This window comes from Cuculus canorus, chromosome 1 (assembly GCF_017976375.1).
Source record: "Cuculus canorus isolate bCucCan1 chromosome 1, bCucCan1.pri, whole genome shotgun sequence".
Lineage (NCBI taxonomy): Eukaryota > Metazoa > Chordata > Aves > Cuculiformes > Cuculidae > Cuculus > Cuculus canorus.
In genome coordinates this window covers 122841512-122982759 of record NC_071401.1, presented here as the reverse complement: position 1 = coordinate 122982759, position 141248 = coordinate 122841512, and the positions used below count along the sequence as shown (strand labels likewise).

The following is a 141248-nucleotide window of genomic DNA, read 5'->3' as shown; positions in this document are numbered from 1 at the left end:
AGCTTGTCTATGATACCGTTTGATTTGATGGAGAGAGGAACCCTGGGACATTAAATATTTCAAATCAAAACCAACCGATCTTCCTTTACCGTCCACCTATCAATATGAACTTAAGAACCTGTGTAAACTGCTGGCTTTGGATCCTGCACTCATGGTTGTTTGGGTTTGGTTTTTCTTTCTTTCCAATCATTGAAATCCCATTAGTAATGTTATTTGGTGGTGATCTGTAAAGTTTGTCGAGACCACGTCCAGTGGACCGTTCCTCCAGCAAATCAGCACGTAGCTATCTCTGAGTTGGGTTTCCGGTACTGGATAATGTATGTATTAAACATGACATGTCTATTAGCAGAAAAAAAAGAAAAAAAGAAAAAAAAAATAATGAATAAAATCCTTTTTTGGGCTGGCTGACCTGGCCGAATCCATTCTGTCGCTATCCTAAAGGCTAGATGCGAGGTCATGTGACTGCTGCTTCAATAAAAACAAATTTATATTGCAAAGAGGCTCCTCTTGGTCTGTTCGTTTGCTGCGAGTTGCGGTTGTCCTTGAGAAACCTCCTCCACTGGGCGGTGGGCTGGAGCCTCTGCTCTGGAGCCGCTCCAGGAGAGGTAGGAGCAGGGAGGGTGGGAAGGGTTGTCCCAGCCATGCCTGGGACGGGGGTGCGGGGACAGCTGGTGGGAGGTGGTCGAGACCCCTTGGTGTAGTAGAACTGTGCCTGAACTTGGCTGGGGCTGGAGAAGAGGTTGCTGGTGCCAAACCGGTGGGTGCGTTAAAGGACCGAGTTGGTGAAGCCTGGCACGTCCCACTGAGCGAGGAGTCCTGTGCTTCCTGGACTGCACGGTCAGCGTGGTTAATGCCCTTGATGGGTCCATACCATAAGTGCTGCATTAGGCTCCCTCTGGCTGCTGGCTGCTACATGCTGGCTCCCCCCAGCTAAGCCAGTTTTGGGGGGGTTCTTGCCCTTCCTGGGTGCTCAAGCCCCTCAAAGCAGGTGCCAGTCAGTCCCAGCTAGCCAAGGGAGCACAGAATCACAGAATCACCAGGTTGGAAAGGACCCATTGGATCATCGAGTCCAACCATTCCTAACACTCCCTAAACCATGTCCCTAAGCACTTCATCCACCCGTTCCTTAAACACCTCCAGGGAAGGTGACTCGACCACCTCCCTGGGCAGCCTGTTCCAGTGCCCAATGACTCTTACTGTGAAGAATTTTTTTCTGATATCCAACCTGAACCTCCCCTGACGGAGCTTCAGGCCATTCCCTCTAGTCCTGTCCCCTGTCACTTGGGAGAAGAGGCCAGCTCCCTCCTCTCCACAACCTCCATTCAGGTAGTTGTAGAGAGTAATAAGGTCTCCCCTCAGCCTCCTCTTCTCCGGGCTAAACAACCCCAGCTCTCTCAGCCGCTCCTCATAAGACTTGTTCTCCAGCCCCCTCACCAGCTTTGTTGCTCTTCACAGGTCTTGTTTTACTCAGTTTCTGCCACTCTGGCGGGTGCTGCAACACCAGGGTGACAAGGCCGGGCAGCTGCCTACAGCCCAGCTGCCCCAGAAGGAACAGCAGTGACTGCTGTCCCCTCACTGACATTGGTCCCACAGCACCACCAGGATTCGGGCTGCATCTGACCTGTGTGCCAAGACCAGGGCTGCTCTGCTCAACCTGCCCAGCCCCTGGCATCGAGAGTGGCCGGTTACACCAGCAAAGGCATCTCTGCCTGAACCACAGCACCTCACTGGGTGAGTTTACTGATTCCAAGTTTGACACTGGTGAGGAGTTTGTCACAATCCTCTGTGATTTGGGGTGGTGGTTAATTATTCTTGGGTGCTTGTCTTTTCTAGACACACACATGCACTGGGGCCTTCTGCCTCTTAACTTCTCTCACTGTGCATGTGAGCTGTGGGCTCGCTTTCTGTGCTCTTTGCACAGGAACCCTCTGCTCCAGCCTTGGCCCTCTTCCGAACATCACAGCCTCTTCACTGGGACCCAGTCACCTCATAACTTCTTGCTAATTTGACTGGAAGGGAATCTTCAGCTCCTTTATGTCTTTCTATTCTTTCTAATTTATCTTCTCTATAATTGTTTTTAAATCTCCTCGAGCAGTGGGTACAAAAACCAGCCAGAGATTTCCTACAGCAGTCTCCCCAATGTCAAATACGGAAGCTAGAGAGCATCTTGCAGCTGGTGCCTCTCTGTCTCCTTCCCAGAGGACTGCATTTGTCCTTCTGTGCAGAGGCTGCAGTTGTCCAGCCTATCCGTCACTCCCTCCCACTGTAATCTCTGCAAACATTATCAATGAGACTTTCACCTTTTCATCCCAGCCACTGTTTTAAAAGAAATAATGAAACGCTTTAGCATCAAAGAGGCAGTCACTGCACAGCCTCACCGGGAACAGTTGTTCTGTCACCATTCCCAATGGGAAAATACCTTTTGAGACCTGCCTATAAACCAGGTTGCTGATGCCTTTGAATGATTAAAATGCTAATCCAAATGCAAAGCAGTACCGAGCTAAATGTGGTACAGAAGTCTGTTCCACTGACGTGCTCTGTCTTTATCGACCAAACTTCCAGCCATCTGGGTTGGAATTAAAAGTCAGCATTAAAGCTATTGGTTTGTTACCTGGGAGGTGGCAGCTTTTGGGCTGCTGGTGGCAAGGTCCAAGTGGCTTTCTCTTTCTGTGGGAGAAGAACAAGAGCCACAAAGGAAGAGGGAAGAGCAGGAGCACCGTGGTCTGTGTCTGAAGCGCTGAGTCCAGTTGCTTGGAGACGGTGAGCCCAGCAGATGGTACACAACCTCATTAGCCAGTCTTGAACCTCACTGCCCTCCTTTGGCTCTGGGAAGGGCTTGGCTGGGTCCTTGTCCTGTTTTTGCTAAACAAGTCATGCCCAAAGGCTGCAGGGTCAGACCCGACCAGCTGCCAAAGCCAAGCTCTGGCGGGAAAGGAAAGTGTGTATGTAGCAACACCACACAGGGCACAGCATGAAATCCAGGTTCACATCTTGGAATGAATGTCATACAAGTGCTGAGGCTTAGGAGCTGGTCCCCAAAACAACCCCCTGCCGGTGTTCATTGCAGGAGACCATGCAGGTGACAGTGGTCAGGGCTGTAAGGGAGACTTGGGCTTTCACAGCAAACACATGCCTTTGGTCCATGCAGGAATGCCTAATTCCTGATGTCCTGGCAGAGATGTTTTCTTCTTGGTACACCCTCCTGTCCCCTGAGAGCCTGCATTCAGCTGGGTTGGTCTCTCATGTAGTCAGTGAAGTTAGTCGTTCAGGGATTCCTGTCTTTGCTTCCAGGGTAAGGCTGGGTCCTCCAGGACAAGATAGGCGGAGAACAACCAACCTCTTCCCTTGTGGAAGCTTGTGAGTGGCTGCACCGGAGGCCTCTATTAGGAAAGCCACCTGCCCGAGTCCAGGGCATCCCGCAGAGCCCCCTCACTTGCTGCAGAGCGAGAAAATATGGCTGCAGGCAAAACCACTTCATGTCCAGGCAGAGCTGTGGGGCTGAGCACAGACCCTTCCATGCAGAGGAGCCACAGGCCCTGTGTACAGTGGCAGGGTCCTGGGGTCTCCGTGCATGAAGATTTCAGAAACAGAGAGATGGAAGGATTGGGGTTGAGGTTTTTCCCCTGAGTGAAATTTCTAAAACCTGGTTGAATCGAAGAGTTAGAGCAGGACTCTTCATCTTGGCTTGCTGTTTGGATGCTCTGTGCTTTACGCCATCTCCATGTGGTGAGCATCCACAGGGTCCAGATGCGGGCTGCTGACACCAGAAAAGCGTGGCAGGTCTTGTCAGAAGAAGGCCAAGACACACAGTGGGAACAGCAAGGAGGGAGGATCAGATGCACAGTGGGAACGGCACATGAACTTGGGAGGAAGCAAGAGATATTTGTCCTTCTCTCACCAGCCCATTGCCACCTGGTGTTTCCTGCAGCCAGAGGGCAGGCATGTCTTCCTCCCTTCTGCATCTCATTCCTGTAACCAAATCCTTTGCCAGGTGAGAGGCAGATGGTGGCAAAACACGGGTTGTTTGAGGGCATTTTTGCTCACAGAGATCGATGACGTTGTTTGAGATGCTGCCATTTATCTGCAGTCTCAGGAAATAAAGGAGGCTTCCCAGCTGGGGAGTCTTTGGACTGTCTCAGTTACACCTCACTCCTCTTTCAAGACTTTTGTTTCATGGCATCAGGCCTGGGAACGAGTTTGTCAAGGGAAGCTTGTTCCACTGGTGACAATGAATTTGGGGCCTGCACAGCAATGAAAAATGGTTTGCATTTGTCTGTACGTGGAAACGTTCCATGGGCAGAGGAAGAAAGGCTTCAGGAGGTAAGGAACCAACATCGTATTTGCAAGAGGCTTTAAAGGGAAGGCCTGGCTCTTGCTGGCTAGCAAATAGGAGGGACATTTGTTCCTAGGATCAGTCTTGCAGCAACTGAAGGAGGGGAGTGAATGCAGCTTTTCAGTCTCCATAACACTGATAGGAGCTGCTGCTTTCCGAACACTGGTGATATGAAATGGTGAGTGGGGAGAAGATGCTGGCTGAGAGGGCTATTTAGGAGAAGGTTAAATGCTCTTTCAGCGTAGGGGCTATGTAAGAGCATGGGTTAAATATTTCTGGCTTCTTGCTGCATCTGTATTCAGAGCACTGGTGTATGTTCACGTTCAGTGCTGACGTTGTCACCAAGAGCAACAGCATCGGGTCCTTGCTGCGCAGCTGCAATCAGCTCACTGCAATTTGCATTGCAGGTAGCACCTCACGCTCCCATCATCATGAGGATGAACATCACCACGCCCACCACTGCTGGAGGAGCTCCAGGATGGGCAAGGAGTGCAGGTTACTATGAAAGCTCCCTGTTCACGGAAAGAGATGTAATAATTCTCAGGTAGCTGGGCATGAGCTGGGTTGTGCAACAGGTCCAACGGGGTGTGGATTAATGGGCAGCTGCGATGGGTTTGCAGGGGCAGTCACGAGTGGATACAGGTGAGCAGCCCAGGAAAGAAATGAGAATGGAACATGCCTGCTAAGTGCTACATGAAAGACTGGGCTTTGGCAGATGGGAATAGGTCAAGACAACTGGTCTCGACGCCAGCCACAGGAGGTGGAAGAGGAGGTGCATGGGGTTGACACAGTGTGTGGGAGAAAAGGAAGATCAAGAGGGACAGATAGGATCAAAGCAGAGCCAGAACTGCCTCTCCTCCTTTGGTTTCTGCGTGCATCCTTCCTATCGGCCTGCCCGGATTTTCTCTCTCCAGCAAATGCTGCCTGTTGACATCTTCCCTTGCCAGTTCTGCTCCTGGCAGTGGCTGTGAGCAAAGTGTGCGGGGGGAGAGGGGGGTGGCTTAGTCCAGAGTGGTCCCAGGAAAACTGAATTTACTAGTCCAGGTGTATGCGTTAACATCTCAGGGATTTGGCAGTTTTATCAGATGTTCAAAACAGTCCCTGCCTCTCTGGTGGGGTGGAGGGCACACGTATGAAAGAAGAGCTCCTCTTTCCAGCCCAGGACAGACTGTAGAGGGCACTGAGGAAAGGAGTCTGATAGACACCGAGAAGATACTGACTCACCAGTCAGAATATTGCAGGGAGAGCTGCATGCGCAGGTTTTGGTGGAAGCAGGAGGACAGGACTGGGAGGAGGTGAAGTTTGTATCATTGCAATTGGACTTCTTTGCTGGAAGCCTTTGGCATGTGAGGACCCATCTCTGTAAGGTTATACTCCCCTACCCAGGTGTGTGAGGGCTGAATTGAGCCCAACAAAGCAGCAGGTACATCCTGTGCGCCTGTGAGAGCAGGAGCAGGGAAAACAGCATCACTCAGAAAGTGGCACGAGCTCTTTTAACAGAGTTAAAGCCAGGCCCATAGGAGCAACTTTTGTGATGGTCATTCTGCTTTTAAGGGAGGCAGGAGAGATGGGAGAGCATCATTTTGTGGTGTTTTTATGCTGCCAAAAATGTAGATAGAGTCTGATGATAATGGTGTGTTGGCTTCCAGTTGTCCTACCAAAAGCCCATTTTGCTGCTCTGAATTGCAGTTCTTGTGACAAGCTTTCCACTTTGCACACTATAAAAGCCATCTTGGCAGGGAAGACCTGAGACAACTCACATTCATTCGTTCATTTATTGCAAAGAAACTGATTTTTCGCCATTCTTACAGCTCAGTGACCCCAGAGGCTTGTTTGGTTCAGCCAGTCTCCTCCACCTGTCAGGATGCAGAAGCTGGGAGAGCGGGTCAGGCTGACTCCCTCCTAGCTGGCAGCTGCTGAAAGGAAAGAGGGACAAGCAGAAGTTCCCCAGCATTTCCACTGTATTGGTGCGGCATTGGAGGCATCTGCAGTGTTTGTTTCGGGTACAGGCTCCTCCCTAGGGTTGTTCTGGCTCCTGCTAGGAGAGGGAATGGTGCATTCTTGTGCTGTTGATTTATGATCCCAATTCCCTCTCACTGTGCTCATTTTCTTTCTCAAAGCACATTCTGCAAAGCCTGAAAAAAACCCAACCCTGCACGTGACAACTGAAAGCAGTTTCTAGAGCAGTTTCCTGCAGGAATCCTGCTGTGGCCTTCAGTTTACATGCTAGGAAATATTATATGGAAAAGACGGCTTTACCCGGACAGTGTCCCTTAAATCATATCAGAAGCCAAGATATTTATCGCTCAGCGTGTGCATAGCATCTGGAGTCCCCTGCTCCCTCACTGTCGTGCAGAGGGCTGTATCCCTGCAGAAAACCAGGGACAACCAACCTCTGTTCCCACACTTGTTAGAATTCTTCTTATCTTCTTAAAACCATGCCAAATTGTACAATGAACCACATGGAGAATGTTTATTTTGACACACCATCTCAGAAATATAGTAAATGCCTGAATGCCTGATCTTCCTGTTCTGTCTTTCCGCTGCATCGTTTTCCATGTATCCCTTATTAACCTGGATCCTGTGATTCATGTTATCTCCCCTCTTTCAGCCAGGCTAAATTTGTCTAGGGTGCCCTAAGGAAGAAGAGCTGATCCCTACCCATCTTCTCCTCCCACACTGTGGAGAGTGTTTCTGTTTTTGCATTTGCTACCTTCCCTTTTACCAACTGGCTATGTACGCTATGAGAATGTTCCCAAATCCCCAACTCCTAAGGGACCACCCTCACACTCTTAACCAAAACTCACCACTCATCTCTGACTCCTGCTGGATTCTGCAGCACTTGCAGAGCTACCTGACCCCACCAGCCACCTGGTGCCCGTTTCAGTCACCTAGAGACCAGCAGTACTTTCTTAGTGCAGCTCTGTTTCCTCTCTCTGGTTCTTATCCAGCTCAGTGGAATACAGGGGTATTCAGATTTTTTTTCCTCCTCTATCTCTCAATCCTCCCTGACAACACCCCTTCCCATCTGAATCAAAAAAACAGAAACCTGATGCAAAATTTTTCCGGGAATGCACTAATGAGCCCACATTTTTGACAGCTGCTGGTTTGTGGTTATGGAAGGAGCAGTGCTACGTTCAGGATTAATTCACTGGAGTGTACCTGGGGCTCTACAGACCCAGCACAAAGAATTGGGCCATCAGTTATGGAGAAACGATGGAAGTACAGAGAGATCAGCTCATAATCACGTTAGCACTGAGGGCTAACACTGCTGTTTGTTGCACAAGCTGTAGCCATCCCTCAGTAAAGTGTTTTGAGTGTGGTGTTTAGGCTGTGCCTGCTCCTCCATAAACTGGTGTGTTTGATGTTGGTATTGGTGTAAATGTACCTTTCAGATGCTAAACCCCCAGGCCTCAGGAATTTTGACACGTGAGTGCTGGAGAGCAGAGCAAGTCTCTGACAGATCTCTGATCAGAGGCGCTGCGCCTGTCTGCAGCCCGCTGCTTTCTGACACTGTTAGCTGGAGCACCCCTATGCTTGTAAACAAGGCAAAGACAGCATCCTTTCTGCATAGTCCTCTGGAGCTGGAAAGCCAGAGTGACTAATGCTGTTCTAAGAAAAATAAGACTCTTTCCAGAATTGTTCTCCTTTGGGATGATAAGAAAGCAAGAGGTCAGTCCAGAGGGTAACAGTTCTAGAAAATCCGTAAGCACTGGCTAATGGCTTCCTTTACGAGCGACATCAGCCCCCACCGTGCCACTCTGCTGTCACCTGCCCCTAGTAATTAGCAGAAGACACAGCCTGGTTGGCAGGATCCACTCTATTGAGGTGGATCCTTTCCTTATGCGAGGACTAATTATCTGAAAAGGTGATGCAAGATCAATTTCAATGCTTTATTAACAGCGGTGCTAATAATGCAGAAAGCCACTCTTTGCTCTACTCCACTAAGGAAATCGGTGGGACATGCTTGCGAAAAGACTCTGTGTACAGTCTGAACTCAAAACTTCCCACTGCTGGAACGGTTTTTCATTTAATGTTATTGATACAAGGAAATACCATTAAAAATCCAGGTGTGGCTCTTAATCGGTTTGTGCCAGGGAAACAAACAAGGAATGCTAACACTGCTTTCTTACTCTCAAACTTATCATAATGATTAGAAGAGGAAAATTAGCTAATGAGGTCCAAAGCTAGATGGGAAGAAGGTGGAAGAGGCTAGACTGGGGCTGCCACATCAAAATGTATACAGGGTGGTTCTAGGATAAAATTGCTGCCAGGCAACAGGAGTGATAACCCAAGGGAGAGAGAGGATTTTCTATTTTGCGTGCCCTGAAAAAAGTAAATATAATATACTTCCTTCTCCTTCACCATGCTCTGAGCTCAACCCCAGAGGTGAAGGGAAACTCACCTGTCTCATCTGTCTCTAAGAGGCTGTAGGATCCTTGTCTGATCCTTCTGAAGGTTCCACTGCTGTCTCTCCTGGGCTTTCTTTGCATTGAAGTTTAGCTAGTTCATGTACAGCTAGGGCAGAGGAAGTGCTGTCAGATGCACTTGGTCCAGCAGCTGTCCCACTCAAAGCAGCACTTGCTGTCCCAGCAGGAGGATCTTCCTTTATCTTGCCAACAGATGTCTGCTGATGTAGTGCCAGATCAGCAAGTACCCCCTCTGTGCCGCTGTGGATGATCCGATGAGCAGCATAGGTGTGTTTTCTTTGGGACTGCCTCACTGTGAATCAAAAAAAAGGTAAAGCTTTTACTTGGAAATGTATGGCAAAGTGTCCTCTGCAGGGGAGAAAAGAGGGATCGCTTTTAGTCTTCCTGCAGCTGTGGAAAAGCCTATCTCCAGGGGAAAAAAAAAAAATCACACCCTTCTAACTTTGGCTGAAAGTGTTCTACTGCCACCTAATAGCAGCAACCAACTTTGCATTTCACTTTGAAGACCAGCCCCCACAGTGGAAGCACAGCCAAAATGTTTTCCTTTCCAGCTTAGACATAACTGCCCAGGATACATCATCAGGCTTTAAAATAACTTCTCCCTCAGTGTCTGTTAATTGCAGCAGGTCTGGAAAACTGGAGCTGAAATCCGCCCTCTCCTGTGTTAGGATTTTGCCTGCACCAAGAAACTCTTACTGGGTTCAAACCTGGAGACAATATAGATACAATAAGTCACCCACCTTATCATCTCCCATTTGCTACTGCAGGATTGTTCTTGACTGTGTTTTACATTTTTCATCCAATCTCATTTGCTTATATTTCTAGCCCAGCTCTCAGGGAAAGATCACTCAAGCCAAATAATTCACCCTACAATTCTCTTTTTTGCTTTTCGCTGTTCCCTGCTCCCTCTTTCTCTCTCTAGACTTAGAATGCTGGTAAACCATCACAGGGATTGAAATACTGTGTGCTTGCAAGGAGGGGGTGGGGAATGTTAGAAGAATGAGCTGGGGCTCTCTTTGTACTACTTCCCTGCAAAAGCCCAAGACTTGCTTGTGGCTTTGGTCTGTTTATGTTGTAAGGCTGAGCTGCTCTTTGACTGTGAATCTGAACCATGGGTGTCTTGCATGCTGTCATACAGTCGTGCACATTATCACTGACTCAGTTGTTCAACGTCACTAACCCGCCCTGTTAATCCATCTCCCAGGCCCATTTTGTTGACAACAAACGCAACGTGACCTTGCTTGTATTTGAAAAGCTGATCTCCACCAGACAGCTCTCAGTTCCCAGGAAAGCTTGCTCTACCCAAGGCATTTTGCCTTCAATCCTATCTGCATGAACTGCATCAACTATACCAGGAATACTCTCCTAGTATTCCTGCAGTCCAGCTTTCCTTCCTCTATTCACATTGAACACCATCTAAGAGACAGTGGGCTCAAAGTGGTGAGTGATTGTCCTTTTAAAAGCAAGCTTTTTTTTTCATATCAGCATATTGACTTCTACTACAAGTGAGGGAGAAGTGAGGTGCAAAGGGGTTTCAGGGTAAGCCAGTATTGGATAATTCCTTCTTTTACACATAGGAATGCAACGAAAAGAGGAAGAAAGAAAAAATAAAGAGAAGATTAGGTGATGGCAAAATAGAGAAGTTTAAGGGGAAGCCTAAGCGTAGGCAAAGACTGAACCGGCAGGCCCTCAACTCTTTGTTCAACAAATGGATTTGCTCCTCTGGCAGGCCAGACAAGTGTGCTCTCAGATCACTTTCTGCTAGTTTCAAGGAATGTGCATGCTCAAGCATGTGACAGGTTGCTAAAACACAATTTCATGATGAATAATCTGGCTCATTTTAGGGAAAGCTTTAACAACTGCCACAGAAACGCAATACACTGATGTGCTCGTGAGACCTAATGCCATTTTTTGATACTATTTCCTTTGGATTTACGTGGAATATTTACTAATCTTGCTTCCTTGAATGGCAGGGTGTGTTCTTTAGAGTGTACATTTGGTAGCATTCAGCTGTCTCTTAAGTGTATGGAGTTCACTCCACCCTGTACTGCAACAGCAGAAGAGAGGGTGAGCCAGGTCTCTTCCTGACATTTGATACCTGCTGTCACAAGAATACTGGGGTTAATTTCACCCTACTGCATTTGAAGGAGCTCTTGTCCTTTTATCACCTATTGCTCTAGCTCTTCCTCCAGCATCCACTTGCATTTTTGCCTAGATCTAGCTCTGCCTTCCAGGCAAACCCACCGTAGTTATCACATCACAAATCACAAGATTTTTAAGATTTGTTTTTCCTCCTTTTCATATGACTTCTGAGGTGCTTTGTTCATCAGGTGCCATTGCATTTAAGCCCAGTACTTGTTTTCTTCCTTGCTGGCACTTCTTTACGTCCAGAAATCTAGGCCATCTCCAGGTCTTCTCCTTCTGTTCTCCTTTCTGAGACAGGCTAACTGTGTGTGTTACTGCCTGAGCTGCAGGCTTCATTGATTAAAATGACATCACCTGCTTTGGCATGCTTGCAGAAGCAGGACTAAGGAGGGAAGGGAGCTGATTTCAGCTTATGCAGAATTGCCAGCTACTGAATAGATGCTGTTGCTGTGACAAATACACAAACTAGGAAGAAAAAGTATGCACAATTCAGAAACCGCAAATGTGTTTGCAGGGTTTGTGTTTTCATTCACATAGCAACAAAACCAGCAATGAATTAAGTGCTTTTGGTCTTAAGTCAGAGAAGTACACTGCAGCAAGGACCACTTCAGACTCTATTGTGATACAATTACTTTCCTGATGTTATACCCACTTTCTGTGGGTGACTGGTTTAGTCATGGTCTTCTGAGTGTTCTGGTCAGAAAAAACATCCTAGTTGAGAGCAGCCATTTATTCATGACATTAATGTTATGTACGGGCTTCCAGTGTATTCTTCTCTGTATTTTGATGGATACTATTCCGTTCAGCTAAACAGAAGCATCCTTTACAACTGCAAGATTATCTACTCAAAACACGATGCCACTACAGCCAACTCTAAACCTTATCTTTACTTCTAGCTCTCAACCAGATAGGGCGGTAGAGGGAAAGCATAGGAAAGCATATAATCTTCCTTCCACATATGGCATATATTTAAGTAATCTACCTGTTAAAGACTTCTACAAATTTTAAAAATTGCCATATAATAGACTATTCCCATCTATGATACTTAAAGACGTTTCCCAGGACTTTTTTGAAGGTGCAGTGGGCTGCTGCTTTTCATGTAGTTTTATTGTTGCAGATGCACCAAATTTACATCAGGTCTGAATTCAGGCCACTGTTTTAAAAGACTAAAGCTCGTGAGAAACTGGTGAAAAGGGGTCAGAGGACTTAACTTTCTATCTGAAGAATGCAAAAGACAAAATTCAGAGAACTGAGACAACTCTTGGCACTGCATCTTTCCTTTCAGTGAGTTGAGAAAGGAGGGTGAACCAGTTCACAAAGATCATTAAGTTACTCCTTACCTTTTTCTCTGACAGACATTTTCTCAGCTTCTGGAATCAGGAAATTATAAACCAGCTCTGCTACAATCTCTTCTGACTGCAGGCGAGTTCGACTATAGAACAAGTGCAGAGTGATATTAGTATTTTATTTTTCTTCTCATACAAGCCCTGCAAACACAATATTCTCACTATTTTCAAGGGAGTGTATTGTCATGGCAGTAACTGTCAGCTGAGTCTCTCTCTATGCTACAGACAGGTTACTGTGACTATTCCCCTTTGCACTGCACTGCCAATGTGTGTTGCATACTGCACTGGGAAGCAGTATTTCCAGGGAGAAGATCATCCTAGGCTCCTTATCCTCAAAGGTATTTAGAAGTCCAGTGCTCACTGACGACAAACTGAGTTAGACACGCAGATACCTCTGAAGATTTGCGTCTTTGTCAATTTAGTCTTTGACCCATTGCTGAGTTTGCTAAATTCTTCCCTTTTATGACTCTGCATTTGGCTGATCCTCATGCTCTTTTCCATGCCAGTATTTGGTGGGTTCCAAACTGGCCCAAGGGCTGCATGCATTATCTACGCTTCATTCTCCCCAAGGATTTCAACATTCTGCTTGTATTCATCTAGTTACAAAATGCACAGCTGCTGTACCATAGGAGAGTCACTGTGTCACTGGGGTTTTTATGGATCAATTCCAAAAAAAAAGAGCATAGAAACTGAACTGGAGGTTTGGCAGATCCTAAAAAGTATTCATTGCTGATGCCCCAGCCAAACACAAGACTGTGGTGTTCTCAACAACTTACTCTACTCAAAGTGCCTTGTCAGGCAGCCATCAGGATGACTGACCCCCATGGAAACTGGCAGTTTCTTAAAGAACAGCTACCCCAGAATGAAAGGCTGCTGTATAGCTGTATCTTTTAGCATCTCTTTCAAACTGGTTTTCTGTAGTAGGGTAAATAAATGAAAAGACCAGTATGAATGGGAATTGCTTTAGGCAGTTCCCAGATTCACTTAAAGCTCAGTCACAGCACCACATTGGCATGGAGAAGTCTGTGAATCACCCTTTTAGATCCCACAAGTGATTTGCAAAGGGAATCTGGCACATGCTATATAGAAATAAGGCTCTGATGGATTTATATGTGTACAACAGGTAGTAGCGGAGTGGTTCCCATACAGCAGAAACACTAATGAAGCGATCATGAAAAGCACTGCTCTGCCCTTCCCCTGTCTTAGATTATATATGTAACCACAGATAAAAATGGTCAGGCAGGTTCTAAAATGCTGTAAACAGCCTCTAATGTGCCATTTAATAACGTACCGACTTTCCATTTCATAAGCAATGTCATTGATTTCTACAGCCATTCTCTGAATCTCTTTCCTGGCTTGTTCTTCAGCTGTGTTTTCCATGCTACTGAGGATAATGTCTTCCAAGTAGGAGTCAATAGAACTCTGGTGCACTTTCACCATCTAGAACAAAACACCAAGATGTTGTTCCTTTGCCTATTGTTGTGCCAGGAGCATGGTGGAAGCAGATTTCCAAAAAAGCAAGAACAGATTTTTCACCAGGCTTCAGGCAGGCCAGACTGAATTTTAGTTTCTGAGGTGCTTTTTGAGAGGAATAGCTTGTGAAACATTTTTTCTTCTTAATAATTGTTTCTGAGAACCAACTGAACAGAAACAAGTGCAGGGAAGAACAAGTGGTGGAAGAAAAAATTATCTGCAGATCCAATTATGCTGCAGCAGCTTAGTTCTGTGAACGCAATGGCAACTGCTCCTTCAGTTCTAATGGTTCCCTGACCAGCAACTGCCAAATAATCATCAGTATTGACTTCAGTAACTTAACTGGCTTTCATCCAAGCAAATCCTGAAGGAAAAGGTTCCATCAAGCCAGTCAAAGCAATACGAACAAAACAAAGATAAAATTATTGTTTTCCTTACAATGGTTGTAGAGCAGAGATTCTAGAAATGGGCGTTTGCCTTCTGCTAGTCAGAATGGGATAAGCTTATGGCACTTCGACCCTCCTTGCGTCCCACTCTGAGATGCAGAAAGATAAGAGGAGAAGCTAAAATTAAAAGAAAAATAAACACAGTGCCAGACTCTCTTGGAATTAAGCTCCTCCCACAATGTTTGAAAATTATTGGCTCCTACTTATTCCTTTCAACTGAGAGAAACATGCTTCATGCAGTCAGGAGCTACGGAACAGGAATAGGACTATAGTATCATTGTGGAATATGGTAAATCAGGATCTTTGTTTCTGGATTTCAAGGTTATGTTATCCATTACCATTACTTCAAGATAATGTTTGTACCTCTTATTAAACTGCAGTCCACTTTTGGGAGGTAAACTATTTCCAAAGCAATTCTTACAGGCATCATTCCTGGCACAGCACCTAGTAGTTCTGCTGGATAGACCAAGTGCTGATAAAATGTTATTCCTAAAGATGATCTAGGTGTATCTATTCTCCTTAGGTGTTTGTTGTGGAAATTTAGAAACCTATATCCATTCATGATATGCCTAACAGGACTGTCTGGAAGAGTATTCAGATCACCCTTAATTTAATGGGCATGACTCTTTTAGGAAAGAATCACTCTCTCTTCACTGAGCCTCAATTTTAAAACTAAAACATCACCGAAGTCAGAGCTGAAGCATCTCCCTTCCATCTGGACCTTCCCACAAGGAGGCAGTTCCTACAATGTGCCCACAGTCCCTCCAGTCTCCCTCCCTTGCCTGTCTGAAAATCTCATCGTCTTCCTGACGCTGCCTCTCTTCCTCCTGTCGACGTCCGCTCTCCTCTGCTTCCCGCATCCGCCTCTGCCTCTCAGCCAGCATGACAAAAGCATGGATCTTCCGTTCTTCTTGCAGCCTCACCAGCTCTTTGGACAGGAAATCAAATATGTTTGCCAGTACTCTTCCTTCTTCCCTGGCCAAGTGTTTTTCCACTGATGACAGCTTTAAAAAAAAAAAAAAATGCAAGGAATTGCATTACAAACCCCAGGAATGCTGTTCAAAGTCCCAGGACTACCGCAGGCATGTGAAATAGCTCTGCAGCATCTACTCAGACCAGCCATGGGACAACCCTAGGAGTTTTGCATTCTTTTTGTTTTACATGTGCTGGCCTGGATTCTGCATAATGTAATCTTCCTGTATATAGGCTCTTACAGCACAAAGAGACTAAAAGACGGCAAAACTAGTTATCACGGCTGCAATAGTCCTGATACTGTCACACTAGGACAAGCAGTGCTTGGTTGAGTGGGAGGAGATAAAACACTAGATGTGCTATATTCCAAGTATAATCAACCGCTTTTGTGGCTGTGAGTACAACCAGAATAGCTGCTGAGGCCATCTGCATGTTACTGGGGAATACTACACTGCCCAGACCAAGAAAGGGGAGCTATAAGAAACACAGTGCTGCATTCCTCCATCTTTCTATGCTAAGCTTAGCAAGACCAGAACAGAAAAATAGGATCAAAAGTTGCAAATAGAGCTTTTTTCTAGCATTTGGAAAGTAAACCCCTCCATCTTTATGAGTTGGAAGCTTGCATAAAAGTTTAGTAAACTTTGCAATTGTGAATAACACAATTTTGTTTTATTTATTGGAAAATGCCTCTTTTTTACGTTGGCAAGGTAAAAAAAAAAACTGAAAAAACCTGTGACCATCGATACCTGTGAGTCATCAGTGACTTTCTAAAATAGCCATACATATAGAAAACTCCCGCACATGCATTCCAGAGTTTTAAAGAGTTCAAAATGTTCGAAGATCTGAGCCTTGGACTGTATGCCTTCAGATACATCGCAAAAAATGCAGGAAAGAAAAAATGAAGAAGAGGTAGATACCAGCAGAGGGGGATAGTGGCTCTCTCAAAAGCAAATTCTGAGCTCAGAGGTCAACATCTTTACCATTTCTTCTCTCTCCTTCTCTATGAATGTCATTCTTGTGTCTGAACTGATACCTCCTCCATTTTCACCTGGGCTTCCAGAAGGTAAGGAGCATTTCAAGCTCCTAATGCTTAAGGCTTTTATTTTTCTCTTAATTCCTCAACAGAAAAATTCTGTATTCCTTCCTTCTGCACCTGGGCTCCCTGTGTATGAGGGAGCATCTGGAAATAATAAACAGTAAAACACAGTCACCCAGTTCAGATTTTACTGAGATCTGAGGGGAAATTTTGTTGCTGCCCACCCAGCACGAAGCAGTGGTCTGGCTTCTCCTCTGCCAGGCCAGCTGGCCAGTGCATGCTGTTATCATAATCTGGAACCTCCAGAATTGACTCACAGCTAGTGACTGAAAAAACAGGAAAGTAGTAAAAAATGTAGTAAAATCCACAGGAATGTTGGAGATACTGTATATCTGAGATGCAGTGAAGTCTGTACAAAAATTCTTTATGATCTATTTCAGACCAGCATCTGCCATTTGGCTCATTTTGCTCTGGAAGGCTGTGGCCCTGCAAGGAAATAGGAAGGGAATTTGCATTTGCAGCTCTCGCTAGGAAGGGAATTTGCATTTGCAGCTCTCGCTAAGTTCCTGGCAGAGGATGGAGCCTAAAATTTCAGTGCTCTTCACAACAGTGGCAAGTACAGCAATGTGACACCATTGCTAAAGTCCTAGAGGTCTTGAGCCCAGCAAGACTTAGAGCATAAGTATGCTTTTGCTTTTTTTGTGACGTTTTATGACTGAGGAGGAGCCTGAGAGGGTGTCAAGCTAGAAAAGGAACAGGGAAATGACAGAGCAGTAACAAACATTCAGTAAAACATCTGACAGATGTAAGTGACGAGCATGTATTGTGATGCCAGCTCACAACACCAGTCAAATGGACTGAAATATGGGAAAACTGAGGTTTGTCTGACAATGCAGTTTGTTCAAAGCCCTGTAAATATAAATAATTGCTCTGTCTGCAAACAAAGCAAGTGCAGCCTGGGAGGCAGCTGGTCAGGGCATCTCAGTCTGTTTCTGAGATTCCCCAGAGCCCCCACAACAGTGAGAGAGCAATTTTAGCCCCTCAGGCATTCAACGCTTGACCTACAGGAGGAGAGCATTTTTGTTATTTAAGGTGCTTTCTGTGCTGTGGATAATAACAAACATAAATTAAATGGAAGAGTGTTGGTACTACCGCAAGCACAGAGTGCCCGGTCACAACAGCATTGTTAATCAGCCTTCTCATCTACACAAGCGAACCTTGTGCATTTGCAAGTCACGCTGCTGCTGTAGAGCCAGTGTCATTTGCTTCTCTGCCTTCAAGAGCAGCTGTTTATCCTCCTGGAGTGCATGAGTGGTGCGCAGCTCTCGGATCAGATCCAGCCGCTTCTCCTTCTCTTCAAACATCTTTAAAATAAAGTTAAACAACCAAGCAGATTAAATGGGGAACACAGATCAACGTACTTTGCCCACACAGCACATCGGGTTGCAAGGTAAGTTGTTTCCAAGATCCAGTTCTCTGTAACAAATTTGTGGCCACATTTAGGCAAACACTACAGCTGTCAGGTAAATCTTGCCTAAACCCTCTTACATAGAAGATAAAGGTTGAGATCTTCTGATGTGGAGTATAGATGATCTCTGGCTGCTTTATTATGAAATAATTATTTTTTTTTAATTCTCTTTGGCTTCATGCAGAACTCAAACTACTGGAATGTGGAACAGCAACACCAATGTCAAGTGACAAGGGCAACAGACTTCTGGATATTCTATCAGTCTCAATGTCAAAGCTTCCCAGTGCAAGCATAGCCCCTTTTCCCCAGTCCAGGGTCAGATGTCTCCTGTCTCATAATTTACTGTTCTCTGACCTTCGTTTTGAGGTAGTCCTGTTTAAGCAACAGCTTTGAGGTAGCTGTTTAAGCAACAGCTTAAAGCAATCAATTGGTGGGAAGGGTTGTTGAAACTATCGTTGTCCTTGTTATGGCGTTATGTGGCCCAGCCCTTCCCTGACATTATCTTATTTTCTTTCTCCCTCTTTTCCAAAAGGACTTCTATCAGCAACAACAGATCACTCAACACTGCTCATATCATTCTCCGAGTCATGTATTTCTGATGTAGTAGTAGCTGGAAAGAGATTGTTAAAATGATGGAACATTTCACAATGGGAAAGTCAACAGCCCTGCAATGGCATCAAACATTCTTCTCACAGATCACCACGGAACTCGAAAAGACTTGGGAAGTCTATATTCCACCTCAAGCCACTTCCACAGTATTGCATTGTTGGTTAAAGCTCAGATCTGCGTCTCACATGGAAATACTTCGCAAACATTAAATAGTTAGTGCAAGAGAGAATATCAATTATATTCTCAGCAGGCATGAAAACAGACCTTCTGGCCTGGTCTGATCAAATATGATAGACGTGCTTAATACAAAGCTCACAAGGCATGGCTACTCAATTAATTTTTATCTAGACCCACTTCTGCTCCACTGAAAGCAGAATGATGGGCCCTACCCTTGCTGGAAATCATGGTGACATTCTTTAGTTACTCCTCATCTAATACTCAGCCCACCATCATAGGAAACTGGAAAGCTGGTATGAAATACAAACGGCCCTGCTGGGATGTGGGAGGTTTCTTGTGCCTGGGATCTTGGCATAATCAAGGCAAAATGTACTCATGGTCCAGATCTAGACTAGAATTTGCCATTTGACTAATCTGCTATGAAGCATCTAATTAAGCAGCTGAGTGTAGGGCACAGCAGGAACAGGGAGACACTCACAGACATGTGTAGGAACCCAGTTCCTGTAAGAAATTATGTCTGTAGAGCAAAACCTTCAGCCTTGAAGGACTCCAGATAACATACAGGAAGATACGCTGCAGAAGCCTCTTAACCCTTGATTAATGCTGTGGAAGAAAGATTGCAAACACACTTTCAATCATTCCCACCATCATTCTGAAGACAGACATAAACAGGGAGACGCAGAATACCATGTTCTGAATAGCCCTGCCTCGGAGCAACTTCTGCAGACAGATCACTGCCAGTTCTTTTTCCTCTTCCTCCTGCCAAAATACAACAGAAAACCACACAATAATCAATTATTTCCTTGGAAACTGAGATTACTATAGATTATCCATCTAACTATCAAAAAGTCTATCGTATCCAGCTTTTTCTGAACGCTATTCTTCTAATTTCCAGGGAAAGGAAGGCGAGTCAGAATATTATGTACTTCCATATTTTACAAGAGACAGGGGAGAAAAGCTATATAATCAGATTCTATTTGAGATTTTAGAGGGTCTTTAGAGACGAGTACCTAACGATAAGGAGATGTTGATGGAGAAAATTACTGTATGCATTACAAGCACTATTTGTAGCTTGACTGAATCCAAGTTTGCAAAATGAGTGTCAGCTACATAAATTTAACAGGTCAAGACACTGAGGGGTTAGAATTATTATTGAAGGAGATGCAAGAGAGCTGCTAACCATAAATAAAGGGATTAAATTAAAAGGGAACATACACAATTTTTCTTTTGATATTTATTCCAGTAGTGACCTTTATCAGAGTAGCTCAGTAAATTTAAGACTCAGAAAGTATAGTTTGGAGGTAATATTACTTACATTACATTGTGATTTCTCTCTTTGAGAACTTCGCTGGCCTAGCATTGTGTGACTGATACCAAATAGGAGGAACAATGGAGCACAGTGTGAAAGGGAACATGACCATAGGAGGCAAAAAATTTTTAAGTAGAGGAAGCACAAATGGCAGCATTTTTTCTCTTGCTGAAAAGTCTTTTATTCTGGCGTTGACAGTAGCAGAAGGGAAAAGCCCATTGGATGCCTGGGAAAGACAGTCTAAAAATTGCATGGACGTTTTTTTAATAAAGAGCCTATGAGGTCTGCATTGAAATGTGGTATTTTAGCAGTGCTGGAAAAACAGGGAAGGGTGTGGGATGAGAGAAGTGTTGTGGGCTTGAATGTTAGTATCTGTTTTTTCTTAGGTGTGGAAGATTAAGTTTTTCAAAAGCAAAAGAAAGCATTCCTGCCTTTCCACATCAGTACCCAGGAGAAGCAAGGCAGAACTATCCAAAGGACTGCCTTATGATTTGGTATGTTGTTTTTTTCTGGAAAGAAGGGGTGAATTTCCAGTTACAGTTAGCAAGCTAACTGAATTATAGTTAGCAAGCTAAACTTGCTAACTATATATTTCACCTGGCTGCAGTGTGAAATCCCTTCAGGAGAGAGTTTTGGAAATGGACATGGCAAATGTATTGGACAGGTAAACAAAACTGCTTGGTCTGATGTAAACTAAGATTTGGCTTAAATTTTCGTGGGATGCATTCTTCTGCACTTCTGTTGTTCAGTGCTGGAAATAATGCCTTACTATGTGTAACTTCTCCATCTCTCTGCTACAGAGCCACAGGAAAGAACAAGGGGAAATGGAAAGTCCCTCCCTTCAAGGAAAAAAAAATTGAATTAAAGATATAAAAGGATCTGGGAGCAGGCTGAAAACTAGAGGGAGAACATGATAAACCAGTGAAGGAGTTCGGAGGCGTTCTATGTGGCCAGTAAGTGCATAAGGAATGACTTGGGGAAAGAAGTCGAGGAGGTCTGCAGTAGTGCCTCCATTCTTTCCAGTTTCTTTCATATCCCTTGTGTCCATGTCACCTGCCTGCCACTCTGGCATGTTTTCCTTTTTTGATCCTCAACTCAAGAGGGAAGAGGCTGGTGCACTTAGCATTTGGTACTTGTATCTGCCTACAGCAGGAAGAGAAGCATTAACAACGGAGAAGAGATTTGCTTTCAGTGCTCCTCGCAGCCAGCTGGTAGGAGAAACTGTACGTGGATTCTGCATGGCAGATGTTAGTGCTGCTCTTCAGTGGCTGAAGTGGCCTGATTTTACAGATGGAGCTTCACTGGAAAGCTGCACTCTTATGTGTTCACACATAAAGATACTTGAAAATAAATCAAATGTTGACAGAATTAATTTAGGTGGAATTCTATTGTATTTGAAACCTTTAAATGTAAACGTGCTCAAGAATGACTCCAACTAGTGGATAAATCTGATTTCTTTCCATGTTAGCTGGAAATGCTTAAGTATCTGCTAAACTGGTAAACCTAAATAACGTAGATCTACCACTGCAATACAATATCTAATATGTAGGAGTTAGCAAGTAGTGGAAAGCTCTTCCTGAGGACATATTCTTGAATTTAGTCGTCTTAAAATAGACTGTATGAAACACAGGACATCATACTGTACAAAGGAAGATGGCATGGATGATCTAAAAAGACTTTCTTTCTCTCTCTGTTGCGTGACTCTTAAATTTAAAAGTTTAAATGGTAATTGTGTCTGATTCTTACTACATCATGAAAATGGGGCTAATAAGACAAAGCAATCCACTTGGGCAACAACCTCTTAAGTATATTCGCTTAAGGAAAGAAAAGAACTTGCAGCTCTCTAAAAAGTTGTTTTCTTTCCTACAGCATATCACATCCCTCATGACACATCATTACTGCTATTTCAGTCTCTGCAGAAGAACCATTATCTGTGAACTGGAGCATGCTCATCAAAGACTGCATCCTGCATGACGACAAGAGCTTAACACCAGCAAATTAATGAAGTGCGTGCTCAGTGCTAAGCACCCAAAGTCTCACTGACTTCAAGGGGACTAAACTTAATTGCTCTGCTGGATTATGATAGTGTTGTCAGTTCAGGAGGTTGGAAGACATTGAATAATAATAATAATATGATTCTGCCTTTTCGTTCCCCAAGAACAAGGGAATAACAAGTCTACTAATTTACATCTCTAAATAATAAGTTTAGTTAAAGATTAGAACAGATTTCATAAAAGACTTTCAATTCTTTGGCTGCTAGTATTTTTATTGAATGGAGACTAAGAGAGTCATAAGAAAGGGTGATGGCTATTTCTAACTTGAATACACAAAAAACAGATAAAGATCACTTCTTTCCTTCTCTGGGCATTCTCTTAACAATCGTGTAGGAAACAATCAGGGATCAAAAGAAAAAAAAATTGCTAAAAAACAGCCCACTTACAATTGATTTTTTTTCCAAGATTGGAGTCGGTGGATGAGGAACAGGCTTTTCTACTTTTTCAAGTACATGGAGGGGCTTCTTTGGCTCCTTGACTTTCTTCTTCTTTAGCAGTGCCTGGAATAGACATACAGTTTAATTAGAACTGGGCTAGACAGAACAACACAATAAGGCCAGTATCTAGATACTGATGCAGTTTCTCCAGATGATGACTGTTGCCAATTGTACTGACTACAGGGAGTTGAAAGTATTTTGCACTTTGCAGGCTCGTGGCTCCTGTTTCTTACTGCAAATCAACTGAAAAACTGAATATGGTCAGTATATGAGGCTATTGGTTGGTCAGAAGATACTGATGGGAACTTCGACATCATAAGTAAAAAGGAAACAAGAGTTATTTTACTACATTTAAAAGTAAGTCACCAGCAATTGCATAGGGTTAGCCACCTAAAATTAATATAAAATCGGTATGAACCAAATTTGTAATACAACACATTTTTAAGTAAAAGCATATTTCAGATCTATTTTTCTCCCTTTAAAATAGGAATTTCAGTGAACACTGACCCGTATGCAAGCAGAGGCAGCTGTGAGTGTGCTACTTACCTTATGCAATGACAAGAACATTAATTACTTTCCTATAAAATACAGGTAACATTCTTTCAAAACATGAAAAATGGGTAGGAGTATCACAATTTAATTACAATTTATATATCACCACAGAATGCTCATTAACACTTTGCCTTTAACTATAATGCTTGTTGTTGTGGGTTAGAAATGTTATGCAGTCAGGAGATTTTATGACACGGGGGGGTCACTTGAAGACTGTACTGTCACTGTTCCATGGCCCTTCCTCAGTGAAATGTCTTTGCATGATCATGGAATCATAGAATCACTAGGTTGGAAAGAACCCACTGGATCATTGAGTCCAATGATTCCTAACAGTCCCTAAACCATGCCCCTCAGCACCTCATCCACCTGTCCCTTAAGCACCTCCAGGGAAGGTGACTCAACCACCTCCCTGGGCAGCCTCTGCCAGTGCCCAATGCCCATTTCTGTGAAAAATTTTTTCCTGATATCCAGCCTAAACCTCCCCTGGTGGAGCTTCAGGCCATTGCCTCTTGTCCTGTCCCCTGTCATTTGGGAGAAGAGGCCAGCACCCTCCTCTTCTCCAGGCTAAACAACTCCAGCTCTCTCAGCCGCTGCTCATAAGACTTGTTCTCCAGCCCCCTCACCAGCTTCGTTGCTCTTCTCTGGACACGCTCCAGAGCCTCAACATCCTTCTTGTGGTGAGGGGCCCAGAACTGAACACAGTACTCAAGGTGCAGTCTCACCAGTGCCGAGTATAGAGGGAGAATAACCTCCCTGGACCTGCTGGTCACGCCGTTTCTGATACAAGCCAAGATGCCCTTGGCCTTCTTGGCCACCTGATACATTGATACTGTGCCAAGTTGAACCAAATGACCCAGAACTCCTTCTTTGCAAAATGTTTTGAAACTCTTCTCTGCTCATCTGCAACTGCCCAGTAGCCCAGTGGCACCCACAGCAACTTCACAGTGGACTAAGACCAAAAGGGAAACTAATGTGCTTGAGAACTTCCTTCTACCAAGAAAATCCACAAGCCCACTAAGAGTGGGGTTTACCTTACTTGCAGCTGTTTGATAGCAGATGCGAAAACTTGTCAATCAAAGGAGGCTAGGAGTGGAAATGCACCACAGTCTCAACTCTTTCAAGACAATTTCAAACTGTTTAGAGAGCTGAAGTCCTGACAACTGCCCATTGCAAGCTACCTAGAACAAGATATTCAGATAATAACTTCCAACTGCATGGCAACACTTTGCTGCAGGACATCACACTTCCACTCACAAATAAAAGGAAAGAGAGTACATACATTTAAAACTCCTTCAAAATCACAATCCTACTACTCTATGGTTTGGATCTGTAGGCTTTATTATTGAAAGAACAGATATATTCCAGCAAGGAAAAGTGTGCCTTTTTCTTTTCTCGTTTTTTTTCTTTCAAACATTCAAATACAGTATTTCATTAGGGAGGGAAGCCAAAGAAAAACTTAAGAAAAGAAAGTCCCATGCTGAATTTCTGTCTCCAGTAACAGGAAATTCATGGCACTTGCACAGAATTTAAAGGTGAAATTAATCAAATTTTGAAACTCTAGTGGTCATCATACAAAAATCTTCTTGCATATTGGATCTGCCCTTTCAGGCCAGAAAAATTAATTGCTCAAAAAAAAAGGAGATTTCTCGGTGGAAGGAATAAAATGCTTTATTATTGAAAACTTTTGAAGTGAACCATGCTAATAATGCAAGAATACAAGCCTATTAACCGCTTATAAGCCACATGAAATGGTTATAGCTCAAAAATGTTCAGAGATTTTCTGAACTGTTTTCTTGTACTTGATGACCTTGGAGCTCCCTGATGTGAAGATTATAACAGTGCTTTCTATGATTTATAAGGTGTGTTGCATGATGGGGGAGTGGGGGTGGAATTCAAAGAAAAAGAAGCTGCTGTAATAGTGATTGCTTAGAAAACAATGGCTCCAAAGTTTATTAGCACACTGTTGCATTCATAAGAATTCCTCTCATAAAATCTTAGCCTCCAAAAATATTTATTTCTAACCAGAATAACAAAATACAATCAGAATATCAGCTTTTAAAGACAGAAGAATCTATGAGTACTTCTGACACGAGGGAATTCTTATTAATGTAGATTTGAGAAATACTGCACTTCCCACAAGTGCTTTTATGTTTTCATGTCAGTACGGTCTAGTGCCTGCTTTGCTATCTTTACTAAGTCAGAAATGCTTACCATTTGCATTCTCTAATCTGAGATTTTAAGTTATTTTAAGACTTTAATGTATGAAAAGAAAAAGAAAAAGAAAATATGTTTTTTTGCATTAACTCACTCTGCCCAACTTAACAAGATACCATTTCTCAAAATAAGGAGACCAGGGCCCAACAATCACAGTAAAATACTTTCTTCAAAAACAAAAAAGGGCTAAATTTCTGAACAACATACTTAAACATTACTGCCTACATGTCACAATCTAATTTTTCTGAGCTAGACTACATTACTTTTTTCAGGTAGCAGGTTCAGAGTCATGGTATACCAAATCTGGTTGGATCAGACAGTGAAGGACTCCACCCAGCTCACCTCCTTTTCGTTTTCCTGGCAAAGGTAGTGAACAGCAAATGACACCCATGCTTTTGAACATATACTTGAGCTTCTTTGCTAGCTTCTGAAAGAAGTAGAAGTCTTTGACAGTATAGTGGCTTGGGAAACACCTCTTGAGAAACAACTTTTTGCTCACAGACATAATTCTTTAGGTTCCTTCCTTATCTCCTCTGTGATCCTCTCCTTTTCACAAGACACTAGGTGTATTTTATTTTCATGTGCAGCACAGAGTATACACTCATGTTTCTCTTTCTTCCTTTCTGCCCACAAAAGAAGAAGGTGAGACCACCAAGGATGGACTGACTACCTACTTTGCAATGTGGCATGGCCACTGCATCTTGGCTGATCAAGGCTGAGCCAACAGCTCTTACAGCTTGGCTGACCATAAGCCAAGTAACACTGTGTTGGAGATCCATTCTTGATGAAATAACTGCTTGAACAGGCTTTCCTATGCTTCGTACTTGGCAGAGATTTTCTCCAGAGACTTTCTTGGCCGCCCTGCTTCCCACCTCTTCCCAGCAACCGGATAAAGGAAAACAGGCATGATGAGAGTTGCACTTACTGATGAGGTGAGAGATTCTTTGTTCTGACATCATCTTGATCCAGCACTTTGAAACTATCTGACACTTCACCCCTTGAGTCACCAGAGCACACAGGGTCAGCCTACACTCACACATTGCTTTGCACTGGGATTTCTTCTAGCAGCTTCTCCATCCCTTGCTGTATTCAGTGACTTGGTTGCATTTCTTTCCTATAGCAATTATCTGCATCAGTAGGCTATCTCCTTAATGCTTGGGATTTTCACACAAGCCTGTCTATAATGGCTTACCTACATTCCTTAAAGTACTACCATCTGCTCTGACTGGGAACTAGTTTTCCTTGTCCTTTTACAGATCCGACTTAAGACATAGATCATTGTTCTTACTGTAAATGCTGGGTTACTCCTGTTTCTGCCATGTTCTCTTATTTTAGAGAATTGTTCAAAGAATACTGAGCATATATAATATGCCTGCAAAAGGTTTCAGGATGCTCCTCTAGAAGCCTGCTTCTAAAATTACTTCTTTTTGGCTTACTTTCAAGTCTGGAAGAAGCTGTTCTTATTCTCAAAAGGAAACAAGATCCTTTTTGTAGTTCCTTGGTTAATTGCTTGTCCCTTCTTAGAAGCTTTAAGTTTAGGAAAACCCTCAATATGGCAAACCAGAAGGAACATAATGAGGAGGACTAGTCCTCCTTGCCACTTGTTTGGACAGAGAAGCAAGCCTTGGAAACTTCCTTTATTAAAATTAATTACTTCTGAGGGCAAAATCAGGCATTTCTCCTCAGTTTCCCACCTCCTTTCACACATTATCCAGGGACAATGAAACAAACTCATTCTAGAGCTACATCACTCTATAATCTCTGGATTTTCTGGAGTTCTGCTAGATTCTAAGATTACAGGAGAAAATTTATAGACTAAGCGTGCTAGGACAGCACTAAAAAGAGGCTTTCGAAGAGAAAACTGGTGTGGCTGCTCAGCTAACGAAGTAACTCAAAGCAACTCAGTGCTCTTCTGAGATGATTCCTAATTGCCTGCTTTCAACCTCTTCCGTACTTCGTGTGATGGAGATTGTTTGCATGATTGGGACTGCTTATGCCAAGTGGTCAGACAGCTCCCCTCTCAAGTGCTAAATTCTGTTAACTCAAGTAGCCTGCACCCTTTACTGCCTTCTTCTGAACAGCTCCAGAGCTTTATGTGGTGGACCTGTCAGAGTGGCTCTGCTAAGTCAGAACATGCTACAGCCACCAAGCAAAAAGCAAAAGCCTCTGATGGGAGAAGTGACCAGTAAGAGCACCACAGTGCTCAAGTGTGAATTAGGGCAGTAATTTGTTGTCACTCTGAACTGAAAGTTTAAATCTGATGGTGGCTGAAGCAGTCTGGCTGTTTGGCAGTGTCAGTATTTTCTGCTTTCTGGACCAACCAGTCTGGTGTCTGCTTCTGTATATCTAAAAGAAGCAGGTAAATTTTGCATAGTGGATTTCCCATCTTTGCCTGCAAAGGAAATAATTTGTAATTTTAAAAGAATATATATTTTGCCTTTCTGTGGTAGGGAGATGAGTATCAGTTATGTTAGCCCCTCACTTGGTATAAATCAACATAGACCAAGTGATCTACATTGCTTTAAGAAAGAAAATATGCAGAATTATCTGCTTTTGTTCTGCATTCTGTCTCCTCTTGGCCACCATTTTTTCTCTGAAGAGATATTATTGTGTGAGCAGCCAGAATTAGGGCGTACTTCTTTGTAACTATAGTTGAGACACTACACTGTAGTCTTTCAAACCACTAGAAGTATTTTGAACAAAAAGAATATCATCGCTATAATTGGAATTTAGCTCTGAAAGCTTGGGCTAACATTCTGCTGCCTAAGAGAACTGTGTTATGATCCAGCTTATACATGGTGAATTTTATGCAGAAAGCACCCAAACACAAACCCCTGCAATATTGCTATGTTTTCTTCTCTAAAACTGTAGTGAATTAATGTCCTTAGTTTTTGAACACCTCCTGCAGCACTCAAGATTTTCTTTGAAAATTTTCCTGATTAATAGTCAGATACAATGTTTCATCTTTCACAAGATCCAGTGGAATTCAAGTTTGAGATAATATGTTTGATTTTTCAGAACAAGATTTCAATGTAAAATTCATTAGTAGAAAGTTACTTGAGAGTATTATTAAATTACACTGAAACAAGAAACCTATCCACGTAATTTCCAGTTATGAAATATTTCTTCACTAAATAAAGTGTAAGTGAAAATTGACAAGCTTTACAAATTAAATTAGGTATTTTTCGGAGATAGACCAGCCAGCAAAGAATACATCTGATTTTAAATAAAGGTAAGCCTCAACAGCATCACAAGAAGAGGACTTAAGCGTACGTGTAATCTACAAATATTGTGACAGTAGATGCAAAAGAGGCAATTCAGTGGTTAATTGCATACATGGACACTTCATCTGCATGAACAGTAGTGACAAATTAAGATATGCAAAACACTGTTAGGATGTTTACAAATCAGATACCGTTGTTAGAGAACAACAGTGATGTGCATCCACCGTTCTGATCTGATTTTATGAGTCAGGTCATTTTAATCACGCTTTGCTGCAGCTGCTTTTACAATATGTACTTAAAATGTACATTTAAGAAAAATTATTTAATTTTTAGAATATGAATCCAGATTTTATTTATTTAGCTATTCGCAGTTTGACAGTGTAACCAGTAGGCTTGCCACATGTGCATTATAAAAGTAAGGGAGAAATGAGTATTAGCAAATGGCAGAAGAGAATTTCTAACTCACGTAATATGTTCTGATCCAAATACCTGATTTCTAGGAAGACATAAGCAGCTATGCTCATTTTCTACAACGTTGGAGCTGAAGCACAAATTGTTAGAGTACTAACAGACTGAGTTTCAGAGCAGTACTGGTTGTGCCTAACAACAGTCTGAATGTCTGATCCATTCTGTTCTTAAAGTTGTCTTGCAGAATATAGGAATTTAGCACAGGAAATTGGGAGAAAGCTTACGCATGTGTCTTCCCAATTGCATTTCTGAGCTGTTCAAACCTAAGAGGAGCTGACATGCTGCTGGATGCTGCATCATACCTCATGAACCTGGGCCAGCTCCACCTCTAGCCTTGCTGATCTTCTAATATATCCTGTGGTAATGTACTTAGGTTTTGGTGCTTTAATCTTGACCTGGGTGACAGAATCTGGAAGAGATGCTTCCAGTTCACATAGCCCTAAGAAAAACAAACAGCAATTAAGTAATGGAGTGGTGGGGAAAGAAGTTTGAGTTTTTGTTAATATTTTAAGTAAATATCTCATACAAACTACATCTTCCCAAATGCCTTACCTGCAAAGGTGTTAATATAGAAATTTTTTACCACATAGCGTTCAGAATGGTTGTCTGGGAAAAACCCAATTCTTGACAAAGGTGCATATGTTTGTGATGAAAAGTCAGTGTACTCTTTGATGATATCTCTCCTCTCCAGCTTCCCGATCACATTCTTCCTCTTAGCTACCAGTTTCCTGAGCACTGAAAAGGAAATAGAAACATGAGAAGGTTCTTCACCCAAATAGTTCTAAAAATGCCATTATCTTTGGAAGCTCACAAGAGCTTTTGCTGGTTAATATGAAAACACGAACTGTTTGACCAGAACAAATGCTGGCCATGCATATCTGTATTGTGGATGCAGCCTATTTCACCTTGAATAAAGACTGCAATCTTGTGAAAATAGAAATGGCTTGTCTGAAAACAAAGTCTAGTACTGCTCTCCCTCCGTGTCTTTCAAACGTACTCAGTGCACAGTCATGCTGAATCTTTTTAAATTTCTCTTCTTTAGCCTTCTGATGCTTTTGCCAGTGGTCATCCAAGCGCTTGCTATACAGCTCATTCTGATTCTTCTGCTGCTTCTCCAGCAGCTTCTTTAAGACTTTCATTTGAACCTCCTGCAATCTGCAAGGAAATAAAAGGCTAGGTATGACCTACTGTACTCTGCAGTGCTCTGTGCAATGCTGTCATCATCAAATCCTACATACAGACTGACTACTTTACACAGAGTTCATATTGCATATCTTGTGTTTAGTCTTTAATTTTAAAAAAATGAGCTTAGCAGTGGTGAAAAGTATTGTGGCAGCAATCTTTTATATTAAATTTAATAAAAACATCCCTTCCCCAAATCAGGGGATTTTCACTGAACTAAAAGGCTTGTACCCTTCAGCCATTCCCCTATACATTCTTGTTCCTTCTCTATCCAGACAATAATTAAAAGAAATAAAGAGTACAATTGCCCTCATACTTTTCTATTTCCTGTTCTCTAAAGGCCCACTCCTTTCTCTCCATAGCAGCCATCATTTTCCTCCTCTTCGTGATTTGTGAGGCATCATTCATGGGTGGAAGAGCTGCTTCCCATGCACGTTTTTCCCGGGCACGTTCAATCATCTCGACCTCGGCTAGTCCTGCTGGTAGTCCCCGACCTTACAGGGACAAGAAGCAGTAGCTTTTTAGAAGAAGGGTGAATCCAGCAAATAAACACCACCAAAAAAAACTATTAGAGGGCTGGATGGGCACAAGTCCATGAGCAAAACACAAGCAGAACTTTCAACAGGCAGAAGTAAACACCTCTAAGGTCAGTAAAATTCTATAGTAAAAGGAATGGTAGGACCTAAGGTTGCTATAGCTTAGTTGATATTAACATTAGCACTTCATTCCTCTACTGGAGGATGCAAATGAGGAAAAACTTTCCCAAGAAGACACTTTCTGAGAACAAGCACTTTCTTTGGCATGTCCACCGCTATTGCAGGTGTGACACTGGGAAATTAAGATCATAGTTGTATTCTGGGGCAATGGTGTTCACAATATTTTTTTTATACTGATATTCCTTCACAACAGCAGGTAAATGGAAAAACTGTTATTGGTTCATATTTGTAAAACATATGACCTTTTAATACTGAATGGTATCAAAACTCTTTATGAAATGCCCCAGAATAGTGCTATTAAGTAGGTAAATATCATACCCATTTTAGAAATAGATAAAACTATGTGCTCCAATGGAAAGCAACAAAGGGCTATGAATAGACTTGAAACCTAACACTAAAAAAATTCCTGCCTATTAAAGGGAATAATTATAATTTATCTTGATTTCACACCTTACCCCAGGTGAGAGTAGCAAGTGTCAGAAGTTCGTGGAACGAGCCACCAAGAACTACATATTCAGGAGAATAGGGGTCTGTCTGCGCTTCACCATCTCTGTAATCTGTCTGTGTGCCCACAGTTCGCAACTCGGGACCAAAGACCTTGCTGTCGCTTGCATCTGAATAGACATAGTGCTCTAGTCTAAACAGAGATGTAAGATGGAAGAACATGTAAGACATTCATTAAAACACTCATTAAAAAAAACAAAACCCAACCACATTGCTAAGTCAAAGTTACAATATCCAAATGTTTTATCTTAACATTGCTCCTCCAGTTGATGCTAACGCCATTATCTTCATCCATCCTTCGTAGATGCTCTGCACCACTGAGCAATATTGCAACTATCACAGAGACTGTAATAAAATATCAGGTTTTCTAACAAGTATTAGAGAATCTTCTTTGCATTAATATCTCCTCTAGGATTCACAGACACTCAGCTTTGTTTCAGGCCCTATAATCGTAACACTCTTGAGGCACATGGCCTTCACACGCAATACACTACTTGTATACTGCAAGCAAATACTGAAACAGTCAGTCACTTGTTTCCTCGGGAATTCTCAATGGTGAACAAACCCTTACCTCTTAACAAGTTTTTTCCTGCCAGTTCATTATGAAAAATAAATAGTTAACCAATTTTCTTCTGGTGAGATATGACCCATTACAACAATAATGTTCCAGCACTCACTACTTACGCTGCCATTGCATAAGCAACATCTAGTGGAAGTAGCTTATTAGAAGAGACGAGAGGTCTGAAAAGAGAGAATGCAGATGTAAGACATCTACCATAAACATAATAAAAGATATCATTATCATTTAGAAAAAATGTAGTCCACTATAGTGGAGTAACATCGCTTTTCCACATCTCAGGTTCTGCAGCTGCATGTTTAAGAATTATGCCTGAATATTAAATTATTCTTTTGTAGCTAAGGAGCAACAGTCAAAGTTTCAGTATGTCCTGGCTTTGGCTGAGACAGACTTAGTTTTCTTCCCAGTAGCTGCTGTGTTTTGCATGTAGTATGAGAATAATGTTGATAACACATATTGTTCTAGTTGTTGCAAGGTAATGCCTATTTTCAGCTGGGTAGAGTTAATTTTCTTCCCAGCAGCTGCTAGTATGAGAAGAACGTTGACAATACACGGATGTTCTTAATTGTTGCTAAAAAAACAAAGACTTTTTCAGTTTCCCATGTTTTACAAGTGTACAGGTGCCCAAGAGGACAGGAGAGGCATAGCCAGACAGTTGACCAAAGCTGGCTAAAGACATATTCAGTGCCATATAACATTAGGCTGAGTACATATATGTGAGATTAGCCGGGAACCAGAGCTCACTGATCCACGACCGCTACTTACGACAGGCTGTGTGATTGGTCATCAGGTTGTTAAGTGGTGAGAGACCGCATTGAGTTGTGCACCATGTGTTTTGTATATTCATTATTATTGTTGTTGTTATTATTATTATTATTCTCTCTTCCTTTGTTGTCCTATTAAAGTGTCTTTATCTCAATCCATGATGTACTTTACTTTGCAATTCTCCTCCCCATCCCACCAAGGATTCAGGGAGCAAGTGAGCAGCTGTGTGATACTCAGCTGCTTGTTGCAGCTGAACCACCACACACCGTCTGGAATGAGTCTTACGTCAAAGCACAAAGTGGAACTGCAAAACAAGACAGTAACTAAAAGAAGTTAGTTTTAAGTGTGCTCACAAAATTTTGTGCATGTTTCACTAATTAGTTTACTTCTTTCAGTTCAAGATTTTGAGTGTTCTTTTTTTAATAACTTGAAATCCTGAAGTTAATTCCTACAATCAGGTGGTAGGCTAAGCTGTTTTGGACTTACCTAAATTGATTGTTTCCTTTTCTGTGGTATTTTATAAAGTACCTTGAAAGTGATATGGGCTCAATAACATATTAATAATTCCTTCTTAGGCATTCTTATAGACTGCATATTGCAGTTCACTATCAATTTCCATTAGCCTTTGACAGACTTTAAATCTTAATTTCAAACTCCAGAAAATGACATCACTTTCATCCTTTTTTTGTTGTTGCTAAAGGAACCACAAAGAACTTCAATTTGATAAACTTGGCAATTTTTTTTAGATTTAAGTGGGAATACTGGCGAATAGCTGCTGACTAAAACAGTGAATGTAATCCCATGAATATGTGACTAAATTAAGAATGTTTGTACGCTAGCTATTGGTTCAGATCTTGAGTCCATTGGTGACCAGCAGTGTCTTTGTGGAAGGAGCAGAGTAGTCCTGCAGTAAAGGACATTGATGAAAAGTTAACCAAGGATTCCCTTAGCTCCCTCTCTGCTCTTGGCAGAAACTGAGATTCAAAAGTTTCCTTCTTGAGAAGGCACTTTTCCAGGAGTCTGGAGATCCACAACGGCTTTGTGAGCATTTTCTTCCTTTGTGTACCAATCTACAGCCCAAAGCTTTCTAGAAATAATTATTAGGTACAGGATGCCTGGTACATTTGCTTATATGATAACTCATTTCCTGAAAATTCTGCATAGGTTGAATTTTAAAAGACCTTGTGATTTAAGATTTGGTTAATATTTAGATTTTCTATATCAGTGATCAAAGAAACAACAGAAAATACATACACAAAAAAAATAAGGCTCTGGCCTTATTCCACAAAGGAAGCTTCTGAACTGTGTTTCAAATCAGTTCTTTCCTTACCGTGCAAAATATTTGTAGCGATTCCTTCCATTCACTTCAGGATCTCCATACACAACTTGAGGTACTTGAAGAGAAGGTTGAGGTCTAAAAGCCAAAATACAAGATTCTTCTACTATCATTTAAGTAGAATCATAGAATGTCCTGAGTTGGAAGGGACCCACAAGCATCATCAAGTCCCTGCACAGGACAACTCCAAAATTTACACCATGGAACAATGTACATCATAAAGTACATTCAGAGCAGTTCTGATCTTTTTTCTTATGCCTTTTTTTTTCATCTCTCTTTGCTTCTCTGGTTGCACAATCAACCATACACATTACTAAATCCACAAAATCCCCTTACTTCTACTAGCAACCGTATTCTGCTTTTTTAATGCTTACCTACATAGCAACACAGTTTGATGTTATGTATATTCCCCACTATCTGTGGGCAAGAAGTGATAATTTGCTGCCTTTATTAAACTTTCTTATGTGCCTGCCATGTAAAAAACTGGCCACTTGTAGATGCTTGACCTTGTAAAGTGAACAACTTTTACTGGGAGTCGGGGGAGCAAGCTCATTTCACTAAGAGTGAAAAAATGCCCCAAACAGAAGAAACGTGTAAAGGAATATAAGGAACAAAGGGGAATACTACCACTTTCTACCTTTCAAAAATAGCTAAAGAGATTTTGAGCAAATGTGGAAAATTTTAGAATCAGCCATTTCAATTTTAATTCTCCAACAGAGGAGAAAAATTTGGCTGATCATGTGAACGCGTCAAAATCTATATCTGAGCAAGCATATTTTTTCAAGAACTTTTTTCCTCATTTTTCCTCCATTTTGAATTTAAAGTAGGCAAACTGTTGGAATGCTTCACTCTAACATTTTGGAGGGTTTTTCTTTTATTTAGATCTTTGGAAGACCATGAGGCAGACCTCATTAAGGCAGTCAGTGAGAGAATAGGTATAACTAAGTCCTTTGAAAGCTATGCAACAGGATCGTTATTTGATTTCACAACCACTTCATGCTCCAGTCTTACTCTGGACAAGACAGGGAACAGAAGTTCTGTAAGAAAAAAAAACCCAAAACAATAGCCCCTGTCGTGCCAGTGAGGAAAATAATTTCCTTAAGCTATATATATGGGCAGTCCTGAAAGTCATGTTTTTCATAAGAATAGTTTTGGTAACTTGTAAGAATCCTGACTTCGGATGTATGGGATTGAGGTTCCTGGAGTTGGTGGCTGCTACCTGTTTTTAAATACAGAGGTATGGTTAACAATACATGCATTGCCTGACAACTAGGATCAAAACAAAGGCTTGCATGCTGAGATCAGTCGTCTTCAAAGACCCCATTAAGCCCTGTGGGGTGTGCTATGGAACTCAGGGAGTCACAGTATGGCTACCCAATACAGCAAAGCCTATAAAGAGACACTTCATTAACCTCTTGTGACATACAAATTACTGCAAAGGTATCTCTTCCCAGTGCTCTGTCACATCATATAAGAAAAGAGAGGGGAAGGTTTCGAGATGCAGCACAGTAACCTGAGATACTTGCTCAGCACTAATCAACCTATTATTGAGAAGTTGTCTTTGTAATTCAAATGAGTTCATTGAGCTGATGGCTAGTTCCCCTAACTGATTCTTCACATATCAGACTGTTGCTCCATCCAGATGGATTTGTGTTTCATTCAGCACAGGTGGGCACTTATGATCTAACCTTATTAGCATAAGCTGTTCATCCTATTATGGTGTAGTTATAGGCACAATGGGAACCCAGTGAAATAGCCCCTTTTATTCCACAGATCCTGCCTCTTGCATGTCCTTGACTTATATTTGCTGACTTTGCCGAAATAAATGAGCATTTATTCCTGGTAACCTTGCAGAGGCAATACAACTACTGAAGAGACAGCTGGGAAACAGACTGTCTTCTGTATCAGCAACATTGTCAATCAGTGCAGGTTGAGACAGAGAGGATGTATTTCTCATCTTTTTTTAATTGCAAGACTTTCTGGAAATACATGTTGTTGAAATGTAAATCAATTTTAAAGCAGCACAGGCATCAAATAAGTTCTTGTTACAGAATTTCAGGCAAAATGTAAGACACCACAGAGGTTTTCATGTGCTGAGGACAGTTTGAACTGAAAATAAGAAAATTAAAAAAAGGCTCAAAAATTCTTATTTTAATGTGGAAATGAGAAGAATATGCTTTCAAAACTGAACAAAACCAGTTGTGAAATGTGCTGCATCACTCTTAAACACCTTTGACTGTCTGGCATGTGGTAGAATTCAGTTACCAGCAATCCCAGAGCATGCATCACATGAAAAGCCCATGCTCTAAAGTAACCTCTGAAAACAACCTCAGCTGATGCCTGCTGAATATAGCTAAAAGAGGACTCAAAAAACTTCATGGTGTGGCAAAACACATAACTGTTTTTTAAATATATGCCGAATCAGAAACCCAAACTGTGATGCCAGGAGAATGTTCAGCTACGAAACCCCTGTACTAAGAACGTGGTGGCTTTGTTCAGGTTCCATACAGCCTTGAACGGGCAGCAAAGGCAATCTAACCAGCTGCAACTGCACGGGAGTAAAATGGAACAGTTCCCACTGAAATAACACACATGAATCACTGAAATCTTCATAACTTATTTGATCTATGAGATTGCAATAACTCTCTTTCCCAGCAACCGCTGCAAAGCAGATAGCACAAGGATGAAGGAATGTGCAACATCCACCCTGTAAGAAACAGATGGGCAACCACACTCCACAACAGCTGCAATCTCTGTTTCAAAGTAGGAGCAAATTGCAGGCATCTCCACTTCAGTGTGCATGGGTTTTTGTTGGTTTTGTTTGTATGTTTGTTTTAAATTATCCAACCATAGTACACTTACACAGCAAGCTGCTGAAGAGCTTCCAGGCATTGCTGAGTGCTCCCTCCCCATCTTCGGTCAATAAATGGAGGCACTGGATCTTTGCCCTCTAAGCACAGACTGTAGCCCTGGACACTGGTCAAGCTAATAAGCGTACTTCTGAACACTGATGTCTTTACCTAATGTTTGCGTGGACACAAAGAAGAGAGGCAGTGATTTAGTGATTTCAAACAGCATTAAAGAGACCAGAATTTCAGCTTGCTGTGATTTACATACAGGCCTGCACATTTGGGATGGGGAAAGAAGGCGTCATACATATGCTAATGATGTCAGCTGGCTAGATGGTACTTCTCAAGATGTGGAGCATACCAGACTAGCAGCAGATGCACAGATATGTCTTCTGGCTGTTTTCCAGTGTCTAAACTTATACTTAAAATCAAAGGGTCTAACGGTTTGTTACATAAAGAAGTTAGTGTGCAGTAACTGTGAATGTGCAGCAATGTGAACTTCTAGCACATCATCCCATGTAACACCTTCCTATTTCATGTGCTCTAGAAATGAAGTAACATACTCCACTTACAGACTAAAGTTACATTATTTTATGCCACAACAGTTCTAGTATGTGCTAAAAATATCTGGACTGGAGTTAGCACACAAAAGTGATAACATTTGAGGTCCACATCCTTCCTTGTAAGCACTGATTTCCCAGGGTAGATATGCCCTAAATCTTTACATTTATGGTTGCCAATACATTTTTGCAATCATGACACAAGTATAAATGATGTAGCTATATTGGCTTGAGCTTCTGTAACACCTGAAATCAGATTTGAATTGTAAATCATCCCTGTCATTTCAGTGGGCGCTAACTCAGGTGCACATAGTGCAGTGGTGACATTTCAAGTACACTACCTCACCAGAGTTTCAGATGATGAAAATCGAGACAACCTCTGCTTGCTGTGCTTTACACTGCATTTTTGTTTCACTTATTTTTCAAAAGGAATCCAACTTTTGAGGAGTTTTGCAAAACCCTATAAACCAATATTATCACAGCCCCTGTCTCCCTCATTTTGTGATGCTACAGACTAAGAATTCCAAGTCATATTGTTCTGCATTGCAAATTACGCACTTGCTGATTCACATGCTTAAAGCTTTTGTGCAAGTCAGAGTCTGTCAGCATACCCATCTGCAACATTACACCTATGATGTGACACCATTAGTGACGATACACCTGCTTACTTTGTCTGGCCTGAACTGTTAACTATATCATTGCAAGGATCTCTATGGTGACAGACAATGTTTCCAGCACCAGGTGTATTCCTCTCTACAGAGAGGCAGACAAATGCACATGTTTTTTTCACGTAGATATAAGAGTCTGATATAATGGGGTAAGAGGTATCCAGAAACATTTTAAAAAAAACAGGTTTTGTGATTCCACTGTTGAAAGCTGCTCAGAGATTTGCTCCTCACTAGTACACCAATAGAGCTTCAGAGTTCAGAATATCCACCTTGCAGGCTCAGTCAAGTGCACAGCTTCAGGAGTACCCCGTTTCAAATCCAATTAATTGTGCAGTTGTACCAAGTCTGTTCTTTGGCATTCTACCTGTATGTAGCCTGTCCAGCCATCAATCACTGCTGTCCAAAGGAGGACTGCGACTCCCATAGACATGTCCTAGCAGCCTTTAAACTAGCTAGAGTGAATACTGATAACAGGGGAGCAAATGCAATAGGGAGCTAAGCACAGGCTAACTACCCAAGAGCTTAGATAAGAAGTTAAAATTGCGCTAACCTAGGATGAAGAATCAGGACGGCTTTATAATCTTTACAGGCTGCTTAGTTGTTGCTACCTAGTTCATTTTAAAATAAGTATGCTATTTTGAGCTGTAGTCTTAAGTATATTCCCCGGTATGTGAGAAGGCACTGTGTGGAATAACACATTTAACAGCTCTACTTGAAAAACAGCCCAACTCTCCAGTTCTTTTATTAGATCTTAGTAACATACACAAGCTATTGTTGACAGCACTTTGAGATTATTCTATCAAAAATACTGACACCCAATTCAGGAAATTACTCTGAACATGAAACTGGGCATTTCTAGGTCACTACTGCACGGTGTCCTAGGCCAGCAGTCATGGTTACTCCATGTGTTAAGTCTCATTTTAGATATAATGCTTCCTTTCCTTTGTATTTGCAGTTTCAAGCAAGCGGCTTCAAACTGAGATAGAATTTCTACCCACATGTATGCACACACACAGAAATATAAGGTGCACACTTGAGCTACCTTTGGCCAACACCTACCGCTTTATCACTGACAAATTGAACATGGACACTTGACTTTGAATGTTTCTTCTCAGTTGATAGTGTGTACAGAGGGTCTGAAAAATAAGCAAACAAATGAAACTAGTTACATATTTGAGGAATCAGCATAAATCATCAGTCAGGCTCCACCTCCCTCTGTAAAAGTCTGACCATAAGAGAGTCTAAAACAAACCAGGAAAGAAAAAATCCCGAAAGACATATCTCCACATTGAAGAAGCTCCACCATCACGACGTGGGGAGGGTGTGTGGAGGGTAGGGTTCGAACTGGATGATCTTTAAGGTCCCTTCCAACCTAAACCATTCTATGATTCTATGACCATCACACAAATGGGCTTCAGCTCTGAAACACTACCATGCTACAGAACGCACACGTGACTGAAGAAAAACCTACCTCCTTTGGAAACACTGCTGACTTACATAGAAATCAAAGAGAAAAAAGAAAGCATGGGACAGCCATGTACAACCAGGTACAATGGTAACCAGTGGAAGTCCCTTACCGTACATGATGCTTCCCCCTGGGATATTGAGCTACTGCTGGCTTTCCTCCAGTCTGCAAACATTTCATAGAATCATAGAATGGTTTGGGTTGAAAGGGACCTTAAAGATCATCCAGTTCCAAACCCCTAGCCATGGGCAAGGGCACACCCCACTAGATCAGGCTGCTCACTCCTAGTCCTAAGCTTCTCCTCGCTACTGCTGCTAACCTTAAGTGCTTCAAAAGTCTGTGGCTCTACCCTGACCCTAGGGTGGCACCACCCATCTTCTGGGCTCCAGACCTGCTTTCCCTGCCCAGGGAGCTGCTGGTCGCTTAGTGTCAGCCCCTTGGCCAGCTGTGGCTGTGCATGACCTCTTGCACATCCTCTTGAACTCTCTTCATAAATGGTTTGGGTTGGAAGAGACCTTAAAGATCATCCAGTTCCAACCCCTCTGCCCTAGGCAGGGACATATCCCACTGCACCAGGCTGCTCAAGACCCCATCCAACCTGGCCTTGAACACTTCCAGGGAGGGGGCACCCAGAACTTCCCTGGACAACCTGTTCCAGTGCCTCACCACCCTCATAGTAAAGAACTTCTTCCTAATGTTTAATTTAAATCTTTCCCCCTCCAATTTAAAGCCATTCTTCCTCATCCTGCCACTACACACCCTCGTAAAGAGCCCCTCCCCAGCTTTCCTGTAGCCCCCTTTCAGTACTGGAAGGTTGATCTAAGGTTTGCTGTGAGCCTTCTCTTTTTCAACAACCCCAACTCTCTCAGCCTCTTCTCATAGCAGAGGTGCTCCAGCCCTCTGGTCATCTTTGTAACCCTCCCCTTGAGCTGTTCCAACAGTACCATATTCTTCTTTTGTTGGGGATTCCAGAATGGGACACCATTCTCCAGGTGGAGTGTCACAAGAGCGGAGCAGAGGGACAGAATCCGTGCCCCAGACCTGCTGGCCACGCTTCTTTTGAAGGTCTCCCCATCGCCTTCTCTTCTCCAGGCTGAACAACTACAGCTCTTTCAGCCTGTCCTCATATGGGAGGTTCTCCAGCTCTCTGATCATCTTTGTAGCCCTCCTCTGGACCTGCTCCAACAGTTCTATATCCTTCTTATGCTGAGGATTCCAGAACTGGACACTATACTGCAGGTGAGGTCTCACAAAAGCGGAGCAGAGGGGTCCCCGGTGCCTCCTCTTCTCCAGGCTGAACAACCCCAACTCTCTCAGCCCGTCCTCATAGCAGAGGTGCTCCAGCCCTCTGATCATCTTCATAGCCCTCCTCTGGATCCGCTCCAAATCCTTATGTTGGGGATTCCTGGACACTCTACTCCAGGTGGGCGTACCTACTTCCAGGGAGGGAGCCCACTTCTCCCAGCTCCTCCAGGTCTCCCTGGATGCCACCCCATCCCTGGGGGGTGCCAGCCTCCCCACTCCACTCGGTGTCACCCCCATAAACACGAGCTAGGTCCCGTGTCACAGCTGAAGCCACTACATCCCCCCAGTGGCAGTCAAGACCCCTGGGGACACCCTGGGGACACCTCTCCCCAAACTCCCCCCCCCGCCCCGCAGAGGTCGGTCCTGGCGCTGGCGGTCCCGGTACCGTAAAGGCAGTCGAAGGTCCTGCCGGGAGCGCCGCGTGCGCGGCGGGCGGCCCCGGGGAGCGGGGACAGAGCCCTCCCGGTCACGGACAGGTTCATGGCGACAGAGGTTGCTGCTTCCATAACGACCGGGGCGGCGCGGGCGGGGACGGGGACACCGCGCTCCGCCCCTACCGGGCGCTGAGAGGCAGGAGGGGTGCGGTGTCCCGGGGCATCTCCCGGGAGCAGGAGGGGTTTATCTCGCTGGTTCCTGCAAACCCCGGTGGGAAAGGGTTGCCTCTGTCCGCCCCCCGCCGTGGGCTCAGCTTATAGAAGCACAGAGTGGGATGGAAGGGATCTTAAAGGTCATGTGGTGTCACCCCCCCCTGAAGTGAGCAGCGGCATCTTCAACTCCAGAGACACATCCAACCTGGCCTTGGATGTTTGCAGGGATGGGGCGTGTCAAAAACGGACAATGCACAATCCTTTATCAAATCAAGCAAAAGTCTATTATGAAAAATTTATTATGAGGTATTCAGTTTGCAGAGCAAGGAAGCAGCGCGGGGCTGCCGAAACCGTTACATTTTGGCGCGAAAGCAGTTAACGATAAGGCCCATCCGCCCCCCATCAGCCGGTGGGCAGAGGAAGGAGGCCGAAAGGGAGGCGAGCAGGGCACACGGGTGAGCGCTGCCCCTCCGCTGAGCCCCGCACCACAGAGAAGCTGGCATCACCAAAGGAAGACATTTGGATCTCCACCCTGCCTGAAGCAAAAAAATGCCAATAGCCTGTTTCACAGGGCAGTAGGGCATCCGTCTACCTAGTCTGGGGGAAGGTAGCAGGACTGAGTGGGATGGCCCCACTAGCAGAATCACAGAATCACTAGGTTGGAAAAGACCTCCAGGATCGAGTCCAACCATTCCTATCAACCCCTAAACCATGCCCCTGAGCATCTCATCCACCTGTCTTGTAAATACCTCCAGGGATGGTGACTCAACCACCTCCCTGGGCAGCCTCTGCCAGTGCCCAATGACCCTTTCCGTGAAAAATTTTTTTCTGATGTCCAGCCTGAACCTTCCCAGGTGGAGCTTGAGGCCATTCCCCCTTGTCCTGTCCCCTGTCACTTGGGAGAAGAGGCCAGCTCCCTCCTCTTCTCCAGGCTAAACAACCCCAGCTCTCTCAGACGCTCCTCATAAGACTTGTCCTCCAGCCCCCTCACCAGCTTCATTGCTCTTCTCTGGACACGCTCCAGAGCCTCAACATCCTTCTTGTGGTGAGGGGCCCAGAACTGAACACAGTGCTCAAGGTGCAGTCTCACCAGTGCCGAGTACAGAGGGAGAATCACCTCCCTGGACCTGCTGGTCACACCGTTTCTGATACAAGCCAAGATGCCCTTGGCCTTCTTGGCCACCTGGGCACATTGCTGGCTCATGTTCAGCCACTGTCAACCAACACCCCCAGGTCCTTCTCCTCCATGCAGCTTTCTAGCCACTTTTCCCCTAGTCTGTAGCACTGCATACGATTTTTGTGCCCCAAGTGCAGGACCCAGCATTTGGCCTTGGTAAGCCTCATGCCATTGGTCTCAGCCCAGCAGTCCAGCCTGTTCAGATCCCTTTGAAAAGCCTCCCTACCCTCAAGCGGATCGACACTTCCACCCAGCTTAGTGTCATGGGCAAACTTACTTGGGTGCATTCAATCCCCTCATCCAGGTCATTGATAAATATATTGAACCTGTTCAATTGAACCAGTGCTGGACCCAGCACTGAGCCCTGGGGCACACCAGTTGTAACTGGCCTCCAGCTGGAGTTAACTCCATGTACTACCACTCTTTGGGCCTGGCCATCCAACCCGTTTTCCACCCAGGAGAGTGTGCGCATGTCCAGGCCAGAGGCCGACAGTTTCCTAAGAAGAATGCTATGAGAAATTGTGTCAAAGGCTTTACTGAAGTCCAAAAAGACTACATCCACAGCCTTTCTCTCATTCAGCAGGTGGGTCACTTTGTCATAGAAGACGATCAGGTTAGTTTGGCAAGACCTGCCTTTCATGAACTGTGTTGACTGCGACTGATCACCTGGTTCTCTTACATGTGCTTTATGATAGCACTCCAGATCACCTGTTCCATGACTTTCCCTGGCACTGAGGTCAGACTGACAGGGCTGTAATAGCACAACCCAAAGCTGCCCTCTCCGGAGGACATCCTGCTGGGGGCACGGCACAGTCCCGCTGCACTGCCCTGGAGCACAGGACAGGACATTGATCCATTGCAATTACATCTTTTTTTCCCCCCTTTTAGTCCATCATGAGGGTCTTAAGGGGTTGCATTACATGCCCTTATTTGGCATTGTTTACCGGTGCAAAGCCAACCATTCTTCCCTGTTTTTCACAATACCCCCTTTTTCTTTTGTTACTACATTTGGCTTGAGCCTTAAACATGACCCAGCTTTTCCATTTGTTCAAGGATGTGTGTGGCCTCCTCCAAAGGATCTGATTTTTAATCTCAGCCTTCTGGGGTTCTGGAGTGACCACTTCAAATTTTAATTGTTAACAAATAAGGGGAGGAGACAAGGTATTATTATCATCATCAGAAGGGCTCCCCCTAGTATTATACCTTTTCACCCTCCAAAGTTCCACCAATTGTCTTTCCACCACTTCTGGACAGGAACATGTGCCACCTTTCGCATAAGACAACAATTGGTTAAGTTAAATCTCCCACAGACATCTCCCTCTTGAGCCAAAAGATAATCAAAAGCCAGGCAGTTCTGGTATACTGCCATCCTAGTATTAACAAAACCGTTTTATCAGCAGTATTCCAAATGGCCCATTTTACTCAATCCCAAGCAGCATTGTAACATTGGCCAAAAAGGGTCACACATATATTTCTACCCACTCCAAGGTTCCACAGCCCTCTCTAGGCCATACACTGGTTGGCTTAGATAAGTCCTGAATCTCAGTTTTTCCTAGTATGTTTCCCTCAGACATCACTCCTTTGGTTGCGCTCAAGGCTTGTTACACACAATCCCTTGGGTGGTATTACATCTCCCATATATGGTATTATTCCTGTTGCAGGGAGCTAATCTACGCTCCTCTCAACTGTAATGGGTGTGGTATCAAGAGGAGGATCATGAACAGAGGTCCGGTATGACATATGCTTCCACCCCCTTAACCTATGGGGGTTTCAGCCCACATTCAGGGTAGGAGACCTCTTCTTGGTGGCAAGCATAGGGGTCAATCTGGTCTTGCCCTCTGCTCTACGGCCTCTTTGATCAGGTTTTTGGACCTCTAAGTTTCCCAATCCTTTTCCCAGATGTCCCAAATTTCAGGGTTAAGTCCGAGTTTACCACACTCCAATTTAATGATATTCGCCTCCTGGTGAGCTCTATAAATCAAAAGTGAAGTCAGGACCACCAGGCATGTTCTCATTGGGGAGAGGAGGAAAGCCAAGGTCCCATAGGCTCAATGGAGGAAATAGCAGGAATAGACCTGCCAGGGCAGAAGGAGAGCCATTGGCAGGTGAACAAGCATAGCCACAGGGCATCGGATGTGATGGAGATGAGAAGAGAAGCTGTGACCCTGGCACCGCAGCAATAGGTGCCATTAACAGCAAGTTGAAAAACACCATCTGCAAAATCCCAAACACAAATGTCAGACCGCCCTGTAAGAAGGAACCACCAATGTACACCCCAAAAGAAAAACAGGCCCCCACCTGGCCATCTATCAGTTCACCTACAAACCATGGTCCCAAGAATGGTGTATAAATTCAGAACCAGAATTGAGTAATAGAAGGTGTTTGTTTTAGTGAAGACATGAAGGGAGTATGAGGTCAGAGTAAGTAATCCTGATTTTTCTTTGAGTGCTGGCTTTCGGAGGTATCTGAAAATAACAAGGAAGGCGATCTGAACCAGCACAATCAGTCCAAAGAGCACACAAACTAGAACATAGTAGTCAGTGAGAAGAATGACTGCAAAAAGCCAAATCTAAGAGAGATGTTTTCTTCCATAGCAAATACATGACCCCACACACTAGTTCTTCCTGAAGCATTCTGGACAGCTACCTTCATGTGATGGAAACTTTCACTGTAGTGTTGTGGGCTCCACTTCAGTACATAGAGAGGGCTAGACACCCAATGAGCATTCCCCAAGTGAACTCCATCTATATAGACTTCGATGGACGTAATGACAGAAGGAGAGAAGGCCGGAATTGTGATATGAAGCTAAAGAAGTTGTGATCCAATGCAAAGATCCAATACCTCCTATCATCCTTCCAACCTCCCAGATCAAGTTCTAGAGTCCAACCATGGTATTGACTGTGCAAGATTGGCATCAGCCCACCCCGTGTATGGAGATGTAAACACTTAATACACCCAACCTTTCTTCGTCTGGCAATACAATGCCATCTAGATTTACACTTTATACACTCAAACAATACCCAGATGGAACGCCACCCTTGGTCTCCTGGTTGTTGCAATATCCCACACTGTAGACATGGAACAACACCGACCCATTAGGATTTGAAAATTTCTCAGAGACACGTTGCTCCCAATCAAACACGACCACCCTCTGAACTGGGGCTACATACACCCCTCCCAGGTATACGTTTTCCTTACCTTCCCTCCTTTCCCAATTTCCCCCTTCGCTTAGATATTCCCATGGTTCCAATCCAAACCACCGGAGTAGTGCTCTTTCACTCGGTTTTGCCAGTCTATCTTATTAACCGCAAGGGATGGGGGGGGTCCTCCTCCATTCTCCACTCTAGTGCAGGCTCCTTTAAGGGAACTTTGACTCGGGAAGCGTAGGTCCACCCCTCTTCTCATGTTCAAACGACAGACTTTGTGGTCAAGAGTACCTGGAAAGGACCTTCCCAATCAGGGGTTCATGCTTGCCAAGTCTTGATTAGTTCGGGAGGGTCTGGCCTGGGCAGTCCGGCGGGCAGAGGAAGAGGGCGAGGGCCGGACAGCCCCCGTTGTTGCACCACCTTTCCCTCCACCGCGGTAGCCAGCTAAAACCCGCATGGACTGGGTATAACCCTCGATCCACAATCAGAAATATCCGACTATCCCTAACAACCTCCTGATCTCCGTTTTGGTTCATGGAACTGGTGAAGAAATAATTCCAGAAATCTGCTCCGGACTAATTTTTTGTTGCCCTTTGCTGATAATGTGTCCCAAATATCTCACCTGTGTTTCCGCAAACTCTAGCTTTCCGTTTGATATTCTTAGCCCCTGTTCCCCAAGAAAATTCAAAAGTCTTATAGTCTCAATTTGTACCACCCTAATCCCTAGTTGTAGCTGGAAGACTCGGCCCAATAAATTACAATAAAACAGCTGTGTGTTACTGCTTAGGACTTCTGCCGCCATAAAGGGGTGGAAATACCCTTGGTTCCTACCTCCCAGACAGGCTCCAGGTATTTTTGCATTTGTAAAGCATCTTAGGAGACCTGCACAAAGCATTACAAATAAACATTATACTTTTATTAAGATGCATTGCTCGTTCTGCAAGGAGGAGGCTGAAGCTGGAAGTTTCTTTATGCTGTTAAACAAGAAGGGCCTGTGCTTTTGTTAGCCTAAGAGAATTTGGAAGCAATATTGTTGAGACCTTAATAGGAATAGGACATAAAAACCAGTGAAATTGCAAATGAGCCCTCTCCTCTGCCTACAATCTTTAAGCAGGTGCCTTGTGTTAGTTATTTTGTGTATAAAACCATGTATATTTAATTATTCTCAGCTCACCATGAATGACATAAAGTTTTGGCCCCTTAGTGCTTGATCGCTGGAGAGCAACATTAAGACTGTGGATCCAAATTCCTTGGCTGTGCCAATTTACACATAGATTTTTAGTCCAACTTTGAATGCTGGTTTACTTTCTTAAAGGCCCATCACTTTTTTGAAGCAACAGCTTTGTTCTTGAGGTGGTTGATCAAAACGGGTCAGTGAAGACTTGGATATAGGTCTGAACTAAGAAATGCCATTACAACTTTATTGCTGATTTACATCTGCATGATACTACTTTCCACAATGGATTAGTCCATGCTCTAGAGATACCCAGCAGTCTGTAAAGACCCTCATTTTACTAAATAGCTTTACGAAGTGATACCTTATTGTTATTATTGACAAGGGCATTGAAAGTCACTTGTTAACAGAGTTGCCCAACATTTCTCATGATCATGTTCAGTTTTCATTTTTTGTATTTCATTTCAATAGAACTTCATAATTTCCATGGTGAAATTTTCTATGCTAGACATCTGCCTTGAGGTAATGAGATGTGTAAACTGTATGTTGGTCAAAAATATATTTTTTGTCAGCTCTACCTTCTCACATGTTTTCACTTTAAGGTTTTCAGAGATGACTGGATACAGGTGGCCTGGACTTATGTTTTTCTGATGAGGAAGGGAGCCAGATGGGAACCAGGTGGAGAAGGAGCAATGGAACAGTTACATGAGTTTTTGACAGAGTACAACAAAATGCCAGGGCATAGCCTAACATATGAAGCACTCTCTGGAGTTGTGGAAGATCAAAAAGGTACAGTCTAACTATTAACTTTAACCATGTTAAATTGGTTACTATTAACTTTAACCATGTTAAATTGGCCTGAGTGTAAAGTGTTACCACCTTCTTTGTTCACCATGAGCTGTCTGGCCCACTGCCTGTGATCTGATGGTGTTGGCATCTGAAAGACTGTGTGGGGAACCATCTCAGGTGACTGATGTGGCTGAAACCCAACCTGCCAGAAAATAAAAGTTTTCAGAGCACTGCATAGGTGCCTGAAGACTAGTACTTGCTCGTGGGAGGTGACAGGTATATGTGGCTGAGCTAAAAACCTGAAGGTTCAGGTTCATAGAGCTTGCTTAGGTTAGCTTCGTGTGTGTGTGTGAAATATTGGCTTATTTTTAAGTAGAATTTCTGAGAAATCCCTGTAAATTACAGATGTGGACAGTGAACAGCCTTACAAGTGTTGAAGGATGTATTGGTTAGTACTATCTTGAATGTTCTTTGCCTGAAGTCTTCATATTCCCATGGACCTGCAGCTAGGGTGAAACCTGGCCAGGACTCCTGGCATGCGATGTGTGCTGTAGAATCCACTGAAATGGTAAAGCAGTGAGGTTGGGTCTGAGTTGGTCTTTTTTTTTTTTTAATGCAGATCAGCCATTCCCAAAGAAAGAGATTCCAAAACACAGAAGGCTCTGAGAAGATGTTTGATCTCAGGCAGTAAACTCTGGCAACCTTGTCTCACCACCACTTTGGAAAGTGGACTCAAAGCTTACCTGGCAAGTCTGTACATGTTGTGAAGGACATGCCCAGTCACTCTGCTGAAAGTGAGATGAAGGCAACTAATTTGCAATCAATCAAAAAAGACTCCTGTGTCTTAGGGACGGTTTTCAAAGAACTTGACTGATGGGCTTTCTTTTCAGAGCTGTGGGCCCTAGCATGATTTTTTGTGTTGTTTGGCATTTCCCCTTCCCCCCCCCCCATTAATAGCTTTTCCAGAACAAGACTGTGTAGGTGAGCTGGGATGCTGTCTATCTGATGATTTTTTTTTCTTATAGACACTTGGCTCTGAGAGGGGACACCAGGTGCTCAGATGTACGAGTACATTGTCCACACCTTTGTAAGTTACAGTGCAGTGACTGAGGGGACAAACTCTGTGCCAGTGCTTAGAATGTTGCAAAATTGTGGCAAAGTGCACTATTTTAGCTGTCCATGAAAGAGGCTGAGCCAAATCCATTTTACCTCACATAAACCTTGAGATAAGACAGCGTAATTTGCTGCAAGATGAATTACTGCTGCTCTGTTGATGGACTTGTTATGCTGTGATGACTTGGTGATATATTTGAACTATAAAATCAAAGAGAAGGGGAAAATTAAGATAAGGTGGGCAGGATTAGGCATTAGTTGAGAACAGAACAGTAGCTGAACAAATAAGATGGATTGGATGTGAAAGTGTGGTGTTAGAGGAGAAACTTGGCTGGCTGAGCAAAGAATAATTAATGGGAGAGTGGGGTGGTAAAGAACCACTGTACAGGGGGAGGAGGGAGAGACAGAGTGAGCAGCCAGTAGAGCAGAACTGAAGGGGTCTGGACAAGAAAATGGGAAACCTAGATGAGAAGCTGAAAAAGTGTGGAAGGGTGTGGGATGGCAAATAAGGTGTGGGAAGAAGGCAAATAAGTTGAGCTAAAGAGATGAGTCTCTCTATTCTGTCTTCCGTCTGTCCTCCAAAGCCTCAGGGGGAACTGGTTTTCTTGAATGTGACTTTTCCTCTGCAAACCACGAGGAGCTGCTAGCCCCCTGGCAAGATATCATCCATCTGGCCTTAAGCTTAATTATGTAGATGGTTCTCTTCTGCTCTCTGTTAGCAGCTATCAAATGACACTGTTGTGGTGCTTCGTGGTGGCTTTTTCCTAGTTATTAAAAAATCTAAGGTATAGGCAACAAAATTATAGCATTAAAAACACTGTTGAGGCTTTGATGGTAGGAAATACCAAATTGAGGTAATCCATTTACAATTAGTAACGGTTAGCATGCTATTTCCCATTCTTGCCACAGGATGTCACAATTGCTCCAGGTATAGTCCATCTCAGTCTCTAACCTGGGTGGTGCCAGTTCAGCACTTCCATAATATAAATGATATAAAATTAATTTGGCCCTTGGACACATCCAAGATAAGCCCTAATTTTCATTCCCTGTCCAATCTCCTCATGGTTTATTAACTGTGTATAATGAACGCCTCTTTCAGATATGTGAGTCAGAACAATCAGGAAAGCAGCAGCACAAGGCTGCAGTCAAGTGGTTGCTAGGTTTTTAATCCAGAAGAAGAGGGTATTCCTCCCAGCCCGTAAGGAGAGATGGTGAAGGGAAGTGAGGAAAAGAGGACGAGGAGGAAGATGTGGTCACTATTACCACCTGGAAGCAGAAGTAAGTCTCAAAAATATGTGAGAAGACAGATGCTGTGAAATCCAATGTTTTGTGGAAGGAGGGCTTGTCTTTGTGCAGGCTTTTGGCTATAATAAGGCTTTATATCCATTGTAGAATATCTAACTTGTAACTTGTGATATCTTTTGTTAAAAATCACCTTGAAATACTGATTGCGGTAAATGGAGCTTTGACAAGATGAAGTCTTCGGTTTCTTTGTGCTGTTTTTACTAAGAACTGTGTTAAGAGAGGCATCTTGAGACACAGCTCCTGAAATGGCAAAACCAGATGAAAGTCTTTATAGGAGTGTTGTTATCCCTTGCTTTTCTTTCCTTACTAGGACTGTTAGCACATTTCCTGTACTAAAAGCAATCTGCAGATGAGGATAGCCTAAAAAGTCAAAAGTTCAAAGGAAATGAAATAGTAATACTTAGAGATCACAGATAAAGAATTCACTTCAAAGCCTACTGGAAGACTTATGCAATGGTTTTAATTAGCACTTCAAGAAAAAAAAAAAAAGATGGTGGAATTAAAGGCATTTTCAGCTCGTGGTTCAGAGAAGTGGAATTTGTGACAAAACCCCAAGTTCACCAATAATTCAGGCATCCTCTAAGGACATTCATACACTTAATTTCAGTTGGACTGGGTGAGCTTTGGATGAGATTCTTAATGAACAGGGGTGACATCTGGATGATTTGCTGGGCTGAAGACAAAAATGTCGTCTCACTCCAGTAGGAAAAGAATCTTGGATTGAACTCCCTAGGGAACTAGTGAATTCCTAGTGTTCTCAGTCCTCCCATGCAATACTCAGAGGAGTAAATGGCAATGCCAACATGTTAGCTTGCAGCTTTCAAGTTCCAGCGTGTTAAGACATTTCTTTCCAAAATTAAACCTTAGATTCCCTCTGTTCCTTGATGCACTAATCAGTGATTGAATGAGCAGAGATGCTACACTGTAGTCAGAGCATAAAAGGGAAGAGAACAACCAAAGGAAAAAATTGATGGAAGGGAAATATTACATTGACTTAACAGACAGGATTTCATCCCATGTTTCTGGCTTAGAAGTTGGTATGAGCTTGTATCTTCAAAGTAATCCAACTGCTTCTGGGTTCTGGAGACCTGGATGAGAAATGTGCTTGTAGCTGGTTTATGACTGGATTCCATATCTGCTTTTCATGAGGGTTTAGGCCCAGCCTTATCCTCTGTCTATTTAAAAAGTAAATAAATTAGCAACTGTATTTGCTGGTAGCTGGTGGGGAGGGGTGGGGGGTGGGAAGAGAAAAAACACTGATTGGGGAAAGGGAGTCCAAGTGCAGACAGGGAGGTAAGGAAGGCAGGCAAGAGGCAGCTGTAACTAGGAGAAGCCTGAGGACAGATGAAAGATGTTTCAGGGAGTGAAAGGGGTTCCAGCCACCACTGACTTCTTGCTCTGGTGATATCCATTTCTTTTGGCTCCATGCTAAGCTGATAGAGGACAGTTCTTTCTTTTAAAGGGCAATCCTAAAAAACATTTGGAGCCTATTGAAATGGGAAGATATGAGTTGCCCTATTTTACTTAGCCAAGTCTGAAGAGAGGCCCTACTGAACTACTGGTCTCCCTCACACTTGATTGGCAGTGCCCATTCAGCCTGCAGGAATGCTGGAAGGGTGTTGTCAGCAGCAAGGACCATCCTGGCCTGGCCATCAATCATACTTCCTGACTGCTCTTCCCCAAACTAGGCAGGGGGCTGGCATGACTAAGAGGGGTGCTGACTCCCTAAAAATGTCAAAGGCTGTAAAGAGAAGGTTGTCTCCTTGAGCCAAGGAGATCTCTACTCAGAAGCTAAGGAGCTCTGTACCTACAATTTTACTAGCTGGTTGATGGATGGTTTGTACTAAAGCCTGCAGTGGTGCAGGGTAGCTTAACAGTTCAGCAGAGAGGGAGACATATAGTATGTATTTATCTGATATGTCAAAGACTATGAAACAGAGTACCTTGCTGATCCCTGCAGCATTTCTGCTCTCCCTGTGCTTTCTTCTGTTGTTTGCCATGGTGCCTGGACAAGTCTGGCTTCCAACTAGTTGGAAAACTTTTCCAAGGAGTGAATGTTTGTTGCTTGAGCAACAGGGACTCTTGATTTTCTGTGACCATTTTAGCTGCTCTCTTAATGGAAATTAAAAAGCTGGACAGAGGTGCTATGGAGACTTGTTTCCGGTTGTTGTTACGACACAGTATAACTCTTGTATACGTTATGCTCTTATTTCCTCTTAAACATTTAGTGCAACATGACCTTAATTCTGTCTATTAAACCTTTCAGGAAAAAAAAATTTACTTGTCATCCTTTAATTGCAATCCACTTAACGGAGGTCAGCTGAGGTCTAGCACATACCCAAGGGCCCAGGGGAGGCATACCAGAAATAAAAGGGTGAGACATCAGTGACAGGACATCCAGGCCACGGGAAAGAGAAAAGCCAGAATTGGATGGGGGGCTGCACAGAGCCCTTTTCAAGGGTTTGGGAAGAATGCGTAAGTATCACTTCCCTCATTTAAGAAAATACAGCCTATGGTCTCTTCAGTCCTTAAATTTCCTCTGTCTTTCCTCTCTGTCTTTGCCTGCACCCACATAGCCCCTCCACAGCAGTAGAGACTGAACAGAACGTGGTACAGGATCGAGAGCATGTCATCACTGGTGTCTTGACATATCAACTGTGAGAGCACAATAGGAACTCAGCATCTAGCATGTTGATCTGGAAACATAAAGCATATTGAAAACCAGGGCGAAATACTCAAGATATGGGCTTCAGCTGAATACTTGGATGAAATTTGCTGCCATGTAGATAAGTCACGTTCCCCTGTCACTCTTCCAAAAATAATTGTACTCCAGCTACATAATGTATTCAGGAAGATGTCCATGTAAACAGGTTTTCTTGAGAATCCCCCCACCTATACATGGGGATGCCCTAGTGCTTCTGACCCTTAAGCATCTGATAGTCAAGTCCCTGTATGGACCTCTGAGGGACACCACTTGTCATGGATCACCATCTAGACATCGAGCTGTTGACCACTACCATCCAACCAGTTTCTTTTCCACTGAACTGTCCACCCATCAACTCCATATCTCTCCAATTTAGAGAGAAGGATGTTGGGGACTGTGTCAAAGGCTTTACTGAATTCCAGATAGATCACATCTGCTGGTTTTCCCGTGTCCACTGCTGTGGTTACCCCATCATAGAAAGCCAATAAGTTGGTCAGACAGGACTTGCCCCTGGTGAAACCATGCTCTCAATCACATCATCCTCCATCGTGTACTAAAATTGGGGATTGCCCTAACCCAGGTGTAGAACCTTGCACTTGGTCTTGCTGAACTTCATGAGGTTCTCACAGGCCTACTTCTCCAGCCTGTCCAGGTCCCTCTGGATGAGATTCCATCCTTCCAGTGTGGCAACTGCACCACTCAGCTTGGTGTCATCTGCAAAATAGCATGCCACCAAGCAGAACGAAATTGTTAATAGCAACAATGCTTAAGGGAAAAAAAAGGACGACTAGAATCAGTGCAGTGGAAAAGAAGTGGGCCTACAATATTGCTGCTTCTCAGCTAATTCACAGCTTAACACCATTCATCAGAGTTGTACAGAAACACTGCCTGTTTGAAGCAGAAATGATCCAAGTTAGAAGTTGTTATTGGGGAGTATTTTACAGAACTACAGTGAGGCGTTTTTTCTCCAATACACAGGCAAGTGGACTTGGGTTCTGAAGGAGATTTACTGTAATGCATAAGCACCGAGTTTAGGCAGTGTTTGATTTTTGTTGGGTGACTAAACAGAGATCATCCATGTGGTTCTACAGATTAACAGTGGCTCAGCTGCCTCATTGCCTGGGGTCATGTTCTGATCAGTTCTGACAGTACATGTAGGGGTTATGCAGAAGTTACTCTTTCAGGTCATGAGAAGTGAAAATAAAGAGGTTTCCTGTTTGGAGGGAACAATACAGGTAGCTGTCTTGGTTAACTGTAGTGGAGAAAAAAAAGAGTCTGAATATAGCAAAACTTCCCTAGTGACTAGTGTGTATCTTTTTCATGCCTAAACACTTTTAAACCTGAGCTATTTTTGTCTGATTTTTAACTGAAAACAGAGATTCTGACTGCAGCAGAGGGGCAGACCTTTGCAGATTCATGTATTTTGTAGGGTTAGGGATGTTATTTTCCAAATCCAGATTAGGATTTTCTGAGTTACTAAGCATAGAGACTGTCAGACAATACACACTTGTCTTCTTTAGCCACGGTCTTTTGTTGTATCAGAGGCACATGCAGCCATTTGACTGTAAACACCTGGCCTTTCCTTTCCACCAGTCTGCATGATGGGATCCATTCTGGAATGCTTGGATTTTCATGGGTGTTCCCTCCACAAAAGGGAGCAGCTGGTCAGTCATCCCAGCAAGCCTGACTAGGCTTGAAAATGTGCATCCAACATCAGCTGCTGCATATCTGCATTGTAGAAAAGCTGCCATGTGTCCAAAGGCCCGGTTGTTTTTGCCTCCAGTGCATGTGGAAGGGGCAGGTTATTTTGTGGCATGGTACAAAATGCCAGCTTCCTTCTTCTGCCATTTTATCAGGCAGACTGCATCCTGAATTTGCTGATCTGGCTTTGCAGTGTTGCATGTATGGCAAATTCACAATCTTTACTAATATGTTTGGATATGCATTCAGTGGGCAGTGGAAAGAAGAGACATAACATGAAAGCGATTATAGCCAGAATCTTAGCACAAACTGGGGAGGGACATGCAGAAAAAAAAAAAAAAAAAGGGAGAGAGGCATTAAGATCCTTTAAGTTTATACAGAAAACAAGCACTGATGTCTTTTGTACGAATATCCAGATTTCACTGGAAAAGTCATTCATGACTGGAAATAATTGCCTCAACTGTACTAAAAGACATTAGTTTCTTAGCAAAAGCAAGTAGTGGTGGTGATTCTTGAAATTAGTTTTGCTGCAAGTTTTGATTGGGATAAGAGTTTCTGCTCTGCCGTTGCTGTGGGAGGGTCGCTATCTTCATTATTGTGGTGCCTAAGCCACAGAGTCCTGGTCCCAGTGTCACACTCCATAATTTTTGGGATGCTGTGGGACAAGCCCCACAATCTCAGAGACAGAAGTTCTGGTTTTAAGCTGAAAAGTGACTGCAATATAGCAAACTGCCTTCCAGTCAGCTGAATTTCTGGCAAGAGATGATCTGCTACAGTACCAGCCTGTAGGGCATTCAAAGAGACAGAAATACCTTAAAGTAATCTTGAGTCTTGTTTCTTTAAGGGCTTGCTTGCCAGTATTGAAGGACACTCTCTCCATACAGTCTTCCATGGGGATGTCCCAGAAGGGAATGGCTCAGTCCTATAGTACAGCATCCCTGCATACAGAATTCACGGCGTAGTCCTGAAACGAGGACATATGCCTCTTCAGCCTGGGAAGGGACTGGTGCATCACTTCTTGAGGCGATTTTAGCCTAGTGAACAACTTGCCTAAAGATGGAGTTTGAAGCTTAGAGGGGATGTAATTAATCATCTTAGAATCTCTCTCTCTCTCCAGTGCAAGACCAGAGCAAAGGTTCTTCTATCTCAGCATTCAGACTCTCTCCGGTCACACTGCTGAACTGATAGCATTTGGGACTTGAAGTTCTGCAACTCTGATCAAAAAGCGAAACTCCATCCTGTACTTGGGCAGTTAATACAAAAGGCAACAGGGCCTTGACAAGTCATCTTGCTCCCTTTTTCTGCTGTGTGTATCTAAGCGTTGATTAAAACCATAGACAACTTCTTCAACAATCAAACACAGCATACAGTTGACTGGGCTGCCAGAGCAGTGGCTGTCTCATGTTTATACTAAGCCAAACCCAAAAATATTTCTCTAGACCAGTATTAAACAGGTTTGTTTTGTCAAGATGGTACAGTGTTAGTGGTTCCAGAATAGTCACTATGTGGAAAATATCAAAATACCTTCAGCTCCGTTCCACCACATGGCTATATTTATCTTCTATCATGTATATCAGAAGTGTGAGAAATCTGGGAAACCCCGGACTACCCCAGAGTGCTCCTTTCAACTGACATTGATAAGGGTTTTTACCTTATCTAACAGTAACAACGAACACAAATGTATTTTTGAGGTTCCTTGAAAAACCTGCCCATTTGAATCTAACAGACAAATACTTTTTTTTTTTTTTGGGCAACCATTCTTTTAGTGGGCTGAAACTGAAGATACAAGAAGCCAACAGCAATGACCACAGTGCTATTGTGATGTTTACACATCACAAGTCACTGCTGTTATGTTCTTTAATTCTGATAAAGGGCTGTACAGAGAAAATAATTTGGAACCTCATGGCAACTGGGCAGTCTCCCCGTATTTCACCTATTACCTTTCTAAACACAGAGTTCTAAATGTCCAATGCTGGCTGTAGTCCTTGCACTGTCACATGTGGCATCAGCCTGCCAAGTGACATGTAGACTGAGGAAGGAGTTCTTTCAGAGACCATGAGATTTTAATTGAATCTCCTTTCCTGGGTACTGGATCTGACAAATTTCCAGCCGTCTCAGATCAGTAGCCTGCCCATAGCTGTTCCTCTTTGACTGGTATCTGTTCATCCTGACATGTACTCTTTACTACAATTCTTCTGCCACTGTCAGCAGGAAGAGAACAAATGGAAAACAAAATGCACCAAGTTAACAATCAATCCTTATGTACAATCTAATCTCAGAAGAGAAAAAAGGCTGTGATCTCCCCTCTGCGCTGTACTCAAAATTGGTATAATCAGGATGAAAACATGTTAACTGTGCTTTAATGGCAATTCCATCCCTTCTTCTCCCTTCCAGCCCCCGGTCCTTCATCCCACCGAGTAGTAATTAATTCTTCCGAGTGATTCTGTTACAAACTATTACCATGGAGGCAGTATGGCCAAAATGACAGTGCTCCTCCTTAATCTATTTGGAAAGCTGCTAGATTTAAAATGGAGTGCTGCTTGTGAGATGTTTAGTCTCCATGGGCTGTACTTTTGTCCAGACCATTCTGAAGCCTTCTACTAAGATGACTAAATTTTAACCTCCCTCTGCCTGTGGTCTTCTGTAACTCTGGCAGGAGTCTAAATTGTGTTTTGTTCAGTCTTTTTCTGGTTTTCGCAGGACAAATCAATACCATTCAAACTCTTTTTTTAAAAAAAAAATAAAAAAAGATGTTGTTCAGCAAAAGATACTCTTCACTCGCAGACTTGGGAAACCCCTTTTGAGTTTTTTTACCACAGGCTTTCCCTCGCGGTTTGTGTGGCTGTCACCAGCTCCATCAGCCTTTCAATAGTGGCCAGCAGATGAAGCTTTAGGAAGAAGACAAAACTAGTTAATCTGAAAGGAAAGCACACTTCATATGTTAAAAAAACCCCTAGTAACAAGGCACTGCTTTGGAGACCTGATGCATGCTTTTAAGTAGTGTTTCAGTCTCTGCTCCATCCTGCAGTCTGTTTGTGTGGATTTAGGAAAAACATATTCTGGTCAACATATGCAACATGTACATCTTCCAGTTCATCACACCTGGCGGCAAGGCCTCACAACACCTGCGTGCTGAACCATAAGGCTGCATGGGTGTAGGTCAGTCTGAGCTGAGATTCATGGATAATTAAGTATGTGGTTGACTAGGCGAGTAAGTGTTATGATGCCATGAAAAGCCAGACTCAATAATCAATGCCAATTTGATTACTAAGTAAATTATCCTTTAATGTGATGCCGGGCAAGCATGGGATCACTCCACCTAATGTGCGTGCAACGTCCAGCACAATTCACAGAGGCTCTGTACAGTCAAAGCATACATATTCATCACTTTTCCTGGAACAGGTGTGTCTATTATAATCAGTTCCCAGAATTTATTTACATAAGTTTCCTCCCCTTGATGCTCGCGCTGTGCCCTCTGGGGGTCTTCTTCAGGGGTTTCTGGATGAAGGCCATAGATGTTCCTCACAGTTGAACTTTTCAACTCTCCTTCTTGCACATGCTGTTAGACTCTTTGGGCACCTCTTCAAGGCTGCATCCGGTCCTAGCTGGTTCTTCTTTCTCTTATCATTGCACTAGTCTTTGTTATCTGGCTTAATTAGATACAGTCACATTCTTTCCAAATTCAGCCTTGTTAAAATTCCTTATGTAAGTGTAAGTATCCAGGCACAGGCTAGCTAAAAGTTAATATTCAAGCTAATCCTATATTTCAGTTCTAAAAATCACAATAACTATACATAATATTAAAATATATAATAGATTAGTAACTTATAACAAATAATCTCTTCCTTCAGTTACATGACACTGTTTCAGAGGCAGGATGGCAATGTGTAGGTGATCTCCTCAGGCACCTGTGTTTCAAGGAGTCACATTGTGGCCAAGAAGGCCAATGGCATCTTGGCTTGTATCAGGAATGGCGTGGCCAGCAGGTCCAGGGAGGCTATTCTGCTCCTGTTCTCGGCACTGGTGAGACTGCACCTTGAGTACTGTGTTCAGTTTTGGGCACCTCACTACAAGAAGGATTTTGAGGCTCTGGAGCGTGTCCAGAGAAGAGCAACAACGCCGATGAAGGGGCTGGAGAACAAGTCTTACGAGGAGAGGCTGAGGGAACTGAGGTTGTTTAGCCTGGAGAAGAGGAGGCTGAGGGGAGACCTTTTTGCTCTCTACAAGTACCTGAAAGGAAGTTGTAGAGAGGAGGGAGCTGGCCTCTTCTCCAAGTGACAGGTGATAGGACAAGGAGAAATGGCCTCAAGCTCCACCAGGGAAGGTTCAGGCTGGATATCAGGAAAAAATTTTTCACAGAAAGGGTCATTGGGCACTGGCAGAGGCTGCCCAGGGAGGTGGTGGAGTCACCGTCTCTGGAGGTATTTAAAAGACGAGTAGAAGAGGTGCTCAGGAACATGGTTTAGTGACATATAGGAATGGTTGAACTCGATGATCCAAGAGGTCTTTTCCAACCTAGTGATTCTATGAGTCTATGATTGTTGGGGTGATTGATGGTGAAAATAGGAGAGCCTCATCCAGCTAATGAAACATGGAGCTTTGGATCTCTAGAAAAAGGCTAGGTTCTACTTCTTGCTTCTATTTGTGAGAATCAGCAGACAAATAAGAATCCTCTCCTATCATTTAATTCATTCAGGCAGCACAAGTCAGTACTGGAACGCTGATCTAAGGTTTGCAGGGAAACTTCTCCAGGCTGAACAAGCCCAACTCTATCAGCCTGTCCTCGTGTGGGAGATGCTCCAGCCCTCTGATCATCTTCGTAGCCCTCCTCTGGACCCGTTCCAACAGTTCTGCATCCTTATGCTGGGGCGCAGACACAGACGCAGGAAGAGGCTGGGTGGGGGGGAGGTGTGTAGGCAAAAGGCGGGCTTCTGAACTACGTCTCCCGGCATGCCGCAGGGCGCAAGCTACGAGGATGTCAGGCTTCTGAACTACATCTGCCGGCGTGCCGCGGGGCGCTTAACCGGAAGCAGTCCCCCCACTTCCGGCCGGCCCCATCGTACCCGCGCAGGCCGAGGCTGAGCCGCTCGCCATGTCGACGGTCGCCGCCGCCAGCTGCGACGCCAAGGTCGCGGGGGAGGCGCGGGAAGGGGAGAAGAAGCCGCTGAAACCCTGCTGTGCCTGCCCCGAGACCAAGAAAGCGCGGGACGCGTGGTGAGCGCGGGCTCCGCTGGGCCTCGTCCCCGGCCCGGCCTCTGCCTGCGGTGCATTCCCCGCTCGGTGCTGCCTCCCGAGAGGTCCTGCCCATACCAGAGTGGTTTGGGAGCCCTCCCTGCCCAGAGGCCCCCAGGGAGGTGTGGGAGAGGGAGAAGGGAGAGTGTGGAGGAGGAGGAGAAAATGCCTGGAAAGGATACATTATCATTAGGATACATTAGAAATTATAGAATGGTTTTGGCTGGAAGGAACCTTAAAGGTCATCCAGTTCCAGCCCTCCTGCCGATAGCTAGGTTGCCTCCTATGGGATGAGATGGCTCAAAGCCTCATCCAGCCTGTCTTTGAACACCTCCAGGGATGGGACATCCACGACTTCTCTGGACAACCTGTGCCAGTGCCTCACCACCCTCCCAGGAAAAAAATTCTTCCCAATATCTAATCTCTTTCAGCTTGAAACCATTCCCCATCGCCCTGTCCCTGCACTCCATGACAAAGAGCCCCTCCACTTTCTTCAGGTAGACTCCTTTAAGTACTGGGAGGCCGCTATAAATGAAGAGATCAATTTATCACGGCCCTAGTATAAATGAGGTTTCAGAGATTAGTTTTTAATGCTGCTTGCAAGTCTTTATTACTGTTGATTGTCTGCAGCAGCAGGTACTACGAGGAAGTAAATTTTTTATTGTTAATTGGTTATAAACACTGCTCTCTTTTAAATACAATACTTTGTTTCATAGGTTTCACAGGTGGATGTTTCTCATAGAGGTGCAAAATTGGACAGCGATGTATAGAGCCTAATTCATAATTATAGGCTCTAGTCACGATTATAGGACCAATCAAGTAGCATAAAATGCACCCCCACAATAGAGTTCCTTTCTCTATAATCCTTAAAGCTTAAAGAGCTTTAATCTGGCGACCAAATTGTCCTTTTTTTACCTGACAGGTGGTACAGGTGTTGTTCAATAGATGATTGGATGCTGTATTTTTGCTAAAATTAGGAGTGCATGTCTAGTTACTTGGTAGAGTGAAGGTGAGTCCAGGAACGCCTAAGAAAATGGTGGTAGGATTCCAAGTCCTGAGTGAGATGCAGTTGCCCTGGGTGGCCAGCAGACCTGTCCATTCTTGTTGTAATAAAATGATTAATAAGATATTTTTGTTACGTACAACTTGGTAGTTTCGTCCTTTGGCAGCAAGAATAGCGTAATGTGGGAGACGAGGGTTGATCAGAGCTGCACCCTGCGGAGCAGTGGAATCCCCACCTCTGAGAACAGGAAACGCTTTGCCAAGCAGTGAGGGAGCGAATCTGAACTGCTTTTGCGGTATTTGCAATGTACCAATGATGGTAGGCTCTTACCGCTGTTTGAATATGTATTATGCTTGGATGGATGAGTAACATCGGAAGTTAACTTGTGGGAAATAATTTTTTAAGAGCATCTAGACATTTTTTTCTTTTTCAGGTTTCGTAAATACCCACTGAAACACCATTTACTGGTCAGCATATTCTTAATTGTCTCTTACTGCAGAAATTGTGTTGTTTCCATACTAAATGATTTTAAACTGAGTGCTGACGAGGTCAGCATGCTCGATGGAGTGATACAACTGCCTTATGTTGCATAACAAATCCCCACCTAGGTTTGCCCAGAATAGATACTTGCATGGTAATAGGGAATTCTGTAACCTGTTTCATCAAATTTTTACGTGCATAGATCCAGGCTTTGGCATCTAGAAAGTTCTACCCTGGACAGGATAGGCAAAAAGATATCTGGAGCCTAACAGGGATTTTTGATTGTTCCCAACAGCTTTTTTTGACAGTGGTTTTGACTAATAGTAATCAAGCATTTTTTTGTTGAACCTTGGAAATCTTTTTGTTTTGCAGCATCATTGAGAAGGGAGAAGAAAATTGTGGGCACCTAATTGAAGCTCACAAAGAGTGTATGAGAGCTCTGGGCTTCAAGATATGAGTGAGATGAGCAGGACTCTGAATGTGGTGAGTATAGCCTTCAGGACCTCTGCCTCTGAAGTGCCCTGGCATCCCAGCTGGTGCCACTGGGCCAGAGGACTGTTCATGGTGGCAAAACTATCTAGGGAAGGCAAAGTAATCCTCACTGACACTAGAATAAGCGCTGCTGTCCTTGGGAGGGTGGTAAAGCCTTCTTGCAGTGACTTCTGGCAGTATACAGCCTTTGTGAGTGGCTCTTCAGCAGCAGAGTATAGCTCTACTTCTGTTGTCTTCTGATAGATTTGAACTTCAGCTTCGATTTCTGATGCTAGGGCTGTGTGGGGTTTTATTGTTGATTGTTGAACCATCCCTCAATATCCAGTGGAAATCCGTGTTTTGTGAAACTGCCTTTCCTTTCTCTTCTAGGTGATGTCTGTTGTGTGACTGTGTTCTGGAGAGCTGGAAAATAAATTATTTCTGCAATTTACTTCAAAGAACAAATATAAACAAAGAATCTATTTATGAAGAGTCTGTAATGATAGACTGCGCATCACGTCTGTGGCTTTTGATCACTGCTATAGAAAATATATTTTTCCTCTTAATAAAAGTCTGAAAATGGCCCGCGTTCCTGGCTTCTGGTTTGTGTTTTTTTAAGTAAAGAAATGACAGTGCCCTCCTTATTGAAAGCAGTAAGCTATAGGAGTGGAGAGAATGAGCACATTCATTACTCTGGGGATGTGGTTGAACAGATGGGCCTTCTGTGGGTTTTCCCGCTGATGCAAGTTGAGAAATCATGCTGGTAACACTGTCCTGTTACTGCTTTCAGCAAAGTCATGCTGAAGCTTGCATTGCTGTTTGTGGCAGTGGGTGTAACTGTATTTGTACAAAGATGAGCACAGCCTTATGGAATGAACTTTCCTTAGAGTCAAAACTGGATTTCCTTTCCCCTGTTAGAATTCTTCCAACTTTTTAAAAATAGCCTTATTCTAGGATTCAAGCTTTGATCTTTATAATCAAGTACTTCTCATGCAAAACTCATATTCTTGAACTAGCGGTTTTTCAAGGGGAAGGGAACAGAAGGTTGCAGTTGTATATACATGTTGCTTGCTTGAAATAAAAGGTTTTTGGTTTTATGTCCAGTTTTTGTTGTGTTGATCTTGTGCTAGGTGTGCATGGGCTTTTAGTTTCTGGCTTTTTTTCTCACCTATGTGACATGACAGTGGGAAGGTGGTTGTGACCTTTGATTCTTTAGACTCCAGAGCAAAAAAAAGTGCAATTGGTAGTTTGTTACGCGTAGGACTTTTCTGGTTTCATGCTGTGTTGCCATGCAGTTGGTGAGTTGACTTTGCTTCACTGATCACTTTCTCTCGCTGAGTTTGGTTTGTTTTTTTTCAAAAATAGGAAATCTGTGCTTTATCTTTATTCTTCTCCTAGCTTTAACACTGTTGGAAGGATGGGTGCAGTCATTATTTCTCTGCCTGCTGTGCCGCATGTGTTCTGAACTAGCGATGAATAGGCTGTGAACGTTTGTATGGGTCACTTGGTCTGCTGAGCCTCACAGGCTGTGTGAGGAGAGTTTAGACTCTGCATTGGATAATGTTTTCTTTAAGGTCCTGGAGTCTGAGGAAATGTAAGTGGACTCAAATGCTTGCAGGGGGCAAGCCAGGCTGTTAGACTTGGCTCTGTGCTGCTCGTCTTCTCTCCTGTCCTGAGGTTAGGAGTTGTGCCCATGTTGGCTTCCAGCCTAAGGGAAGTGGTTATAACTCTTGGGGGAAGAAGTGTTCAAAGCCATCTGCGGTGCTGCAGCTGGCTGGGGTGCAGGACCTGGTACTCCTCCTGACATCTATTGTCTTGAGGTAGAAACTTGAAGAAAGTAATTTATTGTTGAATAAACGTGTGTCAGGGCTTAAACAAATGAGAATGTTAAAAGGTGGATGAGCAGATTTGTGGTAGCACGTCCAGCCTGAGTAAACTGTGGAAATGGGGCCACAGAGTAGGGAGCGGGGTACGGGTTGGTGGTAGTTAAGTGAGAATGGAGTGCTATTTAAGTGAGGCCAAGAAAAGAAAAAAATGGATCCTTGTACAATTTTACACAAATTCTCTAAACTTAAAAATGAAGCATCTAGGCCTACATGAAGGTATAAGCATGCTAGATACTTTAGAAGGTTTTTGGAAGGAAGATGGTGAGTGGGATGCTGCAGTATCTGTGTGCAACAGGTACAGAAAGGATGCCAAACATCTCTATAATTAAAGCAACAACCGAAAGCCCTTGTTCAAATTACATTTCTTGCTGAGTCATTTGTTACTATAGGATTCCTGTGGAGTGGATTCGGGGCTTGATTTGGGGAATGGGAGCTGTTGACTGTGTGTTATTTTGTGTTTAGTGTGCCTGTGAAGGAGGGTGTGAAACCTGGCAGTAGCAGGAAACCTGACTGAACTCTAAAGGAATACAACTAAATACAGTATGCACCATCTTTGTCCCTTTGTGATTCACCATGAGCAAAAGCAGGCTTTACACCTTTCACAACAGTTGTAAATTGAATTTCTGTATCAGGAACAGTGTGGTCAGCAGGACCAGGGAAGTGATTGTCCACCAGTAATCAGTGCTGGTTACATCTCAAATCCTGTGTTCAGTTTTGGGCCCCGCACTACAATAAAGACATTGAGCTACAGGAACATGTGCAGAGGAAGACAGGAAAGCTGATGAAGGGTCTGGAGTCTTAGGAAGAGCAGCTGAGGGAATGGGGATTGTTTAGCCTGGAGAAGGGGAGGCTGAGGAGAGACCTTATTGCTCTCTAAAACTGCCTGAAAGGAGTTTGTAGCAAGGTGGGTGCTGGTCTCTTCTCCCAAGTGATGGATGATAGGATGAAACGAAATGGCCTCAGGTTGTGCCAGCAGGGGCTTAAACTAGATATTAGAAAATATTACTTCACAAAAAGAATCATCAGACACTGGAATGGGCTGCCCAGGTGAGCCTCCATCACTGGAGGTGCTTAAAAGAGTTGTAGATGTGGCACTGAGTGATGTGGTTTAGTAGTGGGCTTGGCAGTACTAGGTTTACAGTTGGACTTAATGATCTTAAAGGTCTTTTCCAACCTGAGTTATTCTGTGAATGTGACTTGAAACACCAGGTTGGTATTTTGGAGCTACAAGGTTTATTAGTGTATAACTAACAGTTTTGCAGACTAATGCCAGCCATGCACTATATAATAAGTCAAAAAGGAGATGTCTGATTGTGTCCTCTCTGACTTTAAGCTACCAAAGTCTTATGTCCTCAATGCAGGTGACTGATCTAGTTGACAGCTTATGGGATCAGTAGTGAACCTGTAAGACTTTCTAAGGATAGGCAAAATAGCCAGTCGTTTAGCTGCTGTAAGGTTTGGGACTGATAATCTCTCAGTGTGGTGCTGCTCTCAAGGACAGGGGATTTATTTACCAAACATAGTGCAGGCTGCACCTGGGTTGCACCATCACATGGGACTAAATATTAAGTGCTACTGGTTGAATTAATTAAGTGGGGAAATTGGTGGAGTACCTGTTTACACACAGCCGGTTTCAGTGCTGAAAAGCTTGACATGTCTATTTTTCTTCCTCACAGACTCATTTTGTTGTAATGCCTATGTGCATTCTCCCAGGAAAGAGTCTTACTGCTGCTCAGGTGTTTTCTATGCACTTGCTCTCTTCATCCCAAATTGTTTTGGGCCTTGGCATCTCCCTTATAATACTTGTGTGGCTTTCCCCTTACATCAGTATTGGCTTTTGAGCACACATCTTGGATGAACCCCAGCATCCCTGAACGGAAGGTGTGTATTCTAATTCAAGGCAAAGCATGAAAATAACTTTTCTCTTTGGAAAATTAGTAATGCTTTGTGAACTCTTGTTGGGTGCAAAACTGAAGATGCTGTGAAGACAGTCTGCAGTATCGTGGTGCTCTCAAGGGAGCAAGGAAGATTTGAGCCTTGGTAGTTCAACCATTTTGCAAATCTTCCTTTTGAAAAACAGCCTGAATTAAATTCTAGCATGCCTGAGAGATCTACCTTTGAGAAGGCTGTTTTTCTCTCTACAATGTTATGTTCAGTCCCAGCAGAAAAGTTGTATAGATTCTAATGAGAGCTTTGCATTTTTGCTGCTGTGGGTTTAAAGCTTCCTATCTGTGTTCCAGACAGAAGTCACAACGGGCCATCCTTGTGGCGCTGGCCCGGGCTGCACTGCACCCCCAGGATATGCCTCTGGGGTTACTGCAATGCCACTGTTTGTTCTGGGACATGCAAGAGGAAGCACCTTCTTTGTCCTAATGTTGCTAACATTATGTTTCTGAGTAGTCTGGCCCCGGAATTTGCCTAACTGAGGAGTGAAATTAATAACCTCCTGGTTTTTTTGTCACTTTCTTTGATCTTGCTGCAAAAGTTTTTTGTAGTACTGAAAGGCAGGAGTAATTTCATTGTTGCTTCTCAAGGCTTCCTCTGATGTAATACATTGCTATTCATAGCAGTTCAGTTTTGTCTCACAGATCTTCTGTAAAGTATCTTTCTTGTAAGTGTTCACAATCTTGATATCCCAACTCACCATTATGTCAAATGTCGTCTTGGAAAGAAGGGCTCTTATAATACTGTATTTTTTTAGCAGGGGCCTAAAGGTAGACAAGTTGTTGGTGGGATCATCTAGCAAGTACATGGCAACGGTATGAAAAACAGAACTTGGCTCCCCAGATTTTTACTGTAGTGCTTTTGCTGTAAGATCATCCTTCCCTCTTTGCAGAGAAGGTGAAGAGGAAATAAGTTCTTCATTTCCCTGTACTTTTTGCAGCTGAGCCTTGTTCTGTTTCAGTCCATAAGATTTATTTCTTCACTTAAATAAGGGATCACTGGAGAGAGGTTTCCCTGTTCCACTTAACCTGTAACAGAAAGCATCTTTCTGAGTGGATTGTACCCACAGCCTGTGCAAAGTTTGATTTGTTTTGCTTCCTTCTTACCTGGTAACCTGTCAAGATGGCACAGCCTTTGCTGCTCTTAGGAGTTGTACCATTCTGTGTTGTATGTGTGTACAGTCTAAGACCCTGATGAATTCTATAAGGTTGCCATAAAGCGTTGCTTCAGCCTCACCCAGTAGATGGAGATATTCCAGAGTACTATTTGTAGAACAGGTGATTAGTGTGTCTTTAAGCGAATGGTGCCAAAGGGAATGGCATGTTAGGCAGGGCAGCTGCATGAAACACGACCACCCTTGAAACCCTATCGCTACTCCACTGCCCCATGCAGGCTGACTTCATACTGCTGACTGACCGTGCAGGTTGCGTCAATGCCTGAAATGTAACTGCTTGCCGGCAGCAGGGCAGACCCTGCCTGTGTGACTGATAACACGTTACTCAAAGCAGGGAAGAAATGGCAGTTAGGCATCTTTTCTGTAGCCGACCATGGAAAACTGAAGTCAATGGGTCCCTCTTGTGCCTGTGTCCTAGGTTACCCAAGTGGAAAGTGTTCGCTTTCCTCTTTGTGCTAAATGAAGGTCTGGGGCAGTTCCAAAATGCTCTAAAAAACTAAAATGTGAAATGATGTTTCCCAAGGATGCTTCCCAACAGAATCTGTTATCTATGAGGTGGGAGAATTTTCCTTCAACTAGGATTTCCCTGTAAAATGTGCTACCAAGTCTTAGAGTCCCAAAGTTTTAGGCAGGATAGTCTCCCCTTCATGACAGATGAAGTTGGGTCCCAATATCTCATTTACTCTAGCTATACCCCTTGCAACTGTTTGCTTGTGCAGAGTGCTTGACCTTGTGATCTAAAATGCCCTCATGTAATGGAGCTCCCTGGAGCAAGGGGAGGCTGTGCTGCAGCGCCTGGAAAGTGTTTCTTGGGAACCAGCCTCTCGTTTGCCAAGTCCCTTCCACTGCTATGAACAAGAGCAAGAGGAAAGGGTGACCTTTTCCTTTTTTGTGCTGGGTGAAAGTCACTGTCTTGCACGACTGCAGAGTGGTGCAGAGCCCCACATGTGTCTGGAGGCTGCAGAGATAAGCTCGTTATTTTCCCTTCTCCTTTTTCCTCCTCACACTGCACTGGGCTTATCTGGGCGCCTGAGTTATGTTAAGTAGCTGGTGCGTGCTTGCTCTCTGTTCTCCTCACTGCTTTCGCTCCTTGGATTTCAATTCCAAACATGGTTATCCATTTGGGGTCTCTCTCCTTTCCACTGCCAAGTGATACACATTCCACGCTCAACACCAGCTCCCTCCGCTGCTCTCTCACGGTTGCTATTTCCATTTGCTGGAGGGCAGGCGAGAGAGGCAGCGCAGAGAGATCTCTGTTCTGTCTACGAGTTTTCCAGCTAATGGCCTCTATTATTTCTTTGATTGAGCTCTTTTGGCCTTACATTCACCAGCTCCTTTTCTCACCGGTGTGGCTAAGGAGGGGACAGGCTCCTGGTTTGTGAACCAGAAAGAGGAGAAACCAGCCCTTTTGGGATTTTTTGGGGGCAGAAACATTTGGTGGCCCTTTAACATGTCGCTCTGAGGCGTGCTACTGTGGGACCAGTCTGGAATCAAGAGGAGGAGGAGGAACAGCTACCCAGCAGCTCTGATTTCAGACCTCTGCAGCACCTTTTGTGTATGACAATACAATCTGAGCGTGGGACGGCTGGGGAGGGTGGGCAGTTGGGAAGGATGAGTGCAAGCAGCCTCTCTTGGGACCAGGCTGTTCTCCAGCCTCCGGTGTGTGATGCTTGGAAGGAGATTACGGAGGGAGCAGCCTACCAGCTGGCTAGTTGCATCGTCTTCCTGGGTTACATGGGGGGAAGTGGCGTCTTTGGGTCCCTCTATATCTTTGGCCTCCTGGCCCCAGGCTACTTTTGCTATGCTCTGTGGGGCTGGCTGAGCGCCTGTGGGCTGGATATCTTTGTCTGGAACACGCTGCTCGCCCTCGCCTGCTTGCTTCAGTTAGCTCACCTGGCTTACCGGCTCCGTAGAAACACCATCCCAGAAGAGTTGGACCTCCTCTACAAGACCATGTACCTGCCCTTGCAGGTGCCCCTGGAAGTCTACAAAGAAATTGTGAAGTGCTGTGAAGAGCAAGTCCAGTTACTAGTCAGAGACCAGAATTATGCGGTGGAGGGCAAGACACCCATTGACCGCCTCTCATTGCTGCTGTCCGGCAGGTAAAGGCTCTCCTGTTTTTGAACAAGGTCTGACAGAAAAGCACTGTGGTTTATTGTTGTATTTTCCCCCTCCATAGAAATTGGAGTGAGGGTAGTTTTCTTTTTCTGAAAGGGCTTAGAGGTACAGGTCGGTTTGTTGAGAGGGAGGTAACTTGCTTTTGGGGGCTGTTTTTGATTTTTTTTTTTTCTAAATTAGAATATTTCATGTAATAGTTTGCAGAATGAAGCTGTGTGCAGTGAAGCAGCCAATGCATCCTTGCCTGTGATACTGTTGGCAAATCCTTACCTCTTTCTGTGACATTTTAAAGTGATCTTGTTTCTGGTGGAGGCGGATCTGCTAGGAGAGTGTTTGTCAAGGCAGGAAGGCAGTGTGTCTGGACCTTTGGCCTCTACTGGTACCAGGCTCGCGTCTGTGATGTGAACAGCTGTGAACTGAGTATGAGTCCTCAGTTCACCTGCTACCCCTGGCCAGTAGTGTTCCACTCCTGTTCTCAAGACACCAACCCTCAAGACTCTGAAGTTTTTCACTTTGAGGGTCTTTTTATCAAAAAAGAAAGGACTCCGCTGAGGTGGATCCTGCCTCATCAGGCCTCTTTCTTTCCCAAGATGATGTCATGCATACATAATGTTCCTTCCTCTGGAGCACAAAGGAGGACCTCAGGGACCTCTAGATAGTCACACTGGGGATACGATTATTGAATGAACTGTGCTGATAAAATACTGGCATATGTTCACCTGCGATCTTGTGGCACACTTTAATGAGCATATCTCTTAAGGATCTGCAAATTCCAAATGCATAGAAATAGTAATGGTATCAGCTTCCCAGCTGCTGCCACGTGCTTGGGACTAATGTTAAGTGAGAGTGGGAAAGAACTGAGATCTGTGAACAGGAACAGTGTTGAACTGTAGGAGGTGTGTCCCACAAGGATTTTCCTTTAAGAAGACAAACACTGCATCACATAGGGCTTGTGTTTTACTGCAGTGGTCCATCCCCACTGGTAAGGGAGTGTGTAAAGAAGGGCTGTCCTTCCTTTTTTTGATGTTTGTCACTTTTCTAGGGTGCGTTAAGAGCATCCTGGGACCACTGACCAGTGCTGAATGGCAAGTCACTGAGAGGAAATTGGGTACAAATGATTCCACTGGTGTCTTTCCTCTTACCAAATGTCAGTGCTTAGCACCTTGCTCTGAAGTTTACCAGATCTGCAAATAACGTTACTATGGAAGAGTCTGTGCTGTCTTGCCCTGCACTCTATAATCTGATGCTGCTCTGTGGGCATGAAAGTGGTGCAACAGACGGTAAGCCCATGATGTAGGAGCAGTCATTCTGCTCTCTTTTGCAGTGGGAAGTCCGTATCTTGACTGTTATGGGATGCTATATGGAGAAAAGTTTGGATTTGCATTTCCTGGTACCCGCTCTGTTGCCTTGTGAGGTCCTTGCTGACCCAGCAAAGCATTGCTACTGTTACGGTGCCTCCTCTTAAATTGAACAATAGCAAGTGAAGGGGTCTTGGAAATGCAGAATGTGCCTGGATCTGGAAACCTGCCTTGTGATCCCTGACCCTCGCAGGCAGTAGTTCTGGCTGACTGGAAGCCAACAGTGAACTGAGCCTTATAACTCCTAAAAGTAAGAATTGCCTTTGTGCATTGGCCAATGGGGGAACGCGCTGACAGGGAGGCAAGAGGCCCCGAATTTGGTGGTGCAGGGCTATGAATAGAGCTCCAGATTGCCCTGTCTGTGCAGCTCTCTCTCTGCTCCCACAGCAGAGCTGGGTGCGAGCTCAACCTTGACATTGCTGGACAATTGTAGCAAAAGTAGGGGAAAGGGATGCCTGGGAGGTCAAGAGAGATTGAAAGGGGATGTGGAGCAAACTATAAGCTTGCAGTATGATGCGTCAGGAACGATGACCAATGCAGTTTTCGGCACTTCTGAGTGTAACGTCTTACCAGCATTGAGGCAACCTTGGAGACAGGAAAAAGACACAAGTACAGGGAGTCACAGGCTGGCTTAGAAGTACCTGAAAAGCAGCAGCAGTCTTGCGGGCTGAAAAGTCCTGGTTTAGGTCCAAACATTGCACCTGTGAGGGTTGGCTTTGTAGCAGGAAACAGAAAGCAGGTGGGATATGGGGAAGTGGCAGCAAATACTTCCCACAGAGAAAGAAGGGACAGCCCCACAGACTGGAGCAGTTGTCCCACAGAGGGTATGAGACACGTGAGATGAGAAATCGTTTTCCCTCTGGTGGCACTGGCTGCTTGCACATTGCATGAGCTGATCAGGTTTGTTTGACATTTATTTTGTGGCCTAAGCCTGTGTGCTTCACCCATCGTCTCTGCAGGATACGAGTGAGCCAGGATGGACAATTCCTTCACTACGTCTTTCCATACCAGTTCCTGGACTCTCCAGAATGGGAGTCACTGCGACCTTCTGAGGAAGGAACTTTCCAGGTAACTACACGTGGCCCTGCAGCCATCCAGCTTCACTCCTTGTTGCTTCATTGCATGTCTGAGAAGGGGATAGAGTGGGCTCATTATGCCATTCAAAGGGTAACTGGGAATATATTCTTCCCCTTCGTCATGGTTTAGGTAGCACAGGTTGATGCAGTCAGCTGTGTTTACCTTTTTTCTACCTTCCTCTAAAGACTTCAGTGTGTGCTCTTAGTATCAGCTGATAGCTGGGAGGGTGGAGAAGGGTGCTCCTTCGAGTTTAGCAGGGAGATGAGGTGTCGGATTGCTGGCACTCTTCCATTACAGCAGTTCCTAGTGCCTGTATTGATGCATTTGCTCTGCACGCTGCTAGCAGGGTGCATCATTCCAGCATCAGGATGGCACCCGTGGCAATACGCAGCAGTGATATAAATCCATAAATATCCCGTTCCTTACAGAAGTTTCTATGATGATGGTGCTGTGCTTGGGGTGCAGAAGTGGAAAGGATGATTCACACCCTAATATGGTTCTTTCTGAGCAGAAGAATCCCTTGCTGAGAGGACAGGCCAATTCTTATTTGCAGCAACTGAAAGGATTTTGCTCTTGCTGTCAACACCCCACAGTACTTGTTTGGCTTTCCTTCTGGAGGAGATTACTTAAACCTACATCTCTCTGTCTTTAACTCACGTCCCAGGACAGGCTGATCCCTGCCAGGATGTCAATCTAGAATATGTCAGTTAGGGCATATGGGGAAGGATTTTGCTAATCCCCTGAGAGCCTCAGGAGCGTCATGAGGGAATGATGATGCTTTCTTCTGAGGGCAGACACATTCAGACTTGTTTAAGCCAAGGCAGCTCTCCAAATCTGTTTTCCTTGGGCCTAAATTTGGCCCATATGTGAAAGGTCATGGTGGTTGCTCCCCAAAATTATGCCATTGCTAGCGATCATGGTCTTGTAAGAATAACAGTTGCAGGAGATGGCCGAGTGTGTGATTGTGGCACAGGGCTACAGCTCGTGAGCAGAAATAAGGATGTCAGGCCAAGATAATGGGGTAGAAAGGGCAAGAACAGCACAGCTATGCTACGCACGGGGCTATCTCTCGCTCTACACAGAACTTCAGTCCAGCAGCAGATTGCTGCTAGCTCCTGGACTGTATTTGCCTAAGAGTTGAGCAGGAAGAATGGTGGCTACTCATTGCTCCTGAGCAGGGAAATGTATGCTGGATGGCATGCAACCTGCAAAGACATCTGCATTGTTTTCTGAGCTAGTTTCTGCGGAACTGAATGTTCCTGGACATCCTGAGTGTCTTTATCTCTAGTGTGGGGTACAGATTGGGAGCAAGCTGGTGCCAGACTGTACCAGCCCTGCCAGCACCACAGTCTTGGCCCCTCTCCTGCTCTATGAGACAGGTCTGGTCAGGAAGGCCAGCTGTACCTGGAACCAGGATAGGGAGATAGAATCCTAGGTGGGGAAAGGCTGGAGCCATGTGCTGGAAATGCCCAAGACCCACATCTGCTTACTGAGGAGCATGAATAAGTAGCAGTCTGTGTGAGACCAGCATTCAGCAGGTGAGACTTGACCAGTCCATATTCCTGGCAGGACATTACTCTCAATGACCATGCTTAGCCATGGTGATGTGCTACTTTTGGCAGCTGTTTAACCCACTAGTCCCTCTTACCTGAGTAGTTAATAAAATTCTGAGGCATGTCAACCTTATTCCTAGCATCACAATCATTTGGTTGATAAAGTGCATATTTGACCCTGGGGCTTTGCTGGAGAATGTCATGGAAGGTTTTTCTTGCCCAAGTTTTCCCTATGGCTCTTGTATTGAGCAGTTTCAATCCTGTGGCCTCTGAAAAACGGCAGAAGTGCTACTCAGTCTACAAGAAGAGCTGGTTTCGTTGAGCTTTCTACTTTGGCTGTGTCTTCTGCCCACAGGGCTACTGACCCCCAGAGCCTGAAGGAGTTGGGTTTCAGGGCTGGCACTTTCCCCCAGAAGGCTGAATTATGGGCCCTGCCGATGCTGGAGCACTTGTGTCAGAAGGGATTAAGGAATGAAATCTGTCCTGGTGTCTTGGTTAGAAGACAGGTTTTCTTATTGCAGCTCACTAAATCTGTCATGAGAAGTGAAGGCTTTCAGTCAGTGTGCCAGAAGCTGGTTAGGAGAATGAGATTCTGGTCATTTCAATTTCCATGTGACCCTTCCTCTTGCTTGCCTTGGCCTAGGAAAGTTCTCGGGTTTTATCTCCTATATTTCTTTCATAAGGCAGCTGCTTGCATGGCGGTGGCATTAAATATCAAACTCAAGGACACACACAGGCAGCCAAGCCCTGTTCAGCTTCCCGGTGGCCCTCTGCCATGGTGGCTGGCCAAGGAGACCCCTGGATATAGAGTGAAAGGGAGCCCCAGGATATTTTGGCTCTGGCATTTGTTCACATACCAGTGTCTCCATTACACTCGGATGTTCTTCTTTGGCCCAAGGCTGTTTGACCCTTCCTATCTTTCTTATCTTTTATTATCATTATTGTTAAAACCCTTTTATTTCCTTTTTCATTGAGCTGTGACATGCGTCCCTTAAGGCCATTTGGCCCTACAGGGGGCAAAGCTGGTGAGACAGGATGTCCCTCAGGTGCAGGGTGACCAGGTAAGCCTTCTAGGTAGCCCTTCCCACAGCCAGGGCCTTCTTGGAGCAGGAGTTGTGTGACCCAGGTGCAGCCTATCATAGAGCTACCTGCTTGTGATTTGGACTCTCTAGACATGCAGAAATGCTCCCATCTCTGTAACGTTTCTGTAGAGAGGATAAAGGCGTCTCTGCTCCCCTGCTCATTTCAGCTACTTCACTTGGGTGAGCACCTAGCTCCTTGGGGAGAGGAAACGGAGGTGGGTAAGGATTTATCCAGTAGTTCAGCTTGGATGATCTGGCGCTCCAGCCCCACCATCTCCAGGGAGAGCAGGCATCAAAGGACTTGGTGGCTGGAGAGAAGCATGCAGCCCCAAAGTGGGTGACCCCTGCCCAGGCAGCGGGGGTTACTCCATTCCCTCCCTGCCCCACAGGTAACGCTGACAGCCGAGACTGACTGCAGCTTCATCACCTGGCCGAGGAAGAAGCTGTATTTCTTGCTGAAGAAGGATCGCTACATTGCCCGGCTCTTCTCATCCCACCTGGGCTACGACATCTCGGAGAAGCTCTACTCCCTCAATGAGAAGCTCTTCGCCAAGTTTGGCCTTCGCTTTGACATCCGCTTGCCCAGCCTCTACCATGTCCTTAGGCCAGCCTCCTCTGAGGAGGAGCCGGAGGACTGCGAGGAGCAACTGCCTGACTCTTGCCAGGCTGATGCCTGTGAGCCCCCTCCACAGCCACCACCACCACCACCAGCTCCACGCCCCCGGGCATCTCGGCCTGACAGTGACCTGCTGGGTGAGGACTCCACCAGTCTTGTCTTGGAAGATTTTGCTGAGTTGCCGGGGTCTTTTATGGACTATGTGAGCGAAGGGGAGTATATGAAGTGAGGGCACTCCTAGCATGAGCACGCCTCACCCTGTGTGGGACCCCCGCGTAAGTACCCACTTGTGGAAGCAAGTTCTTCCCGTGATGCAACTGCCTGGGCAGAGTGGCAGCCTCCAGCCTCTCACCGTTGCTTGCTGTGGGTTTGCTCTTCTGCAGCACTTTTTTGCCTGCAGCCCTAAGTAATCCCAGGAAGTGGGCTTGAGCTGTGTGGATTTCTTAAGGAGAAGCAGCAGGGTGAAGGGTCAACTTCAGGCACCAGCTGCATTGTGGGGTGCAAGGGATCGTAACCCTGCCATAGGAAGCTTTTCCTTGCCCCATCCTCTCTCCATCCCTCAGGGGAGGCAGAGAACTGAAACTGGTGTCCAGACTGGTGGATGGTACATGAATGCCTGAGGAGATACCACAGGGCTTGACCTGGTTCGCCATGAGGTAGATCTGTGCCTGGAGAAACTGCAGGATTGAGCTGAGGAACATGTCTGCAGATGAGAGAGCAGACAACTCAGGAGATGCTGACGGGGGTAGAAACAGCTCCAGGATTTACAGCAGATTGATAGATGGGAGTTGCTGTACACCCTGCAAGTGCTCAGTCTGGGCAGCGGGAGAAAACTTGGAGTCCTTCCTCCCGCTGCCTGCCACAGCTCATCTTGGCACTCGCTCTGTCCTCCTTGTTTCTGCTAAGCTTCAACTCAGTATGCAACCTGCACCGTGTGGTATAGCTCTTGCTTCCAACCACCATGGCTGGGTTGGTGGGCTAAATGTTGTTTTAATCTGCCCCAAACTCTGCTTTCAGGTGAGTGGGAATGAGATACTTCCTTCCGAAATGCCAGTTCCTTACTCTGCAAGGGACAAGTTCCCAGGGCTGGTGGATGTTGAGGCAGAGGAGCAACACAGGCAAACAGAAATAGAGGGGAGGCTGGCTTGTGCTTGAAATTCATCTCCAAGTAGCCAAGAGAGAAATTCTACACTGAGCTACTTTTAGCCAGCGGCTGCCTGCCAGCTGCTGCCTGCCAGCTGCAAACCCCGAAATGTGCATTCCTGTCACTGTCCTATAATAGCTGCTTTCTGGCATCCAGCTGCTTTCTGGCATCCAGTTGCCAGAAACCAAGCCTGGGATTTCTGTCCTAGAAGAGACCACTGCATGTGTCCCACTTGCGTCTGTGTGGCAGCAAGGAAGTTGCAGGGCTGAACTGTATCTAGGGACATCATCATCCAGTGAGGATACTTTAATGCAGTGCACCATCGCACCATGGTCTTCCCTGCACCCTGCTTCGGGGCTGCAAATGCTTGGGTTGTGGGTTCGCTGGCTGGGAGCATGAAGCAGGACACGGTGGCTCCGGGAATGTACCCTGAGAAGTCTGCAGTAACCTTCCCTGCCCTGCAGTGCTTCTCCACCAGCTTCACCGCTGTGATGGCAAGGGGACTGTCTCTCCTGGGTGCTCTAAATGAAAAGGCTGTCTGGGTCATACAGCACTTGGTATTTGCAGGTTTGTGGTGGAATAGGCCACTTTTGCTCTTTTGTTCAGTTGCTGTTGTTAGTTTTTGAAAACAGCACTTTTCTTTCTGGTGACTAATGATAGGACTGAAGGAAACAACAGGAAGATGTGCCAAGGGAGGTTTAGGTTGGACATTAGGAAAAGTTTCTTCACTCAGATGGTGGCGGAACAGCTCCCCAGGGAAGCAGTCATGGCACCAAGCCTGACAATATTGAAGAAGCATTTGGACAACACCCTCAGAGACATGGTGTGAATTTTGGGCTTGTTCTCTACGGGTACAGGAGTTGGACTCAATGGTCCTTGTGGGTCCCTTCCAACTCAGGACATTCCATAATTCTATGTTTTGTACTTCTTGTTTTGTATAGTTCTGCTTTGACTTGAGTCACATGCCTGTTCCTGTACTTCTTCTATGCCTTCACAGTTAAAATCTGGGATATGAAGAAATTGGCCAGGGAAGGAACAATTGTGTTTGAGTTTGCTTGAATCAGATAAAAAGTCTGTGAGAATTTCACTTATGAGTTTTGGTTTTTGGTTGTTTTTTGGGTGAGTGGAGTCGGTTTATTTTTAGAGAGGCAGAGAAAGGAAAAACAAGAATGAAAAGAATAAATCCTTGTTTTCTAGGTTAAAAATCCTAGGAATGTGAAGTCTGTGATTTTGATGGTAGACTGCTGGAGATGTGAAATAGCAGCTTTTTCATTCCTTAATTGGAGACGCTGTATCAGTTACAAGACAGCCATCCTCCTAGCTGTTAGGCATGTTTGTTGGTTAAATGCAATAAAAAATTAATGCAGTTAGTGTTGTAAATATGGTGAAGTCACTTTGCTTATACTTCGCTTTTATTGTGTCTTCTCAGCAGAAGATATCCATTCTCAGGCCATTGACAGAATTCCCCTAGTAGATCAAGCTCTATCAAATCAGAATTTCAAATGCAATTTAAAAAGAAAGGAGACAAGGGACACCGTAGCTTGATTTTTTTTGTTTCCACCTGTTTTTGGTAATGAGTCAATGCTATAAACATACAGGCAAGAGGGGTGTGTGTAGGGGAAAGCTTGTGCTACACAGCACATAGCTATTCTTTTAAAACATAGAATTATGGAATCCCTAGGTTGGAAAAGACCTTTGAGATCATCAAGCCCAATTATACCTGTCTGCTACTAGATCATATCCCTAAGCACTTCATCTACCTGCCTTTTAAATCCCTCCAAGGATGGTGATCCAACCACCTCCCTGGGCAGCCTGTTCCAGTGCTTGATAACCCTTTCAGTGAAGAAATTTTTCCTGATGTCCAATCCGAACCTCCCGTGGCGCAGCTTGAAGCCATTCCCTCTTGTCCTATCACCTACCACTTGGGCAAAGAGACCAACATCCACCTCCCTACAACATCCTTTCAGGTAGTTGTAGACAGCGATAAGGTCTCCCCTCAGACTCCTCTTCTCTGGGCTAAACAACCCCAGTTCCCTGGCATTGGAACATGCTGGAACATGTTGGAAGCTGGCAGCTTTTTTCTTTCTAGACCTTGTGAATGAGGCAGTATCAAGGTGTGCTGATACATGCAATAGAGATGTCTGATAAAAGCCCAGGGTTTCAGAGGCAAGTATTTAATATGGGAAAGAAGGATAATCTTCCTTGTCTGTCAGCCTGGAGAAAATAGTCAGTGTGGTATTTCAATTTAATTTAAGTATTTAGATGAGGAAACACACACTGTGTTTAGCGTGTCCAGAACAGTGGAATGAGTGCTTCCTTGTTACTTTGCTCAACACTTGGGTGTCCTAATCACATCATGTCCCAGAAGCAGAACAGCAGTTGCCACATCTGGACAGTATTTCACAGTGACTTGAGAATCTAACTACAAAAATTAGTGATACAGAGGGACTGCAGTTTTCCCTTCTGGCCAGGTACTCGTCGCAGCTCCATAGATGATTTAAGCAGGTCTGCCATGGCCTAGGGAAAGCAATTTCATAATTTTCCCCTTAGAAGTGGTGGAAAATGCCTTATTAAATGGAAATAGTCCCTGTAGCGTCATCTTTCAAAGTCAGGAAAGCTGCAGTTGCAGAGATCAGAGCTCCCCTGAGGTTTTCCCCAGGTCTGTGCTCTCATCTCCTTTCCCAACTGCTTCCAACCTGGGTAATCACCTTCCAGCACTCTAAATTCTCTGTGCTGAAGTGCTTCTGTGGATCACACTCATTTTCATTTTCTGTCTGCAATGGCCACCTTGTAGTCACAGTGCAGGAGGGCAATTCTTGAATGCCCAAAGTGCTGCAAAGATCACGTAGAAGAAAATATTCCTGGGAGATATATTGGTCCACTAGTCTAATCAACTACTTCCTTCAAAGAGTTTTTAGTCTGCTTACAAGCAAGACAGGCTGTGATATCCTACTGATGAGCACTTTTTTTTCTCTGAGGAGAGATATTTCAGTGACTTACAGGCTGCCTGTTTAAAAGAGGATTGTTCAAAGGTTCTGTTCGAAACCTGCTTTAACAGTGTACTGCTATATAGCTCAATGCTCCACAGCAAACTAAGCTGTATTCCTTGCATGAAAATTCAAACAACAAAAAGCCACTTGCTTTTTCACCTTTTCATATCATATTTGCTGTAATTCACTCCTATCAAGTGCTTGCAAGGTGTGGAGCTGCTGCTACTTAGTTTTATGCAGTCACCTCTGCGGGTCTGGCTTTCTGTCTGGTGGGGGAGGTGAGTGAATGGGTGCTTGATGGCATGTAGCTTGGTATCTAAGGGAGTAGGAACTGGTTTATCCCACTTTGAGGGCAAAATCAAAGGAGCTGTGTGCTTTTAACTTTGTTTTAGCTGCCACAGGATGGGTGGGTAACTCCTTTTATTGAATTACTACATTGAACAATTGCAGAATTTCGCATGCTAATTTAGGAGGGGAGAGGAGTGGAGAAGGGCAAGTAACAGTGGGATCCATGAGGTTTATGTCTTCGAAAACTTTAAGAATTATTCCTTTGATAATAACGGTGCTCTTTCTTTCTTTCTCTCTCTCTCTCTCCTTCTCTCTTCCTACTCTCATCTTCCTCTCCCCTCCACTGCTTTCCTTCTGCAGCCTCTGGAAACCTGCTCCGGAGTTCCCCCCACCTTCTCTGCAAAGAACGAGCTCCTCTGGCTCCCACTCAGACTCCTGAACTTTAGGGAGCAGCAGGCTGGTTTGGTACTGAAGCTCCACTGAGGGAGCATAAGCTCACATAAGTTTCTGACCAGAGCGACACTCTTTAGCAAGCAAGCACTGAGACGTCTGCCTGCAGACGTTGTATACTCGGGAGCACATGAGACACACGTGTGAGACTGCAGTGTGACACTCCAGCACCTCCCACCCCACAACTGTTCCCCAGAGCTGCCTGCCCCAGTGCACTTCTCCAGTTAGTTTTCTAGTCCTGCCTCTCTGAGGTGTGTTGGCAGCTCTGACACCAAGATACACCGATATCGCTGCAAGTAATCCCAGCCTGCTCACAGAAACTGTGTTCCCTTTGATTTAATGATTCCTATTAAAGTTAGAGATGAAACTACTGGTGTTTGAGGATTTAAAGAGGAAGGTAACGCCATATGAAAGGCTTGAGGTGATCTCAAGGCATGGAGGGGAACTGATGGGGGAAAATGGGCTGCCTGACAACTTTGGTAGTGGGTCTGCAATGGAGGGCATGATATGGAGATTTGATATCATGCATCTCACTCTGCATCCACTCTGGTAAGATGAGAAATTATTTTTCCAGGGGTTAGGATTTCTCATTTATGATAAGCATCACTTCTTGAAAAAGTTACCGACTTCTGGTGAAAGGTCATTTGTTTGAATTGATTCATTTCGAATAAGGAAGGAGAGGAATTGGGACTGGGGGCAGGTGTAGGCAAGGAGAGCCTGAATCCTCTTTTTTTGTGTTCAGTGGAGGATGACCTCGGGGGGCACATACTGAGTGAAGAAAAGAGTGAGTATGAAACATTTCTGGGAAGAGTGGCCAATGGTAGAGAGAAGTGCAATGAAGTGCAATACCTTGGATGAAAAGAGCGAGGAGATGGAAGGCCTCTTCCAAGTCTAGCTGCAATAGACTTTGGTTGATGAGCTTTCCCAGCCATTTCCTCTGTCAGGGATCTGGAGGTAACAATACTGGTAGAGGAATCCTTTGTCCCACAGAGCTTGCTGCAACCAAGCTGGATGGTGAGAGTAGAAGCCTCAGAACACACAGAGGCATGGCCATCTGGCATGTGGGATGGCTCTGTATCAGCCCCAGGCTGGTGAAGACAGCCCTACCTGCCTTGTGCTGCTCACACAGGGCTGTGGCCCAGAGACGAGTTTGGTGTGTCTTGCAAGTCTCATCTGAGTGAGACCTGCGCCCTTGGGATCTGGCGCTCTTGCTGAGGTCTGGAAAGGCCTTTGAAGCGGTGCTTACATGGGATCCACGGGGTACACTGCTCCTCACATGTCTTGCCTTTGCTGTCACCCCAGGGAAGAAGAATGGGGCTGCTCCAGGCCTGGAGATTATCCTTCTAATGGTTGTCACCATGCTCTGTTGCTGCATCCTAGCTTCAGCCCGATCTCATTGCCTTTCACAGCTAGGAAATATCTCCAGCAAATTCATATAAGAGCTGCTGAACTAATATAAGAGCTGCTGGAGTCAGTTTTGCAAAGGAGCTGAAATGCACAATGAAAATGTGTCTGTTGTGGTGCTTTATATACCTCCCTGAAGTAGTGGACCAGGTTAGGCTGAATTACACACTGCCCTTCACAGGTGTCTGCTGAGGTTATAGCCCAGCCTTTAACAAGAAGCTCCTTGGAAACTCTTCAGTCATGGCACCAACTAACCTTGATCTCTACCAGAAGATGTCAGAGCCGAGCTCTAACCCTCTCCCAAGTGTATGCTTGAGATGGTGTTTGTTAGCTTGCCTTCCAGCCAGCCGCATGGCAGGGCCCAAAGGCTTGGACATGAGCTGAAAGCAGAAGCTAACTCTGCAGTAACACTGCTGAGTGGAGCAGTGGTGACAGCTTTTGCCAAAAGACAGAGGCTTCCTCACAGCAGAAATGCATTTGACATGTCCACCTCTCCAAACCATAGTGTTTCTGGTGCTCTTCTGTACCATCTAGTAAAGCCAGTCCAGGGAACCAGAGAAAATGGTTTGTGGTTTGTTTGCCAAAATGATGTAAGACTTGTCTCCTCTCTAATTTGCATATGCCTCAAGGTGGTGGGAAAGACATGGGCATGAGATTTGTTTCTATTTATGTCTCCCCCATATTGTAATCTTCAACCAGATCTTTCCAGATCTCAGCAACTTTTCCAAGCCTGAAGGGATGTCCTGAGTTCCTGGGGATAATTTTTGCTAGGTAGCTCTGTAGCTACGATGCTCCATTCTCCTCCTGTTACCTTCTGTTCTAGGCAGTTGTTCGAAGCAGTGCAAAATTGGATGCAAGAGCACTGCTGTGCTCCTGGTGTCTGTTTCACTCCATATGAATTTCGAAGAGAACAAGACAACAGCCAGAAAAGCTGCTCCAGTCCTGTCACATGAAGGACATTCATTCTGATTATGAGCAGGAGCACTAACATGAAATCTATAGGGTCTCACTCTGAAAACGTTTTATAGATAGGACTACAATGAGTTTTTCATGAGTCAGCTAAGAATGACTCCTTCCTGTGCCAAATCTTAAACACACAATTTCTTCTTGATGAGGAAAAATAAGAGTTCTCACTTTTAATATGAAGTTCTGAGGACACTTTAATATAAACCACAAACTAATCATCCCAATACTTCCATTGTAGGAAGAGTGATATTTTCTTCTTTTCTCATACATGCCTGAACCTTGAGATTACACTACTTGCCCATCTCATTTTCAGATCTGGGTACAGAATCTTTAAGATGAAAGTTGCAATCCAGTCTTTTAACTCGGCGCTCTTCCTGTAACCAGTCAACCTTGTACTCTACAACCTACCGCACACTTCTTTCCTTGACAACCTGTCCCTAATGCAGGAAATAAATAACTCATCCAGTGTTATGGTGAAAGTATCATGTGTGACCAGGGAGTGGCAATAGGATTAGGGCTCCTTTCTGGCTTTGGCTGAGCCATGCATGTTCCAAATGTGGTGCTAGGCACAAGCAGCAGGCAGCACATAGGAGATGTCTGTGTTGCTGGGGAGGGTCAGGTTCCAGGGCAGGCATGACATTGTCCTGCTGTGGGAAGAGCACAGGGAAATCAGACTGTGTGTTAACAAGTGGAAGTTGCTATTCTAACACAGAGACAAGCAAGCTGTTGGTGGACCTTGTGTTCCTTTGCAAGTGTATGATGAACAGGGTGCTGTGCCCTGGCTGGGATGAATTGGCTGGAGAAGCACGTATGGAGTTGTCACCTTTCTACTGCCTTCTCCTCTGAGTGCTCCCAGTTTAGTGATAAGAGCATAGTATTTCTTATGCTATAGATTTCTACCTGAACCACAGCCAAGCCCAATGCTTCCTGGGGTGTGGGTTAGCACGCCTTTAAGGCAATGTGCTATGCTGTCCCATTCATAGAGGATAAAAACCCATGTTATCTGCATATCCATCCCAACTTCGCAGTGTGTTGCTCTGCAAAGCACAGTAGTAAGAAACAATCTTTATGCTTAATGGAGTACCTGGTATTTCCATAGGAATGCCTCTTCTTTTCCCTTACCTAGGCCTATTGGATGTATTTTTACTGCCTTGTGCTCAAGTCTCCTCACTTGTCACCAGAACAGTTTGCCTTCTGCTTCTGGTTTTCCCCTCTTTGGAGTGCCCACTAGCTTGCTTCAGCCTGGAGCCAGCATAAGAGTCAACTCAGAAGCAATGTGGACAAGAGTTTAATGTGTCAGTATAGACTCAGCTATTTTGTCCTGCCTGCAAGAACTTTGGATCTGCAAAACTCTTGACAAAAATATTGTGTTATGAAGCAGACTGCTATCTCTCTCAGGAAGAGAAAGACTTGGGCACTTCTAGTCTAGGTGAGGTGATGGCTGAGGGCATAGCCTTTACAATGCCTGGCCCAGAAAATTGTTCTCTTTAGCCTTAGTGCTTTATAAACCGGTGCAGTATAAGAAGCAGAAATCTATTACTGGTCTTCTGCGGTCTCGTCCTGAAAAATCTGTGTCTTTCATGTTTCAAATGAAGCCATATTGTAGGCGGGGGGAATATGAAGAAGGCAAGCAAGGACAAAAGGAACAAATTAGTTAGTACAAGCTTTTGCCATGGTTTGTGATTTAAGCATCTTCAAGGTGATGTGAATCATGACCACTTTCCTTTCATGACACAACATTTTTATCCTGGGGTTTCCCAGGATTTTTTCATAGAAAACTCCTAGAAGACTACCTTGGAAGTTTTTCTCTCTCACAGGGACACAGAGGGGATGGGAGAGACCTCTTTACATGTTTATCTAAACAGGAGAGAGAATGCATTGCTTCACACCACAGGCTGCATCCATATGGTCAGTGGATCCCTGTAAGATATTTCTGTGACTTACTTGGTATTGAGAGGCAGCGAGGCTGCACAGAACTCGCCAACAATGGACGACTCATCCTTCCGCCAGAATTGATTCTTGGGAACGTACTTCAATGTCACACTGTTTATCTGGCAGAGGGGAACTCTGTGGGCCAGCAGCCGTTTGCCTGTCTCCTTGTGCTTAGGTCTGCAAGACAAGGTGACAGATGTGAGGGAGAACATTCAGTCAACCTGCAGATGCAAGCCACGCACAGATGTGTTGGAACATTGGAGGAAACTGGGGTGTTATTGTGAAGCCTTCACCTAATAAAATGGAGACTCGTCTGTCAAAACAGGGCATTGCATGAGATTCTTATTGGCTGTCTCTCTGTGTTTTATCTCTGTAGTCAAGGATATCTTGGTATAAATGCCCCTTCAATCACACAATTACAACAACTCATCTTGCTATTGCATGTAGATTGAAACACTGCCCAGATTACTACAGAGAGGTAAGAGGTGGATGGATGTAGGACTACAGCTGACTTCAGAAATACATTTTCTTGGATATGGGGGATGTCATGTGATGTATAAGCAATAGCACCTCGGAAGTGTGCTGCGTAGCAAGCTCCTTACTCTGTCAGTGCTACGGCAGCTATGGGGCTTATGGGGTCATGTCTCTTGAGGCATTCTCAGCAATGTGTGTGGGGTAACAGCATCCCAAGGAGAGAGATCAGAATTGATGACAGAGCACAGAAGAGCACTGTGAGGCAAGACACAACCTTGTCAGTCACTTGCTGAACTATGATACTGGCTGAACACTCCTAGGTCCCTGTGCACTTCTGAGGAATCACAGGATCACAGGCATGTCAGATCACCTGAAATAAGTCAACAATCGGTCAGTGTCTGAACTGCAATGTGAGAATCTATGTTTAGATGCAAATTTGACACACTGAGCTTGACTGCACTGGTGGGCTGAGCTTTGCCTTGAGTGGGGAAGCTTCTTTGTTCTTTGCTGTTGTGTGAGTTAAAAGGGATATCTTCATGTACACTCTCAAATCTGTAGGTTTATTGCTCTAAGCAAATGTCTTTGGTATAACCTTGTGTTTCTTAGGAAGGCATTTAATGAAACACAGCTGCTCTTCTCCCAGGGTAAAGGTATCTCTAGTCCGGTTACCCTGCTAGAACTCTACTGTTTCGTCAAAACTTGAGGGTACAGTAAAGCCTAGGGATTGCCTGCCTGTCTCACTTCCCCATGCAGCCTTTCCCTCTAGTACTCACATGCCTCCTGCTGGACACCTATCAAACCCTGTGTCCAACACTGCAAAAGGAAGTGCTGCACATCTTGAACAGATCAAGGGGCCTGACTTGGGCTAGGTGTTACAATTTCCTCCCTCCCACATCTTCAGAAAAGGCAGATTTGGCTTCCAAGTCTAGAAGGGGATGAACACACTCAGCTCGATTGGGCTGGAGTATAAACTCCAAATAGCAGTGCCTGGCTAGAAATCTGTGACTAAGCAGCTATGTCACACTGGAGAGCACCCTGAAGCGTGGTTTCCCTTTTCCTGGCTCTCACATCTACCCCCTGCTGCCCAGGGCTGAAGCAACACCACAATTAGCTTCAGATCACAATGTATTGGTTTAGCAGTAAGGACGGTGTGGGAGCCAGTGCTGAAACCCCTCTGATCCTAAGAGATCCTGGGGCTCTTCAGCAGCGTATTTTCTGGCTTCCTGAGACAGCCAGCAGGAAGTGCTAGCTGCATGTCTACATTGTGGTTTCCAGCTCACAGTGGTGGGCAGGAAGGTGTAGGAAGAAGTGAGGAAGACTTTTGGGGAATTTCTTTGTGGTAGGGAGATCCCCCTGTGACAAGGGCTGTGGAACGAGAGCCTGAGCCTGGTCTTTTAATTCAGATACTGTCTGGATGAAAGTGGTGCTTTCAGGAGAGAACTGTATGTCTACACGTGTTGTCTTGGTCCCCTGCCTCCTGGACTTTCCCTACAATGGGGTCCTCCGAGTTTTGCTGCATTTCTGACTGTGCAGAGATGCGCTTGTCTCCTCTGTACAGCTGCTGCCCTACCAGGCATCAAGAGAAATGTCTAAGCCACCAAGTCCATCAATTGGAACCTCTGGTGGGTAGGGTCTTTCTGTAGTCATCTCTGCCTGGCAGAGAATAGCTAATAACTACCTGACAGTGATTGTGGTTTGAATTGGCACCTGGCAAGGGTATGGTGTAGAAAAGGAACCAGTGTAGCAATGCAGAAGTATTAAAATTTGGAGATCTTGGAGTATACCTACTGCTTTGTGCACTTAGGGGAGAGGTGGACCTAGCCAGGGTTACCAAGTAATGACAGCACATGCCTGATTCTTGAGAGCATTTAAGGTAAATCTGGAGGGACTCAAGAAGAAGGATTGTGGTACAGCACTCAGGAAGGTACACTATTGTGCCTTTCCTGAACTGGGATAAACATCCTTATTCATGGAGCTGGGGAAAAAATAACGCTGGAACTCTCACTCACATGATGATCTTGGCAGTTTCCTTGGTGTTGTTGCCGGACAAAGTGATCTCGATGCTGGTGATTATGTTTCTTTTCTTCTGCAAGTGGAACTCAACCAGGCTGTGATGTACTGAGCAAGAGGCAAAGTACATGGCATTGAGGGCAGGTACTATGGTTTGGACCTACCCATGCCAAAAGAAGGCCTCTAGCACACATTCCTTGGCGCTACCAGCAGAAAGAAGATTAAATGGGCATAAGAAAGAAACTGGTTTCTGTGGTATGACAGTCACAGTGTGGAGGTCTGCATAGTTCAGTGTAAACAGACAGGCATTTCTCACTACCCGTTACTTTAGTCCTAGAGCCATGTGGCTGTGTTAATCCAGGGCTGTGCCCACACTAATAAGTCCATTGGAAAGAGCTTTATGGAGGAGATGTACAGAGTTATGGCTCTTCAGCTGTGTGTCTCAGACTGTCTGGGCCATCAGCTGATGGGGATAATGGGTTGTAACTACCTGGCCTCCTCAGAGAATCTGCCTCATTTGATCAACCCCCTCCTGTCTCATCTTCTTCCTCATGTTACTTACCACAGAATGGAGCTGAGGGACTAGTCATTAAATAAACTTTCACTTCCTTGGGCAGCTTTCTCACGCTGACACCTGCCTGCTCCAGCAGGCCTGCAGGAAGAAATAAAGCCAGTGCAACGAAAGCCACGAATGACTCAGAACAGAAATATAATTGGTCCCGATTCACTTCCACTCACCCCACCCAACTCCACTGTCTTGGAGGACATACCCTTTCTTTACAGCACTGCAGATCAGAGCAAGTACAGGTTTGTGGTGTGTGTTTGATGGGTTAACATCCCCTCAGAAAACCTATTCCAGCTCCTCCAGGTAATCACCATCAGAGTATCTCTCTGTGGGTTTTTTTTTCATTCCTCTGTTAACGTACTGTGTCATCAGTTGCTTCTGTGCAAAATGAGCAGGTTTGAATACTACCAAGTCAGGAAACTTAGAGCAGATATAAATGACAATTCAAACACAAGGTGCTGGGATACTGAATTTCTTGGTCAAGTAAGAAGACCACCATAACTTGAGGACTGCACCACTGACCAGCTGACAACGTGACTTGGTGAGATGAGGTAAGAGTGGCTGATCTAAGAACACCTATACCAAAAGAGGCCTTTTCTTTATGTTCCTCTGCTACAGGACTGCAAATAGCACCAGAGCACAATTCCTCTCCTTGTGCCACAGCCCAGCTTTAGAAGGCTAAAAGAGGCAACTATTACCTTCTCTCAGTTCAGGGAGTTCTTTGGGGTAGCCATGGTGGGAATTTATAAGAAGGTGACACAGCAACAGTGAGTGGTTGGTGGAAGAACGGGAGTTCATGCTTGGGCTAAAATTTCCACCTGCTTCTCTAAACAAGACATGTTTTGACCCAATTGCCCATTCATTAGCAGGTGATTCTGGAGACTGTCTTTGAACCTATTTATGGTCCCTATGAAATTTTAAAGATCAGAAACATTCAAGATTTTGGTGTCCTATATCAGGCAATGCATGAATTTCTAGAGCATCTTTATAGAATCCTGAAAATAAAAGAGCTTCTTACTATCCCAGAGAGATCCAAAGCAAATCCTGCTCAGAGAAATCTGAACTGTGTGCTGTGCTCTCCACTGACACTCATCAGGAATATATCATCATCTGTTTCAGGAAGGTCTCATGCTGGTACTGTACCTATTCTGGGACAGGAGGACAGGAAGGGGTCAACACAGTCCAGGCAACGCCCATTTAAAAAATCTTGATGACTTGCACAAGGGAATGCCACAAGTGGACAAGAATGTTTCAAGGCACTGACATAGAGATGTACTGCCCTCATGTGATCGCAGATCAGATACTTGTAGCCTGCAAGAAAAAATGAACCCAGAAAAAAGAAGCCATGAGCCCTTCTGTTGGTTTCAGGCTTTCTGCATGTTCCCAAAGAACCTAGAGTCAAGAAATACCCTTACTGATTCTGCAGCCATCTCCTTCCTATTAATAACCTTTTGCAGAGCATCTCTGCCTCTACAAGCCCAGATCCTACTGCAAGAGAAGTTATGCAGGAATTTAGAACTGTATCTCCCAGAAAAAAGAGTCCCTCTGAAGAGAGGGACTATGGGGCTGCCATGTCTCCATCAGTGTACCATCTATGAAGGCCCCAAGCTTTCTACAAGGGGAGCTGAATAGTGCAGTGACTCCCACCTGCATTGAGACCACAGCTGTGGGAAGTGAGGTTACCCCTGTAACCCGACCCTCAATGCAGCTGGCTCACCTAGAACATATTCGAATATTTATCCACACTATTTACCATGTAAAGCCCTATTCTCTAGAAGGAAAAAGGGGTAATTGTACAAGCTGTCTCTCTTAAGAATAGACACAGATTGCAGCAGGAAAACAAAAAAGAATCTTTTGCTAGTAGTGTCTAAGAGCCTTTCTAGCAAAAATGTGCATTGATACAAACTCTACTGATGCTAGGGTTTTGGATCATACAGAATTGTCACTAAAATCACTTCTCTTGACAGCAGTGCTGCAAAGACATTTGACCTGTTTCTGATTTTAATTTCAACTGCTCGTTGTACTGTTAAGAGGAGATGTGGGTCATGAATCACTGCTGCTACATGTCTTTACAAATACATATTTTGTCTCACTTTGATGTGAGACTGTAGCAGGACCCGATGGCCAAACAGCATTTTCATAGGCTGCTAAATAGCCATAAAAGCCCTTTGCTTGGCCACAGAGTGTTCTCACCTGCAGAGATGAATCGGGGGCATCCTGGCTGATCTTTGCCTCCATTGACAAAATAATCGATGTGGCCTACAGGAATCCGGATCCCGAAATCTGAAAGGAGTTGAAATGCCACTTCATTCTTACACTTGGCTCTTCTATAGGCTTTACTCTACATTTTACATAAAAGGCCCCAATAACTGGTTGAACACTGGACCCAGCTCCAAACACTGGAGAGAGCAAGGACAGGTTTTGTTGTGCAGATCTGCTGCACAGAGCAGAGAATGCTCCATGCCCTACCATCAAAATCACTGGAAACTGTAGCTTAATCACCACCTCCGTGACTCAGGTTCTTGGTTCTGTATAAAGGAGAACTAAACTGATCATAACCTTACTGGTGGACTATGAGGCATGATTGAGAGCTGCCTTGGTAGACATCGTCACGATCTCCAGAAAAGAGGTGTGACTCAAAGGCACCTCATTATTCTTGAGCACATGTTCTGCCTACATGGACCCCAAGTGCTTTAGAAAAGTTATTCTGTTGTTGCACCAGCTGTTGGTTTGACTCTGTTGCTTTCCATTGGCATTTGCAGTGGCATTTTTCTTAGGTCTGGTGGGAAAAAGTAAAGCAAGACTAGATGTGTAAATTCCTTCCAAGTAGTAAAAGCCATGCTGAGCTGGTTCTGCATTAACTCACTGCTGTAGCAGGGTTAAGGAAGAAACATCGCTAGATTTCCATCTGTCTAATCTCAATCCATCTGTTGCTGTGAAGTACTCTAACATATGGATATCTGCCAATAAATTCATTGTTAAAATCTATCTTATCAAGAAACATGCTCAGAGTGAACCTGAGTTAATGGTAATCTACAAGGGACCTACAATCATACAAGGGATGAAGACCTACACGCTCCTTGGTAATAATGACAGCAGGAGAAATGGAAGCACAAGCCAAAGAAGATGGAAGCTAGCTTACTGTCACTATCAGTATGAATCGCTTCCACAAAGAGGGCATCTCCAGGATCCAGGCGTTCCTCCGGGCTGGCTCTGGTGTACTTAGGGCCTGCAGGATCCAGGCCTGTAACAAAATCAAATGCTTCAACAAGTGCTTTTCAGCCTCTCTCTTTCTTATATCTGGACCAGTTATTTTACCCAAAACTTTAAAAACATTGCTAGGCAGAAGAGATAAACTATTCCTATGTCACACACCAGAATGGTTTCTGACCCTGCTAACTTCACTACAGCTTCCTTACCTCCATCATCCCTCTCCCCTACAGCATTTTTCTACCTCAAGTTGCGAGGCTGTAAAGCCATGACTGAGCTTCAAATAACTCTGACAGTGTGGGTGAAGAGCGCATTTAGATTTTTGATGAAAGAGAATCAAACTCTTAACATCTTCCCTAATTGTTCTGTCATCAGTATTAGCACTACAGTCTGAGAAATGTCACTGAAGATCATGAGTTAGGTGAAGAATTCAGCATCCCTAGCACTAACCAATCCAAGCATTACAAAGCTTTGACACTACCCAACATCCTTAAAACAAAGAGGCTTCTGAGCCCTCTCCCCACAAATAAAATTGAATCCTTAAGCAGGCATCTACATTTTTGCCTAAAACCTGCTCCTAGAGCAACTTCTGGGAAGTCAAAGGAATACAGAAGATTATCCTTGGCAATACCAAGGAATAGGTTAAAGACTTTTTTGTTGTTGTTGTTGTTTTGCCTGAAGTTTACCCTGTTCACTTTTTGTAGAAAAGCAGTCTCAGAGCTGGCCAGCTTCATTGCCTTGGACTCAGTCCAATTAATTGTCTATGGAGAAAGCAGTAACAACATACAAACTGATGTGTCTACATTTGTGAGCAGGGAAGGGAGGAAAAGGGAAAGAAGGGAAAAAACTCTTTCCTATTCTTTCTATAAATAAAAGCTGATAGTAGGGCAAGTGGTCAGAAGAATTTACTGCTTTAATTTTTCTCCCATGTTCTTTAATCTTGACACATGCAAAAAGCTGAGAGGTTTCCTCCTCTCTTCTACAGACCAAGTTTTAGTTAACGGCTTTAAAAGATACTGAAAAGTGTTATTCGCTATCACTTAAATTTCTCCCTGAGGAGGGGGAAACACCTAATATGAGCCACAGTCGATTCTAGCACAGCTCTGAGGCAAGCACATTTCTATCCTCTATTCACTATGCCTACCCTCTCCACACACAAGTTGCATTAAATGCATTGAGATGTACACGTCAGCAGCTAAGAAAACTGTTCACTGATGCTATACTGCACGCAGATGAATTCCCTTAGGCCTTCTCATTTCCTCTACAAGAACTGAAACAAATTGCTCTTCAGTAGTTGTGGATATGGGCTCCTCATTCCAGTTCCTGCACCATTTGCTTTCCTGCACAGGAATATATCCACAGGAACAGGCTAAAGAAACTCACTTCACAAAAACATACTCTTTGCTCTGATCTCCAAGACTCACTCTGGGTTTGTTCCACAGCTATTTTTAGGTGATTTAAAACACTTCAGCAAATTATAGCTCTGGAACTACATTGCTTTGTGTGTGTATGCATGTGTGCGAGGAGGCAGGAGATGAGATCAGACATATCTTGGGTCTAATTCCACTTGTCTTCAGGGTCCTAAATATGAATTGCAATCTGTGATGCCCAGTGTGCCTATGAAATCATACGGCAATCAGGAGTGTAAAAAAAAGGCTTTCTTCCAGCAGAGCTAAAAATTAATGCAATAAATAAACCTACAGAGCTTTTATTACATGTAGACAACATGAATGGGAAGAGTCTCTAGCTATGGAATTAATTACCATGATTTCCTGGGAAGGTGTCTGCTTCTGCTTATCTGAAGATTTGCTGATCCTGGTGCAGGAGAGTGGTTACTCGAGGCCCTCCTAAGCCTGGCATAAAACTCAGCTCCTGGTAAGAAATGCCCATATTTCATGCTGTGTGGGTAGCTCTGACATGTGAAGGCTGAATCAATGTTTCTCTGTATTGCTCCACTGAGGATCCCTCTGGAGCCTCTGTGAGTCAAACCAGCATGGGTTGAGGCAGACTGGGAGCTGCGGTCACTCTACTGATGCCTTCACATCTGTTCTTTCTTGGTGGCATTTTCTCTCCCGTCAAAATGAATCTCCATCCCTGGGGATTCCCAGAGCTTGACAAGATCTTTGAAAATCTTATCTGACTTAGAAGGTAGCTCTGCTTTCCGTGGGGAGGTGGACTAGAGACCTTCCAAAGTCTCTTCTCACCTAAATAATCCTGTGACTCTACTCATATTCAATACCTAAACACTGACAAGGCCCTGAGTGAATCAAAACCCTCTAAATGCTATCATCGACCTCTAACCATCTTTCTCTGTAATTCCCCCACTGCACCCTCTTCCTCACACCCAGGAGTCTGTCTCTCTGTGTTTAAGGTCAGCTCTGATTTGGTACGACTGGGTGACCTCAGACCAGTCCACTGTGAAAACAGTTGACTTGCAGGAGAGAACAGCAAGAAGTCTTATTTCAGCATTCCCACCCCAATTTGGCTCAGGCTCTTGCTTTTGGTTCTTGCCTGCTCTGCTCTTCATAGAATCATAGAATAGTTTGGGTTGGAAGGGATCTTAAATCCCATCCAGTTCCACCCCCACTGCCATGGGCAAGGACACCTCCCACCAGACCAGGCTGCCCATAGCCCTATCCATCCTGGCCTTGAACACCTCCAGGGATGGGGCAGCCACAGCTTCCCTCAGCAACCTGTGCCAGTGCCTCATCAGTCTCATGGTGAAGAAATTCTTCTTTATGTCTAATCTAAATCTGCCCCTCTCCAGTTCATACCCATTGCCCCCTATCCTATCAGTACAAGCCTTTGTAAACAGCCCCTTCCCAGCTTTCTTGTAGGCCCCCTTCAGGTGTTTGAAGTTCACTTCTTGCCCAGGTACAGAAGGACTGTATCCCTTGTCAGTGACACCACTGCCCCTGCCTAACTTGCTGACACCTTTGGCTCTCAGCTTACTTTTCCCGCAGAGCAGTTCACTCTTGCTGCTCGCCCACAAGGACATGCATTGTGGGCTTTAATTTTGACAGCCTCAGAGGTATACTTGCTCTAAAGTGGAAGCAAAGCACATGAGCATTGTGGGTTTTCATTAGTCATGAGGCCTCATGTTCTTTTAGGCTGGTACTAATTTCAAGAGTGGAGCAGAGGTGGAAGAATCCTTTTGCGAAAACATGCATTCTTATGGCAGTGTGGAGGGGACTGATAGTGGGAAAGGCACTGTCAGGCTTTTCTGAAGCTAGGAAGAAGCCCATAAGCTTCACTCTAATGAGCCCTTATACAATGAAAATATCACTATGGATACCTCCCCTTCCTCGCTCTTTCATTCTCTCCTCTGAAGAGCAGGTGAGGACCCAAGACAAAGTTTTATGATACCTGTTATCCGTCCCAGCTGACCGCCATGGAATTGCCCCACAAGGCCCCCAACATGTGCACCAAGGCTGACCCCAATAATGTGGATTGACGTGCCTGAGACTCCCAGGGCCTGCAGATTGATGATAGTACAGATTAATGTTGTGGCAGCAGAAAGGTGAAATACCCTGTCCCAGCCCACTCAGCGGCTCTGTAATTCTTCTAATACTGGACTGCTATATTGCTAATATAGGAAACAGATGCAGGAATGATGCGGTTTGCCCCTCCTGCTTTTCAGAGTCTTTCTGCAGGTCCACACATGCAAACCCAACCCTAACTAATTTGGTTAGATGCTCCTTTTCACAACCACATCCTGTAGCTTCTCTTTCAACAGCTTGCTTCAGTCTGAATTTCTCCCTCTCAGCTAAGGGATCCAAGTTCACCACATGAACAATCTTTCTCTCAGTAAAGCAGAGGATTTTTCTTTTTTCACTTTTATACCACCATTGCACCATTATCCTGATTATTTAAGATTATATTTTCAGATATTAAGGATTTATCTATGGGCTGAACTGCCATGTAAAGCACAGCCACTCAGACCTGATGGGAGATGATTCCATCCACACAAATGCAGCTGCCTGCAGGCTGGTCTGCATCATGCAGTGCCAAACAATAGGAGGGCATGCGCTGTGCCAGGGCATGCGCTGCGCCAGAGCATGCAGGAAAATGAAAAATCCTGACTTTGAAACATATGAGGCCACAATCTGGAGCAGTACTGAGGCCTGTGAGAAGTCCAATATAGCCTTCTGTTGTGTAGTGTTCCAGGAGAGGCAGGATAGAAAACATCCTTAAGTAGGTGGACCAGAGCTCAGCACAGACATGGAATCAGTGGTAGAGACACTGTCCAGCTCAGTCATTTGTTCATTATGTGACCTACTCAGTTATGAGGGGTGACAGTCATCTTCCTCCTGTCCAAACCACCTAATCCTAATGACAGAGCAGCTCCAAAGGTTGCCATATTTCTGGACAGAAATGTGTGACTGTGCACAACATGGTGCATACTCAGGAAATACCTACGCTATGCAGCCTGGGACTGCCGTGCAGATGTTACACAGAGAGTTTGAGAGGTTGCACATAGCTGATTAACACAAAGATGTATCACCCTCATTGTGTAAATATTGTTTAGCTCTGCAGTATGAGAATGAACTGGGACCCATCAGGGCATTTCCATCTACAAATATAAAGTAGTCTTAAATTCCCCCGCCTCCAGCTCCCTGGCCAAAATTTCCACCATTAGAAGATGACCATCCAGTGAAGCAAGGACCTGAGAAAACCCAAGCCATCCTTCAGGTTTGTCTCAGGCTGGAGAGGCAGCTGACAACTGGGATGCTTTTCCAGAAAATGCTGAAACTCAAGTGAAAGAATAAAACCATTGTCATGCTCAAGCCTGGACTGACAGAGAGGGGGAGAAAAATCTCAATAGTGCTTCACAGCGCTCACTTGGGAATAAAGAGCCTCCTTGTCCACTTGCTGGACATAGTAGGCTGGATGTGACTCTCTGGACTGTTTGCACGAATGATGTTCTCTGGCAATGCTCCTTTGACTGAAAATGCACAGTAGCTTACCAGGAGCTTGCTGATGAATTGTGAGATGGAGAGAGCAAGCTGTGTGACATTTTCCACTGCAGACGGATAGGCTCCTGTAGACCCATAAACCCAGTCTACTGCGATCACGTTCACGTGGCTTATGTGCAGTATGGCACGGACAAGCCCTTCAATCCAGGAAGGTTTGGTACCCAAAGCCCTATGGAGTCATCAGAAACAAATATGTTAGGTGCCTTCCAAAGCAGGGCACGTGTCACTATGTTGTTCACTGGTGCTGGAGCTTCACATGTCTCAGAGGACGCTGCTAGACAGTTGCTGTCTGGTGCCAGACACCCACACCTGCACTTCTTTGTGGTGGTGTAACAACACTTTCCAGAACGGGCTGATTCAGAAGGGAAACAGGTATTTTAATGAATGAGATAACATTTGTAGGGCTCAGGCTGAGATCTCGGTCATGCTGTGGTGCTTCAGTTAGCTGCCACAGACACCATCTGGAGTAAGTGAGCTGACCAGGAACAAATCACCTCACCTGTAAACAAATGAAAAAAAAATCTGTACCTAAGAACTCAAGGAAAACAAAGGAGGTTGTTTTCTACCCACTTCCCCTCCTACCAACCTGGGGGGAAGGTGTGTGCTATGCCACATGAGGGCAATAGCTGGTTTTCTGAAAAGACCCTGCAACATCTTCTGTGTTTTCGTGCTGGTCTTTTATGCACTTTCTACTCAGGCTTTTGTACTAAAACCGAAAAATTTTATATGATTATACCTGGCTCAGAAATGGCACAGTCAAATAAGCTGGCAGAATGGTGGAGGCTTTTTAAAAAAACCCAGCTCAAATCCCTGCAGTTTCAAGAATAGAAGTATATTGTGTCTGGAGGGGTTCCTAAATGGCTAACCCAGGCTGTTGATAAACCAGGACATAAGCACCAAGGAGACAATTTAAATGAACAAGAATCTTCAATAGAAGACGTCTTAAGTAGAAAGGTTGAAAGAAGGAAAGAAAAGGAAGAAGGTATAGGGTGAGAGAGTGAGAGGAAAAGCAAGAGAGTGAGAGGGATTGAGAGAGCAAGAGGAAGAAAGGTGATAATTTCCTAACATTTTTTAGGCCCCCAAAAATGTGAAACACACACAAAACAGGCAGCTGGTCACAAACTAAAGGATTTCAAGTTGTGTTTTTACATTGATTGTCAGAAGCATTGTCCATATGTCTGGCCCTGGCCCACCAACAGCCTCTCAGACTATTTCTAGGTCCACTTTGAGGCTGAGCACTCCAGACTCACCAGTTCTTAGCCGGTGTTTTGTACCCAGCCGCTTTGCTGGGAAGACTAAGGTTACATAAACAGAGGCATTCCATGCCAGCTCCACTCAGTGCGTGAGAATGCCCCAGCAATGTTTAATTTACCAGTAAAAACTTAGTCATGGTGCTCTTCTTTCTCTCACCTGAAGCCATGGATTATGATCTTTGTTTCCAGGCTGCTGTTGAAGCTGGAGTTCTTAATGCCATCATCAGCTAAAACCAGCTCACCACAGCTGGGACTTGAGGACGTGAACAGAAGAAATTGGACCTTAAGTTTACTGCCCCGTAGGAAATTCGCTGTCTGGAAGTCAGTGCAATTACGCCCTAACACTCTGTCTGTATTCCCTGCAAAGAGAGGGATGAATAGCATGTTTAGTCTATGTCTGTGCAATGGAAAGAAAAAATCTAATTCATTAGGAAAATGAAGGTACCAATCCTGCTTCTATTTTATAAAGATTAAAAGGATTTCTATCCATAAATTAAAATCACCCTATTTCTGTAAACTTATTCTGTCTGATAAAGTTGTTTCTCTCCTTTGATGGAATTCCAGCACTGGCTGGGAAGACAACCATGGATGTCATGAGAGTTTTGATTTCTGAGAGCTGTTTTACTGAGACATGAATGACATTCTGTTGACTTGGTTTGTTTGTTTTTCAAATTGGCTACAGAGGTCAGCTACTAAGTACATACATAAGCTGGCTGTTAGGTCTTTAAAAGAATGGTTGTCAACAGGCAGTCACCAAGGAATGGGGATATTTCTCTTCAAATGCTGATCGGCTTTGTAGAGAGTATAAGTCTAATTGGCAATTGTAACCAAAAAATCAAGAAATAAATACAAGAATGCTGATAATGAAATGTGTCAATGATAATTTCCTGATTGATTCATTTATTGGATGAAAATGCACTATGGGAAGGAAATGGCAGCTACTGGAAGGCACTTCGATTTAGACAGCAAAAAAAACATAATCTCAAAACTGCAGCTAGTAAAAAAAAAGAGCCAATTCAGGCTAGGAAGCAAGCATGTAGATTTAGTAGTATGCATGACTAGCAGTATGTATAGCAAGGTTGCCCACAGAAAAGCTGGATTCTCAATCTTTTGTCATTTCAGAGGACTGGCTGCTATTTTGGAAGGCTTTTTGAAGGTAAATTGATAGATTTGCTGAAGGACTAATGGGGTGAAATTTATGATGAGCAGGAAGCCAAATGATTGAATGATCCCTTCTGACCTAAAAAGTGTTACTTTATGAACTGGCATAGTTGCAACTTGCTGCAAAGACATACATGCACCTTCCCTATTCTGGACTGGAGGAAACGAAACAGCCTTGAACCTGTATGTACAACAAAATAAAAATAAAAACAAAAATAAAATCAAACAACCAGTTTCCTAGCTGTTGTCTCTTCCCGTAGAAGATACTTTACCTGCTAGGCAGAACACAGCCGAAGGATCAGGACAAATAAGTGAGATTCAACATTCAGATTACCCCTTGTGGGATGTGATTGTCCCTTACTATGGTTTATTTTTGGTCTTCCTGTGTACTGAAAGCAAGAGAGAGAGGGTTGTTCTCTGAGACCAGTTCGGAAAAAATACAGGTTATGAACCAGCTTAACAAAGAAGGGCGGGTTCAGTGCAAGCATAGCGCATGTCAGAAATTGCACGAGGGGCATCGTGAGTAAAAGTAAAGCAGGAGGTACACTGCTATGAAGTTGCAGGTGATGTGGGACTTTAGCAATGGTCACAAAAGCAGTTTTCATTGACAGTAAAACCAAAGAAAGAAATGGAAGTGTTTTCTTTCAGCTCTGGCAGATTACACTTGCTAAGCTTTCAAAGCAGAAGATGCCAGTGCCAGAGTTCTTCTGCTTCCTTACACTTCAGGGTAAGACCGGATCATTCTTTTAAATCAGGTTACTGGAATTAAATCACTGAGACTGATTGAATCAAAGCATGGGAGAAGGATGGACCATTCTTGCACTACCCTTTCTCCTGGCATCTAACTAGATTCTAACAAGGACCTCTTGACTTACAGGTTGTTCAGGGAGAATTGAATTCAGATTCTTCAATGTAAAAACTCCCATCCCTTGCCAGGCACTCACTTTTTTCCTACCTGCTTGTGCTGAGCTGAGCAGCAAGAGGACAGCAGGAACAATGAACAGCTTTCTCTTCAGATCCTCAACCATGTTCCCAGTAGTCCACTAAAAGTACAAGGATTACACAAGGAAAAATAGCTGTAGTGGGTTGCTCAATAAGCTTAGCTCTGTTAATGATAAACCAGTCTGTGCTCTTTTGGGGAAAAAAGAGTAGGGGCAATCACCTCTACTTGTTTGACCATCAGTCAAAGTCTGTGTCAGCAGAGGGCTTCACTGAATTTTTGGTTTAATAAGGTGCTGACATTCCTTTCCTTCCTACCTCCCTTCCCTCAAAGCAAATATTTCACTTCAGAAATCAGGTAGTGAAACTAGTCTCAACAAGCAACAGAATTACAATGCTTTATCCTTGCCACCTAGGCCTGTTTGTCAAATTCTGACCAGGGACACTGATTTCTCACAAGGTTTTGCAGAAAATCCATGCCAGGAAGGTTCTTACCAGCCTTGCATCTGCGTATTTTGCTATCTCATTGCCGCCTCATTCCTCTGTTTCTACTTCTGGTGAGGTTGCTGTAATTGCCAAAGAAGGCAAAGCAACATATTGCTTCTGAAGTGGAGGGAAAAGGTTAAAATGTAATGGCCATACAGGGGCCATATTGCTGTGATATACTAAGGCTGTACATTTCTTAGGGCAGGGAGACTTCCTTTGGGGAGTGAATTTTAGATACTACATAGGAAATAAAGGGATGATGTCGGTAATCCACCAGCATCATAAACACACAAATAGTTCAAACAGATCTTTGAATAAAAACATGTACTGCTTCGGTGTAAATAGAAGGTGAAGCATAGGCACACAATCAAACACGTATCTAGGAGTTCCATCACACAACATTCATGAGATGGCAGTACCACCTCACTGGTTGTGTTAGACTTTCAGGTAAGGGCACATCCCCATTTGCTAAGTCTCATTCGTGCATGTTGGTCCTTCTTGCAGAAGAACAAGGCAACATTGCCCTTGACCGTGTTAAATGGTAAGAAGTGTGAAGCACAAAGGAGCGTTCCCTGTACAGGTGCTATACTGCAGCTGCTTTATTTGAACACCAAAATGAAGAACTTACTTCAGTCTGATCAGAAAGATGACTAAATACCTTTCCAAAAGCATCAGATATTATTTTCCTTTACACTTATTGGCAATAGCAGTCATTTCCTTATCCTGCTTTGCTTCAGACAAAGGCATCGGGACTGTTTCAGGCAAAAGATCTTTTTTTTATTTCCAAATCACTTCTCAGAGAAATTTCTCCAGTTGTCACAAGGAAGTTGGGCAGCAACAGCTGCCTGCCCTGGAGGGCTATTGAAGCCCTATCCCGTCTGCATCCTCCCATAGAAACATACACAGATACATTCGGACCCTGAAATACTTGGCTCCACCATCAAGCTGGCTTACTCTGAGAGAAGCAGGTTCTTATTGTCTCTTCAATTATGCAATTTGTCCACCCAGTCATTTCCAAGACTGAAAGCTGTAAATTAATAGCTAACTCCTAGCGGCCAGCCTACTTCTCAGTTTTCCGACCCCAGCACTAGACTCACAGACTGGAAGACAAATGTCAATAGATTGCAACAGGACCACTCCTTCTTTATCACACCTACAAATTCCACTGATCTGAATAATCTCTCAATCAAAAAAGAAAGCAACGACTTGTGAAATCATAGCAATAGGCAGAGACATTTCCATACAAGCCTCCAGAGCAACAGCATAATTGTGAGAATGACAAATTTTTTAGATTCAACCAAACGGGAGCACCTAAGGATAATCAGCAAATGCTTCTCATTTTTTATTTAGAATTATGGCAATAAAGTCTACTCTTTGTAGCAAGATGCAACTGTTACTCTTTGCCAAATTCTAAAGAAATTTTGAAATGCCATATGCTATAAGGCAGGCACTGGTGTTACAGCCTTAGAGTAAAACAAATCTGCAGTCAAGATGCACAGATCTTATTTAGTTTTACACTGCATTTGCAGAGTTGTTAAACAACATCCTGGTACACTAAAAAAAAAAAATATTTCATCTTCATGAAATTGAAAATTCTGTTTCCTGAGTGGCTTTTTTTCTGCAATCTCACATATAGCAATACCAGGAAATTTTTGTTTGTATCAGCAGCCTGTTGTGGCAAAAGCTACTCAGTTCCTCTATGCTTCAAATACTTTTACCACTAAAACTATTTTGGTATGAAGGGTTTTCTCTTTTTTCGTTTGTGAATTTAATTACTCAGTAACTACAATTCTATTAGTTCAGAAACTTAATGTTGGTGCCACTTAATTTTAATTCCTGATGGGAGTGATTATATTGGCAATGGGAACACTATTGCAAAGGCTTTCAAACCACATTAGACGTCTTTTAACAGTTCCTACAGTGTCCAATCACGAAGCACAGTGCGATTCACTTGAGAATGAAAACAAACAAAAGTGACTATGCACAAATTCTTTTCACTAACAAAACAGAAAAATCAGGCTGGCTGCACATTAAAGAAAATGCTGAAAGTGTCCAACTCAGCTGAAAATGTAATCTGTGAGAGTAGTAGCTGGCAGAGGCAAATGCCCAATAGCCAATCGGAAATCTGATCACTGGAAAATTCACTTAGATGAGAAAACTGTTCATTGATACCGGAAATAATGCAGTTGGGGTAGCACTGCAGGACCTTGGGGGAAACCCAAGTGTGAGTTAAGTAAATGATGACTAAACCCACTCCCTGTGGTCTTTGCGTTCCAGGGAGGGCATGAAATACATGCAGAGCTTAGCTCACTGTACGTTAAGGCATAGATCCACCTGGCTCCTCGAATACTTGACATCACAGGTCCTGTATTTTCTGTCCTTTGCCTGTAGAGTAGAAACAATGGCTTTATATTAAACACTTAGCCTCTTAGGCATTATTCCCAGGATTGACAAAGGGACTGGGTTTAGTTCTCACCTCAAAGCAATTCACATGCTTGACTTTCAACAGTGTCCTAACTATGACACAGTAGGGAAAAACCATTAAAGATTGACTTGGCAGCTAAGAAAAGGGAAAACATGGGCAAGGCACATTGGATGCTCAGTCAGGAAAGGAAGAAAAACAGTTGTTTTATTTAGTCTTTCTTCACTGCTTTATAGTACCATGTATCATAGAATCACAGAATCATTAGGTTGGAAAAGACCTTTGGGATCATCAGCTCCAACCATACCTGTCTACTACTAAATCGTGTCCCCAAGCACCTCATTTACTCACCTTTTAAACATCTCCAGGGGCGGTGACTCAACTACCTCCCTAGGCAGCCTGTGCCGGTGCTTTATAACCCTTTTGGTGAAGAAATTTTTCCTAATGTCCAATCTAAACTTCCCCTGGTGCAGCTTAAGGCCACTTCCTCTTGTCCTATCACTTGTTACTTGGGAGAAGAGATCACCACCAACCTCACCACAATCTCCTTTCAGGCAGCTGTAGGGAGCGATAAGGTATCCCTCCCCTCAGCCTCCTTTTCTGCAGGCTATACCACCCTAGTTCCCTCAGCTGTTCCTCTTAAGACTTGTTCTCCAGCCCCTTCAATAGCTTTGTTGCTCTTCTCTGTATGCGCTCCAGAACCTCAATGCCTTTCTTATAGTGTGGGGCCCAAAACTTAACACAGAGTTTGAGGTGCAGCCTCAGCAGTGCAGAGTACAAGAGGACAATAATTTCTCTGGTCCTAGCGGCCACATGATTTCTGATACGAGCCAGGATGCTATTGGCTTTCTTGCCACCCTGGCACACTGTTGGTTCATGTTCAGTTGGCTGTTGACCAACACCCCCAGGTCCTTCTCTGCCAGGCAGCTTTCCAGCCAGTCTTCCCCAAGCCTGTAGCGCTGCACAGGGTTGGGTTTTTGTGTCCCAAATGCAGGACTCAGCACTTGGCCTTGTTAAACCTCATCCCATTGGCCTCCTTCCATTGATCCTTTCTTCCTCAAAACCACTCTGTCCTAGTCAAGACGCCAGTCACCCACAAAAGGGAATGTAAGTTTCTTTCAGCTTTTCAAATGGGCTTCTGAGCATCTGACATCAAAGGAAACACCTAGAAGTGAGAGATGGTTTCTGTTGTGTGTTTTCCCTTTACTTTGAAGGGTCACAGAATCATAGAGTGGTATGGGTTGGAAGGCACCTTAAAGATCATCCAGTTCCATCCCCCTGCCATGGGTAGGGACATCTTTCACTTGATCGGGTTGCTTATAGCCTCATCCAGCCTGGCCTTGAAAACCTCCAGGGACGGGGCTTCCAAGACTTCTCTGGGCAACCGGTTTCAATGCCTCACCAACCTCACAAAAAAACCATTTCTTCCTAACACCACATTTAAATCTCCCCTCTTTTAGCTTGAAACCATTCCCTCTCATCCTATCCTTGCACTCCCTGATACAGAGCCCCTCCACAGCTTTTCTGTACCTCCCTTTCCAGTACTGGAAAGCTGCTCTAAGGTCTCCCTGGAGCCTCCTCTTCTCCAGGCTGAACAACCCCAACTCTCTCAGGCTGTCCTCGTACAGGAGGTGCTCCAGCCCTCTGATCATTGTTGTGGCCCTCCTCTGGACTTGCTCCAACAGATTCATGTCCTTTCTGTGCTGAGGACTCCAGAACTGACGAAGGACTGCAGGGGAGTTCTCACAAGAGCAGAGTAGAGGCGCAGAGGGGCCACCCCTGCAGAAGCCAACCCAGCCTTGGCTGTCACGATCACGCACGGCTGGGCTCAGCTTTGAGCCCACCCCTCATACAGAGGTGTTGTCAGGTGTACCCTGAAGAAAACAGTGGGCATTTTGGGGACCATCAGTGTCAAACACCAATTTGACACATACTGGGTTTAGCCGACCATCATTTTCTGAGATGGTGAGCAGTGTGTTACCTGCAAACCCACTGAGAACTAAGGATTTTTGCTTGAGCAAGAAGTAATACAGAATACAAAAATAAATGGCATTTTCATACACAGGGATGACAAGAATAATTTCAACAGTAGTTTCCTAAACTCCCTAACATCTCCGGAACTGGGAGCATACTTGCTTTGGAAGTATGAGGCTCCCCTCCTGCAGGATGGTCCCCAAAGAAAGCAGCAGGCATTTTGGGGAGCATCAGTATCAAACACCAATTTGATAAATACTGCATTTAGCTGACCAACATTTTTTGAGACGGTGAGCAGCGTGTTACCTGCAAAACCACTGAGAACTGAGGAATTTTGCTTGAGCGAGAAGTAATATAGAATACAAAATAAATAGCATTTTCATATAGAGGGATGAATAGAATACTTGCCCCATCAACGCTAGTTTCCTAAACTCCCTAACACCTCCAGAGCTAGCGGGATACTTGCTTTGAAAGTATCAGTCTCCCTTCCTGCAAAACCACTAAGAACCGTGGATTTTTGCTTGAGCTTTAAGTAATACAGAATACAATATAAATAGCATTTTCATACACAGGGACAACAAGAATACTTTCCCAATAAATGCTAGTTTCCTAACGTCTCTAATGGGAACTGAGGGGATACTTGCTTTGGAAGTACGAGGCTCCCCTCCTGCAGGATGGTCTCCAAAGAAAACAGTGGGCATTTTGAGGAGCATCGGTGTCAAACACCAATTTGACACAGCCTGGGTTTAGCTGACCATCGTTTTCTTTGGCGGTGAGCTGCGTGTTACTTGCCGAAACCCACTCTCCTCTCCACCCTCACCCGCGGGGCACCCACTCCGCATCAAACCGATTTAAACGCAGCTCTCTGCGATGCGCAGAGCTGCCCGCCTTGGACCAGAACCCCCACCCCCGCGCCCCCTGCCCCTCGCACCCCGGCTCCCCTCCGGCAGCCGCAACCCACCCAGAGTCACCTCCAAGCCTGAAAACCCCTTTCTCAACGACGGCGCGGGGACTCCCGAAGAACAGGGGTGAACTCAGCACCCGGGCGGGGCGGGGCGGGCGGGTCGCGGGTCGCCTTTTCCTGCTTTCGATTCTATCAGCGCAGAGCGCAGCCGGGAGGCTGGTGGCCCCTATGTGGCGGCTCCTGTGCCTTCTGCCCCTCCTAGGTGAGTCGTAACAGGGGGCAGCGGGGACCGAGAACTCTGCTTTTTGCACTCCCGGCTCCTCTCTCCAGCGCCGGAGCGCAGGGAGCGGCGCGGGGTCGCGGGAAGGGGAATCGGGCATCCCTGCGCCCTCCGTCGTTCCCAGCCGGGCTTGAGCCTCCCCGGGTTCGGGCTGGATGCCCTCTGTCTTTCTTATGGCAGCAGGGAGAACCATGGTTCTCAGATGGTTCGGGTTGGAAGGAACCTTAAATCGTAGAACCATAGAATCATCAAATAGTTTGGGTTGGAACGGACCTTAAATCATAGAATCATTGAATAATTTGAGTTGGAAGAGACCTGAAATCGTAGAACCATGGAATCATTAAATAGTTTGCGTTGAATGGGACCTTAAATGATAGAATCGTTGAATGGTTTGGGTTGGAAGGGACCTTGAATCATAGAATCATCGCATGGTTTGGGTTGGAAGTGACCTTAAATGATAGAATCGTTGAATGGTTTGGGTTGGAAGGGGCCTTAAATCATAGGATCATTTAATGGTTTGGGTTGGAAGGGACCTTAAATCATAGGATCATTGAATGGCTTGGCTTGGAAAGGACCTTGAATCATAGAATTATCGCATGGTTTGAGTTGGAAGGGACCTTAAATAATAGAATTGTTAAATGGTTTGCATTGGGAGGAACCTTGGATCATAGAATCATTGAATAGTTTGGGGTGGAAGGCATCTTAAAACCCATCCAGTTCCTATGCCTCTGCCATGAACATGGGCACCTCCCACCAGACCAGGCTGCTCAAAGACTCATCCAACCTGACCTTGAATACTATCAAGGACGGGATATCCACAGCTTCCCTGGGCAACCTGTGCCAGTGTCTTACCACCCTCATTGTGAAGAATTTATTCCTAATGTCTAATCTAAATCTTCCCTCTTTCCATTTAAAGCCACCCCCCCTCTTCCTATTACTCCATGCCCAAGTCCCTCCGCAGCTTTCCTGTAGCCCCTTCAGGTACTGGTAGGTCACTATAAGGTCTCCCTGGAGCCTTCCCTTCTCGAGGCTGAACAAGCCCAACTCTCTCAGCTTGTCCTCATACGGAAGGTGCTCCAGCCCTCTGATCATCTTTGTAGCACTCCTCTGGAGCTGTTCCAACAGTTCCGTATCCTTCTTTTGTTGGGGATTCCAGAACTGGACACAATACTCCAGATGGAGTCTCACAAGAGTGGAGTAGAAGGGCAGAATCACCTCCCTCGACCTGCTGGCCACGCTCTTTCGATGCAATCTGACTTCCCCCCATATTGAACCCTGGAATTTCTCAATGTCACTGATCAGCACGTTTAGGATGTTCCTCCCTCACCTTGCCATTTCTCCCATTCTTGGCATGGGTGATGCTTGTGCCTTGTTGGTCTCAAACTTGTGTAAACAGGGAGGTTACAGTGGGAAATGGGTGTGATTTTTATGATACGGTGAATTTCCTCTCCAAGCGAAGTTACTCTGTGCAACAGGGTGAGCCTTGCACTTCCATAGCCGTGAAATTTCAGCTCTGCTAATCAAAAAGAGCTGAATTTAGGTCGATTTAATGTAGAGTGGGAGCCCCACAGGTTAAGAAGAGAGGAGAACATGTTTCAGCAGGTAACACACAGCTCACCACCAAAGAAAATGATGGTCAGCTAAATGTAGTCCGTGGCAAACCTGGTGTTTGACACCGATGCTCCCCCAAGTGCCCGCTGTTTTCTTTGGGGACCATCCTGCAGGAGGGAAGCCTCATACTTCCAAAGCAAGTATCCCCCCGGCTCCTGAGGTGTTAGGGAGTTTAGGAAACTACTGTTTATTGGGAAATTGTTCTTGTCATCCCTGTGTGTGAAAATGCTGTTTATTTTGTATTCTGTATGACTTCTTGCTCAAGCAAAAATCCTCAGTTCTCAGTGGGTTTGCTTTGTGTTTGGGTTTTTGTTTGGTTGTTTGTTTGTTTTTTAAGATATAGAATGGTTTGTATTGGAAGGGACCTTAAAGTCCCAACCTCCCTGCAGTGTGCAGGGACACCTGGGTCATGTTGCTCAAAGCCTCATCCAGCCTGGCCTTGAACACCTCCAGCAATGGAGTATCCACAAAACGGGTGGGGCTTTTCTCATGTAAGTAAAATGATTACAGTTAATCTCTGGTGAAACACTAAATGAAGGCCTTCTTAATCCAGATTCCACCTGTGTGCCTGAGGAGCATAGCCCTCATGTCCATGGCCCTTGCACGGCACTATGAACTTAAGAAGCGCAAAAAAAGTGACTTTATTTTTGAAGCTGAAGACAGACATACAGACTTTCTCATTGTCATCAGAAGTAGCTGCTGTTGTTAGATAGATCAGGCAACATGGCTTGATAAATATAGACTTTCTTATTCCTCTAGTCTAACGCATTTCTGGCAGACTTTTTTTTAATTGCTTTGTGAGATTCCCGGATGTGCCTAAAATAGAATCTATTGTATCATGAAAGAATATATAAGAAACAAAGTCTCTTCTTGATTTTCCTGAAGGCTTTAAGCAGATGGTTCTGATACTGGGTGTTAAAAACAACTTCCTGAGATTTCCTCCCATACTATTCCAGAAGTCTTCGTCTTGTTTTATTTAATTAAGATTGTGAGATCCTGTTCTGCAGCAAAGATTGTAAGAGAGTGTTGGGACCAGATGTGCAAGGAGTACCAGTGGAGAAGCTAGGACTCTGTGTACCTATGGGAGTCAATCAGCCTGTATTCAATAGTGGGATCTGAGCCTTAGATGTTATCACTGCAGCATATCCTGGATTTCTGACCTGCAGCACTTTTGCAGGAACTTCTAAAATATGTGTTGGACACCCGAGCTTCTAAAATATGTGTTGCATGATTAATTGAGTGTTCTCTTCTAATTGTTTTGTATGTGTGAAGGCACTTGAAATCTTGCATTATGTAAGTTGGTATGCTGCAGATACTCTGAGCATCTGCATCCAGGTGCTGCAGACTTAAACAGGAAACAAGATTCCAGGTTCCAAAGAACATGCAGTTGAGAGTCAGAGACTATGGTAATAGAGCAAATGGAGAGGGTAGTTGCGGCTGCAAGTATCATGATGTCCTCCCTTAACAAAAAAAAAAAAAAACAAACCCCAGACCAAAAAAATAGTTCTGTTGTCTTTTCCTCTCCGTAAAGCTTTGATCCTGCAGTAGTTGGTTAGGGTAGAAAATCAGGGATGGAAATACAAACTCTTTACTGTTGTTCACTAAACTAAATCAGCAAGATTTCACACCTTTTTGTTTGTATGCTTGCATTATTGCTATTATATGTCGCTGCCTAAGTATAAACGTTCTTATGTTAATTTTATCAAGGTCATTGCCGTATGAGAAAACAGAGACTCTGAAAGTCAGACTGATCTGCCCAAGTGCATGAAGTACATCAGTAGCAGTTTGACTTGGCATGCAAGTTTCTAGGCTTGCAAATGCATCTTGTAAACATCAGGATGCTATCTTCATCCTCTCTCTTCTGAATCCCTCCCTTCCCAGCATCCCTGCTTTTCCATACAAATTCAAAGCAGTGCCCCTATCCCAGTGTCATGTCACTGAACATCTGGAAATGGCAAAGGAGAGAGAAGCACGCAGGATAATCCATCCTGAAGGCATGCTTCTTCGTTCTCCTGTGGGAACCTGTAACACACAGAAGGTGCAGTGTAGCTTTGACATCTTCAGAATCTCTACTCACCACATAAGGATTACTGCTTTTCACAGTGCTCTGCCATGTCAGGTTGTTTGATAAAACCTCAGAAATGCAAATACAATACTCGAAGTGTAAAGTTCACATTACAGCTATGAAGGATGCATTTTAGACGTACAAAGACGGCGCTACTTCTGTCCTTGGAAATTCAAGTCTTAAATGTGTTCAGTTTTGGGGTCATCAAGGTTGTGTCTGGGTGGGGAAAAAAGTCTATGTCTTATCTATGATCCAGTTTCCTGAAGGAACTTGCAGAGAGATCTTTGCACCCTCTCTGTATGAGGCATATAAACCACAACAGCAAGAGGATTGCAGTGCCAGCCACATTGATCGGGACATTCTGTTGTACCGCAGGTGGCAGCTACGCTTTAGTTGTGACTTCAGCAGTGTCAGGACTCCACTCTAAAAGTAGAGGGGGTGTGGGAGGTAAGCCAGATAACTGAACTAGAGCACCTAGAAGCACTCTGTATCTGTAGTGAGGCTCATCTGAAAGCCAGGGAACCCTTCTGGTGATTTGAGCATCAACTAATTGTAAGCAGTATTGCTGCCTTTTAGATCTTGCATATTTTGTTGAGTTCCTTAATGCTTCTTTCCCAATTCAACTACTTCTATAAAAACTGAGTTAAGAGGACAACTGCACTCACCTAAGAACATAAGTTACCGTACACGATGTTGAGCACGGGCTGAAAGAAAGATACTTGACAGCAATTCTCATGTCTTCTTCCTGGCTTCTGAAAGTGACCAACACAAAACCCAAATTTATGTTAAATGTAGTTTTTTTTCCTTTCCCATTAGGCAATTTAACAGCTTTGGGGTGGGGTTTGTTTTTGCATATTCTTCCTCTATGCAAACAAATATATGCTCCTTTCTATGCTTTTGTTGATCATAAAAATACCAAGATTGCTCAGTGTTGGGGAAGAGTGGCTGGAAAGCTTCCTGGTGGAAAAGGACCTGGGGCAATTGGTCAACAGCCAGTTGAATGTGAGCCAGTAGTGTGCCCAGGTGGCCAAGAAGGTCAATAGCATCCTGGCCTGTATCAGAAACAGTGTGGCCAACGTGACTAGAGGAGTCATCATCCCCCTGTATTCAGCTCTGGTGAGGCCATACCTCAAATAGTGTTCAGTTTTGGGGCCCTCGCTACAAGAAAGAGGTCGAGCTGCTGGAGTGCATCCAGAGAAGGGCAGAGAAGCTGGTGAAGCCTCCAGAGCACAAGTGTTATGAGGAACGGCTGAGGGAACTGGGGCTGTTTAATCTGGAGATAAGGAGGCTGAGGGGAGACCTTATCGCTTTCTACAGCTGGCTGAAAGGAGGTTGTGGTGAGGTGGGTGTTGGTCTCTTCTCCCAAGTAACTAGTGATAGGACAAGAGGAGATGGCCTTAAATTGTGCCAGGGAAGATTTAGTTTGGATATTAGGAAAAATTTCTTCATGAAAAGGGTTGTCAAGCACTTGCCCAAGCTGGCCAGGTAGCTTCTTGAATCACCATCCCTGGAAGTATTTAAAAGACTTGTAGGCTTGGCACATAGGGACATGGTTTGGTGGTGAGCTTGGCAGTGCTAGGTTTACAGTTGGACTTGATCTTAAAGGACATTTCCAACTGCATGTGATTTGCTTAGCAGAAGTGAAAACTCTACTTAATCCAGGGTGATGAGTATGTGATGTTTATTAATGAAGTGTATCTAGGCTGTTACAACAGAAACTTCCCCTTGCTGTTAATGGAGCACAACACAACCAAGCATGAGAGGTGTGAATTCAGGCTGACCGATGTGTTAGCCGCTGTACCATGGTATGTAAAAGGCTAAGGTGCTATGCTAGCTAAAATACCAGTAACTCTAAAGCTTTTTCTCTTGCTACTATCTTTAGTGACGCCTTAGTAACACTGTACACATACCTTTATTCTGGTGTATGAACAGGCAGACTTGCTAGAAATGGAATATATTTGTTGACGTTTGTTTAGTATGAAATCTAATATACTTGCCTAGAACTAACCAAAGGCAATGCTTTCACAAAAAGCAAATGCCCAAATCAATAAGGTGCCACAAAAAAAAAGAGCCCACATGTTTACATTCAGAGAGAGGAGTGTCCTTTCTAACTTGGAAATAGAATCCAGTGGATACTTTTAACATGAAGTTTCTTTAGAGGCATCTTCCTCAGAGTTGCTTTTATATCAAGACCTAAACTTTTAAACGTTAAGAAAGTTTGCCAGAGCTACAGAAATGGCATCCATGTTGAGATGTGCATCACATTATGCTCGGGGTTTCCATTTTGCATCTTTGAAGAAACAGGCTTGAGCTCCAAAATTTTGGATTGGACAGATTCTTTCCTTAATTGAAAGGTAAAGACACTAGGATTGCAGGTGCACTGTTGTGAATCAGATCCTGCTGGGTTACAGGAGAGTTAAAAGTGAATAGAGATCTGGAAACAAGTTGTGAAGGCCACCCCAGCCACTCGCCCACCCCACCTCAGCAAAATGGGGTAGAGAATCAGGAAAGCCAAAGCAAGGAAAACTCGTGAGTTGGGTTAAAGACAAATCAATAAGTGAAGGGGAAAATAAAGGGTGGGAGGAAGCAAGTAATTGCAAAGGCAATCACTTATCCCTTCGCATTGCCGTACTTCTTTGAGCAATCGCTCCTTTAGAAAAATTTCCATTCCCCCTTTTGAGTGCTGAGCATGATAGGGAATATCACTTTGGTCAGTTGGGGTCAGCTGTCATGGCTGCATCGCCTCCCAACTTCTCGCCTGTCCCCAGCCTACTTCTAGGGTTGGTCTGAGTGAGAAAGAAGGAAGGTCTTGATGCTGTGCAAGCACTGTTCAGCAACAGCTAAAACATTGATGTGTTATGAACAACACCTTCTGGGCTGCTATGAAGAAAATTAACTCTGTCCCAAGCAGACCTAGTACAGAAGTGCGTGGTAGCAGTGAACATGGCAAGTAGAAGGAAGAACAGAACTGGGCAAGTAATCAGAGGACTAGACAAGGAGAGTGGAAGAGGCCTGGGCAGGAAGCAGGGTGGAGGGAGCTAGAGAGATCTGCAATGTTCAGCAAATAGAAGAGAAATCTAAGTGGGAACAGGGAGGAGAACCTGAAAATTCTGACTATTGTATAAAAAAAGAGATCTTTGGAACTAAACCTACAGAAGGTGTTGGAGATTTACACCTTTCTGTCAATGTTGGTGTCTGGTCCTAGTGGCACCTTTATTCCTGTGAAGCTGATATTTTGGTCCTCTGTTTTCCCCATTCCTCAACTTCTTTCCCTGGAATTATCTAGGATTGCCTAGTCCTTGTCATACCCAAGTTTTGCTGTGTCTTGTTTGTACATAAGCTCTACTGGTATTCACTGAATCTTTCTGAGAGTCACATACGGAGGCTTTGAAAACTCTACCATAGGCTTCCCTGAGCTGTGCAGTGGAGTGAGCTCTTTCTTCCTCCTCTTCAGGCTGTGCCAGTGAGCACAAGGGAGTGATAGTGCAACTGACCCCGAGAGGTTCTGGTCTGGTCAAGACACTAGTGAGAAGTTTTTAGGCTCTTCTTCAGTTGACTGTGCATTTTATCTCTTTAACACAGGGAAATGTCTTGAACGTGTGATTTGAGTAATGAGTTACTGGGGAAAAGGGAGGTGGCATCTCAGTCTCCAACAGCATTTTGTAATGTTTTACCTCTCTCCGAGGCAGGTTTAGGACTGTGAACCCACAGTGAAGAGGGGCAAGAGCCCTCACTAAAGTGTGTAAACACAAGGCATTGGATTCACGATGCAGCTCAATCCTCGTATTTCCTAGTAGCTAGTTTAAGAGGTCTGCCTAGCGGTGTGGGTGCAGTCACTGCGCTGTTGGGTAAAGGGAAGGTCTTAGTCGTGTTCTCCCTAGTCCCTTGGTTTCGCTCTACCTCATGCACAAGCTAGTGTTCCCACAGCAAGTCACATCTGGAAATTACAAACCATCTGTGGGTTTTTTTCTTTAGAGTGGGAGTGTGTGCCAAGTTAACTTTCAATGAATTGTATGCTCTGCATTGTGGGAACAGACAGACAAAGACAAAGGAGAGGAAGGAATGGGTAGGTCATTCCCACCCTTCCGGTTAGCAGCACAGTTATAAAATGACTGCACAACCTCTGCATGGGTGTGCTGCTTGTTAAGCCTGTGCTGAGGGATGTAACCGAATGTATGGGTTTTGGGGTGAGGAGGGACCCAGGCTTGTTGGTGGGTGCCACCCTTAGGTCCTGCCTTTGCTGATGTGTGTAGATCTCTGTACATGCAGGCAGACCCGTATTGTCCAGGAGAAGCAACACATACCTCTGTGAAATTGCAGCTGTATGCAGGTGAAAAACTCTACTTTTGATGTTAATGTAAGATTTACAGTCAGTCCTGCATGAATCTGATTTTCTCTTGCCTGGGACACTGCTACAGCTTACTGCCATCAGTGTTCTCTCTTTTCTGGCTGTAGCTTTTGCCTGTGCTTTTAAACCACTGGCCTAAGGGGTTTCTTACTGGAGTTTGGGAAGCAGGTTGTGTTTGTGGCCTGTGGGGGAGTTTGGAGGGTTATGGGTGAATATTCTGACAGTCCTTCTGGACTCACCATTTATTTCAGGGTTCTGTGCAGCTGATGGTTCTGAGGGTTAGGAGGGAATGTAACTCTCTGATGCTGACAGTTGCTGGGGGAATCCACAATTTAAAAAAGAAAAAAAAAAAGAAGAGGTAGTTGGGAAGTTACGAAAAATAGAACAAAATCCCAGTATTTGAAAAACCTAGTTCCTGAGGCAGACAGTTCCTTACTATAAGCTAATCAGTAAGGACTTTTCCACTCAGCTTCAGCAGGTGGAACGTTAATGTCTTAATCATAATGTTGGAGCCTAACTGCTGCTTGTATAGACCAAATATATACATATATGCATTTCAAATAGGTACCTGAGACCGAAAAAAGATGGTAATGATAGTATTCAAAATAAAAAGGGAATTAGCATGCAAAAGTTCTCTGGGATAATTAAGACTTACGTCAGCTCCAAGAAAAGTGCAAAGAAAATCTAGTCAGGTAGACAAATATAGCAATGAAGTGTTTATTGCTGATAAATTCAATATTAAGTTCCACTTAGTCTGAACAGAACATGTGGATGCATTTAGCCAGCTTTAATATTTAAAGTATCAGAATTAGTTTCTAAAACTTGATTATGGAACACTGGGTTGTATGGATGACCTGTTACTCCATGAGTGAAGGACTATACCTTGTCTTACATAGGTTGCAATCCAAGCTCTGTATTCAGACACATGATTTGGTTAGCGTGGAGTTCCAGATTATGTGCATTAGCTGAGTTGTTGTCAAACACGAAAAAATGTGAAACGTGTACTGCAACACAGATTAAGATTCGTGGCTTGTTCTTTACTGCTGGCCAAATCTGTGCAGCCATGCCTTTGTCATGATTCAACTGATGTGTGGTAGGCAGAACTCTTGACGGTGGCTCCGAATTCTGAATAGGATGAGAAGGTTGTGTAGGTGAAGATATCTGGCTGCTGGACAAATGGGAACAGATGATATAGATGAGATGAGGTGGTGGGTTTGCGGAGGAGGCTTTGCTTGCACAGTGTTAGCTTCATATTGAAGAAAATCACAGGTTTTTTTTAGCTCAGCAGGAGCTTCCGTCTGGCCATTCTGCAACAAAATGCTGAGATAGATTTTGCTGGTAACAATTCTTTATTTAATCTTTTTCCCAGATTATGGGCAGGAGGCCTAATTCAAGTGAAGAGAGGGAAAGTACTGAGGATAGAGGGACTTAGGACAGGGAAGAAGATAGGGACAATGATTCTACCCGGGACCAGAAAATGAAGATGGATTCCCTTTGTGGTGCCTGTGATGTGATTGTGTGGACAGGCTGGGTTTGGGTAATTCTTAAATCCCTTAATGCCTTACTTTGCAACATTATGATGTGCTTCTAACCTAAGTTTAAGTGTTCCTGATAGTGCAAACAGCATTAGCCAAGCAATAATTGATAAAACAATTGGTAACTTATTTTTCTTTTTTTCCACCTACAGCACACATCCACTGTGACGAGGTGTTTGGCATCGTGGGAGAAAATTTTACTTTTCCAGTAAAATCAGGCCAAAACATAACGGAAATTTTATGGACAAAAAACAAGAATAAAGTGGCTGAATGGGAAGGGCAAAATGAAACTACATATTATACTTCTCTTATTGATAGAGGCTTACTTAACAAGAAGAATGGGTACTTGACGATATATAACTTGGAGAATAGTGATGCTGGCACATACGAGCTAACCTACTTGGATTTTGTGAAAGAAAATTATGCCTTCACCTTCATGCTTTCTGTGTTACGTAAGTAGTGGAAGAACTGCATAAAGTATTTGCACCACTTTATTCGCTTTAAGAAGGCTAGAAAGGGGGCTCTTTACTTGTCAGGGAGGCAGGCAGAAACAGAGAGGGGCTGTTCTTTGGCTCTCTTGTCAAGTTACTTAGGCACTTGAAGCAGATTTTCAAAGGTGGCGTGTGATTTTTGTGCCCATTATTACACACATTGGAATGACTTCTAGAATGTGTGTAGATGGCACACTTGGTACTTTCAGGTAGATAACAAAACTCTTTGAGCCAGTTGACCAAGTTATTCCAAGCACTATGTATCTACTAAAGTTGCTCCTGCAGGCATATTATAGGCGCTTGAATATCTGTAGCATCATCTTGTGCAGGTCTGTGCAGCTTAACTAGTAGTCTTTGGAAAATATATTTGACCAGTGGGTATGTTAGTCCTGTTGGCAATGAGCCATGAAGGGACTCAACCTACGCACTGAAGAACCACAATCAAGGACACTTTTAGAAATACATTTCTTATGCGCATGCATGGGCACACGTGTGCACACACACTCTTTTATCTCTGCACGCTCCTGCTGGTTTTGTTACTCCAGCCCTTGTCCTGCTAAAATTCAAGGCAGTGTATAACCAAAGTTAATACAGAGTGTTTTCTCTCCTTTTAGCTCCCCCTTCAGAACCTGAAATAACTTGCAACATCAGTGGTGATGACTTTGTTTTAAACTGTATAGCAGATTTCCCGAAGCCTCTGGATTACTCTTGGAAGTTAGATAGCACACTAGTCACTCATCACACGACGGAAATTGTCATCCCTAACAAGAATGTGGATGTTTCCAAGAAAGCTGTATGTTTAATTAAATTCTCTCAAACGGAAAGGAGCTCTGAAATCTCTTTGAGTAAATGCTTTCCAGATGAAAAAGGTAATGAATCGGTCAAGTTGTATGTGTGTCTGAAAGTCTGTTTGTGGAAGCAGCATGGACTATTACTGTAAGATTTCTGCTGACTTCTTAGAAAGTTGAATTTTAAGAGTAAAAAGCATCAGATGTGGTTTGTCTGCTAAAAGTGCTAAAGGTTGGTGAAAGGTATGAGGCTGACAGTTTGATCCCCCCAAAAGGTAGTTTCTGCAGAGATCTCAACAGAATAAAACCTTGAGCAGTGACTTGAAGTAAGTAATAATAAAGAGGGAGACACATACCAAAGATCTCTTCTGAACTTCCTGACCTTGTTTAATTAATCATAATGGCTATTCCACTCTTTGTACTGCTTCCCATTAACCGACATGAAACTGTTCAGTCATTTCAAGTGAGTCAGCTAGCAGCTATGCATGAGTCAATGAAAATGAAACATGTTTGGAGCCCTCTGGTTTGTAAGGTACGCAATGCAGTTCCCAACTGACAAAATTTCCCACTTCAGTGCAAAAGTAATGTTCATAGTTTACCAATGTAGAATTCTTCCACTGGAATTGTCAGAGACTTGTTAGAAGTGGGGCATGTGGTGTGTTGACCTTGATTGGCTGCCAGGTGGCCATCCAGCCACTCTATCACTCCTCCTCCTCAATGGGACAGAGAAGGGACGAGATAAGGACAGGGAGATCACTCAGCAATTGCCATCATAGGCAGAACGGACTTGACTTGGGGAAAATTAATTTAATTTATTGCCAATCAAAATCTGATTAAGACAATGAGAAACAAGAACAAATCTAAAACATCTTTCCCTCCCACCCCCCTCTTCCCAGACTCAACTTCACTCCCAATTTCTCTACTTCTTCCCCCCAGGCAGTGCATATGGGTGGGGAATGGGGGTTACAGTCAGCTCATTACACGTTGTCTCTGCTGCTCCTTCCTCCTCATGTTCTTCCCCTGCTCCAGTGTGGGGTCCCAGCTGTGGGAAACAGTCCTTCACAAACTTCTCCAATGTGAGTCCTTCCTGCAGGATGCAGTTCTTCAAGAACTGCTCCAGCATGAGTCCTTTCCAAGGGGTGTAGTCCTTCAGGAACAGATGACTCCATCATAGGTCCCCCATAGGATCACGAGTCCTGCCAGAAAATCTGCTTCAATGTTGGACCCCTTCTCCATGGGTCCATAGGTCCTGCCAGGAGCCTGCTCCAGTGCAGGCTTCCCATGAAGTCACAGACTCCTTTGGGCGTATCCACCCGCTCTGGTGTGCAGTCCTCCATGGGCTGCTCTACCATTAACCTCCATGGGCTGCAGAGGAATAACCTGCCTCACCATATCTGCACCACAGGCTGCAAGGGAATCTCCGCTCTGATGCCTGGAACACCTCCTCAGCCTCCTTCTTCACTGACCTTGGTGTCTGCAGGGCTAGTTCTCGTATATTTTCACTCCTCTCTCTGGCTGCTGTTACCCAGCAGATTTTCCTCTTTTAAAATATGTTATCACAGAGGCACTACCACTGTTGCTGATGGCTACCACCTTGGCCAATGGTAGGGTCCATCTTGGAGCCACCAGGCACTGGCTCTGTCCGACATGGGGGCAGCCTCTGTCATCTTCTTCCAGAAGCCACCCCTGCAACCTCCCCATTATCCAAATCTTGCCATGCAAACCTCACACAAGGTATTCACTGAAACTTCATTTAGCTGAGATCTGGGTTGGGCTTTCATAGGCCAAAAAGAGAAATAGCCATTGCCTTTCAAGTCATGATGTGCCTTTACTGAACTAAAGTATTTACCATGTAACTTTTCTGGAGCTGGCTTAGGGTTTTGCTAATAACTGACTGTGGTACATTAATTTCTTGAGTTTTGATTTTTTTTAAAAACAAATAGCTATAAAACATACTGTATTTCTGCTGAAGTAGTGTATCACACAGTTGCTTTTTAACTAACCAATCATTGTTTATTTTGTTTTTTTTTAAAGGAGACAGCTATCAGAAAAGAAACAGAGACGCTCTTTGGGGGGCTTCTGTTTTCTTCCTTCTACCTGTAGGAATAACAATATTCCTATATATAAAAGGCATGTATGGTATTTCCTAATTGAGCTAAAAATGCTTCAAGATGATGCTGGTGTAAGGTTCTGAAGGTTCTGTAGCATATATGAAAGTTTCTGACCCTGGGATGTATTGTAAATACAGTAGTAGAAACATGTGCAACTTAGGCAAAGGCTAGTAGGTGTGAAGGAAATGATATACTGAATTTTCTTGCCCTCGGACACTGGGCTCTGGGTAGTGGGAAACACTGTAGTTTGCATTTGAAATTTCTCCTTCAGATCAAGTGTTTCTTTTACTCTGTGTTTCCACTTACCATGTATCTATAGCTTCTGACATGCCTATCTGAGTGTGCTTTCACTGCCTTTTTTGAGATCATCATAAAGCTGCCCTCAAGATCAGCTTTACTGTTGGGGCAGGCTTGTACCAAGGCCTTTTGCATACCTTATGCTGGTATGCATAACAACTGAGTGTACTCAACTGATGCATAGGGACTTCTTGTGCTGTGGTCAGCATCTATTGCCATTGTCTTGGAATTCTAGATTTGTTTCTTGACCCATTCCTACACTACATTCAAGTATATTTTTGTAAATCTGACAGTTTATTTGGAAAGAAAGCCTGTACTGCTCCATGGGGTGATTTCAGGAGATGCAGGACTTTGTTTGTCTTTGAAAATCACATCTTTTGTACCAGCACATTCATCCAGGTTATTGAGGCCCCTCTGAGTGGCAGCCCTGCCTTCCAGTGTATCCCATACTCTCCACTGTTTGATGTCATCTGCAAACTTTCTAAGGGTGCCTGCTGTGCCATTGTCCATGTTGGTGATGTTTAACAAGACTGTTCTTGGTATCAACACATGAAAAATGTCACCATAACTGGCCATCAGTTAGGCTTGAAACAATTCAACTACTCCCCTTGAAACAGCAAAGGTCCGATCATGCTAGAAAATAAACCCATTATACCTCAGTAGGATAAACACTGCAAAAGTATAATCAAACAGAAGATGGGATTTGCTCATTTGAGTACAAGACTGAGTCCTGAACTGCTAAGCTGTGCTTTGGAACTTGTTGTTCCAGGAGGCACATTTTGTTGATCTCTTGCTAATTGTCCAAAACACTGTTTCTTTGTTTCTTCTTTCCCCAAGTCAAGTGTTCAGTAGCACATCCTCAGTGATTCTTTTTATTATTATTCGGGTTGGGGGAGAGGGGAATAGATAGAGGCTGCCATAAAGTGTTATTTCTGAGTAATTCCTCCAGGTATTCTATTTGTTTTGGTACAGCTAGAAGTAAACTTGAAAAGGGAAGAGCTTCTCAGAAGAGTCCAGTGCATCACTCAGGTAAGAGATCTAGAGTGTCATAAATGTGTGGAAATCAGACTAGTGCTTTAATTTGGTCTAGGCTTGTAATTTTTTTTTTCTCTGTGGCAGTATAGTCTTTCATTGGAGAGGTAAAGAAGTAAGTTTTTATTCAGACCTTAGTTATTTTACAGAGTACAGTTATTTTTTCCAGGTCATTAATGCATACTTTCTAATTTAAGTGAATTTCATTACAGGAGAACACACGCCACTTTATTCTGTGGAGAACCAAGAGCAGTTTCATCTGGACAGAAGTAAGAAACTTGTGTTTGGATATAGTTGTTTCTAAACATCTGCCATTGGTTGGAGCAATGAGTCTGATCAGCTATTCCCTTTTTTGCAGTGTGTAAGCTTTTGAATTGATTCTCAATGTGCGTATATGTGGCCTCAGTCTCAGCTGAGGTCCAGTATTATAGTCATAGGGACCCACATTTAGTGGATGTGTTAGGAGGGCTGGCAGAATTACTGACAATGAATGGTGTGGGATTTGCAGCTCACTTTGGAGGTGAAATCTACTTTTGACAACAGAGAGTACGATGGGGGCTGGAAAAATGCACACTATAGGGCAATTTATCAGCTGGAGAACTTACTGTTTACCTGTTTGTTTAAGGTTAGTTCATGATAAATGAGATAAATATTTCTTCTATCTCTTTTAATCTTACCTGTCTGTCTCATTTATATAAACTTCTTTCAGAAATTTGGTTGATTGTTTTTTTAACCCGGTGTTCATATCAAGTGCTTAGGGCTGGTCATGAGGGTGACACATTGCTCACTACCACTGTTCCCCAGGGAAATTTCTCGCTGGCCTGTTTTGGAAATTGGGCAGCTAGCCTTTTTCTCCGTGCATTGAATTTGACTTGGAAAGCTGGGGTTGATGCTGTGCATGTAGCAGTAGATTTAATGATGACCTTTGAAGGTATTATCACATCAGATTGGCAGGAGTTCGCTGTTAGTTTACTTTGGTTACATCTTGACAATCCATGCAAGAACTAGTGAAGACTAGCGTATTGCTAGTCTGCTGGGCAGAACTCTGGCCCTTGCTTTTCGTGCATGATTTTTGTTCAAGTTTACATCCTGTGGGTCAAGATGCAATCGTCTCATTTTCTTTCTTTAATACTTTCAGTTGTTTGGGAAAAACTTTTAATTCACACTTATTCCATTTTGAAGGCCTGTCTTGTCCCTGTAACAGTCAAGATGAGGGAAAGAGACAATGGAGTAATTTCTCACCTCTTTTCATTAGTTACTCTGCAGCCCACCCATGGTTTCTTTACATGATGACCTTCTACAGGCAGTACAGATTCTCAGGATTTTCTGCCTTCCTGTCATCCTGTCCAGATCTCCACTTGTGCTTCTTTTGTCCCTTCTAATACTGCTTTGTTTTCTATTTTTCTTTTCCTTCTTTAATTTGCAGCAGGATTTCTTGGTTTTCTGGCTTGTGGGCCTGTGTGTTGGGGTGTGGGAATCACAGTGTATGGTGAGCAGGTAAGAAAGGGGACAACTTTTTGTCTGTTCTGCTTTCACAACGGTAAATGAAGCTAGTGTGTTCCAGCTTTAACACATGTGCATCTTGTTGCCAAATTCACTGTGATCTGTTCTTTATGAACCAAGCAAAATCAGCCCTTGGGAAGTCAAGCAGATTAGAGAGAGCAGTGGAAGATTCTTTAAAAATACTTTGTTATGGAGGTCACTGGACCAAGAACTGTTTCAATGGGGAATGACCAAAGCTCCTGCCATCAGATATGAGCACACTGCCCTGTTGGAGTGTTCTAGTATTGAACTGATCGTGGCTTCATGTGAGATACTCCGTCTGGTATCTTGCAGGAACTGTTGGAGTTGGCATAAGGCTGGAGCAGGGTGTTTTTAAACTACTGTGTCACTTTTGCAGAGACTTACTGAATGTTTAATTTCTTATGTTGTTCTTTAAGGAATTTCAGAAATCAAGTTAATGTTTCTTGTGGGTTTGGAGGTTAAAAGCATCATGATTTCCTTGGTGATAGGCCAGGAGGGGAGGCAGTGCTATGAAAGCAAGGTTTTGTGGGTTTTTTTGTTGTTGGGTTTGTTTGGGGTTTTTCCCTCCTTTTCCATGTCTACTCATCTCTGGCATATCAAAGACTTATGAGCTTTTTAGCAGAATTTTGGATAAAGAACTTATTTTTTCCTCTGATATTTTTGTACATTTGTTAAAGTAGGGGTTCTAGCCCTTGGGTCATCACTGAAATCTAGAGACTACTAATGAATTTGAAGGTGAAGAAAAGAAAAGGTTGGGAAGAAAAATAATTCCTTAATCAAAAAACCCTCTTTTTGGTACTGCACTTAAATTTACTTTAGAATGCCCAATGCCTCTGTTAGAAGTTCTTTCAGGTCTACAAAGAGAAATGGTTTAAAGAGTTAGTGCAACACCTAGATGAAGTTAAAAAAAAAAAGAAAAAAAAGGAGATGCAAATTCTCTTCTGGGTTCTGATGGCAAATCTGTGCAGCTTTATCACCTTAAGTAAACCCACTTTAGAAAGAGTTTGTAAAGCTGTTGACCTAGCAATCTATGCTGGTTATGTTCTGGGACCTTAAGTGGTTGCCGGAGTGAGGTTGAAGTTGAAATTAATTGTGAGTCCTTCAATAAAGTGGCATAACATACTAGTTCTCAGGAGTATCTTCTAAAGTGTTACAATGAAACTGTCCAAGGCTGAGTTGCATCTTGCAGACTGTGCTACCTTCATATTAATCTCTAAAAAGGATTTCTGTTTGCTTTCAGCTGCATCTTCACAAGCTGTTGATCATGAGAATGAAGAGCCTGAAGCAGGTAACAAGTAGATGGTGCCCTAAACCAGGGGAACCTGACGAGGGGCATTAATTTTGCAGTCCACAACATATTAGCATGTTCTCAGTGCAGAGATTACCGTTCTCCTGTTGGCCTAGAAAGAGATGTTGCCTTAGAAACAGTAGATATTGATGGGTAGATCACTAGATGAGAAGTCAAAAAGACCTGAATCCTTGTTTCTGTTAAACAGCACTGAGCAAATACCTTCTTGGGGCTTCAGCTTCCCTTTTCATATGATGAGAATGATGCTGCATGGTGTGTCTGCAGAACACTCCACCACCTGTGCAAAGAACTAAGCCTGTATGAGGGAACCCCTTTTTATAGTAAATAAGCAAACTACCCTTATGTCTACTGCTACCTTTTATTTGCGTGCAAAAGAGTGCAAGGATGTTTTTATAGCATATTGTCATGCATAGGTGATCTTTACTTTCTGCTGGAAGAAACGCTCAAGCGAGACCTAAGATAATGAAATGCTGTGGCTTCAAAGCTTTGTTTGTGTTGATGGGAAATAGATCTAAGTCTCAACACACTGGTTTAGAGATGGAATGCTTACAAGTTTGCAAAATGCTACTGTGGGAGATAGAGCAGGTTTTTTTTCCTTAGAGAAGCAACATTTCTGGATCTGGTATTTTTTACTTGCTTTATGCTATAGGAAAGGGTTTTTTTCTGCATTCATTGGGCAGCTAAGCAAAACCCCAGTTTTGTTTTCTTAGTACAACCGATGTAAGGGAAATTAAAGGGAATTCTGGGACCTGTATTTTTTTCTAGAAGTTGTTTTTACTCCAGGGGGATAGTGAAATAGGAACACTGCAGTTCAAGTCAGGAAAAAGAAAAGTTTTTGTTCCCCAGGCTGTTGCACTGATCGTTCGCTCACTAACTCTTCCACTATTTTCCACAAGTAGCTTATTAGGGGATTGGAGAAAGCAGATTTTTTTCCGCATTAAGGGCAAAATCACTAATCATGACAATAAGGAAAAGGAAACCTAGAAGCCCCTGGGTTTTGCTGCTTAGAACAACTTTCCTCATCTGAAGAAACAGAGGTTATGTAGCTGCTGGCAAAGGTGTGGTGGCTGGACCTTTTATTGTCACTTGTGTAACTATTTCCACATACATAGACGTGGATACAGGAAAAGAAGGTTTACTTTGTGCCAGCCTCATGGAAGAAATGAGGGAAACATACCATTCAGGTCAAAGGGAGTCAGGTCCATAGATAAAGATTGTCTGATTGAATACTAGAGGAGCAAAACCAAATACTTTGGTTTTTTGCAATATAAAGTGGGAACACTAGGAAAAGGAGTTGGTGTCCCCTTGTGCAGTACACCCTGCAGCACCTTGGTAGCATGCTGTCACTGCTGTGGGGATGGGAAACAGCAGGCAAGGCTATGATGTTTGCTGAAATGTGTGTACAAAGCTATTCTAAATAGAGCTGCTGCTGGTAGCCCAGCAGTACATAACAACTGCAAATGAAAAGGTGTGCTGCCGAGCACAGCCTACGAGATGTGCCAGCAAGGGCTGATGTGCAGCTGTATCTGCTGCTCCCTAACAGAGAACTGTATGGCGATATGGTCACAAGTGGCTGCCTTGGCTGAGATCCTAAGAGGAGTGAGAAAGTTAAGCATGAGAGTACAGATCCGATGCTTTCAAAGAGCAAATTTCCACTTATTCAGGAAAATGGTGAGTGGCATCTCATGGGAAACAGTTCCAAAAGTTTCAAAGAGCAATGGAGCTCAAGAGCATCATCAGGCCTTTAAGGAGGACTTTCTCCAAGTATGAGCAAAGGCCATCCTGGTGGTCAGGAAAACAGGCAGGCAAATCAGGAGATGAGCTTGGCTAAGCAGGGAGCTCCTGACAGGGCTCCAGTGCAAAACTTGCTTCTCCTACATGTGGGTGCAAGGGTATGCACGTTGCCCAGGCAGGTAAGGATGGTGTCAGAAAAGCCAAGGCTCAGTGAGGCTTGAAACCGCTATGGGGTGACCAGGTCAATGAGAGCAGCTTCTGCTGCTATGTTATCCGTGAAAGAATAGACGAGGAAAATGGGAACTTGTTGCTGAACAGGGGATTGATTTAGTGATACCTCATGCTGATGAAGTATAGGCTAGATGGGCAGACAGTGAGATGAGGTGGAGTGAAAACCAACTGAATGGCTGAGATCAGAGGGTGGTGATTATCGGTATGAATTCTAGTTGGAGGCCAGTATGTAGTGGTGTACTCCAGGGGTCAATATTGGGTCCAGTCCTCTTTAATGTCTTCATTAATTATCTGAATTATGGGGCAGAGTATGCCTTCAGCAAATTTGCTAATGATACAAAACTAGGAGGAGTGGCTAACACACCTAAGGGACCTCAACAAGCTGGAGAAAGATGCTGGCAGGAGCCTCGTGCAGTTCAACAAGAGGAAATTCAAAATCCTGTACCTGTGAAGAATAACACCATGCACCTCTATATGCTGGGGGCCAGTCAGCTGGAAAAGCAGCTTTTCAGTAAAGAACCTGAGGATACTGGAGAACAAGAAGATGAACTCGAGCCAACAATGTCCCCTTGCAGCAAAGAAGGCTATCAGTGTCCCTGGCTGTATTAGAGGAGAGGTGATCCTCTTACTCAGCACTAGTTAGGCCACATTTGGAGTCCTGTTCTGGGCTCCCTAGCACAAGGGAGATATGGAGCTACTGGAGGGAATCCAGCAAAGAGCTACAAAGATGATTAAGAGACTGGATGTTGTCCTGGGCAGCCTGCTGTAGTTGAGCCTGCTTGAGCAGTGACATGGGATAAGATGACTTCTAAGGTTCGCTTCCAACCTCAATCGTTTAGTGATTCCGTGATACCATCCCTCATATGAGGAAAGGCTGAGGGAGCTGTCAGTGTTCAGTCTGGAGAAGAGAAGACTTGGGATGGGATCTCATCAATATGTATAAATACTTGATGGGAGCAAATGAAAAAGAGGGAACCAGGCTCTTCTCAGTGGGTGCCTAGCGACAAGACAAGAGGCAAAGGACACCATAAACTGGCAAATATCACTGCAAGGCTGTTCTTTATCACCTTCAAAAATCATGTTAGGGAAGACCTGTGACAATTGAAAGAAGGGAAACATTGCATTTATTTTCGAAGTAGGCTAACAGGTCCATCAGTGGAACTACAGGTCAGTCAGGCTCACTTTCATCCCTAGGAGAATGATGGGGTAAGTCTTTTTGGAACACACTTCTGGTCACAGAAGAATGGTGACCAGGAGTAAGCATAAATCACAGCTGACCAAGTTAACAAAGGTTTTTGGTGAAATTACTAGGTCTGTAAATGAAGGGGGGAATGGTGGGTGTCATATACCTTGACTTTAGCAAGGCTTTTTATGCAGTGTCCCTCAGTGTTGCTGGAGTCCTAAGTTGGGATGTCCTAATCTGGAGGAATGTCTATCTACTGCTAGATTGTCAAGCCTGCAGGTAATAATAGGTTGTAGTCCACATGGATGCCAGTGCCAATTAGAGTACTGAAGAGATTTGATTTTTTTGATGACCTGAACAAGGGAAAGACAGTGTTATTGAGTTTATAGATGACAGCAAAATGTGGACTGCAGTCAATCAGTATGAGGGCAGGACTGTCGTTCAGAGGGATCTGGGGAGGTAGAGGCCTGCATGAACTTGATCCAGTGGGATGTGTCTCTGCCTGTGGCAGGGGGGTTGGTACTGGATGATCTTTAAGGTCCCTTCCAACCCAAACCATTTTATGATTCTATGAACCTCATGAAATTCTGCAGGGGCAATGCAGGGTCCTAAACCTGGATGGACCAACGGTATTTGAATATTGCCTGTTCCTTGCAGAAGTGACCCAGGATGCAGAAGGTGGAAATGGGGAGCACCCTGAGGAACACTCCTAGCTGCAGTGATGGAGGTATGTGAGGTTAAAGCTCACTGTGCCTCAGGAGAGTGTGGAGGCTGGCACAGAGGCAGGGAGTGATAGTGCTGGGCCGGGCTGTGTATGACCCTGACCCCCGTTTGATCAAGTAGAAAACAGAATTACTTGAAGGGAAGAGGCATCTGTGTGATGGGCACACGCGTGTGTGATGAGTGCTGGGGAATCACATGTTTGTGATGGAAGTGTTTGGAAGACTGGCCACTTCAGCCAGTTTAAAACTGTAGAATTAAATATTAGTGTTCATTAATAACACACTTCTTGCTCATGCTTATGCTTTTACTTTATTCCATGCCTTAACAAGTGATAAAGGCTTATAGTGGCTGAGGTGTTGGTAAGACAGCATGTTTTTGTGTCACTAGATTTCCTTGTTAATTATGAATACTGTTTAACTTCATATCAGAGTAGAGAGATATTGTGTAACACTGTTTCTTTTTATTGCTTAGCTGTTTTCTTTGGTCACAAAGAAGAGAGTTTGCTTAATTTGTGTTTTTCTTGTGGTTTGTTGTTTTTAAACCTATACAGACATGGTGGGAAAGCTCTTCTCAGTGGGCTTGAGGGCTGACATGTGAAATGAGAAAACTGATGAATAGTCTGTATGGGAGAATAGTTGATCGACACTACATCTGATGGATATTAGTGACATTCAGGCTGCAAAAGTGCAAGGTTTTGCAACAGTTGTTTCATAGTCCATGAATTAGAACCTTTCTTCAGTCATCAGTTCTGCATGCTGCACTTACTGTGGGGGCATGGCAGGCCTCCATTTATGTATCTCCAAAGATGTTTTGCCCTCTCAGTCTGTTTTCTGTATGTGCAGATCAGAGCATCTGTGGGGTCACATCTGTGGGGTCACACAGCTGCTTCTTGGGGTACATCACCATGAAGAAAGTGAAAATTCAGGTTAGTCCATCCCAGACCTGACAACGAAAGGGTATAAGGTCTGTCCTTTAATAAACTGCACAGACAAGGGCTTACATTGGTCTGTCATCCATCCAGACCAGAATACTGTTTCTTTAGGGTTTTTCTAGAGTAGAGAAAGCCTATGGAATGCTAACTAGTTTCAATCCTGTTACTAATTAGTTTCACACTGTGATTCGCAAGAAGTATTAAAGATCATAGGTTTGGAGCTGTATTGACTTTTAGTTTATAGTGAAAAGTCTTACTTTGACACCTAAATCTGGCAAAGAACATGAAAAGGTCAAGCCCTTGCCAAGATAGCAATTACTACACTATAAGTTTTGCTTTCAAAGCACCTGGTATTCTTGCAGAAAATCCTACTGAGCATACATCTGTAGAAAATCCAAAATTCCTATCTGTGCGACAGGAAGGTTCCAGGCAGGATATTTGAAGCTGTATCTCAAAAACCCTTGGTTTTTGTGACAGCCAAGTGGTGGAGGTAGAAGTTATTTCCTCAACCTAGCAAATTCAGTGGCAGCATGGAGAAGTGAAGTCACCTGCCAGCAATAAACATGAATTTCTTGATTCCTAAGGGATATGGTTGAAAGGTTTATGGTTTGACTGAAAACAATTTTCCTTTCCTCAAAAGAAAAGGAGAAATGTTTTGTCTGTCATATAGCCCTTAGTTAAGTGGTATAATTACGGACATTTCTTACTGATTTCTGCTTTTTGTATTGTAAGTTAATGGTTTCCAAATTTTTTTAATTGTGCGGCCCATCAGTAAAATATTTTGGACATACACACCGAATTTATGTATATTTATAAGTTATATACATATGCTATCGTACTGAAATATTATGTTCAGTGTTAAACATGCACAAAAGCGGAAGCCAAGAAAGGATAAGATAAGGATGAAATAAACAGCATTTTATTTTTTTAACGTTATTAATGGTGCAAAAATATTTTTCTTTCTACACCACAATGGATTGCCTTGCACACCTCCCACTTTGGAGACCACTGATGCAGATAATTTGTTTAAAGATTCTAAAAAAGGCAAAGGAAGGTGGAAGCTAGTGGCACCTGACTGCTGTGGAGTTTTCATTTCTGCCAGGTTTAATTCTTCTACTGAATTGCAAACTAAGCAATCACATTCATATATTTGCTAAAGATGATGTTGAAATTTTTCTCTTGAATGTGAGAAAATACGGATGAGTAGAAGGGTGGGAAGGAGTTAAGACCGAGTATAAAAAAATCCAACTCTGTGATGCAGAAGAAACTGCCAAAGAAACAGTCATGAAACAAGGAAATAGCCTTGAAAAAAGGGCTGTGTAGCTGGAGAGGAAGCTGTGGTGTCTTGTAATGACTGAGTCAGATCCTGTTAGTGCCAAGGAGTAATACTGAAGACCAAATGAAGTACATCAGTGTGTTACTTCATTGGAAGTGGGTTGGAAGGGACCTTTAAAGATCATCTAGACCAATCCCCCTGCTGTGGGCAGGGTCGTCTTTCATTAGACATGGTTGCCCAAAGGCCAGTCCAACCTGACCTTGAATACTCCACAGCTTCTCTGGGAGATCCTGTTCCGGTGTCTCACCGCCTTATCATACAAAATGTCATCTTATGTCCAACCTAAATCTACCCTCTTCCAGTTTAAAAGCATTCCCCCTCGTCCTGTCACTACATGCCTTGGTAAAAAGTTTTTCTTTTTTCTGAATGGCCTACGTAATGTGCTGCTTTGCAAGGGCTGCTTTCTTGGCTAAACTGTGTTCCTATGTCATGTTTAAAGGTTTGGCACCTGAAATAGTTATGTTGTTACTTTATGTCAAGATGTCAGATGTAGCTGTGCTTTCTTCGGTGTTGTTTGTGACCTGTGTGGGGACAGAAGGTTTTGCATGTTCCATGAGGAGTGTGAAACCTGATGCTTATCACCACAGATATAAAATAAGAGAACACTCATTTCTTATTCAGGCCCTTTCACTGCATAGACACAAGCAAATAGCACCGCCCCCCTTTCCCCGCTGGCTCCTGGATCACATCAACCATAGGTAAAAGCAGTAAACCTGCTTGAATTTTAAGAATACAGATCAAAAATACTTCAGGCTTGTCCAGGAACCTTGTGAGAATCAGACTGGGACATGTTTCTTTTTCTGATTGTCTACAGAGATGAGTGCCATGTATCACCATATGCTGCTCTCCTAGACCATCTTCTGGCATCTTATCTCACGTTAGACTGATACTGAGCTAGACACTAGTGGAAGGGAGGGGTAGTGCTGTCAAAACAGGAGCAAAGACTGAATGACACAGTGCAATTGGTTCCCCTTATCCTGTTGGTCTGTGTGCACCAAGACAGACACACTGACGTAAGTGCGTCTTGCGCATGCTTTGCTGGAAATCAGCCTGTTTAGAGGTTGATGCATGCTGCATGCAGGGAGCTGGGTTGGGCACATAGTCTTGAACTTGATGGATTCTAACTTCCTCCACTGTAACTTCCCTTTGTCTCCAGTTTCTTTGCTTGTCAAAGAAGATGTCTATTTGTAATCCTCAAAAGAGGAAACTCCAAAAGCACCTGGGATTACTGTGGGGAAGAAACAGCAGCAGCATCACGTGCATGTGTGGTGCACAGCTGATACTAAGATTATAGACCTGAACCTTTGCATAAAAGTGGTGTCAGAACAGCCTCACAGGTCACTAGCTGCTTAGCAGGTGGCTGGCAGTAAGTGATACATGTTCTTAACCTGTTCCAGTTGCAGTGGCATATATCTGACCACAAACAGATAATTTGGGTAAAATGGCCATCAGATACCACGAGTCACATAGCTACTGTAATTGGATTGGTTTGGATCATGTGACAATGTCTTAATTAAATCTTCACACCTTGTTAGTATTTAGCCTGCATTATTCTTGTGTAACTAGAAGAGAAGACATAATGATTTACCTGTCTGCTTTTCTTTTTCATTTGCTACAGATCTTAAATCATAACCAAATAACTACCTTGTGGATCAAATGACAATGGAAGACGAGTGCTAGAATTCAACAGTGAAGGAACTTCTATCTTTTCTCATGGAGGTTTTCCAGAAGCACTGAACTCATCCATAAAGAAGGGCTTTGAAGATCGGCTGAGCTGTTCCCAGTGGCTATTTTTGTTTTCTCAGAAGAAATAGCCTCCTTTTCTAGTGTTAATGCATGAAGATAAGTAGGCCAAACGACAGACAAAGTCTTTTGTATTGTATCATGTCCAGTTTTAGCAAACGTTGCTCTACTTACAAAATGCAAGAGCTAAGGCCTTTTTTATAATTGATATTTAGAGACTAATAATCATGTCCATTTACATGAATGTGGATACACCAAAAACTCACCAGCTTTCTCTGCAATTTTGGATCAGTACCTTTTTACGGTCAGAAGAAAGACAGTTCATCCTTCAGCAGTTCCAGAGGGATGGAAGTTTGCATTTGCTAGTCTTGGTTCTCCAGCAGGAACTCAACGCTCGAGACAAATATTTTCCATGATAACTATGTCTTGGAATTGGTAGAAAACTGGCAAACTGATCACTTCTAATGGTGGTTGACTTTGTGATAAAGCTACACTTCCGTTTGTTGTTGCACTGGAACAAACCCGTTTGTCAAGACTGTACCTTATCCCCTCCTCCAGATCACTGATGGAGATGTTAAGTGGCACCAATTCCTGCATAGACCCTTTTAGTACTCCAGTTGTCTGTCATCCATGTAGACTACAACCTGTTAGCCACTACCACCTAAGCCCAATCATCCAACTGGTTCTTTACCTATCTGTAGAACCACACGGAATGGTTTGGGTTGGAAGGGACCTTTAAAGATCATCTAGACCAATCCCCCTGCTGTGGGCAGGGTCGTCTTTCATTAGACATGGTTGCCCAAAGGCCAGTCCAACCTGACCTTGAATACTCCACAGCTTCTCTGGGAGATCCTGTTCCGGTGTCTCACCGCCCTTATCATACAAAATGTCATCTTATGTCCAACCTAAATCTACCCTCTTCCAGTTTAAAAGCATTCCCCCTCGTCCTGTCACTACATGCCTTGGTAAAAAGTTTTTCTCTGTCTGTCTTATAGGTCCGCCTTATGTATTGAAAGTCTCTATGAAGGTCTCTATGAAACCTTGTTTTCTTCAAGCTGAACAACCCAAACTTTCTCAGCCTTTCTTCATAGGAGAGGTGCTCCAACCTTCTGATTGTCTTCATGGCTCTCCTCTGGACCCACTACAACAGGTCCATGTGTTTCTTGTCCTGGGAACAATACTCCAAGTGGAGTCTCACAAGAGCAGAGTTGAAGGAGATAATCAGCTGCTGGTCACGCTTGTCTTCATGCAGCCCAGAATACAATTGGTTTTCTGGGCTGCAAGTGCACATTGCTGGCTCATATCTTTAATGTTACAAGGTGCAGGAAAAGCCTTTCCTTTCCTAGCACCATCCCTACCTGCCTGGGCAGCGCTCCTAAATTCCTCCATTGTAGCCTTCCCCTACATCTAGTAGAAGCAAGTTTTGCACTGAAGCCCTGTCAGGAGCTCCCTGCTTAGCCAAGCTCATCTCCTGATTTGCCTGCCTGTTTTCCTGACCATCAGGATGGTCTGTGCTCATGCTTGGAGAAAGTCCTCCTTAAAGGCCTGATGCTGCTCACCATCTTCCTGAATAAGTGGAAATTTGCTCTCTGAAAGCATTAGGCCTGTTCTGTGATGCTGTTATGCTTACCTTCCTCACTCCTCTCAGGATCTGGAGCTATTTTTCAGTCATACAGCCAAGGCAGCCACTTGTGACCACAACACCATACAGTTCTGTTAGGGAGAAGCAGATACGGCTGCACATCAGCTTTTGTTGTTGCATCTGGTACACTGTGTGAAGAAATTGTCCCTGATGCTGCCCAGGAATCTTCCTGACTGCTTGCATTGTTGCCTTGCCTTTCAAACAGATGTTAGAAGTTCCCTCATATGTGCTTGAGTCTGTGAGTCGGAGACTTTCTTGAGCTGTTTAGACAAGCCTTTATCTCCTTCCTTACCCTGATCTGATGGCCTGTAGCATCGTCCAACCATGTCATTATCCCTAATGGCCTTTTCTGGGATCCTGACCTATAAGCTCTCAGCCAGCCTGTCACCTGCTCCATATCAGAGCTCTATACATTCAAGTCACTCTATGATTGAGAGGGCACCCTCTCTTCTCCTTCTCCCTCCTTGTAGAGCTTCTGCACATCCACTGCAATGCTACAGTCATGCGTGCTGGCTCACCATGTTTGAGTTACTCCAACAATGTTGTAGTTTTGTGAACTAGTGGAGAACTACAATTCTTCCTGCTTGCTTTCCATGCAGCATGCGTTTGTGCGTTACCAATATAACTTCATACTTCTCCTGCCAGTTTTTTTTTGTGTATGTGTGTTTCTGAGGCCTATTTTGTTCCTGTCACCCTCTATCCTTCACTTTGGACCCCTATCCACTCCTACTAAACTGTGGGTTGTGATCTCTCTTTGCATCATTCCTACATCAGAGCTTTCCTCATGATGTTGGCCAGCCTGCTGACAAAAAGTTTACATTAGCGGCTCTGTAGGACATTTAAGCCACTCCTATGTACTTTTTCAGGTAGTGAAAACCGAACTAACATTTACTAACAGTGTTAGAAGGATCATAGGTAACATTCCAATGCCCTGTTTTGCTGTAGGAAGTGCAGACCCTGCAGAAACACCTGGGTGCAGACCCACCCTCATTGTGATGAATTTCATCCTTTTGACTAGTCTAAATCTTCCCCTCTCCAATTTATAGCCATTCCCCCTTGTCCTGTCACTACATACCTTTGTAAACAGTCCCTCCTCAACTGTCTTGTAGGCACTATGCTTTTTATTTAACCTTAAAGTGGTTACATGCCAAACAGCATGCAAAAATCTCACATAAGAGGTGGTTTTGAAAATTCCTTGACCCCCAGTGTAATAGAGTACCAAAGCAAAAAAGCAACAGCTTTCAAAAATAGTAAGCAGCTGTGTTTAATTAACCACAGTTGCTGGAAGACTTCAGCATAATTCATGGAATTTTGGAGCTTTATCAGAAGTAGAAAAAGCCAGTTATGTGCCAGGCTGACATAAGACCAAGAACTACAGATTTGTTGGTATTGTTGTATATTTGGTTTTTATGACTGGTAGATATTTTTTTTTCCAAAGGGGTGTGAAGCCAGACATTTGGGAGAATAAATTGACCTGTCTTCCTACCGTTTTTGTTCACAACATTCAGTTTGTCTTTGTCTTCAACTGTCTGTTGTGTATTAACTAAAGAAGAATAAACATATTTTTCTGTGAAAAAATTGTGTCTGGTCTTGCCTTGCAGTGAATGCAAAAATAGAGAGTTTTCAATAGCAAACACTAGAAGTTCAGTCAAGATACAGTTACTTCTGGCTCTCGTATGACTTGAGTCCAGGAAATGCTGACTCTATTCCAGGAAGTGAGCCTGCTCTCTGCCACCCCGGAGTTCAAGTTCATGCTGATGTTGAGACCTAATTGTTGCTAATAACAAACTCACAGTGACTAGAAGCTGCTGCTAAGTACTTGTGCTCACAAGACACTTACAAATTGATTCCTTGGTCCTAACTCTTTATGCTAACTTTAACCTACGGAAATAGAGCATGCAGGAGATGTGGCTTCTCATTTATCCCAGAAAAAAAGTGTAATCAGAGCTTGAATCCTGGTGTAGAACTGTTTTTATCAATTTGGGGAAGCAAACTTAAACCACCAAGTTGTCAAGGCAGCTTTGTGTTGTGCTGATGTGCACAGGCTTTTGGTTGTTTGCAAACACCTTGTCTTGGATCTAGCTATGCTGATTGGAAGGTTACACCATTCTCACTTCATCATTGGCTGTGCAACTGCTGGGAATACATTGACATTACAGTGTGAAAGCAGTCATGGGGGTTGAAGAGACCCAACTTCGTAAGGAGCTCCACATGAAGTCCTGTGAGGACTGGCCTCCAGGAGCAGGACTGCAGCAAAAAGCTAGGGACAGTAGGAACACCAAAAGGTGACATGGTCGTCTTTTAAGCAGACTTGTATGTATGCCTTAAAACCAGGGGCTGACAATACCAGTCAGACTTGAAGGAGGTGATGCACACATGATGTGGCACACCGCTGCTGGAACACAGCGCTCTTCAGGCAGTAACAGGTTGGTTTACTAACACCCAAAGCAGCAAAGGGGAGTGAGCTTGTGTGCTTCCGCTGTCTCTGGGTTCAGTTTGAACTGTGACATAGGTACAAGGACATGAAACATTTCTATGAACCTTGATGAGCATGTGAACAAAATTCTGAGGAGCTTTGCTTTGCGATTGACCTCAAGGGACTTTACTCCTTACAAGGTGGTTGAGTTGACCATTGTGGCTTAACTAGTGCGGTCATTGGAGAAGTAAGTGTATCCTATGCCCAAGGACGTGTCTAAATTTCTACTTCGTCAAGTTTTATATGACCCAAATATAAAACTTATGTATAATGCAGCTTCTGCGTCATCCCTGTTGGACACCTGAGCACAGACCTGAGAGTCCCAAAACTTGCCTGTTTTTTCTATCAGTTAAGGAGACAAACTTATGTCTCTCTATTTAGGAAAATTCTTTTCCTAGTCTTAAAAATCTCAAGTTTCTTCCCCGTTTAGGCTGTGTTTTCTATCATATCTGGTTGTGCTTGTTTGACATTCCAATCACGGTGGGATTCAGCGTTCTTTGAGCATGCATATTTGATCCTTGTTTGGTTCCTGTGGGAGAGGGGAGTTGGACCAGGAAGATTAAACAGAGGGAGCCCAAGTGATGAATAGTAGGTGGAGGTAAGTGTAACTAATGTCCAGGAATTCTATGTACAGCACTGCAAAATGGAGTGGGGTTTTAGAGCTCCAAGGATAAATTCATCTCAGAATCATCGCTTGAAATGTTTGTCTTGTGCTGCAATAGGCTGTGTCTTGTAGTCCTGGCAACAGAGGAGCCATGCCTTTCCATTGATTTCAGCATTTCCCTCCTAGTTCTGGTTAAGAATTACATATTCAGAGGTTTCACTTCCAGTTGTGAGTTCCCAGTTTCAAGTGAACGTTAAGCTAACCTAAATAACTAATTTAACTAAACTAATCAAGGAAAGTCCTTGGTGGTTATAGTGCCTATCACTCCAGACAGAGTCAGTCCCAGGGAGATAACATCTGAAAGAGAGGCAAGAAGCTTCAGGTGCAGATGTGGCAGTCTGAAGCTCTGTGTATCCCCATGGAGTTGCTATGCTGGGGCAGGACTTGGCAGTATTGGGGGTTTTCCCAGGTTCCCACTGCTACGTGGGGAGGATTTCTCGGGAAGGCCATTCATCTAGGGGAAGAGAAAAGGGCTCCTGTAGATGGATTACCTGTTTTGCGGTAAGAGCTGTAGGAGGCAGGTTGCTGCCCACTTCCTCAGACAAACAGGATTTGGTAGAGGGTGGCTTATCTCGTGGGGTGGTTTGTTGCAGATGTTTTCAAGGGCCAATATTTTTTTTTGCTTCTAGAGGAATTAGAAATTGGTAAAGACATGCAATATTCTTTATTATGTTTAGAGCATTGGAAGGAAGGGCCTGGACCCTTTGAGGAATAATCTCATTCATCATGATTTAAAGTAATGCAGGACGAACAGACAGGATGGGCCAAAGTTTGGATTTAAGGAGCAGAAAATTGACTACAGCACTTTAAGGTTGAAGGCCTTTATGGCTGAGGGTCAGTCCGTGGGGGTGGGGAACTTGTTTATTGTTAAAAGGTGTTGCTCAGAAGGATGCTGTGGATTGCATTTGCCATTGCCTGTGGACTGCTGTTGTGCTTGTGTGCTGGGCTCTCTAGGGACCATTCCACTTCCCATCTCCACCACTTGTTCCTTTTCAGCTCAACACCAAGAGAAGACGAGATATTTTTCCAGGGCAGCAGAGTTTTACCACTGAGGAGCAGAGCAGGTTCCATGCAGAGTTTTATTGCTAAGTGTCTTTGCACAGCTGCTAAATTACATCTTCTCTGAAGCGCACCAGTGGCCTGTAAAAGAAGTTTCACTGGCTTCTAGTGGGTGTGGACCTGGTTGGTTCCTGCAGCCAACATAGCAGATTATAAGGTCACAGGAAATAATACTTAACTTGCTACCACTGTTATATGATCTCCAAATATGTCGGTGCATGGAACGCAGCCAGACTATTTACTAGTCTTTGATTCTGTCATGGCTCTGAATAATGAGTTTTGCTCAACTGCACTGGTTAAATATGAAAGCCCTCTCTTTCAACTCTGCTGTTTATCAACTGAAATCAATTTAAAAGGCTTTTCCTAATCACTGTGGTATCACAGTGGCAACAAGTATATGGTGAATTGAAACATTGTGATCATAAGTAATATGGTCTGTATTAATAATTCTTTATTATCTTTATTTCTCTATTTCCAGAGCCAAATAAATTATGACAGAAGTTCATTGTAATGGCAAAATCAAACACTGAAATATCAGAGAATGCTGAATTCAAGATCTTCCACAGAGCTTCTCTTATTGCTCCTGTACTTAATGCATTCTGCATGTAGACTGGTATTTTCAGCAGGTTCCTCTCGCTGATAGTAAATGGAACCTGCTTCAACATCTAATTTTATTTGTTTGCATTAACTTTCTGTAATTCTCTGGCTTTCTCTTTTAGGCATGATGCAAGATGTAGTTCTAAGTAATACACTTTCTTTCAGATGTTTTTGAGTTGTAATGTTCATTCAATAGTAGCATTTCACAAACAATTTTTCTGCCTTTTGAGGCAGATGATGGTGTGGTCCGCTTTTACACACGGGAAAACACAGTAAAATTATGACCAAGTCTGTCAGATGTGTTCACTGGTTAGGGAGCATACATGACTAAGTCTTGGATTTCCTGCATGCTTATATGGTCTTGGGGGCTCCATATGATTAAGGGAGAGCTCTGTTCTCCTTCAGCTGCAGCTGCAACCTACTAGCAAGATCTTTTGCTGCATAACTGGGGAAACAGGGAATGCACAGACAGCTTCAGCATGGGAATCCATGTATGAATTCTGTTTGAATGAAACTCTGTGTTGAGGCAGCAGAGAAAATGGGGTTCCCTGTGCTTTTGCCCCCCTCTCCTGTAGAACAAGAAAAAGTGAATTCAAGAGAAAAGTTGTTTATAAGTGAGCTGTACAAGCTGATGCTTTGACTTGTTAAGTAAACACCAATGATGTCTGGAAATCTGTTTTATGTGTGCACAAATGTTTATGCTCTGTATATGTACATGAATGTATGTGTATCTGTGTGTTGTGTACTGCTTGTAGAGAGGAGGGGAGTACGCTGAAGTGAATTATTAGCCTCTTAGTGTGCTGAAGCTTTTAGAATAGAAAGGGTTTAAGTCACTGCAGTATTTGCCAGTAGATTGGAGACTGTGCGGGGCTATGAACTGTTTTCGCTAGATGTAGCAGTCTCCACTGAATTGTGCTGGAGTGGTGTGGGAAGAGGGGTGAATTCTGCTGAAACAGTAGGAGGATTAAAATCCGTGCAGCTGCTGGCCCAACACAGACATTTGTCCAGTATCTACCTTAAATATGTATTCAACTGAATGTTTTGGTTTACGTGCAGCATGGGGGAGCTCAAATAGCAGTACAGATAATATCCAGTTCTTCAGAAAGGCATTTAACAGCCTTTTGTTGGTTTTGTCTGCCTGCCCACCTCCCACCTCCATCTACCTTGTTTATGCTGAGGATGTAAAATGTCAGGCTGACAGTTCAAGTGTAGAAAAATAGCAAACAAATGTGAATAATGGGAAGTCTCTAGCTGAGGCTGCCTAACGTGGCACCACCTACCATCAGCAAGAACAAATGGATCTGTGAGTGTTCAAGAGAGAGTTTGCGGTACTGTTTCAACCCTTTGAAATCCCGTGAAGATGGAAGTGTCCCGCTGCCGTAACCAGTCTTACCAATTTTAAACTCCTGCCTTAGGAGTAGGGCTTTGTGTGTATGTGTATAGGTAGATGTGTGTTGTTACCTAGAACAATTGTGAGGTCAGGGGGACGTTATCTAGCTCTTCTGATAGAAGTCTTATTTTATTTCATACTGTAAATTCAGGAACTATATGATACACTACCTATTTTTATTTTGTTCAGATCTAAATAGTCTCCAGATCCTCAAGCTGAGAACAAACTCCTGTATAAAACATTGTTATATATCTGTGGAAGTGGCATGAGTGTGCTACATTATATGTCTGAAGATTATTTCTTTGGGATTTCAACTTTTTTTATGGTCACCATTTTGTCAGCATCAAAGACACTGCCTCTGTGATGACTGCTGTTTCATCCATAGTATCATTTCTCTCTCCCAGCACATCGTAAGGACGGTGGTTTGGGCAGCTGTTCCACCCACTTTATATAACAGTGGCATTATTAGCATTTTTTGAGCATATTTCTTTATAGAAAAGGTATTTAAAGTGTCAGACCTTTCAGAAACTCCCAGTGTTTTGAAGTTTCTTATGTTCTTAGCATCCAGCATTAGACAGGTTAAGGAGCTTGCTGAGATGACACCACCCAGATCTGAACTTTCACAGAGAGTTGCATTATTGAACCTGCATCAGTTGTACCAAAGTAATAAAGTTATCTATTACCTTGGGATTGGCTTAAAAATCATAAAACCGTAAAGAAAGACAAGAAACAATGTGGGCCTGGAATAGAAACATATACCAGACTGATTCACAAAATTGGGGCATCTTGCTTGTTCTTAGTGGATTCCAGCACTCCTGCAGAAACATGTCAGAGCTGGACACGCAGCTCTTACCTAGAAATGCTCTCATGAACTTGACTGCAAGTTTGTTCTCTGTGGAAATATTTGCAAGTGCTTCTGATAGGACCGGCCAGCAGGCACCGCTCTAGCATTAGTAATTGCTTGGCTGCTGTGGCATCTGCAAACTCGGTCCCTTCCAGCTCCCTTTTACAAGGAAAAGGTGTGGCTATAGCTCAAGCCATGAGTTTGGCCTGAAAAACTCAAGCATGGCCCAAGGGGGCTGTGAGCTGGCAATGAGTGTATTTACCCACCACCTAACACAGGGAAAGGTTTTCCACAAGGTTTTCGCTTGGTTAATGCAGCATAGTCTTGGGCTTTGCCTGGGTTTCAGTACCCCTCGATGTAGCAATGAAGTGTTACTGGTAGGTAGGTAGTCAGAAAGGAGGTAATTTTAACAGGTGCTTAGTTAATGTTCTGTGCTTCGAGGTTCCTGGAGGAGCTACTAAAGTGGGTTTTCAAAGAACTGGGAAAACAGATTTCCTAAGGAAAGGCTTTTGCTTACTGGATTGGATTTTAGCCCTTGGGGTACCCAGAGACCAAGTGACCTGGTGCAAACACAGTTCGCCACACCAGACGGACAGGATGTCAGCTAGAGGGACCTGGACAGACTGGAGAAGTGGGCCTGTAGAATATCATAGAGGGACCTGGACAGACTGGAGAAGTGGGCCTGTAGAACATCATGAGGTCCAACAAGGCCAAGTGCAAGGTGCTACACATGGGTCGGCGCAACCCCCATTTTCAGTACAGGATGGGGGATGATGTTATTGAGAGCAGCCCTGCAGAGAAGGACTTGGGGGTGCTGGTGTGATGAGAAGCTCAACGTGAGCCGGCAATGTGTGCTCACAGCCCAGAAGGCAAAACATGTCCTGGGCTGCATCGAAAGAAGCATGGCCAGCAGGTCAAGGGAGGTGATTCTGCCTCTCCATTCCTCTCTTGTGAGACCTCATCTGGAGTACTGTGTCCAGTTCTGGAATCTTCAACGTATGAAGGATATGGAGCTGTTGGAACAGGTCCAGAGGAGGGCTACAAAGATGATCAGAGGTCTGGAGCACCTCCTATACAAGGACAGGTTGGATGGGGCCTCGGGCAGCCTGATCTGGTGGGAGGTGTCCGTGCCCATGGCGGGGGGGGGGGGGGGGTGTGGAACTAGATGATCTTTAAGGTCCCTTCCAACACAAACTATTCTACATTTCTATGATTCTATGTCCCTCAGCCACATCCAGACATGACCTCTTCTTGTGCACTTCTTTCAATACAGCTGGAAATCCCCCTGCCCTTCCTTCCACCCTCTGGTCATACAGATTTTGATACCAGACTATTAAAATAGTGCAAAGCGTGCATATTGCAGATTAGGTATAATTAAATCTCCCAGCTGCAGAAGTAGTTTACACAGGTACAACTGGAACTGACTGAAATTTTTCTTTACTGCCTTCTGGGTTTACACCAGACCAGGGGCACTACTGCCTCCCAGGTAAAAAAGAAACCAAACAGGTAAAGGAGGGAACTGTAGAAAAAGGACAGAGAAATTTGTCAGCTAGAAATCTTTCGAGTGACCTTTCTGCTTTCTGGACTGAAATGGGACAACTTCCTCCGTGTGCTGATATTTGGTCCAGCCCTGTCCTTCTGCTGCTTTCTCCACCTCCGCTTCACTTTGTAATTGCCTTTTGTTTTGTTGGTTTACCCCACCCGTCCCCATGCTCCTTCCCTTCAGCATCTCCTCTCCAGGGATTCCTCGGCATGAACTTGGCCAACACAGGAGGCATAAAAAGGACAGCCATTGCTCTGCTTTTGTTGCCCAGTCCTTCCTGTTCCTGCAGGCTGGGTCTGCCTTATTTGAGATCTAATGCCATTTACAGCTTCTGATGAGAAGAAGCAAAAGTTATGAGGATCGTTTTCCTTTTTAACTTTTGTTCTTCCTGTGCAGGTCTCCTGGGATATTCAGAGTTTAACCTCTGTGTATTCTCACACCATGGCTTGAGATGCAGGAGAGTCAACTCTTAAACAGCATATGATTTCTCACTGATACTTTGTGCGTCATTTTGTTACTGTGTTTATGCAGTTAATGCTTGCAAACAGTAATTTGTGAGTTTGACTCGATTTCCCCTCCCCTCTTCTCTGCCCTGTTCTCACTCTCTTCTCTTTCATTTGCTCCTAGTTTCGTCATGAGCTAGGCTAGACAGACTGGAGACTTTTAGGTTCCCGAAGATCTTCATTTCTAATGTAAGAAAACAAGTGGAAAACCACTTAATTTTTTCCCTTGGACTGAAATCCTACAGGTTCCTTAGTCTATTACAAAGGCACATAAAGAGCATAAGTGGCATTTTTTTCCCATCATCTTTAACAAGAGGGGGAGTGTGTGTGGAGGAAAGACAATGCAGTTGATAAAATAAGAGACCAAGAGGTAGGATTCCTGATTTTTGTTCTTGAAATCTTCTGCCACTTGTTGTCTGTCCTACTTGGAGCTTGTCACTTCAATTTTGTGTCAAAATTTACCTAACTGTTAAAGACTAGCTGTTGCTACATTTTTCTCAGGTGCATGCCTGTAGGGGGTGATTATGGAAAAGGTAAATTTCTCTCATGCAGTCGATTTAATTTGCAATTTGTTATGAAATGATAGGCATTGTTTTACCTTCCTTCATCCCCGGGCTGAGTGAATGGCACAGTGAGTTCCAGAGATAAATGATGAGAAATAATTACATGCCTGGCTCATAGGGGTGGCTTGAGGATTAGTGGCTTTTTGTAAAGCACTTGGAGATCCTTAGCTGAAATGTGCACTTAACTCTGGGGTGCTGTGAACTGGAGGTAACAGGTAACCCTGAGCTCTGGCAGGGGTCAGCACTGGGAAGATATCAGATCTTTTGAAGCAGAAATGGAGCTCCGGGGACACAGCTGGCCAAACACAAGGGTAAGTTTATTAGACCTGGAAACTGCTCCTATGCAGGATGGGAAGGTGGGAGGGAGAACCTACCCTTCAGGCTTTTGAACAAACGTGGCTGCATGGAAGAGAGGCCTGAGGAATAATAAATACATCCAGTGAATTCTTCTCTAGCTATCTTTCTATCAATCAGCAGTGTCCCAACTGGTAGAAAAAGTCAGTGCACAGCTGCCAGGAGTATAAGAGGAAAACAGCTGGAATTGCCTTCTGATGCCAGCCAGAGCTTTCCCCTCAGGAACTCATGCATGACCTCCATAGGTGGCATTAGATCAGAGCACTGCATTTCATGTGTTTTGCAGCTAAAATGCCACGAACATCCACAACTTGTCTAGGCGGGGACATTCACTGTTGTTATCACAAGTGAGGAAATTTTCTGGCAGGTGCCTGCACAATGTCGGAGTCCCAGACTGGCATTTTCAGCCCTAGAAGGAAGTGCTCAGTGTATTGCTTTCTAATCTTGCCAGGGAGTTTTTCAGAAGGGAGGCTGTGCTGTGGG

At 44.0% G+C, this 141248-nt stretch overlaps 6 protein-coding genes, 1 long non-coding RNA gene and 1 pseudogene across 26 annotated transcripts in view; 5 read left to right on the top strand and 3 right to left on the bottom strand.

Moving 5' to 3' along the window:
- GSK3B (glycogen synthase kinase 3 beta) overlaps nucleotides 1–437 on the top strand; it is a 157600-nt gene extending 157163 nt beyond the window's left edge. The window contains 1 exon segment of the mRNA XM_054086228.1: nucleotides 1–437. This exon segment is cut by the window's left edge and continues 5480 nt beyond it. The gene's annotated coding sequence lies outside the window, so the exon portion shown is untranslated.
- A 5670-nt stretch (nucleotides 438–6107) lies between these two features.
- CFAP91 (cilia and flagella associated protein 91) lies at nucleotides 6108–41201 on the bottom strand. Of its 5 annotated transcripts, none has more exons than XM_054056490.1 (18): nucleotides 41006–41201; nucleotides 38910–38986; nucleotides 36636–36793; nucleotides 33768–33851; nucleotides 31780–31836; nucleotides 31047–31228; nucleotides 30192–30369; nucleotides 29691–29848; nucleotides 29246–29428; nucleotides 28996–29132; nucleotides 22185–22298; nucleotides 19123–19194; nucleotides 17399–17545; nucleotides 14956–15177; nucleotides 13546–13694; nucleotides 12249–12340; nucleotides 8739–9055; nucleotides 6108–6249 (listed from the first exon to the last, which is right to left on the bottom strand). In XM_054056490.1, exons 1-17 carry the CDS (start codon nucleotides 41124–41126, stop codon nucleotides 8754–8756), a joined length of 2433 nt encoding a protein of 810 aa, XP_053912465.1. In that variant the 5' UTR covers nucleotides 41127–41201; the 3' UTR covers nucleotides 6108–6249; nucleotides 8739–8753. The 5 variants fall into 5 exon arrangements, with proteins under 5 accessions (XP_053912465.1, XP_053912466.1, XP_053912467.1 ...); XM_054056491.1 differs by having other exon boundaries at nucleotides 6108–6246; XM_054056492.1 differs by having other exon boundaries at nucleotides 6240–6368.
- LOC128850950 (uncharacterized) lies at nucleotides 19215–21835 on the top strand. Its single transcript, XR_008448216.1, has 3 exons — nucleotides 19215–20238; nucleotides 20545–20697; nucleotides 21614–21835. It is a non-coding gene; the product is annotated as an uncharacterized LOC128850950 (long non-coding RNA).
- Nucleotides 41202–44258: 3057 nt separating the features above from the next.
- Nucleotides 44259–59410, bottom strand: LOC128851720 (transmembrane protein 62-like; annotated as a pseudogene).
- LOC104055815 (cytochrome c oxidase copper chaperone) lies at nucleotides 59347–62091 on the top strand. The gene is made up of 3 exons (XM_009556998.2): nucleotides 59347–59530; nucleotides 61404–61514; nucleotides 61893–62091. Exons 1-2 carry the CDS (start codon nucleotides 59409–59411, stop codon nucleotides 61486–61488), a joined length of 207 nt encoding a protein of 68 aa, XP_009555293.2. The 5' UTR covers nucleotides 59347–59408; the 3' UTR covers nucleotides 61489–61514; nucleotides 61893–62091.
- Nucleotides 62092–67654: 5563 nt separating this feature from the next.
- Nucleotides 67655–82166, top strand: POPDC2 (popeye domain containing 2). 2 transcript variants are annotated; one of them, XM_009556996.2, is made up of 4 exons: nucleotides 67655–68608; nucleotides 70942–71050; nucleotides 74084–74447; nucleotides 79093–82166. In XM_009556996.2, the coding sequence occupies exons 1-4, from the start codon at nucleotides 68064–68066 to the stop codon at nucleotides 79176–79178; spliced, it is 1104 nt and encodes a 367-aa protein (XP_009555291.1). In that variant the 5' UTR covers nucleotides 67655–68063; the 3' UTR covers nucleotides 79179–82166. The 2 variants fall into 2 exon arrangements, with proteins under 2 accessions (XP_009555291.1, XP_009555290.1); XM_009556995.2 differs by having other exon boundaries at nucleotides 74084–74585.
- Nucleotides 82060–104017, bottom strand: PLA1A (phospholipase A1 member A). 7 transcript variants are annotated; one of them, XM_054081865.1, is made up of 12 exons: nucleotides 103916–104017; nucleotides 98089–98176; nucleotides 96130–96331; nucleotides 94711–94888; nucleotides 93110–93218; nucleotides 89676–89777; nucleotides 88727–88816; nucleotides 87677–87844; nucleotides 86531–86620; nucleotides 85968–86076; nucleotides 83497–83661; nucleotides 82060–82199 (listed from the first exon to the last, which is right to left on the bottom strand). In XM_054081865.1, the coding sequence occupies exons 2-12, from the start codon at nucleotides 98159–98161 to the stop codon at nucleotides 82115–82117; spliced, it is 1371 nt and encodes a 456-aa protein (XP_053937840.1). In that variant the 5' UTR covers nucleotides 98162–98176; nucleotides 103916–104017; the 3' UTR covers nucleotides 82060–82114. The 7 variants fall into 7 exon arrangements, 6 of the variants coding, with proteins under 6 accessions (XP_053937840.1, XP_053937849.1, XP_053937853.1 ...); XM_054081874.1 differs by having other exon boundaries at nucleotides 103926–104008; XM_054081878.1 differs by lacking the exon at nucleotides 103916–104017 and adding an exon at nucleotides 100893–100929.
- On the top strand, nucleotides 104001–130681 carry CD58 (CD58 molecule). 9 transcript variants are annotated; one of them, XR_008452674.1, is made up of 10 exons: nucleotides 112063–112144; nucleotides 113850–114149; nucleotides 114803–115057; nucleotides 117011–117106; nucleotides 118357–118413; nucleotides 118629–118685; nucleotides 121181–121228; nucleotides 125055–125124; nucleotides 125963–126045; nucleotides 129006–130681. XR_008452674.1 is itself a non-coding variant. In XM_054081944.1 (9 exons), exons 1-8 carry the CDS (start codon nucleotides 112078–112080, stop codon nucleotides 125108–125110), a joined length of 936 nt encoding a protein of 311 aa, XP_053937919.1. In that variant the 5' UTR covers nucleotides 112063–112077; the 3' UTR covers nucleotides 125111–125124; nucleotides 129006–130681. The 9 variants fall into 9 exon arrangements, 6 of the variants coding, with proteins under 6 accessions (XP_053937929.1, XP_053937919.1, XP_053937953.1 ...); XR_008452680.1 differs by having other exon boundaries at nucleotides 118334–118413; XR_008452679.1 differs by lacking the exon at nucleotides 125963–126045 and having other exon boundaries at nucleotides 118334–118413.
- Nucleotides 130682–141248: the final 10567 nt, after the last annotated feature.

Excerpts from the sequence above, each read along its gene's own strand:
- CFAP91 (XM_054056490.1), bottom strand. The coding sequence starts at position 41,126 with ATGGAAGCAGCAACCTCTGTCGCCATGAACCTGTCCGTGACCGGGAGG. Across the intron at positions 33,852-36,635 it reads GCTCTTCAGCAGCTTGCTGT|ACCTCAACCTTCTCTTCAAG; the intron begins GTAAGTGTACTA and ends TTTGGCTTTTAG. Across the intron at positions 15,178-17,398 it reads GTGACTTGCAAATGCACAAG|CTGTCATCAGTGGAAAAACA; the intron begins GTTCGCTTGTGT and ends TTTTTTTTAAAG.
- LOC104055815 (XM_009556998.2), top strand. The coding sequence starts at position 59,409 with ATGTCGACGGTCGCCGCCGCCAGCTGCGACGCCAAGGTCGCGGGGGAG. Across the intron at positions 59,531-61,403 it reads AAGAAAGCGCGGGACGCGTG|CATCATTGAGAAGGGAGAAG; the intron begins GTGAGCGCGGGC and ends TTTGTTTTGCAG.
- POPDC2 (XM_009556995.2), top strand. The coding sequence starts at position 68,064 with ATGACAATACAATCTGAGCGTGGGACGGCTGGGGAGGGTGGGCAGTTG. Across the intron at positions 68,609-70,941 it reads TCATTGCTGCTGTCCGGCAG|GATACGAGTGAGCCAGGATG; the intron begins GTAAAGGCTCTC and ends TCGTCTCTGCAG. Across the intron at positions 71,051-74,083 it reads CTGAGGAAGGAACTTTCCAG|GTAACGCTGACAGCCGAGAC; the intron begins GTAACTACACGT and ends CCTGCCCCACAG.
- PLA1A (XM_054081865.1), bottom strand. The coding sequence starts at position 98,161 with ATGGTTGAGGATCTGAAGAGAAAGCTGTTCATTGTTCCTGCTGTCCTC. Across the intron at positions 96,332-98,088 it reads GCTCAGCTCAGCACAAGCAG|GGAATACAGACAGAGTGTTA; the intron begins GTAGGAAAAAAG and ends CTCTCTTTGCAG. Across the intron at positions 88,817-89,675 it reads GATTCATACTGATAGTGACA|ATTTCGGGATCCGGATTCCT; the intron begins GTAAGCTAGCTT and ends AACTCCTTTCAG.
- CD58 (XM_054081938.1), top strand. The coding sequence starts at position 112,078 with ATGCAGGCAGACCCGTATTGTCCAGGAGAAGCAACACATACCTCTGTG. Across the intron at positions 115,058-117,010 it reads ATGCTTTCCAGATGAAAAAG|GAGACAGCTATCAGAAAAGA; the intron begins GTAATGAATCGG and ends TTTTTTTTAAAG. Across the intron at positions 118,686-121,180 it reads GCAGTTTCATCTGGACAGAA|CTGCATCTTCACAAGCTGTT; the intron begins GTAAGAAACTTG and ends GTTTGCTTTCAG.